Here is a 139,188-nt window from a genome sequence, read left to right as displayed (position 1 = left end):
CAGTAATCGTTGCCAGGTCCTTCAGTCCGGACCAGATGTCAGCACTCACTCCAAACTGTCCTGCATCACCGCCAGCGGGTGGGCTCGGAATTCTTAGCCTTTTCCTTGCACCCCCAGTTGCGGGAGAATGTGAAGGAGGAGCTGTTGATGGGTCACGTTCCGCTTGACTTGACAATTTTCTCACCAGCAGGTCTTTGAACCTCTGCAGACTTGTGTCTGCCGGAAAGAGAGATACAATGTAGGTTTTAAATCTAGGATCGAGCACGGTGGCCAAAATGTATTGCTCTGATTTCAACAGATTGAATCCTGGTTAAGCGAATTAAGGGCTCCATCCACAAGTCCCACATGCCTAGCGGAATCGCTCTGTTTTAGCTCCTCCTTCAATGTCTCCAGCTTCTTCTGCAAAAGCCTGATGAGGGGAATGACCTGACTCAGGCTGGCAGTGTCTGAACTGACTTCACGTGTGGCAAGTTCAAAGGGTTACAGAACCTTACACAACGTTGAAATCATTCTCCACTGCGCTTGAGTCAGGTGCATTCCCCCTCCTTTGTCTATATCGTGGGTAGATGTATAGGCTTGAATGGCCTTTTGCTGCTCCTCCATCCTCTGAAGCATATAGAGGGTTGAATTCCACCTCGTTACCACCTTTTGCTTCAGAGGATGGCAGGGCAGGTGCATGAATGTTTGGTGGTGCTCCAGTCTTCGGCACGCGGTGGCTGAATGCAGAAAGTAGCCCGCAATTCTTCGGGCCACCGACAGCATCTCTTGCACGCCCCTGTCGTTTTTTTTAAATAATTCTGCACCACCAAATTCAATGTATGTGCAAAACATGGGACGTGCTGGAATTTGCCCAGATGTAATGCACGCACAATATTGGTGGCATTGTCCGATGTCACAAATCCCCAGGAGAGTCCAATTGGGGTAAGCCATTCTGCGATGATGTTCCTCAGTTTCCATAAGAGGTTGTCAGCTGTGTGCCTCTTATGGAAAGCGGTGATACAAAGCGTAGTCTGCCTAGGAACGAGTTGGCATTTGCGAGATGCTGCTACTGGTGCCGCCGCTGCTGTTCTTGCTGCGGGAGGCAATACATCTACCCAGTGGGCTGTCACAGTCATATAGTCCTGAGTCTGCCCTGCTCCACTTAACCACGGACATGTGGACTAGTGGACCTTGGGTACAACTGCATTTTTTAGGACACTGGTGACTCTTTTTCTGAGGTCTGTGTACATTTTCGGTATCGCCTGCCTAGAGAAATGGAACCTAGATGGCATTTGGTACAGGGGACACAGTACCTCAATCAAGTCTCTAGTTGCCTCTGAATTAACGATTGATACCGGAACCACGTTTCTCACCACCCAGGCTGACAAGACCTGAGTTATCCGCTTTGCAGCAGGATGACTGCTGTGATATTTCATCTTCCTCGCAAAGGACTGTTGGACAGTCAATTGCCTACTGGAAGTAGTACAAGTGGTCTTCCGACTTCCCCTCTGGGATGACGATCGACTCCCAGCAGCAACAACAGCAGCGCCAGCAGCAGTAGGCGTTACACTCAAGGATGCATCGGAGGAATCCCAGGCAGGAGAGGACTCGTCAGACTTGCCAGTGACATGGCCTGCAGGACTATTGGCTTTCCTGTCTAAGGAGGAAATTGACACTGAGGGAGTTGGTGGTGTGGTTTGCAGGAGCTTGGTTACAAGAGGAAGGGATTTAGTGGTCAGTGGACTGCTTCCGCTGTCATCCAAAGTTTTTGAACTTGTCACTGACTTATGATTAATGCGCTGCAGGTGACGTATAAGGGAGGATGTTCTGAGGTGGTTAACGTCCTTACCCCTACTTATTACAGCTTGACAAAGGCAACACACGGCTTGACACCTGTTGTCCGCATTTGTGTACAGGATGCATACCTTCATGTCCCCATTTATCCATCTCATCAGGCGTACCTCAGATTTGCGGTACAGGACTGTCATTGCCAATTTCAGACGTTGCTGTTTGGTCTCTCCACGGCCCAGAGAATTTTCACTAAGGTAATGGCGGAAATGATGGTTCTCCTGCGTAAGCAAGGTGTCACAATTATCCCGTACTTGAGCGATCTCATAAAAGCGAGATCAAGAGAGCAGTTGCTGAACAGCGTATCACTTTCACTGAAAGTGTTACAGCAACACGGCTGGATTTTCAATATCCCAAAGTCGCAGTTGGTTTCTACGACTCGTCTGTCTTTCTTGGGCATGATTCTGGACACAGACCAGAAGAGAGTTTATCTCCCGATAGGAAAGGCCCAGGAACTCATGACTCTGGTCAGGAACCTATTGAAACCAAAACTTGTGTCAGTGCATCACTGCACTCGAGTCCTGGGAAAGATGGTGGCACCATACGAAGCCATTCCATTCGGCAGGTTCCATGCGAGGACTTTCCAATGGGACCTACTGGACAAGTGGTCTGGGTCACATTGGCAGATGCATTGGTTGATCACCCTGTCCCCCAGGGTCAGGGTATCACTCCTGTGGTGGCTGCAGAGTGCTCACCTTCTCGAGTGACGCAGATTCGGCATTCAGGACTGGATCCTGGTGACCACAGAGGCAAGCCTCCAAGGTTGGGGAGCAGTCACACAGGGAAGAAATATCCAAGGTCTTTGGTCAAGTCAAGAGACTTGTCTTCACATCAACATCCTGAAACTAGGGGCCATATACAATGCCCTACGTCAAGCGGAGACCTTACTTCGCGACCAACCGGTTCTGATCCAGTCAGACAACGTCACCGCAGTGGCTCATGTAAACCGCCAAGGCGGCACAAGGAGCAGAGTGGCGATGGCACAAGCCACCAGAATTCTTCGCTGGGTGGAGAATCACGCAAGCGCACTGTCAGCAGTGTTCATTCTGGGAGTGGACAACTGGGAAGCAGACTTCCTCAGCAGACACGACCTACATCCGGGAGAGTGGGGACTTCATCAGGAAGTCTTTGCACAGATTACAAGTCGGTGGGAACTGCCACAGATAGACATGATGGCGTCCCGGCTCAACAAAAAGCTACAGAGGTATTGCGCAAGGTCAAGAGACCCTCAGGCAGTAGCTGTAGACACCCTAGTGACACTGTAAGTGTTTCGGCCGGTCTATGTATTTCCTCCTCTTCCTCTCATACCCAAGGTGTTAAGGATAATAAGACAAAGAGGAGTGAGAACAATCCTCATTGTTCCAGATTGGCCACGGAGGACCTGGTATCCGGATCTGCAGGAAATGCTCACAGAAGATCCGTGGCCTCTTCCTCTAAGACAGGACCTGTTGCATCAGGGGCCCTGTCTGTTCCAAGACTTACCGCGGCTGCGTTTGACGGCATGGCGGTTGAATGCCGGATCCTAGCAGTGAAAGGCATTCCAGTTGAGGTCATCCCTACGCTGATAAAGGCTAGGAAGGATGTAACGTCAAAACATTACACCGTATATGGCGAAAGTATGTTTCTTGGTGTGAGGCCAGGAATGCTCCTACGTAAGAATTCCATCTGGGCCGTTTCCTTCACTTCCTACAAACTGGAGTGAATTTGGGCCTAAAATTAGGCTCTATTAAGGTCCAGATTTCGGCCTTATCCATTTTCTTTCAAAAAGAATTGGTTTCTCTTCCAGAAGTTCAGACTTTTGTAAAAGGAGTGCTGCATATTCAGCCTCCTTTTGTGCCTCCGGTGGCACCTTGGGACCTTAACGTGGTGTTAAGTTTTCTAAAATCACACTGGTTTGAACCACTTAAAACGGTGGAGTTAAAATATCTCACATGGAAGGTGGTCATGTTATTAGCCTTGGCTTCGGCTAGGCGAGTGTCGGAATTAGCGGCTTTGTCACATAAAAGACTATATTTGGTGTACCATGTGGATAGAGCGGAATTGCGGACCCGTCCTCAATTCCTACCAAAAGTGGTCTCATCTTTTCATATGAACCAACCTATTGTGGTGCCTTTGGCTACGCGTGACTTGGAGGATTCCGAGTTACTTGATGTGGTCAGGGCTTTGAAAATTTACGTGGCCAGGACGGCTAGAGTCAGGAAAACTGAAGCGCTGTTTGTCCTGTATGCAACCAACAAGATTGGTGCCCCTGCTTCAAAGCAGGCTATTGCTCGCTGGATTTGTAACACGATTCAGCAAGCGCGTTCTATGGCTGGATTGCAGTTACCGAAATCGGTCTAGGCCCATTCCACGAGGAAAGTGGGCTCTTCTTGGGCGGCTGCCCGAGGGGTCTCGGCACTACAGCTGTGTCGAGCTGCTACTTGGTAAGGTTCAAACACCTTTTCAAAATACTATAAGTTTGATACCCTGGCTGAGGAGGAACTCATGTTTGCTCAATCGGTGCTGCAGAGTCATCCGCACTCTCCCGCCCGTTTTGGAGCTTTGGTATAATCCCCATGGTCCTTACGGAGTCCCCAGCATCCTCTAGGACGTAAGAGAAAATAAGATTTTAAACCTACCGGTAAATCTTTTTCTCGTAGTCCGTAGAGGATGCTGGGCGACCGTCCCAAGTGCGGACTACTTCTGCAATACTTGTATATAGTTATTGCTTCAATAAGGGTTATGTTAGAGTTGCATCGGTCCTGCACTGATGCTACAGTATGTTGTTTTTTCGTACTCATAACTGGGTAGTTTATCACAAGTTATACGGTGTGATTGGTGTGGCTGGTATGAATCTTGCCCTGGATTAACAAAATCCTTTCCTCATACTGTCAGTCTCCTCTGGGCACAGTTTCTCTAACTGTGGCATAGAGGGGCATAGAGGGAGGAGCCAGTGCACACCCAGAACTAAAGTCTTTCTTAAAGTGCCCATGTCTCCTGCGGAGCCCGTCTATCCCCATGGTCCTTACGGAGTCCCCAGCATCCTCTACGGACTACGAGAAAAAGATTTACCGGTAGGTTTAAAATCTTATTTTCTACTTTATTCTTTTCTATCCTAGTTTATTACGACCAACTTTCATCCAAGGAGTTTGATATTCTACTACCTGCATGCAATTTAAATTGCTTAAATTGTTTATATGGTTGATTTGTCCTTCACAATCCATAATCTGCAACTTGGATGTACTTGTGTCATTGAAAATCTTATAATAAAAATGTTTACATATTGAAAAAAAAAGTTATAAGACATATGCCTACCTACTAAATGGGGTAAAATTAGGGGATTCTGTACTGGAAAAGGACTTAGGTGTCCTCATAGATAGCAAGCTAAGCAGTAGTACCCAAAGTAGGACTGCAGCAAAGAAGGCTAATAAGATATTAGCATGCATAAAACGGGGTATTGATGCTAGGGACGAGAGTATTATACTCCCGTTATATAAATCACTAGTGAGGCCACACCTTGAATACTGTGTACAGTTCTGGGCACCGTACTACAAAAAGGATATCCTGGAGCTTGAAAAGGTACAGAGGAGGGCGACCAAACTAATTAAGGGCATGGAGATGATGGAATACAAGGAAAGGCTTGAAAGACTAGGCATGTTTACATTGGAAAAGCGGAGACTAAGAGGGGATATGATCAACATCTACAAATATATAAGGGGACAATACACAGAGCTTGCGCGGGACCTTTTTCTGGTTAGATCAACACAGAGGACTCGTGGACACTCGCTCAGGTTAGAGGAGAGGAGATTCCGCACAATACAGCGTAAAGGCTTTTTCACGGTAAGGACAATACGTGTTTGGAATTCCCTGCCCGAGGGAGTTGTAATGGCGGAATCTGTCAACACCTTTAAGAATGGGTTAGATAAATTCCTATTGGATAAGGATATCCAGGGGTATGGTGCATAGTCATGCATTATAGTTACTATAAATAGGGATAAAATGCAATGGCTGACAGCAGCATCAGTCAGAAATTTTAGTAAAATCATCATGCATAGGACACCACAAATAGGTTGAACTCGATGGACAATTGTCTTTTTTCAACCTCAGATACTATGTTACTATGTTACTATGTAATATTTGAAGAAACAAAATAAAATAAAGCTATGTATTGGGTTTCACTAACAAGCACATTGGAAGACTTGACTACTGTTAAAAGACATGCATTACATGGTATAGAGCCACAAACCACAATGTAGTAAAATAAAAACAAACTTACATGTGTATCAAACCTATGTGAGGCTTACATTGATAGTGCAAGATCAACACTCTATCAACTGTGCAAACTAGACTGCACATAAATGCCATAAAATTTATCTGAGATTTTAGTAAATAAGGCCCGTTGCTGTCCGGGTCACACAGCCGTCACGGCCCCGCCCCCATACGGTCCGGTCATGTCTGCGTTGTCCTGACTGTGCCCCCAAAATGGCGGCACAACGCCGCTGGCCCGACTCCTCCTGCCCAGTGACCGCCTCTACCTGTCAATCAGGCAGAGGCGCTCACTGGGCAGAGATGCTGATCGCATCTCTGGCATGTGCCAGTGCACTGTGGCACCAGCACACGCACTTCAGACCTGATCTCCTGTTGTGTGAATATGCACAGCAGGGATCAGGTCTTAATTAGGCCCTATATACAGCTGTCAGTAAAGCAGGGATGTGCTGCTGCCAGTGAGGCAGGGATGTTCTGCTGTCAGTGAAGCAGTGATGTGCTGCTGTCAGTGAAGCAGTGATGTGCTGCTGTCAGCGAGGCAGTGATGTGCTGCTGTCAGCGAGGCAGGGATGTGCTGCTATAAGTGAGGCAGGGATGTGCTGCCGTCAATGAGGCAGGGATGTGTTGCTGTCAACGTTGCAGGGATGTGCTGCTGTCAGTGAAGCAGGAATGTGCTGCTGCAGTGAGGCAGAGATATGCTGCCCACTATCTCCCTATCACCCCTGCCTGAGTCGCACACTTTCCCTGTCACCCCTGCCTCAGTTACCCACTATCTCCCAGTCACCGCTGCCTCAGTCAACCACTATACCTGCGACCCCTGCCTCAGTCACCCACTATCCCTGTCACCCCTGCCTCAGTCACCCACTGTCACTCTATCACCCCTGCTTCAGTCACCCACTATCCCTGTCAACCCTGCCTCAGTCTCTTACTGTCCCTGTCACCCCTGCCACAGTCATCCACTATCTCCCTATCATCCCTGCCTTATTCATTTATTATCCCTGTCACCCACTTTCTTCCCATACTTACCCAACCCCTTCCTATCACCCCTCCCTCAGTAACCCACTATCTCCCTGTCACCCCTGCCTAAGTCACCCACTATCACTGTCACCCCTGCATCAGTCACCCACTATCTCCCAGTCACCCCGGCTTCAGTCACCCACTATATCCCACTCATACATGCTTCAGTCACCCACTATCTCCCAGTCATCCCTGCCTCAGTCACCTACTGACACCAGTGCAGATATTTCTGCTGCAGCCTCTCCACTCTCCAGCGTGAACGTCCTGACGACTGAGGAAATCCGCTTCCCAGTTGAGGACTCCGGGAATGAACACTGCCGATATTGCTGGCAGATGACGTTCTACCCAACTGAGGATTTTTTGTATACTTCCAGCTTTGCCATGCAGTTTGGAGTGCCGACTTGATGATTTGTGTACACTACCGTGGTGGCGTTGTCCGATTGTACTTGAACAGGCCTGTTCTGTACTAGAGGCAGGGCCAGTATCAATGAATTGAACACTGCCCGCAATTCCAGAATGTTTATCGGGAGGAGAGATTCCTCCCTGGTCCACCGATGGTGAAGGGTCGTCATCACGGCCATGACCTTGGTGAATTTCCGAGGTGCCGTGGCCAAACCAGAAGGCAGGACCTGAAATCCAAAAACTAACCAGGCACAACACTGCTTAGCTTCCAACATCAGATGAGATTGGACATATCCAGTGTGATGCGGCTGTAGATGATTTTTGCTGTTTCTAACTTCTACATCAATGAATAAGTTTCAAAATAGAATGCATCAAGAGAACGGTGTTGGTAGTATAAAACTACCTACAGCACCTGGTATTCCCAGGTGGTCTCACATCCAAGAACAAACCAGGCCTAAGATCAGGTGATATTGGGCATATACAGTGTGGTGTGGCTGTAGATGAGCTTAGTGGTTTCTGTTAGAGTTCTTCTACTTCTAACTACTAGTACATAAATGAATAAGCGGCCGATTTATTAAACCTGGTGGAATGATAATTTGCATGGTGATAAAGTACCAGCCAATCAGCTCCTAATTGCCATGTCACAGGCTGGGTTTGAAAAATGACAGTTAGGAGCTGACTGGCTGGTACTTTATCACCTTGCACTTTATCAGTTCACCAGGCTTAATAGATCTGCCCCAATGTTTCAAAATGGAATGCATCAAGAGAACGGTGTTGGTATTGTAAAAATACACACAGCTCCTGGTATTTCCTGGTGGTCTCCCATCCAAGTACTAAAACCAGGACCAACACTGCTCAGCTTCCATGATCAGGAGAGATTGGGCAAATCCAGTGTGCTGTGGCTGTAGATGAGCTGGTGGTTTCTGTTAGAGCTTTTCTACTTCTAACTTCTGGTACATAAAAGAATACGTGTAAAAATTAAATGTACCAAGAAAAGGGTGTTGGTAGTTTAAAAACACCTAAAGAATCTGATAATACATAGATGGGAGACTGCTTGGTAGTAACAAAGTCCAATACTGCTTTGCTTCAAAGATCAAATGAGATTGGGCATATCCAGTGTGGTGTGGCTTTAGATAAGCTTTGTGGTTTCTGTTAGAGCTCTTCTACTTCTAACTACTGGTACATTAATGAATATGTATAAGGTTGTAGTTTATCCAATATGCCTTTACTACCTTACCTTACCCCCCCCCCCTCCCCTCCTTATAGCTTCCTTTGTTCTCTCCTCGTGTGTGCGTTATTTGTTTTCTCATACGTCCTAGAATCACATTAAGAACCATGGGGTATAGATGGGATCCGCAGGAGACATGGGCACTTTAAGACTTTCAAAGGGTGTGAACTGTCTCCTCCCTCTATGCCCCTCCTCCAGACTCCAGTTTTAGAATTGTGCCCAGTGAGACTGGATGCACTACAGGGGAGCTCTACTGAGTTTCTCTGAAAAGACTTATGTTAGTTTTTCTTATTTTCAGGGAGGCTGCTGGCAACAGTCTCCCTGCTTCGTGGGACTTAGGGGAGAGAAGTATGACCAACTTCTAGTGAGTTCAATGGCTCTACTTCTGGCAGACAGGACACCATTAGCTCCGGAGGGTGCTGATCGCTGGGTACGCCTAGATGCCCACTCCCGTAGCCTGCCATCACCCCCTTACAGAGCCAGAAGTCAGCAGACGGGCGAGTAGCAGAAGAACAGATGGCATTCTGAGGTACCACGCAGCGAGCGGAATGCTGTGCGCCATGCTCCCACACAAACACAGGCACTGCAGGGTGCAGGGCACGTGGGGGGGCACCCTGGGCAGCATAAATTCCTCACAAAAGGCTGGCAAAAGTGGACATTAGTGCCTGGGCACTGTCCTTACCCCACCAGCGTAATTAATTATTTGTTTCTGAGCGGGACAGAAGCGTGCCATTACAGCGGCGGGGCTTCTTCCTCACCTCACCAGCACATCTATAGAGCGTTACAAGTCTATCACTATAGAGTTTATTATTTCCCAGACTGTGTACTTTTGACGCTGGGTTGTGAGCTGAAAAATCCCATCTGTCCCTCTGACAGATTTACTGTAGGTCTATCCCCCATAAGCCGATGTGTCTGTGGGTACTTGGTACATGTGTGTCAACATGTCGGTGGCTAAATGTTTTTCCCAAGAGGAAACTATATTAGGAATGCAGACATATGATGGTGGCCCTGTTGGCACCACCAATAACTGACTGGGTGAAAGTTTCAGTAATATCAGAGTGAGGTTGGATAAATCTGTGTCCCAGACACAGACGTAGAGAAAAGATGTGATGTTCATGGCTATGCTTCTTTTCCCTCAGGCCCTGCAAAAATGTTATTTTGCCCAGTTACTACACACTGATACTGACTCGGATACTGATTCCTATGTCGACCATAATATTTCCTGATTAGATCCAATATTGGCAAGGAGCATTCAGTACATGATTGTGGATATTAAGGACATATTAACATCACTGAGGACCCTGCTGTTCCTGACAAAGGGGTCTATATGTATGTATATATAGATATATAATGAAAGCTGATGTAACGTTCCTCCATCTCTGTTTGAGAAAGTCTGGGCCAGCTCGACAAGATGGTTTCAAATCCCCAAAAGGTTTCCGGTTGTTTATTCATTTCCTGCCGCGGACAGAATAAAGTGGGAATCACCCCCTGTTCTGCACGGGGCCCTGTCACAAATCCAGCGGATCGTATGCAGGAAGCTACATTATTTCTAGTTATGTAACCACGGGTACATTACTTAGACCTGCCATTACATGCGCATGGGTGAGTAGTAGTATTCAAGAATTGGTCGAATACCTTGTCATCCGATATAGATATCCTGGAGACATGGGATGCTCCTTACGTTGGATCATATCAAGGACACTGCAGCATACTTACGACTGCAAGGGATATAGGACTCTTGAGTTCACGGGCCAATTTCATGGCAGTCTCGGATAGGAGGGCATTGTGGATTCACCAAGGGAATGCTGATGCTGACTCCAAGAAGAAAGGGAGTCTCTTCCCTATGAAGGTGAAGCCTTGTTTGGCGACGGCCTAGTTAATTTGATCTCGGCAGCTCCCGCAGGTAAGTCAACCTTCTTGCCCTATGTTCCCTCTCAACGGATGAAGACGCATCATTATCTAACGCAGTCATTTTGGCCCAATAGATATGCAAGAAGTTAAGATTCCCCTTTCTTTGCAGGTAGAGGAAGGAGAAGAGGGAAGAGGTCTGTAGCCTCTTCAAGATCGCAGGAGCAGAGATCGTCCTCTGCTTCTGCCAAATCCACTGCATGACGCTGGGGCTCTCTTGCAGGAGCCCACACCAGTGGGGGCACGTCTAAAACACTTCAGTCAGTTCTGGATTAATTTGGACCTGGACTCGTGGGTTTTACAAATAGTGTCCCAAGGGTACAAACTGGGGTTTCAAGACGTTCCCCCTCACCGATTGTTCAAATCGGCCTTAGTCAGCAGGGAGAAGGCTTTTATTCAAGCCTCTTCGTGGTCCCGAAGCCGGAAGGCTCAGTCAGACCAATCTGAAATCTGAAATCCCTCAATTTCTACCTAAAGAAATTCAATTTCAAGATGGAATCTCTCAGGGTAGGGATCTCCAGTCCGGAGGAAGGAGATTTCATGGTTTTGGTAGACATAAGGATGCCTACTTACATGTTCCGTTTAGCCACTGCATCAAGCTACCTGAGGTTTGCAATTCAGTATGGTCATTACCAATTTCAGACGTTGCCGTTTGGTCTGTCCACGGCTCCGAGGATTTTCACCAGGGTGATGGCGGAAATGATGGTTCTCCTTCGCAAGCAAGGAGTCACAATTATCCTGTACTTGGATGATCTCTTGATAAAGGCGAGATCCAGGGACCAGTTGTTGCAAAACATTGCACTCTCCCTGACAGTTCTTCAACAACATAGTTGGCTCCTAAACTTGCCAAAATCGCAGTTGGTCCCAATGACGCGGTTGTTGTTTTTGGGAGTGATACTGGACACAGAAGAGGTTTTCCTCCAGTGGAAAGGCTATGGAGATCCAGAGTCTGGTCAAACAAATTCTGAAACCAGCAAGAGTGTTAATCCATCAATGCATTCGGTTGCTGGGGAAGATGGTTGCGGCCTACGAGGCCATTCAGTTTGGCAGGTTCCATGCTAGAGTGTTCCAGTGGGACCTGTTGGACAAGTGGTCCGGATCCCACCTACACATGCACCGGAGGATAATCCTGTCTTCCAAGACCAGAATATCACTCCATTGGCGGCTGCACAGTTCTCACCTCCTAGAGGGGCGATGGTTCGGGATCCAGGACTGGATCCTAGGGACCACGGATGCAACCCTCCGAGGCAGGGGAGCAGTCACACAGGGGGAAAACATCCAAGGAAGATGGTCAAGTCGGGAAAGTTGTCTCCACATAAATGTTCTGGAGTTAAGGGCCATTTAATAACTGCAGACACAGTACGCACTGGGACGGGTGCCCAGCATCCTCTACGGACTAAGAGAAAAGGATTTACCGGTAGGTATTAAAATCCTATTTTCTCTAACGTCCTAGAGGATGCTGGGGACTCTGTAAGGACCATGGGGATAGACGGGCTCCGCAGGAGACATGGGCACTTTAAGAAAGACTTTAGTTCTGGGTGTGCAGTGGCTCCTCCCTCTATGCCCCTACTCCATACCTCAGTTTGATACTGTGCCCAGTGGAAACTGTGTGCTTTTCAGGAGCTCTCCTGAGCTTTCTGACAGAAAGTATTTTGTTAGGTTTTTAATTTTCAGGGAGCACTGCTGGCAACAGACTCCCTGCATCGAGGGACTGAGGGGAGAGAAGCAGCCCTTCTCTCTGAGTTGCAAGGTCCTGCTTCTTAGGCTACTGGACACCATTAGCTCCAGTGGGATTGGTACGCAGGATCTCACCCTCGCCGTCCGTCCCAGAGCCGCGCCGCCGTCCCCCTCGCAGAGCCGGAAGATAGAAGCCGGGTGAGTATGAGAAGAAAAGAGACTTCAGCGGTGGCAGTAGACTTCATGATCTTCACTGAAGTAACGCACAGCACTGCAGCTGTGCGCCATTGCTCCCATACACCTCACATACTCTGGTCACTGTAAGGGTGCAGGGCGCCCTGGGCAGCAATATAAACCTCTTTTTGCCAAAAATATAACATATATATACAGCTGAGCACTGTATATATGTATGAGCCCCCGCCAATTTTACAGTTTAAGCGGGACAGAAGCCCGCCGCTGAGGGGGCGGGGCTTCTCCCTCAGCACTCACCAGCGCCATTTTTTCTCCACAGCACCGCTGAGGCAGCTCCCCAGACTCTCGCCTGCTGAAACCACGGTAGACAAGAGGGTTGAAAAGAGTGGGGGGGGGGGGCACATAATTCGGCGCAAATTACATACAGCAGCACTACTGGGCAAACATTAAGTTACTGTGTTATTCCTGGGTTATATAGCGCTTGGGTGTGTGCTGGCATACTCTCTCTCTCTGTCTCTCCAAAGGGCCTTGTGGGGAAACTGTTTTCAGAAAAAGCATTCCCTGTGTGTGTGGTGTGTCGGTACACGTGTGTCGACATGTCTGAGGAAGAAGGCTGTATTAGAGAGGAGCGGGAGCAAATTAATGTGGTGTCTCTGCGACAGCTGATTGGATGGATATGTGGAATGTTTTAAATGCTAGTGTAAACTCAGTGCACAAAAGATTAGACAAGGCTGAAGCTTCGGGACAGTCAGGGTCTCAACCCATGCCTGATCCTATGTCGCAGGGACTGTCAGGGTCTCATAAGCGCCCACTATCCCAGATTGTTGACACAGATACTGACACGGATTCTGACTCCAGTGTCGATTACGATGATGCAAAGTTACAGCCAAAATTGGCAAAATCCATTCGATATAGGATTATGGCAATAAAAGATGTTTTGCACATCACAGAGGAACCCCCTGTCCCTGACAAGAGGGTACATAAGTACAAAGGAAAGAAGCCTGAGGTAACCTTTCCCCCCTCACACGAGCTGAACGAGTTATGTGAAAAAGCCTGGGAATCTCCAGATAAAAGACTGCAGATTTCCAAAAGGATTCTTATGGCGTATCCTTTCCCATCAATGGATTGGTTAAGATGGGAATCCTCCCCTAGGGTGGACAAAGCATTAACACGCTTATCCAAGAAGGTAGCCCTCCCGTCCCAGGATACGGCTACCCTCAAAGAGTCTGCTGACCGCAAACAGGAGATAACCCTGAAGTCCATTTATACACATTCGGGTACCTTACTCAGACCGGCAATTGCGTCGGCCTGGGTGTGTAGTGCTGTAGCAGCATGGACGGATATCTTATCTGAGGGGATGGATACCCTAGATAAGGATACTATTTTATTGACCCTGTGGCATATAAGAGATGCTGTCCTATATGTGTGTATGCAAAGTACAGGTGGTGCTGCAGGGCTCACACCCTTTTACTTGTCTTGTAGAGCAACTCTGGAGCTGTTATTGGATCCATCTGCTGCGGGCCTTCCCCCAGGAATGCTTGCACTAGTTGTTGCATTTGGTTTGTTGTTTGGGGGTGCTTCAGTATTAGGCAGCCTTCTGCCCTCCCACATTCATCTGAAAATGTGTTCTCCCTGCAGTTGTTGTCCCCAGATGAGAGTTCCCTTGTGCTTCCTCAGTTGAATCTCCTTAACTTGACGGGGGTGTGCCCGAGCAGCCGCCCTCCACAGCCCTATCCCAACACATACTTATCTTGCATATGAGATCTCTTGATCATGAAGATAGTTCTCACAGGGTGAGGTTCATCCATTACATTTTAAAGTAGGAAGGTACAAATTACATATTCGAATTACATATATGTGCTGGATTCAAATGTTTTCCCCCCTTCCTTTCTCAATTGTGCCCATCAGCAGCTATTCTTATGTTGCTGCCAATGGTTGTGACACATTTTTTTCTTCTGTGGGGTACACTGGACTCCACAAGGATTCATATTGGGGTGTAGAGTAGGATCTTGATCTGAGGCACCAACAAGCTCAAAGCTTTTGACTGTTCACAAGATACTCAGCGCCCCCTGCTCTATAACCTCGCTTCCATGAACAGGGAGCTCAGTTTGTAGTTGGTGCCTTCAGTAGCAGGTCACTTAACAGGGGGCTGCCTCAGGCATCCTATTCTTAGCTATTAATTTTGACAAGAAAAGAAGAACTTTTTTAATAAGAATCTACAAGGGCTGCAGCAGGCTAGGTCTAATAGACATATTTACTGCAGCTCCATCACTCCCAGCGGCACAGTATACTCCAGTGCCCCGGTTGCTGGGTCACTGCAGCGGAGGCTCCGGTTTCTTCCTAAGGTCAGTCACACACACACCGCCCTCCGGGATCACGAGGCCGCTGATGAAAGGGTGGTAAGGGGCTTCTGTGCCCACTTTATACCGTGATCCAGCGTGGCTGTAGGGGGCGGGCCGTGTGCGCACTGGCGTGGACACTGATTACTGGGCAGCTGCTCCACTAGCCACCAGGGACAGTTAAGGAGCACAGCTCTGGGGGTTTTTCTCCTATATTAACCCCATTTTGTACTACCCGTAGTGCATTGTGATAGGTAATAGGGCCTGATTCAGGTTGGATTGCAATCGCAATAAGCAATCCAACTGCAAAAATTGCTAAGAGCATACGCATCCGCCTGCAGATAATGCGATCGCCTCTGCCTGTCAATCGGTGCAGGGGGGGGGGGAGGGGGGTCAACAACACTCCATTTCCAAGTTGGAGATGGAGCGGTGCGGGGGCAGGGTTTCAATATTGGGTCGGCAACGGAGAAACAGGAGGCGTGGTCAGAGCAGCTGCATGACATCACATGGGCCGGACTCCGCCAGTGGAGCCCCAGCGTCATGCAGTAGATTTTGTAGAGGCCGGGGAGGACTTCTGTTCCTGGGAGCTAGCTGTGTTTTGCATCTTTTTTCCTCTGCCCCTACCTCTGGCAAGAAAGGACGCACCTCGCACTTTCTTGTTTCTTTGTGACCGAAAGGACTGCATTTGATAATGCAGAGCTTTCTTATGCTGTGAGGGAACATAAGGTAAAAAATTTGATTTTCCAGCTGTAGCTGTGCGTGTTAATGCTTTGTCCATCCTAGGGGAGGATTCCCATCGTAACCTCTCCGTTGATGGGAAAGGATACGCCATAAGAATCCTTTTGGAAATCTGCAGTCTTTTATCTGGAGATTCCCAAGCTTTTTCACATAACTCGTTCAGCTCGTGTGAGGGGGGAAAGGTTACCTCAGGCTTCTTTCCCTTGTACATATGTACCCTCTTGTCAGGGACAGGGGGTTCCTCTGTGATGTGCAAAACATCTTTTATTGCCATAATCATATATCGAATGGATTTTGCCAATTCTGGCTGTAACTTTGCATCAACGTAATCGACACTGGAGTCAGAATCCGTGTCGGTATCTGTGTCAACAATCTGGGATAGTGGGCACTTATGAGACCCTGACAGTCCCTGCGACATAGGATCAGGCATGGGTTGAGACCCTGACTGTCCCAAAGCTTCAGCCTTGTCTAATCTTTTGTGCAATGAGTTTACACTAGCATTTAAAACATTCCACATATCCATCCAATCAGGTGTCGGCGGAGACACCACATTCATTTGCTCCCGCTCCTCTCTAATATAGCCTTCTTCCTCAGACATGTCGACACACGTGTACCGACACACCACACACACACAGGGAATGCTTTTTCTGAAGACAGTTTCCCCACAAGGCCCATTGGAGAGACAGAGAGAGAGAGTATGCCAGCACACACCCAAGCGCTATATAACCCAGGAATAACGCAGTAACTTAATGTTTGTCCAGTAGCGCTGCTGTATGTCATTTGCGCCGAATTATGTGCCCCCCCTCTCTTTTCAACCCTCTTGTCTACCATAGTATAAGCAGGGGAGAGTCAGGGCAGCTTCCTCTCAGCGGTGCTGTGGAGAAAAAATGGCGCTGGTGAGTGCTGAGGGAGAAGCCCCGCCCCCTCGGCGGCGGGCTTCTGTCCCGCTTAAACTGTAAAATTGGCAGGGGCTCATACATATACAGTGCCCAGCTGTATATATGTTATATTTTTGCCAAAAAGAGGTTTATATTGCTGCCCAGGGCGCCCCCCCTGCGCCCTGCACCCTTACAGTGACCGGAGTATGTGAGGTGTATGGGAGCAATGGTGCACAGCTGCCGTGCTGTGCGTTACCTCAGTGAAGATCATGAACTCTTCTGCCGCCTCTGAAGTCTTCTTTTCTTCTCATACTCACCCGGCTTCTATCTTCTGAATCTGCGAGGGGGACGGCGGCGCGGCTCTGGGACGGACGGCGAGGGTGAGATCCTGTGTACCAATCCCTCTGGAGCTAATGGTGTCCAGTAGCCTAAGAAGCAGAACCTTGCAACTCAGAGAGTAGGGCTGCTTCTCTCCCCTCAGTCCCTCGATGCAGGGAGTCTGTTGCCAGCAGTGCTCCCTGAAAATAAAAAAACCTAACAAAATACTTTCTGTCCGAAAGCTCAGGAGAGCTCCTGAAAAGCACCCAGTCTCAACTGGGCACAGTATCAAACTGAGGTATGGAGGAGGGGCATAGAGGGAGGAGCCAGTGCACACCCAGAACTAAAGTCTTTCTTAAAGTGCCCATGTCTCCTGCGGAGCCCGTCTATCCCCATGGTCCTTACGGAGTCCCCAGCATATTCTAGGACATTAGAGAAACTAGAATTTTAATACCTACCGGTAAATCCTTTTCTCTTAGTCCGTAGAGGATGCTGGGCACCCGTCCCAGTGCGTACTGTGTCTGCTGTTATTAAATGGCCCTTAACTCCAGAACATTTATGTGGAGACAACTTCCCTGACTTGACCATCTTCCTTGGACGTTTTCCCCCTGTGTGACTGCTCCCCACCTCGAAAGGGTTGCATCCGTGGTCCCTAGGATCCAGTCCTGGATCCCGAACCATCGCCCCTCTAGGAGGTGAGAACTGTGCAGCCACCAATGGAGTGAGATTCTGGTCTTGGAAGACAGGATTATACTCCGGTGCATGTGTAAGTGGGATCCGGACCACTTGTCCAACAGGTCCCACTGGAACACTCTGGCATGGAACCTGCCAAACTGAATGGCCTCGTAGGCCAAAACCATTTTCCCCAGCAACCGAATGCATTGATGGATTAACACTCTTGCTGGTTTCAGAATTTGTTTGACCAGACTCTGGATCTCCATAGCCTTTCCACTGGAGGAAAACCTCTTCTGTGTCCAGTATCACTCCCAAAAACAACAACCGCGTCATTGGGACCAACTGCGATTTTGGCAAGTTTAGGAGCCAACCATGTTGTTGAAGAACTGTCAGGGAGAGTGCAATGTTTTGCACCAACTGGTCCCTGGATCTCGCCTTTATCAGGAGAACATCCAAGTACGGGATAATTGTGACTCCATGCTTGCGAAGGAGAACCATCATTTCCGCCATCACCCTGGTGAAAATCCTCGGAGCCGTGGACAGACCAAATGGCAACGTCTGAAATTAGTAATGACAATCCTGAATTGCAAACCTCAGGTAGCTTGATGCAGTGGCTAAATGGGAAATGTAAGTAGGCATCCTTTAAGTTTACCAAAACCATGAAATCTCCTTCCTCCGGACTGGAGATCACTACCGTGAGAGATTCCATCTTGAAATTGAATTTCTTTAGGTAGAAATTGAGGGATTTCAGATTTCAGATTGGTCTGACTGAGCAGTCCGGCTTCGGGACCACGAAGCAGCTTGAATAAAAACCTTCTCCCTGCTGACTAAGGCTGATTTGAACAATTGGTGAGGGGGAACGTCTTGAAACCCCAGTTTGTACCCTTGGGACACTATTTATAAAACCCACGAGTCCAGGTCCGAATGAATCCAGAACTGACTGAAGAGTTTTAGACGTGCCCCCACTGGTGCGGGCTCCTGCAAGAAAGCCCTAGCGTCATGCAGTGGATTTGGCAGAAGCAGAGGACAATCTCTGCTCCTGCAATCTTGAAGAGGCTACAGACCTCTTCCCTCTTCTCCTTCCTCTACCTGCAAAGAAAGAGGAATCTTAACTTATTGCATATCTATTGGGCCGAAATGACTGCATCAGATAATGATGCGTCTTTATCCGTTGAGAGGGAACATAGTGCAAGAAGGTTGACTTACCTGCGGGAGCTGCCGAGATCAAATTAACTAGGCCGTCACCAAACAAGGCTTCACCTTCATAGGGAAGAGACTCCCTTTCTTCTTGGAGTCAGTATCAGCATTTCCTTGGTGAATCCAGATATACAGGGAATGGGGGGAAGGGGATGTGTTCTGCACCAGCTATTAAATTCTAAATATTTGTATGAAGAGGCCCCAATAAAAGTCCATCAGTTATATTAAATATTAATTGTAGGACGTTCGGGGGTGCTACCAGAGACAAGTAATGTTATGCAGGAAAGGAGAAGAGAAAAGAATGTCTCTTTTGCTGGCGCACAAATGATGATTTAAAAATTAACTTTTAATAAATTCGTTAAAATTGTCTAAACACGAAAAAGTACAATAAGTTTGTATAATGTAATTACCATATATAATAAATGGAAATACATTTATTAATATCAAGGTTCGCTACCTGTGTTGTGTCTTTATTATTGATCCAAATTGACTATATCAATTAGTCTGATACTGAATTACTGGACACTATGTAATATTAGTTGAATGTATATTAGTAATTCACTTGACAAATGTCAGAACCTGGCAATAGTTCTACATATCATACACTTACAGCACTCTTTCCACAATATTTTCCCTTTATTCCAGATCAAATGGTATAATCCCCCACAGTAATTATTCCTGTTGTAGTATAGTACAGTATGGTTGCTGGGGACGTCTTTAATGAAAAGAGAGGGAACATCTAATGTGTCTCCTTATGGGTAAAATACTTGCAAGCTAAGTGCTATGAATAGCATCAGCATGTAGATAAATGCTGAGTGTTAGGTGAGTAATGCAGATAAATAGGGATATCTAATAATTCTATAGAATAGTGGGTGAATTATTAGATATCCCTATTTATCTGCACCTCTAAGCACACTATTTGACTGTCCACACCCTGCTGTGCCTATTACCCATCTCCTCCACCACCCTCAACACTGACCCACACATCATTCACCCACAAAGATACAATAAAGGTAGTTTGGATAAATTAGCTAAATGAAATGGATTTAACCAATTTATCTAAATGACCATTTTTGGATGTTTTCCAGTGTTTGGGAGCAAAAGGTCAATTGTCATTTGCTGCCACATATTAGCATAATTTTGTTTCAACTAGAAAAAAAAATTGGACAGATAATCTAAGTGTGGATCCAGTTTAATGCTGATTTCAGAGCCAACTATAGACTTGATTGAGGTACTGTGTCCCCGGTACCAAATACCAATTAAAATAATATTGTGAGGTGTGAGGTGTTCAAAAAAGACTGAAAATGAGTGGAAATTATGGTTATTGAGGTTAATAATACTATGGGATCAAAATGACCCCCAAATTCTATGATTTAAGCTGTTTTTTAGGGTTTTTTGAAAAAAACACCCGAATCCAAAACACACCCGAATCCGACTAAAAAATTTCGGTGAGGTTTTGCCAAAACGCGTCCGAACCCAAAACACGGCCGCGGAACCGAACCCAAAACCAAAACCCGAAAAATTTCCGGTGCACATCACTACTTAATTAGAACTTCGGTCAATGTGAATTAATTATTGGACTCAACCATGGTTATCCTTAAAACCCAGGGGTCTATTTAAGATCGATCTTAATCGATGTTGGGCTTCCAGGTTGAAAACAACACACATTTACTAACATTTTAAAATTTATATAAAAAATCATCTGTTCGTAAATGCAGTGCACATGGTTTTGCCCAACTGCTAACAAAAATCCTGCTGCGATCAACTTGGAATTACCCCCATCGATTGATGTTTTCACACTGCTCGTTCCAACCCCAAAAACTATGAAGAGGATGGGGCCATATACGCAGGGTCCATCCTGTGCATGTGCCTACATTTTCTCCGGGTGCCCCGCAGAAAATGCGAATGCCTCTGCCTGTCAATCAATATTATTATTATTATTATTATTATTATTATCCTTTATTTATATGGCGCCACAAGGGTTCCGCAGCGCCCGATTACAGAGTACAAATGCACATAAAAAATAGGAAAACAGTGACTTACAGTTGAATACAATATAGGACAAGTACAGGGCAGCTAAGCATAACTACACCAGTAAACATAGAGATAAGTTCCAGGTGGTCAAAAAACTGTGGGATCGGGGCGGTTGAGGATTATTAAAGTAAGAAAAGTATAAGCACATGAGGGAAGAGGGCCCTACTCGTGAGAGCTTACATTCTAGAGGGCGTACCTTCGCAGGTATATCGCGATCATGAGCCATGTCTCCCATTTTTGTCATTATAGGTGCTCTGTGAGCTGCTGACAATGCCCCAGCCCCTCTGTCTCCCGTGAATAGACATTGGGGCTTATTCAGACCAGATCGCTTCAATTTATTTTCACCCAGCGGGCAATCAGGTCTGCACTGCACATGCGTATGCGCCACAATGCGTAGGTGCGACGGTCCGGAGATCACAAGAAGATTGACAAGAAGAGGGTGTTTGTGTGGGTGGCAACTGAATGTTTCTAGGGAGTGTCCGGAAAAACACTGGAGGGACCCGGCGTTTTGTGGGAGGATTTGTGACGTCACCTCAATGGCTGAGTAAGTGCTGAGCTGTGCAGCTCTTGTGCACATGTGATCACACACCTGCACAGCAAATTTTCCCTTCCGCTGTAGGCGGCAACCACCTGATCACAGGGATGCAAAAAACACACCCTAGCGATCAGGTCTGAATTACCCACAATGTGCATATTTGCAGAGCAACAAGCTACAGGGAGCCTTCCACCCCCCCCCCCCCCCCTTCCCCAAGACTATGGGACACTGGGGGGGGGGGTTATTTGGGTTAGCTGGACATTCCCAAAAAAAGTGACTGTCCTGCAAAAATTGGGTTAGTTGGGAGGTATGTGCAAATACATTTATTGTTTTGCATGCAGGGTAAATACTGGCTTCTTTGACATTTAGCCACAAATGCTGCACAGTTGAATTACAGTATTACACTGCAATTAACAGTTATGCTAGGACATTCCTTCTCCCAAAATCTACCTCTCTCTGCATGTTACATCTGTCCCACAGTGGCGTGCGGTGAGGTCAGTGGCTAGTGAGGCACTACAGCCATAATGTCCGCCGAATCCTGCCGATGACCCTTAGCCAATGCCCGCTACTGCCTCTGAGCCGATACCCACTGCCACCGCCAATGGCTTACAAACTCTCCCACAATCAACTGACCCAGCCCTCCACCACTAATTTCTATCTCAGTCCGATGCCGCCAATGCCCGCTGCCTGCCTGCTCATTGTTCTTGTTATATATTATACATTTTTAAAGAAAAAAAAAAATGAGTGTTTGGGACTGGGAAGGGTGAGGGAGGAGGACATGAATGCAATTTTGTTGTCCAGGGCTTCCATTAACTTAAAGGAGAAGGGTCTGAATGGGTTAACAAAAAAATGTGTGAGGTCCCCCCTCCTTAGTATAACCAGCCTCTTTGAGCCGGTCCTGGTTATTTAAATACTGGGGGAAAAATTGGACGAGGTTCCCCGTATTTAGACAACCAGCACCGGGCTCTTATACGGGTCCTGGTTCCAAAAATACGTGGGACAAAAGATGTAGGGGTACCCCATATTTTTAAAACCAGCACCGGGCTCCACTAGCCAGAGAGATAATGCCACAGCCAGGGGACACTTTTATGTAGGGCCCTGGCATTACCCCTCCAACTAGTCACCCCTGGCCGGGGTTCCCTGGAGGAGTGGGGATCCCTTAAATCAAGAGGTTCCTCCCCTCGAGGCACCCAAGGGCCAGGGGTGAAGCCCGAGGCTGTCCCCAGCACCCCTGGGTGGTGGGTGCCGGGCTGATAGCCATATGTGTAAAAAAAGAATATTGTTTTTTTGTTGTGGAACTACAAGGCCCAGCAAGCCTCCCCCACTTGCTGGTACTTGGAGAACCTCAAGTACCAGCAGGCGGGGAAATAACAGGCTCGCTGGTACCTGTAGTTCTACAACAACAAAAAATACCCAAATAAAAACACAAACACACACACCGTGACAGTAAAATTATTGAGACAGGCTGTAGCATGTGGATGCATGTAACCCTATAAAAGTGATGGATTGGGTGACTATTACAATACCCACTGTTGCTGTCTGAAAAATGATGGATTTATAGATTGCTCTGCCGAGATATGTTTTTTTTCTAAAATGCACCACAGGTATGGATGGATAGTATACTTGACGACACAGAGGTAGGTAGAGCAGTGGCCTACTGTACCGTACTGCTATATATTATATTATTTATTATTATTATCCTTTATTTATATGGCGCCACAAGGGTTCCGCAGCACCAAATTACAGAGTACATAAACAAATAATCAAACAGGAAAACAGCAACTTACAGTTGATGACAATATAGGACAAGTACAGGGTAAATAAACATAGCTACATCAGCAGATGACACTGGAATAAGTATCAGGTGGCAGAAGACTGCTGGATTTGGTGCAGCTGAAGATTATTAAAGTAAGAAAAGAGTAAGCACATGAGGGAAGAGGGCCCTGCTCATGAGAGCTTACATTCTAAAGGGGAGGGGTAGACAGACAGGGGTGAGACAGATGGGGTACATAGAGAGCGTGGAACAGAGGTTTAGGATGAGATTTGGCTGGGTTTGGTGAAGAAGTGGGTCTTGAGAGCCCATTTGAAGTTTTGTAGAGAGGTGAAGAGTCTGAGGGGGAGAGGTAGGGAATTCCAGAGAAGTGGTGCAGCACATGAAAAATCTTGGAGGTAGGAGTGGGAGGAAGTAATCCGTAGGCAGGAGAGTCGGCGTGCATTAGCAGAGCGAAGAGGACGGGTGGGAGTGTAAAGCGAGATAAGATCAGAGATGTAGATGGGAGAGGAGTGGGTGAGGGTTTTGTAAGCAAGTGTGAGAAGCTTGAAATGGATTCTGAAAGGGAAGGGGAGCCAGTGAAGGACTAGTAAGAGAGGAGAGGTGGACGTAGTGCATTTGGTGAGGAAAATTAGCCGGGCAGCAGCATTGAGGATAGATTGGAGTGGAGAGAGGTATTTGTCAGGAATGCCAGTCAGGAGGAGATTACAGTAGTCCAGTCTGGAGATGACCAGTGAGTGGATAAGAGTCTTAGTAGCATCCTGGGTCAGAAAGGGTCTGATCCTGGAAATATTTTTTAGATGAAAACGGCAGGTTTGTGAGAGGTGCTGAATGTGTGGTTTGAAGGAGAGGGAGGAGTCAAGGATTACTCCAAGACAGCGCACTTGGGGGGTAGAGGAGATAGTAGTGCCATCAATAGATAATGAGATTGTAGGAGGTGAGGTTATGCGGGAGGGAGGGAAGATGATCAGCTCGGTCTTAGACATGTTAAGTTTAAGAAAGCGCTGGGACATCCAGGAAGAGATAGCAGAGAGACAGTTGGAGATACGAGTGAGGAGAGTAGGGGAGAGGTCTGGAGAGGAAAGATAGATTTGAGTGTCATCAGCATAGAGATGATATTGGAAACCAAAAGAACTAATGAGCTTACCTAGTGAGGACGTATAGAGAGAGAAGAGGACCAAGGACAGAACCTTGGGGTACCCCTACAGTTAGTGGAAGTGAGGGGGAGGTGGAGTCATGAGAGGAGACAGAGAATGAACGGTCAGAAAGGTAGGACGACAACCAAGAGAGGGCAGTGTTACGCAGACCAATGGAGTGAAGGATTTGCAGTAGGAGAGGATGGTCCACAGTGTCAAAAGCAGCAGAGAGATCAAGTAGAATAAGTAGAGAGTAGTGTCCCTTAGATTTAGCAGCATGGAGGTCATTGCATACTTTTGTAAGGGCAGTTTCAGTGGAGTGGAGAGGACGGAAGCCAGACTGGAATGGGTCAAGCAGTGAGTGTGAGGGAAGTAAGGCGGTTGTAGACAATACGCTCAAGGAGTTTGGAGGCAAAAGGGAGAAGAGAGATGGGTCGGTAGTTGGAGAGAGTGTTTGGATCAAGGGTAGGTTTTTTAAGAATAGGAGAGATGAGAGCGTGCTTGAAGGCAGAGGGGACAGTGCCTGATGAGAGGGAGAGATTGAGAAGGTGGGAAAGATGGGAACAAGCGGAAGAAGAGATGTGGCAGAGGAGGCGGGAGGGGATAGGGTCAAGTGGGGAGGTGGTGAGGGGACAGGAACGAATGAGGGCCATGACTTCCTCTCCAGATGCATGGGAGAAAGATGACAGAGTTGGTGCGAGGGATGGGGAGGGTTGGTAAGGGATGGGAGAAGGCTGGTTACTGATAGTCTGGTGTGATGTGATGTCCTGACGTATGGAGTCAATTTTGGATGTGAAGTAAGTGGCAAAGTCAAGAGCAGAGAGTGAGGAAGGGAGACGAGGTGGAGGTGGGCAGAGGAGTGAGTTGAGAGTGGCAAAGAGGCGCCGGGGGTTGGAAGACTGGGAGGAGATGAGGTTCTTGAAGTATGACTGTTTAGCAAGAGAAAGGGCAGCACTGAAGGATGAGAGCATAAGTTTGAAATGGAGGAAGTCTGCCTTAGAGCGTGATTTCCTCCAGTGTCGCTCAGCAGTACGTGAGCATTTTTGCAGATATCTGGTGCATTTGGTGTGCCAGGGTTGAGGTGTTAATTTGCGAGGGTGAACAGTGGTTGGTGGAGCAACAGAGTCAAGAGCAGAAGTAAGGGAAGCATTGTATGTGGAAGTGGCTTGTTCAGGGCATGAGAGAGAGAGAGAATAGGAGAGAGAAGTGAGTCAAACAGGGAGGAAAGGAATGTGGTGTCAATAGCTTCAATGTTACGCTTAGTGATGGTAGCCTTAGGAGGTTGAGATGGGGAAGTCGAGAGAGATAGGTTGAAGGAGAGCAGGTGGTGGTCAGAGAGGGGAAATGGGGAGTTGGAAAAATCAGAAATATCACAGCGGTGAGTGAAGACCAGATCCAGTGAGCTCCCATTCACATGGGAGGGTGAGGAGGTCCACTGGGAGAGACCAAGTGAAGAGGTGAGGTTAAGGAGTTTAGAGGCAGGGGATTGTGTGGGGATGTCAATAGGGATGTTGAAATCGCCTAGGATAATGGTGGGAATGTCAGAAGAGAGGAAGTGAGGAAGCCAGGAAGCAAAGTTGTCGATGAATTTGGAAGCAGTGCCAGGGGGGCGGTAAATGACAGCTACTCTAAGATGGACTGGTTGGAAGAGACATATGGAGTGGACCTCAAATGTAGATAATATAAGGGATGGTTCTGGTGGTATGAGTTGGTAGGAGTAACTAGAAGGTAAAAGGACCCCAACACCACCCCCATGGCGACCCCCAGGTCGGGGTGTGTGTGTGAATGTAAGGCCCCCAGCAGAGAGAGCAGCAGCAGAAGTAGTGTCAGAGGGCGTAATCCAAGTTTCAGTAATGGCTAGTAGGTGTAGGGAGTTGGAAATGAAAAGGTCATGAGTGGGGACCAGTTTGTTACAAACGGATCTGGCATTCCAGAGGGCACAGGATAGGGGGTATGAGTTTGTGGGAGAGATGTGAATTAGATGTTCAGGGTTGCTGTAGCGATGAGGTGGGATTAACTTTGAGGGCAGGGATGAGAGAGTAGTGATGGTACGGGTGCCTGAGATAGGAGGGGAAACTGCAGGAGGTGGGCAGGGAGGGAGGTCAGTGTGATGTGGATGGGGGTGTGGGGAGGTGACAGGGGAGGGAGAGAGGGAGCAGGGCTGAGTTGTGGGGTAGCAGGACCATGGGGCAGAGGTGAATGAAAGTGGGGTAACAGGAAAGGTGGGGGAAGGAAACAGAGGGATGGAGGGGAGACAGAGGAGGAGGTGGAGGAGACTAGGGGGGAAGGATAAAGATACATTATTAGGTAGACACTGAGTGATGTGGGGAGTATAAGAAAGCATTCACATAGTGTTAAGTAGGTAAATAGGTTGAGGGAAAGTGGAAGTAGGAGAAGAGACTGTAAGGGAATCCGAGCAGAAGAATTGTAGAAATGCAGGTGAGAAAAGCAGTGTAGGCTCAAGGGGTGTAGATTTAGTATGAAATGAGTCAAAAGCGTAGATAAAGTGGGTGCAGAAATGTATTTGGAGTGTAAGAAATGAAAGGATTGTGAGAGGTTTAAGAAGCAATGGTAATTATGTTAGATGTTTTAAGTGTTTGCAGGTAAAATTGCATTGGTGCAGCTGTGCTTAAAAAACAAAATTACAATAATACAGATACAGGCATTTGTAGGTGAAATGGATGGTTTATGAAATGTCCAAGTAAGGTAGTTCTGTGCTATGTAATCAGATGCAACAATCAGGAGGTGAGTGATCTGAGGAGTAAGTGACTCACATTTGTTATTAGTTCTTCAGTTTTCTTTGTTTTGTTAGATTGGTGTGCTTCTGTTTTCCTTCTTTTTTCACTTCGATTGAACGCTAATTGAACACTGCTGTTATGTGTCAATTTTATCACGCTTTTATAAAAATGCACGCTTAGATCAATAAATGCACAGCCAAATGGCTTTGCACAGCCTACACCATTGGACTTTAGTAGAAGACTACTACAAGTGAAACCAATAATTGAAATCTGTAACCACACCCCACCCCCTCAAATGCCAGGCAATAAATTACCTTAAAAACAACAACCAGGCATTCCACAAAGATTAAACTGGGTCTATATCATTCAAAACTTTAAAAAAGTACTTCAAAATCACATTCTATGCAATAATGTTTCAATTTGCATTACCCAGCAGAATTAGCTTTGCATATATAGATATAGTGCAGCAGAATAGATTGGTGGTTGTAGTCAATTGTAATTACCTGTAGGTGACAAGAAGAGAAGAAACGTCAATTCACAATCGATATCAGCTGAAGATAAATTAACGCTGATTGAACGCTGCGTTATGTGTCAATTTTATCACGCTTTGATAAAAATGCATGCTTTGATCAATAAATGCACAGCCAAACAGCTTTGCACATCCTACACCATTGGACTTAAGTAGAAGTCTGGTGGTCAGCAAAATTTTGCACTGTCCTCCTACTATATATAGTGCGCACAACTACTAAAATACACCACAGGTATGGATGGATAGTATACTTGACGACACAGAGGTAGGTAGAGCAGTGGCCTACTGTACCGTATTGCTATATATTATATACTGGTGGTCAGCAAAATTCTGCTCTGTCCTCCTACTATATATACTGCGCACAACTACTAAAATACACCACAGGTATGGATGGATAGTATACTTGACGACACAGAGGTAGGTAGAGCAGTGGCCTACTGTACCGTACTGCTATATATTATATACTGGTGGTCAGCAAAATTCTGCCCTGTCCTCATACTATATAATACAATGCAGCACAGATATGGAGCATTTTTCAGGCAGAGAACGTAGATATTTTCAGCACACTGAGCACAGATATTTGCAAGCACACTGAGCACAGATATTTGCAGCACACTGAACACAGAAACTGAGAAAACGCTGCACATCCTCTCCCTATCATCTCCAATGCACAAGTGAAAATGGCGGCGACTCGTGGCTCCTTATATAGAATAGAATAGCTGCAGACGGGCACGATTGAGGGAGAAAAGGGACATTTGAATCCAGCCCATAGATGCAATGTGAATATGTAATTTGTACCTTCCTATCTTAAAATGTATATACAGTGTATATGTCACAACTGAGGGCCTGAGCTGACTGGAGGCAGCCTCAGTTGTAGGGGCTGAGGTGTAGTGGAACCTGGGAGGTTGTATCAGACCCCTGGACATGTAAGTTAAATGTAGAAGAATTGCCCGAAGGCGTGCCCACGACAACCAGGATAAAAGTCAATGATGTTTATTTTGACAAACTCCATGCATCACAGCAGTAATAAAAGAGAAACATAAAATCAGCAGAGAAATAATACAGTTCCTGGGTACTACAGGAGGACAAGGACCACAGGGCTCTGGTAGTATGAGACAGTTCTTATTATCTTCTAGTTGGAAAGTCCTTACCAGGCCCGACTGTAGCAATGGAGATAGCCCAGGATCATACTAGCTGGTGTTCCAGGAAAAGCTGGGCTGCTGTGGATAAAATGGCTGCTGTGGGTACTGGCTGAAACCAGACTGATGTAAGCACGGAGTGGATAGCTGGATGGAACCAGCCAAATAATAAATGAAGCTTGAGAGCGATGAAATATGATTGATATATGGCGTTTGAGAGCGGTGAAATAATAGTGCCGGTGGTGAGTGGTAATCTGCGGAAATGATACCGGCACTTTAAGAAGAGCTGATCTCTGCTGGAAGCTAGGCTGGAAGCAGGTAAATCTGTAACTGGAAACAGATGAGTCCCAGAGGACTGGAGAGTCAGGCTGCACCGCAGGTGGTAGACTAGAGCGGGTCTCTTTAGTGGAGGTTTGGAGATGGTAACTGGAACCTGGAAAACAACCACGGGAGAGAGACAAACTGGAACTAGGTTTGACAACCAAATCACTGACGCCTTCCTTGCTCAGGCACAGAATACTTATACCTGCAGCAAGGAAGGGATTGGCTAGGCAATTATGCAGATTACAATGGAAACAGCGGATTGGTGGAAATGAACAGGTGACAGAATCCAACATGGCTGCGCCCATGCAGACACTTGGAGGGAAGATTGGTTTGATAATCCATGTGGGAACTTTAACAGCAATGGCGGCGCCGGCCACAGTAAACAGGAGACGCCAGACTGATGAGTGCACATTTGAACCACGCGGGCAACAGCGGAAGCCGCGGCTGACATAAGCGCCACTCTGACATCCTGCATGCAGAAACTCAGGGACGGCGGCGGAGGCCGCGGGAGATGCCATTCAAGATGTAACATGGCGCCGCTGTGACAGCGTCTCAGAGTGACAGGAGAGGAGGCAGGAATGGGGACATCAGAATAACAGATGGGATCCGGTCCTGGAGCGCTGAGCCAGCCTTAGGAGGCATCTGAAAGGTAAGTTATGGCGTCCAGATACCCGGATCGTGACAGTATACACTAGAGGTCTTTCCGAACCCCCTAATCCTAACATTGTAATTTGCTTTAGGGCGCACCTCCAATTAGTCTAGTGTTTCTTGCTGCCTTTCCAATGAAGCAAGTTTAATTTAGTAATAGGTGAAAAACCATCCCTACAAAGGTGTTAATCAGAGACTTGGCTTTGTGGACACTTTTCAGAGAACAAATTTGTTAGCATAAAAATAAAGCCAGAAAATGAAGAGCTGTTTAATCACTCAATTGGATTTTTTTTTGCCGGCATATTTCTTTTTCTCTGCAACCCACTGCTAAATTGTGCTTCCTAGCTGTTTTTATTAAATCACTGAATCAAATCTAACTCTGATTACATCAGAAAAGGCCAGGTACCCTACACCATAACAAGGGGTTTGAAATTTTGACTTGTCTACTTAAAGATCACCAAAATCTGATAACAAGGTCAATTACATCCCTGGGTGGGATTGAACCACCAACCTTTTAGCTAGTAGCCGGACACACTAACCGATTGCGCCACAGAGATACTTCACAAAAAGTACATACTGACAAAGGCTAATAAGCATACATCTAGAACGTTTCCTAGAAAAACTTTAAAAAGTCAATAATCTGGAGAGTTTTTGTAAGATGTTTCTTCCATCAACCAAAGAAGAAACACATTGGTACTTTCCCATGATGACTGAGTGCTTCAGGATCTCTTTCACTTACATGTGCAGCAAAGTACTGCAATGGAAGCATGCTGGGCCCATAACCTAGAGGTAGGCAGATTGAAACTATCCTTTGCTATATGCATTTTTTTTTGTTAATTTAAGTAATCAAAACTGGGATTGATATTTTTGTTCTTTTATTTTTACTTAAAGTACAATAACTTTTACCATTATAATTTGTTTTAATAGTATATTGACAGTATAGTTTTCTTTAAAAAATCCACTTAATTTTCTTTACCCTATTATTAAAAGGGTAATTGACAAAAACAAACTACATTGTCACCAGAAGATCAATACAAAATGTACAAGTGATATATTAAAATCATCTTTCCAGCTTGAATTTCAATGATGCATTGGGGCAACGATTTTGTGAGAAACATTTTCACCCTTAAATAAAGATTTTCTTAATTCCTTACCTGTGTGCTAATTAGATATCACCTTGTTTTCACATTAAACAGACTTCCACATGAGAAAGCAGCAAGGATACAGTGGCGTTAATGTTTCCTGGTGTCAACCTGTATTATTTCAGTAGACATTGAAATGAGGATGCATCTTGCTGCCTTTCCAATGAAGCAAGTTTAATTTAGTAATAGGTGAAAAACCATCCCTACAAAGGTGTTAATCAGAGACTTGGCTTTGTGGACACTTTTCAAAGAACAAATTTGTTAGCATAAAAATAAAGCCAGAAAATGAAGAGCTGTTTAATCACTCAATTGGATTTTTTTTGCCAGCATATTTCTTTTTCTCTGCAACCCACTGCTAAATTGTGCTTCCTAGCTGTTTTTATAAAATCACTGAATCAAATCTAACTCTGATTACATCAGAGAAGGCCAGGTACCCTACACCATAACAGGGGGTTTGAAATTTTGACTTGTCTACTTAAAGATCACCAAAATCTGATAACAAGGTCAATTACATCCCTGGTTGGGATTGAACCACCAACCTTTTGGTTAGTAGCCAGACACACTAACCGATTGCGCCACAGAGACACTTTGCAAAAAGTACATACTGACAAAGTCTAATAAGCATACATCTAGAACGTTTCCTAGAAAAACTTTAAAAAGTCAATAATCTGGAGAGTTTTTGTAAGATGTTTCTTCCATCAACCAATGAAGAAACACATTGGTACTTTCCCATGATGAGTGAGTGCTTCAGGATCTCTTGCACTTACATGTGCAGCAGAGTACTGCAATGGAAGCATGCTGGGCCCATTACCCAGAGGTAGGCAGATTGAAACTATCCTCTGCTATATGCATTTTTTTTGTTAATTAAAGTAATCAAAACTGGGATTGATATTTTTGCTCTTTTATTTTTACTTAAAGTACAATAACTTTTACCATTTTAATTTGTTTTAATAGTATATTGACAGTATAGTTTTCTTTAAAAAATCCACTTAATTTTCTTTACCCTATTATTAAAAGGGTAATTGACAAAAACAAACTACATTGTCACCAGAAGAGCAATACAAAATGTACAAGTGATCTTTCCAGCTTGAATTTCAATGATGCATTGGGGCAACGATTTTGTGAGAAACATCTTCACCCTTAAATAAAGATTTTCTTAATTCCTTACCTGTGTGCTAATTAGATATCACCTTGTTTTCACATTAAACAGACTTCTACATGAGAAAGCAGCAAGGATGCAGTGGCGTTAATGTTTCCAGGTGTCAACCTGTATTATTTCAGTAGACATTGAAATGAGGATGCATCTTGCTGCCTTTCCAATGAAGCAAGTTTAATTTAGTTATAGGTGAAAAACCATCCCTACAAAGGTGTTAATCAGAGACTTGGCTTTGTGGACACTTTTTAGAGAACAAATTTGTTAGCATAAAAATAAAGGCAGAAAATGAAGAGCTGTTTAATCACTCAATTGGATTTTTCTGCCAGCATATTTTTTTTCTCTGCAACCCATTGCTAAATTGTGCTTCCTACCTGTTTTTTATAAAATCACTGAATCAAATCTAACTCTGATTACATCAGAGAAGGCCAGGTACCCTACACCATAAGAGGGGGTTTGAAATTTTGACTTGTCTACTTAAATATCACCAAAACCTGATCACAAGGTCAATTATGTCCCTGGGTGGGATTGAACCACCAACCTTTTGGTTAGTAGCCAGACACACTAACCGATTGCGCCACAGAGACAATTTGCAAAAAGTACGTACTGACAAAGGCTAATAAGCATTCATCTAAAACGTTTCCTAGAAAAACTTTAAAAAGTCAATAATCTGGAGAGTTTTTGTAAGATGTTTCTTCCATCAACCAACGAAGAAACACATTGGTACTTTCCCATGATGAGTGAGTGCTTCAGGATCTATTGCACTTACATGTGCAGCAGAGTACAGCAATGGAAGCATGCTGGGCACATAACCCAGAGGTAGGCAGATTGAAACTATCCTCTGCTATATGCATTTTTTTTTTGTTAATTAAAGTAATCCAAAACGAGGCACGAGGCACTGCTTTATTAAATAACACCTCAAACTATCATACCCAGGATTCAAACCTATAACCTGTTGAATTCTAATCAAATACCCTACCCATTGAGCTACTTGATCCTGCATCTATTCTAACCTCCAAAAACACACTCCGATCACTTCAATGATGAAAATTCTTCGTTCGGACGTGAGTAAATCTACTAAGTTTTGTTCTAAATTACTTAGCGCATGCGCACTGCGTACCATACGCATGCGCATTTTTGCCTTAATCGTTCCGTTGCAAAAATCGGCAACGAGCGAACAACTCAGAATGACCCCCAGTGTGCTATCTGCAATACACTATACTTCACACAGTGTGCCATGCACTTTACCTCACATAGTATGCCATCTGCAATGCACTTTACTTCACACAGTGTACCATGCACTTTACCTCACAGTGTGCCATCTGCAATGCACTTTACCTCTCAGTAATTCCTTTGTTATTTATTGAATTGAGTTACTATTTAATATTTATATATGCATTTATTATTTTGAATTGTCTTAATAATCTTTTGTTTTGTTACCTTGATTTGGCCTCTTAATTTATTTAATAGAAGTACAAAGTTGGATGTTGTAAGATTATTTGTTTTATCTTTCCATAGAATAAATATTTCACAGTGAATACAAATGACCACAGATACAGTATATACAGTTGGCAATTTTCACTTGAGATTTTTCTTTAGAGGAAACATGAAAGCATAGTATCTTAAATTCACAACTCTAACTATAATATTTATAAAAATTCCAGTATTCTTTAAAAGCCAGTTTTGTGCTGATAAATATCATTGTAAAGACCTTAAAGGCAGATTATATAAATAATTATATGTATTTTAATAAGACAAACAATAATGTCTGTTTATATATATATATATATATATATATTATAAGGGCACGGTCGTGCCCTTATATTAAGGCTGAATCGAACAAACGGAATTCTCCCATAGGGAACTTCTGAGATGGGGGCATGGTGTTTGAGGGGCTACACCTCAAAAGTGATTAGACGTACTGAGCTGAAATTTGGCATGGACGCGTAGAATCGTCACCCGGTGCTGCATGCCAAATTTCAGGGTAAAATAATAAAAAATGAGGAATTGGGAGTAACCTAAAGTTTCAACTGTCAGTTTTTTTCTGCGACTTCCTGTATGGCTTTTAGACATGGTTGTCCCATAGAGTGAATGAGATTTTTTTTGGGAAGGCATAACTCAGGATAGAGGACGAATTAAGACTTGGGGTTTGTTTTATTAGATAGAGTATGTCCCAGTGTAGTGCCTTTTGGGGTTGTGGTTTTTGAGAAAGTTATAGTTTTTTTTTAATTAAGTAAAATATGCCCCATTTTAAAGATAGGGCTTTTCAATTTGTTGCGCCTGCGCAGTGGCCGCCAGCAGGGGGTGAACATAGATGAGCTTGTCATTGGTGGCATAATGGCTCTAGTAGCCTCACGTGCTGTGTACTGGCAGTTGTGCACGAGGAGAGCGCTGGAAGCAGTGTCTCGTGCATGACGAGGACAGCTGCAGGCGGCGGGAGGACGAGAAGGAGGGAGCGTCTACAAGATCCGGAGGAGATCGCGGGACGTGAGCGACGGAGGGAGCCTTACTGGGGGAGGAGAACGACGGAGCAGTCACACGGAGAGAACCGGAGGAAGACGGGTCCCCTTCAGGAGTGTCAGCGGGAGGAGATAGCCGCAGCTCGGAGGAAGCCGGGTCCACTTACCTCAGCGGGAGCGTCGGCAGGATGTATACTATCATTTCTTATTTTTCTTCTACTTCTCCCGCCCTCCCTGCTGTGTCCGTCCATCCCCCCCCGCCCTCCCTGCTGTGTCCGTCCATCCCCCCCCGCCCTCCCTGCTGTGTCCGTCCATCCCCCCCCCGCCCTCCCTGCTGTGTCCGTCCATCCCCCCCCCGCCCTCCCCCCCCGCCCTCCCTGCTGTGTCCGTCCATCCCCCCCCCGCCCTCCCTGCTGTGTCCGTCCATCCCCCCCCGCCCTCCCTGCTGTGTCCGTCCATCCCCCCGCCCTCCTGCTGTGTCCGTCCATCCCCCCCGCCCTCCCTGCTGTGTCCGTCCATCCCCCCCCCGCCCTCCCTGCTGTGTCCGTCCATCCCCCCCGCCCTCCCTGCTGTGTCCGTCCATCCCCCCCCGCCCTCCCTGCTGTGTCCGTCCATCCCCCCCCGCCCTCCCTGCTGTGTCCGTCCATCCCCCCGCCCGCCCTCCCTGCTGTGTCCGTCCATCCCCCCCCCCGCCCTCCCTGCTGTGTCCGTCCATCCCCCCCCCGCCCTCCCTGCTGTGTCAGTCCATCCCCCCCCCGCCCTCCCTGCTGTGTCCGTCCATCCCCCCCCCGCCCTCCCTGCTGTGTCCGTCCATCCCCCCCCGCCCTCCCTGCTGTGTCCGTCCATCCCCCCCCGCCCTCCCTGCTGTGTCCGTCCATCCCCCCCGCCCTCCCTGCTGTGTCCGTCCATCCCACCCGCCCTCCCTGCTGTGTCCGTCCATCCCCCCCCGCCCTCCCTGCTGTGTCCGTCCATCCCCCCCCGCCCTCCCTGCTGTGTCCGTCCACCCCCCCCGCCCTCCCTGCTGTGTCCGTCCATCCCCCCCCGCCTCCCTGCTGTGTCCGTCCATCCCCCCCCGCCCTCCCTGCTGTGTCCGTCCATCCCCCCCGCCCTCCCTGCTGTGTCCGTCCATCCCCCCCGCCCTCCCTGCTGTGTCCGTCCATCCCCCCCCCGCCCTCCCTGCTGTGTCCGTCCATCCCCCCCGCCCTCCCTGCTGTGTCCGTCCATCCCCCCCGCCCTCCCTGCTGTGTCCGTCCATCCCCCCCGCCCTCCCTGCTGTGTCCGTCCATCCCCCCGCCCTCCCTGCTGTGTCCGTCCATCCCCCGCCCTCTGTCATTCCCCCCGCCCTCCCTGCTGTGTCTGTCCATTCCCCCCAGCCCTCCCTGCTGTGTCTGTCCATTCCCCCCGCCCCTCCCTGCTGTGTCTGTCCATTCCCCCCGCCCTCCCTGCTGTGTCCTGTCCATTCCCCCCCGCCCTCCCTGCTGTGTCTGTCCATTCCCCCCGCCCCTCCCTGCTGTGTTGTCCATTCCCCCCCGCCCTCCCTGCTGTGTCTGTCCATTCCCCCCCGCCCTCCCTGCTGTGTCTGTCCATTCCCCCTCGCCCTCCCTGCTGTGTCTGTCCATTCCCCCCCCGCCCTCCCTGCTGTGTCTGTCCATTCCCCCCCCGCCCTCCCTGCTGTGTCTGTCCATTCCTCCCCCGCCCTCCCTGCTGTGTCTGTCCATTCCCCCCCGCCCTCCCTGCTGTGTCTGTCCATTCCCCCCCGCCCTCCCTGCTGTGTCTGTCCATTCCCCCCCGCCCTCCCTGCTGTGTCCGTCCATCCCCCACCCTCCCTGCTGTGTCCGTCCACCCCCCCCCCGCCCTCCCTGCTGTGTCCGTCCATCCCCCCCCCCGCCCTCCCTGCTGTGTCCGTCCACCCCCCCCGCCCTCCCTGCTGTGTCCGTCCACCCCCCCGCCCTCCCTGCTGTGTCCGTCCACCCCCCCGCCCTCCCTGCTGTGTCCGTCCATCCCCCCCGCCCTCCCTGCTGTGTCCGTCCATCTCCCCCCTGCCCTCCCTGCTGTGTCCGTCCATCCCCCCCCCGCCCTCCCTCCCTCCCTGCTGTGTCCGTCCACCCCCCCGCCCTCCCTGCTGTGTCCGTCCATCCCCCCCCGCACTCCCTGCTGTGTCTGTCCATCCCCCCCCGCACTCCCTGCTGTGTCCGTCCATCCTCCCCCCGCCCTCCCTGCTGTGTCCGTCCATCCCCCCCCCCCGCCGTCCCTTCTGTGTCCGTCCATCCCCCCCGCCCTCCCTGCTGTGTCCGTCCATCCCCCCCGCCCTCCCTGCTGTGTCCGTCCATCCCCCCCCGCCCTCCCTGCTGTGTCCGTCCATCCCCCCCCGCCCTCCCTGCTGTGTCCGTCCACCCCCCCCGCCCTCCCTGCTGTGTCCGTCCATCCCCCCGCCCTCCCTGCTGTGTCCGTCCACCCCCCCCCCCCACCCTCCCTGCTGTGTCCGTCCATCCCCCCCGCCCTCCCTGCTGTGTCCGTCCATCCCCCCCCGCCCTCCCTGCTGTGTCCGTCCATCCCCCCCACCGCCCTCCCTGCTGTGTCCGTGCAACCCCCCCCGCCCTCCCTGCTGTGTCCGTCCATCCCCCCCCCCGCCCTCCCTGCTGTGTCCGTCCATCCCCCCCCCCCACCCTCCCTGCTGTGTCCGTCCATCCCCCCCCCGCCCTCCCTGCTGTGTCCGTCCATCCCCCCCCCCGCCCTCCCTGCTGTGTCCGTCCATCCCCCCCGCCCTCCCTGCTGTGTCCGTCCATCCCCCCCGCTCTCCCTGCTGTGTCCGTCCATCCCCTCCCCCGCCCTCCCTGCTGTGTCCGTCCATCCACCCCCCCCCGCCCTCCCTGCTGTGTCCGTCCATTCCCCCCGCCTGCCCTGCTGTGTCAGTCCATCCCCCCCCGCCCTCCCTGCCGTGTGTCCGTCCATCCCCCCCGCCCTCCCTGCCGTGTGTCCGTCCACCCCCCCCTCCCCCCGCCCTCCCTGCCGTGTGTCCGTCCATCCCCCCCCCGCCCTCCCCGCCGTGTGTCCGTCCATCCCCCCCCCGCCGTGTGTCCGTCCATCCCTCCCCGCCGTGTGTCCGTCCATCCCCCCCCCCGCCCTCCCCGCCGTGTGTCCGTCCATCGTCCACCCCCCCCCCCCCCGCCGTCCCCAGACGCAGCACCTGACACTCACACGGACCTGACACACATGCACACACTCTCACGCAGCACCTGACACACACAGACGCGCAGCGCCTGACACACACAGACACGCAGCGCCTGACACACACGCAGCGCCTGACACACACGCGGCGCCTGTCGCACTCGCAGCGCCTGTCGCACACGCAGCGCCTGTCGCACACGCAGCACCTGACGCACACGCAGCACCTGACACACACGCAGCACCTGACACACACACTCACACGTACCTGACACACACTCACACGCACCTGACACACACACGCAGCACCTGACACACACACGCAGCACCTGACACATGCACTCACACGCAGCACCTGACATACTCACACGCAGCACCTGACACACACACGCAGACACGCAGCACCTGACACACACACGCAGACACGCAGCACCTGACACACACACACGCAGCACCTGACACACACACACGCAGCACCTGACACACACACACGCAGCACCTGACACACACACACGCAGCACCTGACACACGCAGACACGCAGCACCTGACACACGCACACACGCAGCACCTGACACACGCACACACGCAGCACCTGACACACGCAGCACCTGACACATGCAGCACCTGACACACGCAGACACGCAGCACCTGACACACACACGCAGCTCCTGACACACACACGCAGCACCTGACACACACACGCAGCACCTGACACACACACACACACGCAGCACCTGACACACACACACGCAGCACCTGACACACACACACATGCAGCACCTGACATGCAGACATGCAGCGCCTGACACACACACGCAGACATGCAGCACCTGACACACACACGCAGACATGCAGCGCCTGACACACACGCAGACATGCAGCACCTGACAGACACACACACACAGACATGCAGCACCTGACACACCCACACACACAGATATGCAGCACCTGACAAACCCACACACATACAGACATGCAGCACCTGACACACACACACACACAGGCAGCACCTGACACACACACACACACACACAGACGCAGCACCTGACACTCACACGGACCTGACACACACGCAGCACCTGACACACAGACACGCAGCACCTGACACACACACACAGACGCGCAGCGCCTGACACACACAGACACGCAGCGCCTGACACACACAGACACGCAGCGCCTGACACACACAGACACGCAGCACCTGACACACACGCAGCGCCTGACAGACACGCTCACACGCACTCACACGCAGCGCCTGACACGCACACACACTCACACGCAGCGCCTGACACACACTCACACGCAGCGCCTGACACGCACACGCACTCACACACAGCGCCTGACATGCATACGCACTCACACGCAGCGCCTGACACTCACACGCAGCGCCTGACACTCACACGCAGCGCCTGACACGCACACGCACTGACACGCAGCGCCTGACACGCACACGCACTGACACGCAGCGCCTGACACGCACTCACACGCAGCGCCTGACACGCACACGCACTCACACGCAGCGCCTGACACGCAGACACGCAGCGCCTGACACAGACACCCAGCGCCTGACACACACACGCACATACTAGTGATGAGTGGGTTCGGTTAGTCGGAATCCGGACCCCCCGAACTTCACCCATTTTACACGAGGCAGGTTCGAACCTTCCCGCCTTGCTCGGCTAACCCGAGCGCGCCCGAACGTCATCATCCCGCTGTCGGATTCTCACGAGATTCGGATGTCTGCATTCGTGGAAAGGGGTCCCATGTGTAAACATGGGACGCCTTTCAGTCCGTATGGTCCCGGTGTACGGTTTGTTGTTTTGCCAAGTACGTGGATTTAATCTGGAACCTGGATCAGGTGAGTATAATTATCTTTTATTTTCAGGTACCCGTGGATTCTACTTGGAGAAGAGGACCGACTGCTTCGTGTCAACATAGGTAAGTATGTGTGTGTTGGCAGGTGTGAAATAAAGTTATACTTTCACGGTGTCTGTGTCCTGTTTTTATTTGGGTATTTTTTTTCCAGTAGAACTACAGGTACCAGCGGGCCCGTTTTTCTCCCACATGCTGGTACTTGTGGTTCTCCAAGTACCAGCTTGCGGGGGAGGCTTGCTGGGACTTGTAGTACTACTGGAAAAAACAATATTCTTTCAATTTTCTCAAGGCTATCAGCCTCCCATCCGCAGCCCTTGGATGGGGGGGACAGCCTCGAGCTTCACCCCTGGCCCTTGGGTGGCTGGGGGGGGGATCCCTTGATTGAAGGGGTCCCCACTCCCCCAGTGTACCCCGGCCAGGGGTGACTAGTTGGATATTTAATGCCACGGCCGCAGGGCACTGTATAAAAGTGACCCCCGGCTGTGGCATTATCTGTCCAGCTAGTGGAGCCCGATGCTGGTGTAAAAAATACGGAGGACCCCTACTCTTTTTGTCCCCCGTATTTTTTGCACCAGCACCAGGCGCAGAGCCCGGTGCTGGTTTTAAAAATACGGGGGATCCCCTGACCGTTTTTCCCCCGGATTTTTAGAACCAGGACCGGCTCGAAGAGCCCGAGGCTGGTTATGCTTGGAGGGGGGACCCCACGCAATTTTTTTTTCCGGGTTTTTTACTTTCCATTTAAAAAATAATAATCTTTTAAAAAATATATAAATAATACTTGTGCCTCCAAAAAAGACAAACCAAGTACCTAATCCCTTCTAATATAGATATGCTATTACCAAAAAAACAAAACTTTTATTTATTAGATTCCGCCTGCAAAGTGTGGCGGATTGAAAATGACGAATTTACTGTTTAAAAGCACTGTTGTCGAATTTACAAACTTCAATTGAATATACTTTTGTCGAATTGCTGCATTTGTACCATTGCAGAAAAGTCGAATTTGTCAAATGTCGAATTTTAAAAAGTCGAATTTTGAAAGCCTGTAAGAATAGGCCCCGCCCCCTTCTTCACATCAGCCGTCCCCTTCTACCCCTGTACCTTGCTCTCTCCTGTCTGTGCTCTCTCCCGTCTGTAGGACTAGGCCCCGCCCCCTTCTTACCCTCCAGTGACTGCTCTCTCCTGACAAGTGGACCAGGCCTGCCCCCTACACGCTGCTGGTGTCTTCATTGTTACTTGGTCTGGAGCTCCTTTGGGGAGAGAACTCACGTGAGCTCATTAAGAATGAGGAACTGGGATGTTTTAATTTTATTGTGAGTAGTGTAGTGTGGTGATGTAGTATGTTGTATGGGGGGTATAGTCAGTGCTTAAAGTGGTCCTGGAGAGGTGGTGGAACTCACCCATCATCGCCAGCTTACACCCCCCCCCCCCCCCCCATGTCCTCCAAACCCCCTTCCCCATGTGCTAGGTGGGGAGCTACCCTGAAATGGTGTCTTGCCACTGCCGGATTTGCAACCAACTAGGGTTGGTGTGTAGAACACATATAAGAAGTGTTGCACTTAATATCTTGAAAAAAATGTAGTTATATAGGTACTAAAATACACACTAGCAACACAAATAATTTCAGCATAAGAACATGGGGGGTAATTCCAAGTTGATCGCAGCAGGAAATTTTTTAGCAGTTGGGCAAAACCATGTGCACTGCAGGGGGGAGCAGATATAACATTTGCAGAGAGTTAGATTTGGGTGGGTTATTTTGTTTCTGTGCAGGGTAAATACTGGCTGCTTTATTTTCACACTGCAATTTAGATTTCAGTTTGAACACACCACACCCAAATCTATCTCTCTCTGCACATGTTATATCTGCCTCCCCTGCAGTGCACATGGTTTTGCCCAATTGCTATCAAAAATCCTGCTGCGATCAACTTGGAATTACCCCCATGGTGTTAAACATCAATACACATGGAATGAATACCATGGCCCTCATTCCGAGTTGATCGGTCGCAAGGCGAATTTAGCAGAGTTACACACGCTAAGCCGCCGCCTACTGGGAGTGAATCTTAGCTTCTTAAAATTGCGACCGATGTATTCGCAATATTGCGATTACTAACTACTTAGCAGTTTCAGAGTAGCTCCAGACTTACTCTGCCTGTGCGATCAGTTCAGTGCTTGTCGTTCCTGGTTGACGTCACAAACACACCCAGCGTTCGCCCAGACACTCCTCCGTTTCTCCGGCCACTCCTGCGTTTTTTCCGGAAACGGTAGCGTTTTCAGCCACACGCCCCTGAAACGCCGTGTTTCCGCCCAGTAACACCCATTTCCTGTCAATCACATTACGATCGCCGGAGCGATGAAAAAGCCGCGAGTAAAATTACTTTCTACATAGCAAAGTTACTTGGCGCAGTCGCAGTGCGAACATTGCGCATGCGTACTAAGCGGATTTTCATTGCGATGCGATGAAAAATACCGAGCGAACAACTCGGAATGAGGGCCCATGTGCACATGTAAACACACTGGCCCTCATTCCGAGTTGTTCGCTCGCAAGGCGAATGTAGCAGAGTTACACACGCTAAGCCGCCGCCTACTGGGAGTGAATCTTAGCTTCTTAAAATTGCGACCGACGTACGCGCAATATTGCGATTACAAACGAGTTAGCAGTTTCAGAGTAGCTCCAGACTTACTCTGCCTGTGCGATCATTTCAGTGCTTGTCGTTCCTGGTTGACGTCACAAACACACCCAGCGTTCGCCCAGGCACTCCCACCGTTTCCCCGGCCACTCCTGCGTTTTTTCCGGAAACGGTAGCGTTTTCAGCCACACGCCCCTGAAACGCCGTGTATCCGCCCAGTAACACCCATTTCCTGTCAATCACATTACGATCGCCGGAGCGAAGAAAAAGCCGTGAGTAAAAATACTTTCTTCATAGTAAAGTTACTTGGCGCAGTCGCAGTGCGAACATTGCGCATGCGTACTAAGCGGATTTTCACTGCGATGCGATGAAAAATACCGAGCGAACAACTCGGAATGAGGGCCCCTGTTGTGTATAGGAAATTGAAAGTGAATAGCCGGGTGCCTGGGGGCCGCTTAGGCCCCCAGAAGCTGTAGGGGCTATGATAGTGTGTTATACATTCTAGATGCTTTTTAACACCCCTTTCACCAGCTGCGATTACAATATTAGGTCTCTTAAAAAGAAAAAGAAAAATTCTATGCCACGCAATTATTTTTCTGCCACCCGTTTCTGTTTTTTTAATTGGGTATCCAAGTCTTCGTCACTTAATGTTTTTTTTTTTTGGCAACCCCTACTGTATGTATACCCTGTGTTTGGGTCTTTTCTTACCTGTTTGGTGGTTTCTTTGCATCGGGGGAGTCTCCCTGTGCAGACAATGTCTTGAGATGGTATTCAGTAAAGTATACATATAGGAGATGTGTCCCGGAAGCCACCTGTTTGCATAGGAATAGTATTGTCATCTTAATATAATAAAGGTTTAACTAAATATTGTTTGGGGCAGGGTAAAGGTGAACTTCCCTGAACAAACATGCTGGAGACACCATCCTCCTACAGCTTTCCCCTGCGTTTCCCCAGAGCCATCCCTGCGTCTCTCCAGCACTATCCCTCCCTACCCCAGAGCCATCCCTGCCTCCCTGCGTTTCTCCAGCACTATCCCTCCCTGTATCTACCCCAGCGCCATCCCTGCGTCTCTCCAGCACCATCCCTCCCTACCCCAGAGCCATCCCTGCCTCCCTGCGTTTCTCCAGCACTATCCCTCCCTGTATCTACCCCAGCGCCATCCCTGCCTCCCTGCGTCTCTCCAGCACCATCTCTCCCTGTATCTACCCAGCGCCATCCCTGCGTCTCTCCAGCACCATCCCTGCCTCCCTGCGTCTCTCCAGCACCATCTCTCCCTGTATCTACCCAGCGCCATCCCTGCCTCCCTGCGTCTCTCCAGCACCATCTCTCCCTGTATCTACCCAGCGCCATCCCTGCGTCTCTCCAGCACCATCCCTGCCTCCCTGCGTCTCTCCAGCACCATCTCTCCCTGTATCTACCCAGCGCCATCCCTGCCTCCCTGCGTCTCTCCAGCACCATCTCTCCCTGTATCTACCCAGCGCCATCCCTGCGTCTCTCCAGCACCATCTCTCCCTGTATCTACCCAGCGCCATCCCTGCCTCCCTGCGTCTCTCCAGCACCATCTCTCCCTGTATCTACCCAGCGCCATCCCTGCCTCCCTGCGTCTCTCCAGCACCATCTCTCCCTGTATCTACCCAGCGCCATCCCTGCCTCCCTGCGTCTCTCCAGCACCATCTCTCCCTGTATCTACCCAGCGCCATCCCTGCCTCCCTGCGTCTCTCCAGCACCATCTCTCCCTGTATCTACCCAGCGCCATCCCTGCCTCCCTGCGTCTCTCCAGCACCATCCCTCCCTGTATCTACCCAGCACCATCCCTGCCTCCCTGTGTCTCTCCAGCACCATCTCTCCCTGTATCTACCCCAGCACCATCCCTGCCTCCCTGTGTCTCTCCAGCACCATCTCTCCCTTTGTCTCTCCAGCACCATCTCTCCCTGTATCTACCCAGCGCCATCCCTGCCTCCCTGCGTCTCTCCAGCACCATCCCTCCCTGTATCTACCCAGCACCATCCCTGCCTCCCTGTGTCTCTCCAGCACCATCTCTCCCTGTATCTACCCAGCGCCATCCCTGCCTCCCTGCGTCTCTCCAGCACCATCTCTCCCTGTTTCTACCCAGCACCATCCCTGCCTCCCTGCGTCTCTCCAGCACCATCTCTCCCTTTGTCTCTTCAACGCCATCCCTCCCTGTATCTACCCAGCACCATCCCCGCGTCTCTCCAGCACCTTCCCTCCCTCTGCCTATTCATCACCATCCCTCCCTGTATCTACCCAGCACCATCCCCGCCTCACTGCATCTCTCCAGCACCTTCCCTCCCTGTCTCTACAATACCATCCCTCCCTTTATCTACCCAGCGCCATCCCCGCGTCTCTCCAGCACCATCCCTCCCTCTGTCTCTACAATACCATCCCTCCCTTTATCTACCCAGCGCCATCCCCGAGTCTCTCCAGCACCATCCCTCCCTCTGTCTCTTCACCGCCATCCCTCCCTGTATCTACCCAGCGCCATCCCCGCCTCCCTGCATCTCTCCAGCACCTTCCCTCCCTGTCTCTTCAATGCCATCCCTCCCTGTATCTACCCAGCGCCATCCCTGCGTCACTCCAGCATTCCCTCCCTCTGCCTATTCATCACCATCCCTCCCTGTATCTACCCAGTGCCATCCCCGCCTCCCTGCGTCTCTCCAGCACCTTCCCTCCCCCTGTCTCATTAATGCCATCCATTCCTGTATCTACCCAGCGCCATCCCTGCCTTCATCTCTCCAGCGCCATCCCATTAATTACACCCCAAAGCACCCACACCCTCATTTATTAATTACACCCCAAAGCACCCACATTCATTAATAACACCCCAGAGCACCCACACCATCATTCATTAATAAAAAACCCAGAGCACCCACACCCACATTCACTAATTACACCCCTAGCAATTCTCAATGACTAGTAACAACACCCCCCCCCCCAAAAAAAAAAAAAAACAACAACAACCCAAACCTCAATACTTTTTAGACATATGTGATATAAATAGCCCCCCCCTCCACACACACACACCTCCTCCAGCATTCACCCACTGTTGCTAACCTGTGGGCTGCTGTGTGCACCTCCCACAGCCAACAACAGAGTGGGCTCAGCTGCATGTAAGGTAGGGCTGGCCGAGTACTCCTATCTGTGTGCCCGCTCCTAATCTGTGCAGCGACGGCATGCTTACCGCCTTGTAAATCCAGCAGCATGGATCCAGCTTCGACCCCAGCAGCAGCTCCTCTGCTGCTCTCTGTGCGGCGTGTGTGGCGCAGCGCAGGGAACGAGGCAGACGTCCCTCCATGATGTCACCGCGTCTCATTCCCAGCCTGCCATCGGATGGGGGAGGCGGGCCATGTCACTGTAGTGCCGCCCGCCTCCCTCGTCTATTTAAATATGCAGCGCGGCGCATCACCAGCAGTAGCTGTTCGGGTATAAGCAGGGGAAGGTGGGCTGGCGGAGGCGGAACGGTTCCGCCTCCAGAAGGAGGTGACGGAACGCAGTTCCGCCCCGTTCCGGCCCACTTTAACCCCTGGGTATAGTGTAATTATGAAGTGCAGCATATGGGAGGGCTATAGCATAGTGATGTAGTGTGGCATATCGGGGGTGGTAGCGCATAGGCGTGCGTACAGGGGGTGCCTGGTGCGCACAGGCACTCCCTAATGTCCAGCACCGCTGCACGCCACGCTTGCTGTAGCACAGTGATCGGTGTGTGATCGGTGGAGCCTAGCCTGCAGCTCATTTCCGTACCTCTCACCACCGCTACGCCCGCCCCCCCCTCTGCCTGCTGCTAATACTATGCTGAGTGCATTCGTCGGCGGCCTCACTGGGGGGACTGGCGTCACCTTGCAATGTGACGTGGTGATGTCCGCCCATGCTCTCCTCCCGCCCACCTGTGCTTTCCTCCGGCTGCGGTCTCTCAGTCCTAGTGTGCCGCGGCCGCCACACCACTGGGGACTGGGAGCCGCCGGCAGACACATTCTGCTGAGACTTAATTGTCAGTGCGGGTTCCGGACGGCAGGCGGCGGGTGGGAGGGCAGACGGGGAACAGGTGTCACAAGGAGTGTGTGGGTAACTAATTCACAATACTTCCGCTCAACGTGGCACTGCTGGTCCTTCATCTCCCATGTCTCTTCACCAGGTGGCGGGCGGCCCGGAAATTAAATGATGTGTTGTGCAGCAGTCAGTGTGAAGTGACTGTGAGTAACACTGGTGGTGCTGATGATGCTGCTGCAGAATCGGGAAGCAATTAATTCATAAATATAATGTACTTTATCAGTGTATTATACATACATAAACATGTACATACGTGTATTTGTGTATACATGTATATACATGAGTGTGTGTGTGTGTGTGTGTGTGTGTGTGTGTGTATATATATATATATATATATATATGTATATATGACTTGGGGTTTGTTTTATTAGATAGAGCATGTCCCAGTGAAGTGCCTTTTGGGGTTGTGGTTTTTCAGAAAGTTACAGGTTTTTTTTAATTAAGAGAAATATGCCCCATTATAGAGATCGGGCATTTCAATTTGTTGCGCCTGCACAGTGGCCGCCAGCAGGGGGTGTACTAGAGTGCCTTCACTTGAGAGCCGCAATATGGCCGCCTTCTCCCCGGTTATTCTGTAAATAGGAAAATAACCTCACAGGTTCACATAGGGCAGAGTTGCCACTACTAGTGCAGGGCTGTAACGTACAGTACTAAGGAAAAGCCATATACTAAAGCGGCACGGTGACCTCACCCTTCTCAGAGACACCAGGGCGCAGCACACTGTACGGGGTACACTTGGTACACACACCTGTTAGCTCAGGGCAGCACTATAGGACCCTCCTGTAATGCTGTGCTGGCGGCGTGTAGTGATCAGGGCACTGGGAGACTGGCTGGCTGGTCTCCGTCTCTGCTGCCTATAGAACTTCCACCTCTGTTATATATCAGGGCTGCTCTCCTGTGTGTTCTCTTCCTCTCCTACCTCACACTGGAACTGGCCGCCCAGAGAACGAGAGGGCAGCGGCTGACATCAGAGAGGGTGCAGCAATCTGTGTGGGCAGAGCCCCTCACAGCAAGGTGTCCTTATGCTGTGCCCCGTGTAATCACTGTGATCCATACAGACTCTCACCCTGGTATGCTCTCTATTTATTATTATTTTTTTTACACTGCGGCATGCTCGAGGGAAGGGAACAGGCACCCCCCCACCCCACCGCCACTACTCCTCCGCCAGCATCACTGCCGAGCCGGTCAGTGTTCCGGCGGCAATGAGCAGTAGGCAGCCACCAGCAACAACAGCCAGGAAGCTGTTACTCCCGGCAGCAGTAGCGTCAAGCTGCAATTCAGCCAGCGGCACGATGATCCGGGAGACAGTGGCAGCACAGGGAAGCAGTACCCCCTCCAATCGCAGCACCAACCAGGAGACTGAGGCAGCAACCCACCCCCAGCAGCAGCACCACCCTGATGATAGGTGAGATGCATTTTGGTGTCACAAGAAGGTGGCCGGAGTAGTGGCTGGCTGTGGTCACACCCCGGGCAAAAGTGATAGTGATTTCAGTGTTCCCTTGCGCGGGGATTGGATGTGTAGATGTATGGAGGCTATGTTTGTATAGATGTGAGCGGCAGTGTGCGGATGTATGAGAGCGGCAGTGTGCGGATGTATGAGAGCGGCAATGTACGGCTGTATAACTGCGTCGGTGTGCGGCTGTAAGAGTGCGATGGTGTGCGGCTGTAAGAGTGCGATGGTGTGCGGCTGTAAGAGTGCGGCAGTGTGCGGATGTATGAGAGCGGGGTTGTACGGATGTATGAGAGCGGCAGTGTATGGATGTATGAGAGCAGCAGTGTACAGTAGTGTGAGAGCGGCAGTGTGCGGATGTATGAGAGTGGCGGTGTACGGATGTATGAGAGCGGCAGTGTATGGATGGCAGCGTCATAGGGAGGGATGTCGGAATGCTGTTATAGGGTTCCTAATACAAAATGGAATCCGTATAGTGGGCGGGGCTGGCACCATGGCACCACGTTGGGCTTGATGGGCAGGTAGTGCGGCAAGTACCCCCAAATTGGCGTCTGACGTCGCCCGCAGTCCACACTGTTGTGAGGAGTCAGAGTTAATTTTGACTGTGTAGTGTACTCACAGAGGACCTACCGCCCGTCCCCTCCTCGCATCTGAGCAGCAGCTCAAGCTCTTATTTTCTTTTTAATCAGGAGAGGCCGAGTGAACTGTGAGCAGGGGGGCAGAGCTACATGGGACCCAGAGGGGCTGCTGTGCTGTCAGAGAGGGAGAGGAAGAGAGAGATGAAGCTACTGCAGATCCCCAGCTGATTGTGAGGTGCCGGGTTGAAGGGTGATGTGATCACCCTTCTCCCTCGCTGCCGCTGGGGACCGCATCTAGGCTTCCTCCATCGAGGGCATGCGGCGCAGCAGTGGGCAGCGTGAATGAGTTTGTCTGACTCATTATACTGCTGCCTGTTGTGGACACCTCCGTCCGTACGGACTGGTGTACATGCCCAGCACAGAGGTGACAGTGTTGGTGGAAGTGCTGCCCAGCTCTGACCCTGCAGGCCTCCCTGATCTGGCTGCGGCCGCTGCTGCTGCGGCCTGAAACCCCTGCCGGTCCCCTCCATAGACTTCCGCCTGGCCAGCGCTGAGGTACTAGGGGTAGCCCAGCTGCGGGAAGGGTATGTCTCTGGCTTTCTCTCCGGCAGGGGAAGGTGACAGCGGCGGAGGAAGTGCTGCCCACCTCAGACACTACAGGCCTCCCCGATCCAGCTGCGGCCACAGCTGATGCTGCCAGAACCCCCTGCTGGTCTCCTTTGTTGACTGCCGCATGACCAGTGCTGAAGTACTGGGGGTAAGCCAGCTACGGGAAGAGTGTCTCTGCCTCGGGCTCTCTCTCTCTGGCAGGGGAAGGAAGGGCTGATTCTCTGGATCAACAGGGAGGGCTGGGCTGCAGGAACACAGCACTGGAAGAAACAGGAGGCCGAACTCATGACCAAAAAGTGAGCAGTGCAGTGATCAGCCCCCTGGTCTTTCCCTCTCTCTGGGTGCAGAGCTGTATTCTACAGAGAGAGCTGGGATGGGAAGAAGGGGAACGGCACTTGACATACACATACACGCGCAACACCTGACACACACACACACACATACACGTGCGGCACCTGACACACACACACGTAGCATCAGACACAATAAAATAAACATGCAGCACCTGACCCACACATACACGCGCAACACCTGACACACACACATATACACGTGCGGCACCTGACACACGTAGCATCAGACACAATAAAATAAACATGCAGCACCTGACACATGCATATACACGCAGCACCTGACACATACATATACACGCACACCATCAGACACACACATACACATGCAGCACCTTACTCACACACATAGACACGTGTAGCACCTGACGCACACACATGTACACGTGCAGCACCTGACGCACACTCATGTACACACGCAGCAACTGACGCACACTCGTGTACACGCGCAGCACCTAATGCACACTCATGTACACATGCAGCACCCGGCGCACACTCATGTACACGCGCAGCACCTAATGCACACTCATGTACACGTGCAGCACCTGACGCACACTCATGTACACGCGCAGCACCTGACACAGACATACGTATTCATGCACAGCACCAGACATACACTTGTACACACGCGGAGCACCTGATACTCACACACATATGCACCCGCAACACCTGACACACACACGTGCGGCAGCTGACGCATACACACGCACCATCAGACAAACACACACACACACACAGGAGCTGATACACAGGCAGCACCTGACACACACACACATACACGCGCAGCACCTGACACCACACACTCACACGTACAAGCAATGCATTTCACGCTTACCTCCAGCCTCAGTCACAGGCTGCTGCCGCCTACCCCCCTCCCTGCATCAGCTGCAAAGGCAGCAAAATATTTTGACTAAAGTCTCAAGGCCAATACACATTAAACGATGTCGCTCTGTGAGCGACATCGTCTAATGTTTCCCCCTCCCGGGCCGGCCGGCGGCCGACTGTACACACTGAGCGATATGACCGCTCATATCGCTCAGTGACGTCACGCCCCCGCCAGCCCTGCATGAAGGTCGTGGACGACAGTCCACATCCTTCATGCATGACCTACCGACAGCGACGATTGTTGCCGACCCGCGGGGCCGCGCATCGTTCGTCGCTGGCGGCATACACACTTAACGATAAAACGAGCGACGTCGCTCAAGGAGGGGGAAAATGAGCGACGTTGCTCATTAAATCGTTAAGTGTGTATGGACCTTAAACAATTCGGTTTGGTTAATAAAATAATTTTGCACAGAACAGTGATGTTATACGAACATTTTCATTAAACATTTAAATAATCAAATGTTTATTCTTACAGTGAAATTTTACATTTCTGAATAAAAAAAATAAATTTAAAAAAAGCGATGAAATTCCATAGACAAAAAACCTTACGGTTTCACATGTCCCATTAAGGCTTCTTAGACATGATCGAAATTTCAGAAACCTGTTGTAACTCTTCCACTCAAACTCCAAAAAGCAATGAAATTCCGATCATTAAGGCTGACGCCTTAATGGACGTGTTCCTTGCGCAATACAGATATGGTATGCCATCACAGCCTGTGGGTAAGTGCAGATTCAGCACTCTCACAGAGTGAGATTGCTGTCACTCACACAATGGTGGAGCTGCTAATTCACAGATTTGTGTGCTCATTGGAATACACACATGCAGTCTATGCAACTGAAAGTCTGAGCGGAAGACAAAGCTGCTCAGATGAGGTAAGAGTGTTGTTGATTGGAGGGAGGAGAGCGGTGTGGATGGGGGAACAGAAGTGTGTGGATAGAGGGAACACTAAGCAGCACTGATGGGGGGGACAAAGAAACACAGGGGGTAATTCAGACCGCAGCAGCAGCAATCGCAGTCTGAATTAGTTTGTGAGGTGCGCACGTGCAATGGCCGCACTGCGCGTGCGTACCCCAGGAGCCCAGTGAGGTGCTATCAGCATTTCAATGGCTGCGATCACCCTGCCTGATTGATAGGCAGAGATGGTTGCGGGGAAGGAGGGGGGCGTGCAAACAGCGTTAGAATGCCATTGGCAGGGCATGGTCTGCACAACGGAGGCGTTTCCGGACCACTGGGGGGTGGGCTGTAGCGGTTATCCCCTGCCAAGAGCGCAGGATCCACGAAATTTACCTTCAGGATGTCAGCTACATGAATGGGGTAAGAGTGGTGTGGATAGGGGGTAGATTAAGCAGCAAGTATGGGAAGGGAGACAGAGCGGTGCAGATGGGTTGAAAACACTGGCATGGATGGGTAGAAAACTGATGCAGATGGGAGAGAAGATAGTGTGCCATGTACTGAAGGAGGCAGAGTGACGTTGAAGAAGGAAACACTGAGCAGCACAGAGAGAAGGAAACGGTGGTACAGACAAGGCACAGGTGGGGAAAGACAGATGGTACAGATAAGTTAGTACAGACTAGCACAGATGGGAGAACACAGCAGTAGGGATTGGGGAAGACAGGGCAGCATGGGGGTGTATAGGGGAAGTAAGTGTAGATGCATAGACCGTAGATAGGGTATTATAGTTTTAGCAATTAACCAAGATGTTTGAGGGAGCTAAATGTGTATACTAAGTGAGATGGATGTATGGAGTTAGAAGGATGTTGTAACAAGGTGGGATTGTTGTGGTGACCGAATGGGATGGTTGTGGGCACTGTGTGGGATGGGAGCACCACAAAACTGCTCAGACCTTCAGTTGCATAGACTGCATGTGTGTATTCCAATGAGCACACAAATCTGTGAATTAGCAGCTCCACCATTGTGTGAGTGACAGCAATCTCACTCTGTGAGAGTGCTGAATCTGCACTTACCCACAGGCTGTGATGGCATACCATATCTGTATTGCGCAAGGAACACGTCCATTAAGGCGTCAGCCTTAATGATCGGAATTTCATTGCTTTTTGGAGTTTGAGTGGAAGAGTTACAACAGGTTTCTGAAATTTCGATCATGTCTAAGAAGCCTTAATGGGACATGTGAAACCGTAAGGTTTTTTGTCTATGGAATATATATATATATATATATATATATATATATATAAATATATATATAAAAAAACAACAACCTTGAGTTGGGCTTTTTTTGGGGCTTTTTAGGATTGGTTTGGGCTTGTTTTGGGCTTATTTTTCAGTCATCGGTTGCTTGTTTTCCATTTCAGAGTTGGCAACACTGGTGTAGGCTGGCCTGTGCTGTAGTTCTTGAACTGTACTATACCGACAGCATTTGTATTGTGTTTTGGCTGTGCTGCAACACAGTACTTATGTGTGTAATGTTTATGTATGTTTTTTTGCTTCTTTATGTCAATAAAGACTGCTTTTTCAATCCAATATCTGAAAACAATCAATGTTTATCTTTGATGGCAATAGAAGTGGTATGATATTTGCTGCTTTTGAAAGGCAATATCTGATATGTCCCCTATCTGGGAACCATATATTAAATGGCTTTTCAGAAAAGGAAGATGGTAGAAGAGCTTTCAGTACTTGTTGGACCGATGCACATTTCCTATTCTAGCCTCCAAAAACAGATTCAGTTGCATTTTCCAGTGTGTTTTAAATGCGCCTTTGCAAATGTCTTACATCGACAAACTTATTTAGTACTATTTTGCAAATAGGGTTACATTGTTGCAACATTGTGTTCCCTAATTGCTTGATTTTTTAAATGCAACAATTGATAAAGACACCTGATAACTGCTCTGTGGAGTCTTATTTTGCGTCTACTTCTTATCTTCATTTAATTCCCTACCTCTAATCAAGGCATTTTTAAATGCTGGGGGCTGCCAGGACGTGAGGCCTACCTAGACTTTAGATCTGAATTTGAATGTACTTGTGAACTAACTTAATTTCCTACTTCTAAATTCATTCCTAAATTCACTACTTACATGAATCCTGTAGTTGGGCATTTTGGGACTTCGATTGTGGGCATTGTTTTGTGTCCAGACCAGCAGCAGGTGGTGTGCATTTGCTGGAAAGGCAACGAAGACCTCCGATATGCTGCATCTCCTGATGTGTGTCTACTTCAAGTGGCTGTCAGCAAATGCCTGCTAGATACCCCATTCCAAGCTGATTGTGACTTCACGGAACATGCATCATAGAACAGGCATGCTAGAACATGGGTCTTCAACCTGCGACCCTCCAGCTGCTGTGGAACTACACATCCCAGCATGCCCTGCCTCAGTTTTAGCATACCTTAATAGCAAAACTGTGGCAGGGCATGCTGGGATGTGTAGTTTCACAGCAGCTGGAGGGCCACAGGATGAAGACCCATGTGCTAGAGCCAAGCCGCAGGTACATTGAATGCTAGCAAGCTGAATGTTTAAATCCTTTTTGTTCCGCAGCATTCCAATGCGGAAGATTCCATGGAACCAGAGATTATTCCATTGAGAAGGACATGCTGCCTGGATGACTGCACTGTGCAAATTAAGTCACGGAGCCAGTTGGCTTGTGGGTGGCTCTGGTGACTGGGTGGTTGGGTGGGCGGTGTGTCGGAGGTGGAGCACATGCAAATGAATGTGTATCATCCAGCTAGTGAGAGTGAAAACTCATGCAGGAGTGTGCCTGCTTGTCAGTGGGTTATGCACCTTGCCAGACGTCAAATCTACATGGAGCAGCTGGAGGGGACAAGAGCAGGTTTGCAAAATATAGATAGAAGAGCATATATGCTGGCGCATTCTCCATGATTGTGTCAGCTTATGTTTTGGTGCACTGCACTTTCCTCCACTAAGTTTTAGCTATTTTGGTTAAACGCAAGTGTAGTTGCTTCTCGCCCTTTTGGCTGTGATCTTGTATCGTGGTTGAAGAGTCTGCTGGAGGGATTGTTTTCTTCATTGGCGAGAGACTGAAGATATTCCAGGATGGAAGGCTTGGGAACACTATCCGTTTTTAAGTTGTGGAAGAGTTGAAAGACCGGATTGGACTACATTCTATAGTAAAGGATATCTTTGTATTTATTAATCCTCCCTTTATATGTGTCGGTCTTTCAATAAAGCTTCGGGCTTGTGATTCCCTCACCCTCTTACACTCCACACCCATAGCCTTATTAACTGTTGTATTATTGTATTGTTTAAATGTATAGTGCAGTTCATGATTTATAGTGTAGGCTGGCCTGTGCTGTAGTTCTTGAACTGTACTATACCGACAGCATTTGTATTGTGTTTTATCTGTGCTGCAACACAGTACTTATGTGTGTAATGTTTATGTATGTTTTTTTTCTTCTTTATGTCAATAAAGACTGCTTTTTCAATCCAATATCTGAAAACAATCAATGTTTATCTTTGATGGCAATAGAAGTGGTATGATATTTGCTGCTTTTGAAAGGCAATATCTGATATGTCCCCTATCTGGGAACCATATATTAAATGGCTTTTCAGAAAAGGGAGATGGTAGAAGAGCTTTCAGTACTTGTAGGACCGATGCACATTTCCTATTCTAGCCTCCAAAAACAGATTCAGTTGCATTTTCCAGCGTGTTTTGGATGCGCCTTTGCAAATGTCTTACATCGACAAACTTATTTAGTACTATTTTGCAAATAGGGTTACATTGTTGCAACATTGTGTTCCCTAATTGCTTGATTTTTTAAATGCAACAATTGATAAAGACACCTGATAACTGCTCTGTGGAGTCTTATTTTGTGTCTACTTTTTATCTACATTTAATTCTCTACCTCTTATCAAGGCATTTTTAAGTGCTGGGGGCTGCCAGGACGTGAGGCCTACCTAGACTTTAGATCTGAATTTGAATGTACTTGTGAACTAACTTCATTTCCTACTTCTAAATTCATTCCTAAATTCACTACTTACATGAATCCTGTAGTTGGGCATTTTGGGACTTCGATTGTGGGCATTGTTTTGTGTCCAGACCAGCAGCAGGTGGTGTGCATTTGCTGGAAAGGCATCGAAGACCTCCGATCTCCTGATGTGTGTCTCCCTCAAGTGGCTGTCAGCAAATGCCTGCTAGACACCCCATTCCAAGCTGATTGTGACATCACGGTACATGCATCATAGAACAGGCATGCTAGAACATGGGTCTTCAACCTGCGACCCTCCAGCTGCTGTGGAACTACACATCCCAGCATGCCCTGCCTCAGTTTTAGCATACCTTAATAGCAAAACTGTGGCAGGGCATGCTGGGATGTGTAGTTTCACAGCAGCTGGAGGGCCACAGGATGAAGACCCATGTGCTAAAGCCAAGCCGCAGGTACATTGAATGCTAGCAAGCTGAATATTTAAATCCTTTTTATTCCGCAGCATTCCAATGTGGAAGATTCCATGGAACCAGAGATCCTTCCATTGAGAAGGACATGCTGCCTGGATGACTACACTGTGCAAATTAAATCACGGAGCCAGTTGGCTTGTGGGTGGCTCTGGTCACTGGGTGGTTGGGTGGGTGGTGTGTCGGAGGTGGAGCACATGCAAATGATTGTGTATCATCCAGCTAGTGAGAGAGAAAACTCATGCAGGAGTGTGCCTGCTTGTCAGTGGGTTATGCACCTTTCCAGACGTCAAATCTACATGGAGCAGCTGGAGAGGACAAGAGCAGGTTTGCAAAATATAGACAGAAGAGCTCTCCAGCCTAGTTTGCTGTCTGTTTCCACTTCTCTTTTCTTGAGCCGCTCCCTTCTATGCCCTTGCGCACTATCCTGACTTCTCCCATCTGCTTACTTTGTGCCTTCCAACGCACAATGCGAACTACAGGTAGTGCTGCAGGGCCCACACCCTTTTACTTGCCATACAGAGCAGCTCTGGAGCTGTTACAGTGCCCAGCTTCTGCAAGAAATCAGCTTGAATGCTTCAGGGGCTGGGGCATAGCCAACATGAGCCCCACACCGAAGGAGGGTGGAGGTGTTTAATGCGAACTAGGGGTCATCCAAGCGCCGCAAAAGGCCGCCATGCCCTGCACGCCCCTTTTCTCTTTTCATATGCAGACGAGGGTTGAAGCCAAATTTGACCCACTGCTTGGATGACATCACCATATGCAAATCCATCTGCTGCAGGCCTTCCCCCAGGAATGCTTGCACTAGTTGTTGCATTTGGTTTGTTGTTTGGGGGTGCTTCAGTATTAGGCAGCCTTCTGCCCTCCCATGTTCATCTGAAAATATGTGTTCTCCCTGCAGTTGTTGTCCCCAGATGAGAGTTCCCTTGTGCTGCCTCAGTTGAATCTTCTTTACTTGACAGAGATGTGCCTGAGCAGCGGCCCTCCCCAGCCCTATCCCAAATCATACTTATTTTGCATAGGAGATACCATGGTCATGAAGATTGTTCTCCCAGGGTGAGGTTCATTCATTGCATTCTGGGTATGCTGACCCCTGTGATTTCCCCAAATGTGGGAAACTTGACTGCATTATTTGTGGTAGTGGGGGACTGTGTTTGTGCTTTCCTCTGGTCAGCTCTGGTAAAAGTCAGATTTCTTTATCTCAGATCTTCCTCTAGCCTTGTTCTTCTTTCGAGAGTTCCCTTGTGCTGCCTCAGTTGGATCTCCTTTACTTGACAGGGGGGTGCCCAAGCTGCGACCCTCCCCAGCTCTAGCCCAACTCCTACTTACCTGCCAGGTGAGATACTATGATCATGAAGGTGCTTCTCCCAGGGCAAGGCTCACCCATTGCACTCTGGGTGTGCTGCCCCTGTGATTTCCCCAAATGTGGGAAACTTGACTGCATAATTTGTGTTTCCACTGGTCGGCTTTCATATAATTCAGATCTCTTTGTCTCAGGTCTCTCTCCAGCCTAGTTTGCAGTCTGTTTCCACTTCTTTTTTTTTTGAGCCCCTCCCTTCTATACCCTTGTGCACTATCCTGACTTCTCCTCCTGTCTGCTTACTTTGTGCCTTCCAATGCACAATGCAAACTACAGGTAGTGCTGCAGGGCCCACAAACTTTTACTTGCATTACAGAGCAGCTCTGGAGCTGTTACAGTGCCAAGCTGCTGCAAGAAATCAGCTTGAATGCTTCAGGGGCTGGGGCATTGCCAACATGAGCCCCACACCGAAGGAGGGTGGGGGTGTTTAATGCGAACTAAGGGTCATCCAAGCGCCGCAAAAGGCCGCCATTCCCTACATACCCCTTTTCTCTTTTCATATGCAGATGAGGGTTCCAGCCAACTTTGGCCCACTGCTTGGATGACATCACTGTATGCAAATCCGTCTTCTGCAGACCATCCCCCAGGAATGCTTGTACTAGTTGTTGCATTTGGTTTGTTGTTTGGGGGTGCTTCAGTATTAGGCAGCCTTCTGCCCTCCCATGTTCATCTGAAAATATGTGTTCTCCCTGCAGTTGTTGTCCCCAGATGAGAGTTCCCTTGTGCTGCCTCAGTTGAATCTCCTTTACTTGACAGAGATGTGCCTGAGCAGCGGCCCTCCCCAGCCCTATCCCAAATCATACTTATTTTGCATAGGAGATATCATGGTAATGAAGACTGTTATCCCAGGGTGAGGTTCATTCATTGCATTCTGGGTATTCTGACCCCTGTGATTTCCCCAAATGTGGGAAACTCGACTTCATTATTTGTGGTAGTGGGGGACTGTGTTTGTGCTTTTCTCTGGTCAGCTCTGGTAAAAGTCAGATTTATTTGTCTCAGATCTTCATCTAGCCTTGTTCTTCTTTCGAGAGTTCCCTTGTGCTGATTCACTTGGATCTCCTTCACTTGACAGGGAAGTGCCCGAGCAGCGACCCTACCCAGCTCTAGCCCAACTCCTACTTACCTGCCAGGTGAGATACTATGATCATGAAGGTGCTTCTCCCAGGGCAAGGCTCACCCATTGCACTCTGGGTGTGCTGCTCTTGCGATTTCCCCAAATGTGGGAAACTTGACTGCATAATTTGTGTTTCCCCTGGTCGGCTCTCGTATAATTCAGATCTCTTTGTCTCAGGTCTCTCTCCAGCCTAGTTTGCTGTCTGTTTCCACTTCTCTTTTCTTGAGCCGCTCCCTTCTATGCCCTTGCGCACTATTATGACCTCTCCTGTCTGCTTACTTTGTGCCTTCCAACGTCAATGCAAACTACAGGTAGTGCTGCAGGGCCCTCACCCTTTTACATGCTTTACATAGCAGCTCTGGAGCTGTTACAGTGCCCAGCTGCTGCAAGAAATCAGCTTGAATGCTTCTAGGGCTGGGGCATAGCCAACATGAGCCCCACACCGAAGGAGGGTGGAGGTGTTTAATGTGAATTAGGGGTCATCCAAGCGCCGCAAAAGGCCGCCATGCCCTGCACATCCCTTTTTTCTTTTCATATGCAGACGAGGGTTGAAGCCAACTTTGACCCACTGCTTGGATGACATCACCATATGCAAATCCATCTGCTACAGGCCTTCCCCCAGGAATGCTTGCACTAGTTGTTGCATTTGGTTTGTTGTTTGGGGGTGCTTCAGTATTAGGCAGCCTTCTGCCCTCCCATGTTCATCTGAAAATATGTGTTCTCCCTGCAGTTGTTGTCCCCAGATGAGAGTTCCCTTGTGCTGCCTCAGTTGAATCTCCTTTACTTGACAGAGATGTGCCTGAGCAGCGGCCCTCCCCAGCTCTATCCCAAATCATACTTATTTTGCATAGGAGATACCATGGTCATGAAGATTGTTCTCCCAGGTTGAGGTTCATTCATTGCATTCTGGGTATGCTGACCCCTGTGATTTCCCCAAATGTGGGAAACTTGACTGCATTATTTGTGGTAGTGGGGGACTGTGTTTGTGCTTTCCTCTGGTCAGCTCTGGTAAAAGTCAGATTTCTTTGTCTCAGATCTTCCTCTAGCCTTGTTCTTCTTTCGAGAGTTCCCTTGTGCTGCCTCAGTTGGATCTCCTTTACTTGACAGGGGGGTGCCCAAGCAGCGACCCTCCCCAGCTCTAGCCCAACTCCTACTTACCTGCCAGGTGAGATACTATGATCATGAAGGTGCTTCTCCCAGGGCAAGGCTCACCCATTGCACTCTGGGTGTGCTGCCCCTGTGATTTCCCCAAATGTGGGAAACTTGACTGCATAATTTGTGTTTCCACTGGTCGGCTTTCATATAATTCAGATCTCTTTGTCTCATGTCTCTCTCCAGCCTAGTTTGCAGTCTGTTTCCACTTCTTTTTTTTGAGCCCCTCCCTTCTATACCCTTGTGCACTATCCTGACTTCTCCTCCTGTCTGCTTACTTTGTGCCTTCCAATGCACAATGCAAACTACAGGTAGTGCTGCAGGGCCCACAAACTTTTACTTGCATTACAGAGCAGCTCTGGAGCTGTTACAGTGCCAAGCTGCTGCAAGAAATCAGCTTGAATGCTTCAGGGGCTGGGGCATTGCCAACATGAGCCCCACACCGAAGGAGGGTGGGGGTGTTTAATGCGAACTAAGGGTCATCCAAGCGCCGCAAAAGGCCGCCATTCCCTACATACCCCTTTTCTCTTTTCATATGCAGATGAGGGTTCCAGCCAACTTTGGCCCACTGCTTGGATGACATCACTGTATGCAAATCCGTCTTCTGCAGACCTTCCCCCAGGAATGCTTGTACTAGTTGTTGCATTTGGTTTGTTGTTTGGGGGTGCTTCAGTATTAGGCAGCCTTCTGCCCTCCCATGTTCATCTGAAAATATGTGTTCTCCCTGCAGTTGTTGTCCCCAGATGAGAGTTCCCTTGTGCTGCCTCAGTTGAATCTCCTTTACTTGACAGAGATGTGCCTGAGCAGCGGCCCTCCCCAGCCCTATCCCAAATCATACTTATTTTGCATAGGAGATATCATGGTAATGAAGACTGTTATCCCAGGGTGAGGTTCATTCATTGCATTCTGGGTATTCTGACCCCTGTGATTTCCCCAAATGTGGGAAACTCGACTTCATTATTTGTGGTAGTGGGGGACTGTGTTTGTGCTTTTCTCTGGTCAGCTCTGGTAAAAGTCAGATTTCTTCGTCTCAGATCTTCCTCTAGCCTTGTTCTTCTTTCGAGAGTTCCCTTGTGCTGCCTCAGTTGGATCTCCTTCACTTGACAGGGGGGTGCCCGAGCTGCGACCCTCCCCAGCTCTAGCCCAACTCCTACTTACCTGCCAGGTGAGATACTATGATCATGTAGGTGCTTCTCCCAGGGCAAGGCTCACCCATTGCACTCTGGGTGTGCTGCCCCTGTGATTTCCCCAAATGTGGGAAACTTGACTGCATAATTTGTGTTTCCCCTGGTCGGCTCTCGTATAATTCAGATCTCTTTGTCTCAGGTCTCTCTCCAGCCTAGTTTGCTGTCTGTTTCCACTTCTCTTTTCTTGAGCCGCTCCCTTCTATGCCCTTGTGCACTAATCTGACCTCTCCTGTCTGCTTACTTTGTGCCTTCCAACGCACAATGCAAACTACAGGTAGTGCTGCAGGGCCCACACCCTTTTACATGCTTTACAGAGCAGCTCTGGAGCTGTTACAGTGCCCAGCTGCTGCAAGAAATCAGCTTGAATGCTTCAGGGGCTGGGGCATAGCCAACATGAGCCCCACACCGAAGGAGGGTGGAGATGTTTAATGCGAATTAGGGGTCATCCAAGCGCCGCAAAAGGCCGCCATTCCCTGCACATCCCTTTTTTCTTTTCATATGCAGATGAGGGTTGAAGCCAACTTTGACCCACTGCTTGGATGACATCACCATATGCAAATCCATCTGCTGCAGGCCTTCCCCAGGAATGCTTGCACTAGTTGTTGCATTTGGTTTGTTGTTTGGGGGTGCTTCAGTATTAGGCAGCCTTCTGCCCTCCCATGTTCATCTGAAAATATGTGTTCTCCCTGCAGTTGTTGTCCCAAGATGAGAGTTCCCTTGTGCTGCCTCAGTTGAATCGCCTTTACTTGACAGAGATGTGCCTGAGCAGCGGCCCTCCCCAGCCCTATCCCAAATCATACTTATTTTGCATAGGAGATACCATGGTCATGAAGATTGTTCTCCCAGGGTGAGGTTCATTCATTGCATTCTGGTTATGCTGACCGCTGTGATTTCCCCAAATGTTGGAAACTCGACTGCATTATTTGTGGTAGTGGGGGGCTGTGTTTGTGCTTTCCTCTGGTCAGCTCTGGTAAAAGTCAGATTTCTTTGTCTCAGATCTTCCTCTAGCCTTGTTCTTCTTTCGAGAGTTCCCTTGTGCTGCCTCAGTTGGATCTCCTTCACTTGACAGGGGGGTGCCCGAGCAGCGACCCTCCCCAGCTCTAGCCCAACTCCTACTTACCTGCCAGGTGAGATCCTATGATCATGTAGGTGCTTCTCCCAGGGCAAGGCTCACCCATCGCACTCTGGGTGTGCTGCCCCTATGATTTCCCCAAATGTGGGAAACTTGACTGCATAATTTGTGTTTCCCCTGGTCGGCTCTCGTATAATTCAGATGTCTTTGTCTCAGGTCTCTCTCCAACCTAGTTTGCTGTCTGTTTCCACTTCTCTTTTCTTGAGCCGCTCCCTTCTATGCCCTTGCGCACTATCCTGACTTCTCCCGTCTGCTTACTTTGTGCCTTCCAACGCACAATGCGAACTACAGGTAGTGCTGCAGGGCCCACACCCTTTTACTTGCCTTACAGAGCAGCTCTGGAGCTGTTACAGTGCCCAGCTGCTGCAAGAAATCAGCTTGAATGCTTCAGGGGCTGGGGCATAGCCAACATGAGCCCCACACCGAAGGAGGGTGGAGGTGTTTAATGCGGACTAGGGGTCATCCAAGCGCCGCAAAAGGCCGCCATGCCCTGCACGCCCCTCTTCTCTATTCATATGCAGATGAGTGTTGAAGCCAACTTTGACCCACTGCTTGGATGACATCACCATATGCAAATCCATCTGCTGCAGGCCTTCCCCCAGGAATGCTTGCACTAGTTGTTGCATTTGGTTTGTTGTTTGGGGGTGCTTCAGTATTAGGCAGCCTTCTGCCCTCCCATGTTCATCTGAAAATATGTGTTCTCCCTGCAGTTGTTGTCCCCCGATGAGAGTTCCCTTGTGCTGCCTCAGTTGAATCTCCTTTACTTGACAGAGATGTGCCTGAGCAGCGGCCCTCCCCAGCTCTATCCCAAATCATACTTATTTTGCATAGGAGATACCATGGTCAAGAAGATTGTTTTCCCAGGGTGAGGTTCATTCATTGCATTCTGGGTATGCTGACCCCTGTGATTTCCCCAAATGTGGGAAACTGGACTGCATTATTTGTGGTAGTGAGGGACTGTGTTTGTGCTTTCTTCTGGTCAGCTCTGGTAAAAGTCAGATTTCTTTGTCTCAGATCTTCCTCTAGCCTTGTTCTTCTTTCGAGAGTTCCCTTGTGCTGCCTCAGTTGGATCTCCTTCACTTGACAGGGGGGTGCCCGAGCAGCGACCCTCCCCAGCTCTAGCCCAGCTCCTACTTACCTGCCAGGTGAGATACTATGATCATGAAGGTGCTTCTCCCAGGGCAAGGCTCACCCATTGCACTCTGGGTGTGCTACTCCTGCGGTTTCCCCAAATGTTGGACACTTGACTGCATAATTTGTGTTTCACCTGGTCGGCTCTCGTATAATTCAGATCTCTTTGTCTCAGGTCTCTCTCCAGCCTAATTTGCAGTCTGTTTCCACTTCTCTTTTCTTGAGTTGCTCCCTTCTATGCCCTTGCGCACTATCCTGACTTCTCCCGTCTGCTTACTTTGTGCCTTCCAACACACAATGCAAACTACAGGTAGTGCTGCAGGGCCCACACCCTTTTACTTGCCTTACAGAGCAGCTCTGGAGCTGTTACAGTGCCCAGCTGCTGCAAGAAATCAGCTTGAATGCTTCAGGGGCTGGGGCATAGCTATCATGAAACCCACACCGAAGGAGGGTGGAGGTGTTTAATGCGAACTAGGGGTCATCCAAGCACCGCAAAAGGCCGCCATGCCCTGCATGCCAATTTTATCTTTTCATAAGCAGACGAGGGTTGAAGCCAACTTTGACCCACTGTTTGGATGACATCACCATATGCAAATCCATCTGCTGCAGGCCTTCCCCCAGGAATGCTTGCACTAGTTGTTGCATTTGGTTTGTTGTTTGGGGGTGCTTCAGTATTAGGCAGCCTTCTGCCCTCCCATGTTCATCTGAAAATATGTGTACCTCCTGCAGTTGTTGTCCCCAGATGAGAGTTCCCTTGTGCTGCCTCAGTTGAATCTCCTTTACTTGACAGAGATGTGCCTGAGCAGCGGCCCTCTCCAGCCCTATCCCAAATCATACTTATTTTGCATAGGAGATACCATGGTCATGAAGATTGTTCTCCCAGGGTGAGGTTCATTCATTGCATTCTGGGTATGCTGACCCCTGTTATTTTCCCAAATGTGGTAAACTTGACAGCATTATTTGTGGTAGTGGGGGACTGTGTTTGTGCTTTCCTCTGGTCAGCTCTGGTAAAAGTCAGATTTCTTTGTCTCAGATCTTCCTCTAGCATTGTTCTTCTTTCGAGAGTTCCCTTGTGCTGCCTCAGTTGGATCTCCTTCACTTGACAGGGGGGTGCCCGAGCAGCGACCCTCCCCAGCTCTAGCCCAACTCCTACTTACCTGCTAGGTGAGATACTATGATCATGAAGGTGCTTCTCCCAGGGCAAGGCTCACCAATTGCACTCTGGGTGTGCTGCTCCTGCGATATCCCCAAATGTGGGAAACTTGACTGCATAATTTGTGTTTTCCCTGGTCGGCTCTCGTATAATTCAGATCTCTTTGTCTCATGTCTTTCTCCAGCCTAGTTTGCTGTCTGTTTACACTTCTCTTTTCTTGAGCCACTCCCTTCTATGCCCTTGCGCACTATCTTGACTTCTCCCGTCTGCTTACTTTGTGCCTTCCAACGCACAATGCGAACTACAGGTAGTGCTGCAGGGCCCACACCCTTTTAGTTGCCTTACAGGGCAGCTCTGGAGCTATAACAGTGCCCAGCTGCTGCAAGTAATCAGCTTGAATGCTTCAGGGGCTGGGGCATAGCCAACATGAGCCCCACACCGAAGTAGGGTGGAGGTGTTTAATGCGAACTAGGGGTCATCCAAGCGCCGCAAAAGGCCGCCATGCCCTGCACGCCCCTTTTCTCTTTTCATATGCAGACGAGGGTTGAAGCCAACTTTGACCCACTGCTTGGATGACATCACCATATGCAAATCCATCTGCTGCAGGCCTTCCCCCAGGAATGCTTGTACTAGTTGTTGCATTTGGTTTGTTGTTTGGGGGTGCTTCAGTATTAGGCAGCCTTCTGCCCTCCCATGTTCATCTGAAAATATGTGTTCTCCCTGCAGTTGTTGTCCCCAGATGAGAGTTTCCTTGTGCTGCCTCAGTTGAATCTCCTTTACTTGACAAGGGAGGCATTTTGGATTTTTTCTTTGGGTACCCTTACACCTGATGGTCTGAATGAGAGCATCGAACTGAACAACATTGGCAGTCTCTGAAGATTTTATCTATTGATTTACCTAATATATTATTTATTGAATATCCATTTATTGTATGTTTAATAAATAAACAAAATTATTAGAAGTAGCTATTTTGGAAACAGCTTTCCTTTTAGGATGAAACTGTATAATCCTGTTGTATGTGTTCCTTTAAAGTTCTTTAGTAAAATCCACTAGTAATGATGAACATCAGATTTCTTCCTCCATCCTCTTTTTACACTTTCTCTTGGTTCTATATATATATATATATTTTTTTTTATTTTTATTTTTTCCCCCTCCTTCTCCCAAAAGGCCCCCCTCCCTCCCCCCCCTCCCTGTTTTAAATTTTAAAATCTTTAAATATTTAAATCTTCGAATCCTTAAATTGTCTGTTTAATATTTATTTTTTCTTCAATTCTTTTTGTTGTTTAAACAGCAATGTAGTTATTCCAGGGGTTAAAATAATGAAATATAGAAATAATATTAACAAAAATTAAAGGTAAAAATGAATTGATAGAATGATCCCATTAAAAGTAAATAAATAATATGGATGTTAAGCTGAGCGGGTTGGATTCAAACATGGGACTAGCTGCATAGAGTGCATTTGATGTTTCCCCTGCGCCACAAGAACTGCTTTAGTAGTGGCATGGATTTATGTTACCCTAAAAGGTTTTATATAAGTAAATGGGGATCCTTAGTGCTGAGTCTCTGAATTATGTATATGTGATTATAGATATGAGGTATTGATTGAAAGATTATAGGTTAATCTGTATATAGATTATATATTTTCTGTTATTTTTTAAACCACCTTGTTGCTTATTTTATTATTATTTTTAATCACCATGTTGCTTATTTTTATATTATGAAATGCCTTTATATGTGCAATTGCAATTAGAAAGTTGTTCCATATGTGAGTCATTACATGTATGCATCCAATTAGTACATGTATGTATCCAATCAACTAATTAGTAATGCTATTGGTCCGGTGCATTTTAAAAAGAGCCTGCTAGGCTGCTGATGTATCCTCTGACGAAACCGCTCTTGGATAACAGCGGAGAAACGCGTAAGGAAGGTGATTACCGGACACTCTGATTGCTGAGATATAAGCCCGTTCATGAACGAGCTACATCACGGCGGACGTCTGATGTAAAGACAGCGGTGAAGGGGAAAAAGCAATTTGAGACCGAGCAAAAGGAGGTCTCTACCCCACGGCAGGGAGAAATATCCCGACCGCGAGTGCCAATAAGATCCATCCACGGTTAACGGGGGTCGTAGCATACCGCTGTGTTTCACCAACCATCACAGCGCTCTCCCCCTGTTTTCTTTCATTACTCACGTGAGTTACATATGAACTTTAACTGCAGTAAATAATAAGAATTTACTTACCGATAATTCTATTTCTCATAGTCCGTAGTGGATGCTGGGGACTCCGTAAGGACCATGGGGAATAGCGGCTCCGCAGGAGACTGGGCACATCTAAAGAAAGCTTTAGGACTATGTGGTGTGCACTGGCTCCTCCCCCTATGACCCTCCTCCAAGCCTCAGTTAGGATACTTTGCCCGGACGAGCGTACACAATAAGGAAGGATTTTGAATCCCGGGTAAGACTCATACCAGCCACACCAATCACACCGTATAACTTGTGATCTGAACCCAGTTAACAGTATGATAACAGAGGAGCCTCTGAAAAGATGGCTCCCAACAATAATAACCCGATTTTTGTAACAATAACTATGTACAAGTATTGCAGACAATCCGCACTTGGGATGGGCGCCCAGCATCCACTACGGATTATGAGAAATAGAATTATCGGTAAGTAAATTCTTATTTTCTCTAACGTCCTAAGTGGATGCTGGGGACTCCGTAAGGACCATGGGGATTATACCAAAGCTCCCAAACGGGCGGGAGAGTGCGGATGACTCTGCAGCACCGAATGAGAGAACTCCAGGATAAAGCCGCCAATTCTGACACGCGCCTGGCCCAGGCCAAGGCCAACAACATGACCACTTTCCATGTGAGATATTTTAACTCCACAGATTTAAGTGGTTCAAACCAATGTGACTTTTGGAACCCAAACTACATTGAGATCCCAAATTGCCACTGGAGGCACAAAAGGAGGCTGTATATGCAGTACCCCTTTTACAAACGTCTAAACTTCAGGGACTGAAGCTAGTTCTTTTTTGGAAGAAAATTGACAGGGCCGAAATCTGAACCTTAATGGACCCCAATTTCAGGCCCATAGACACTCCTGTTTGCAGGAAATGTAGGAATCGACCCAGTTGAATTTCCTCCGTCTGGCCTTACTGGCCTCGCACTACGCAACATATTTTCGCCAATTGCGGTGATAATGTTTTTGCGGTTACATCCTTCCTGGCTTTAGATCAGGATATGGATGACTTCATCCGGAATGCCTTTTTTCCTTCAGGATCCGGTGTTCAACCGGCATGCCGTCAAACGCAGCCGCGGTAAGTCTTGGAACAGACAGGGTCCTTGCTGGAGCAGGTCCCTTCTTAGAGGTAGAGGCCACGGATCCTCCGTGAGCATCTCTTGAAGTTCCGGTTACCAAGTCCTTCTTGGCCAATCCGGAGCCACGAATATAGTGCTTTCTCCTCTCCATCTTATCAATCTCAGTACCTTGGGTATGAGAGGCAGAGGAGGGAACACATACACTGACTGGTACACCCACAGTGTTACCAGAGCGTCTACAACTATTGCCTGAGGGTCTCTTGACCTGGCGCAATACCTGTCGAGTTTTTTAATCATGTGGACGACTTCTGGGTGAAGTCCCCACTCTCCCGGGTGGAGGTCGTGCTGAGGAAGTCTGCTTCCCAGTTGTCCACTCCCGGAATGAATACTGTTGACAGTGCTATCACATGATTTTCCGCCCAGCGAAGAATCCCTGCAGCTTCTGCCATTGCCCTCCTGCTTCTTGTGCCACCCTGTCTATTTACGTGGGTGACTGCCATGATGTTGTCCGACTGGATCAACACCGGCTGACCTTGAAGCAGAGGTCTTGCTAAGCTTAGAGCATTGTAAATGGCCCTTAGCTTCAGGATATTTATGTGAAGTGATGTATCCAGGCTTGACCCTAAGCCCTGGATATTCCTTCCCTGTGTGACTGCTCACCAGCCTCGCAGGCTGGCATCCGTGGTCACCAGGACCCAGTCCTGAATGCCGAATCTGCGGCCCTCTAGAAGATGAGCACTCTGCAACCACCACAGGATGGATACCCTTGTCCTTGGTGACAGGGTTATCCGCTGATGCATCTGAAAATGCGACCCGGACCATTTGTCCAGTAGGTTCCACTGGAAAGTTCTTGCGTGGAATCTAACGAATGGGATTGCTTCGTAGGAAGCCACCATTTTTACCCAGAACCCTTGTGCATTGATGCACTGAGACTTGGTTCGGTTTTAGGAGGTTCCTGACTAGCTCGGATAACTCCCTGGCTTTCTCTTCCGGGAGAAACACCTTTTTTCTGGACTGTGTCCAGGAACATCCCTAGGAAACAGAAGACAAGTCGTCGGAACCAGCTGCGATTTTGGAATATTGAGAATCCAATCGTGCTGCCGCAACACTACCTGAGATAGTGCTACACCGACTTCCAACTGTTCCCTGGATCTTACCCTTATCAGGGAATCGTCCAAGTAAGGGATAACTAAAATTCCCTTCCTTCGAAGGGATATCATTTCGGCCATTACCTTGGTAAAGACCCGGGGTGCCGTGGACCATCCCTACGGCAGCGTCTGAACTGATAGTGACAGTTTTGTACCATAACCTGAGGTACCCTTGGTGAGAAGGGTAAATTTTGACATGAAGGTAAGCATCCTTGATGTCCCGAGACATCATGAAGTCCCCTTCTTCCAGGTTCGCAATCACTGCTCTGAGTGACTCAATCTTGAATTTGAACCTCTGTATGTAAGTGTTCAAAGATTTTAGATTTTAGATTTAGAATCGGTCTCACCGAGCCGTCTGGCTTCGGTACCACAATAGTGTGGAATAATACCCCGTTCCCTGTTGCAGGAGGGGTACCTTGATTATCACCTGCTGGGAATACAGCTTGTGAATGGCTTCCAAAACTGCCTCCCTGTCAGAGGGAGACGTCGGTAAAGCCGACTTTTGGAAACGGCGAGGGGGAGACGTCTCGAATTCCAATATGTACCCTTGAGATATTACCTGAAGGATCCAGGGGTCTACTTGCGAGTGAGCCCACTGCGCACTGAAATTCATTGAGAACGGGCCCCCACCGTGCCTGAGCTTGTAAGGCCCTAGCGTCATACTGAGGGCTTGGCAGAGGCGGGAAAGGGTTTCTGTTCCTGGGAACTGGCTAATCTCTTCAGCCTTTTTCCTCTCCCTCTGTCACGAGCAGAAAAGAGGAACCTTTTGTCCGCTTGCCAACAAAGGACTGCGCCTGATAATACGGCGTCTTATTTTGAGAGGCGACCTGGGGTACAAACGTGGATTTCCCAGTTGTTGCCGTGGCCACCAGGTCTAAAAGACCGACCCCAAATGTCCCCTTTCAAAGGCAATACTTCCAAATGCCGTTTGGAATCCGCATCACCTGACCATTTTACTGGTAGAATTGGACAACGCACTTATACTTGATGCCAGTCGGCAAATATTCCGCTGTGCATCATGCATATATAGAAATGCATCTTTTAAATGCTCTATAGGCAATAATATACTATCCTTATCTAGGATATCAATATTTCCAGTCAGGGAATCCGACCATGCCAACCCAGCACTGCACCTCCAGGCTGAGGCGATTGCTGGTCGCAGTATAACACCAGTATGTGTGTGAATACATTTTTGGATACCCTCCTGCTTTCTATCAGCAGGATCCTTAAGGGCGGCCATCTCATGAGAGGGTAGAGCCCTTGTTCTTACAAGCGTGTGAGCGCCTTATCCCCCCTAGGGGGTGTTTCCCAACGCACCCTAACCTCTGGCGGGAAAGGGTATACAGCCAATACTTTTTAAGAAATTATCAATTGTTATCGGGGGGGAAACCCACGCATCATCACACACCTCATTTTATTTCTCAGATTCAGGAAAACTACAGGTAGTTTTTCCCTCACCGAACATAATACCCCTTTTTGGTGGTACTCGTATTATCAGAAATGTATAAAACATTTTCCATTGTCTCAATCATGTAACGTGTGGCCCTACTGGAAATCACGGTTGTCTCTTCACCGTCGACACAGGAGTCAGTATCCGTGTCGGCGTCTGTATCTGCCATCTGAGGTAACGGGCGCTTTAGAGCCCCTGACGGCCTATGAGACGTCTGGACAGGCACAAGCTGAGTAGCCGGCTGTCTCATGTCAACCACTGTTTTTTTGTTTTGTTTTTTTATACAGAGCTGACACTGTCACGTAATTTTCAACAGTACATCCACTCAGGTGTCGACCCCCTAGGTGGTGACATCACTGTTACAGACACTCTGCTCCGTCTCCACATCATTTTTCTCCTCATACATGTCGACACAAACGTACCGACACACAGCACACACACAGGGAATGCTCTGATAGAGGACAGGACCCCACTAGCCCTTTGGGGAGACAGAGGGAGAGTATGCCAGCACACACCAGAGCGCTATATATATATATACAGGGATAACCTTATATAAGTGTTTTTCCCCTTATAGCTGCTGTATGTTTTAATACTGCGCCTAATTAGTGCCCCCCTCTCTTTTTTTAACCCTTTCTGTAGTGTAGTGACTGCAGGGAAGAGCCAGGGAGCTTCCCTCCAACTGAGCTGTGAGGGAAAATGGCGCCAGTGTGCTGAGGAGATAGTCTTCGCCCCCTTTTCGGCGGCCTTATCTCCCGTTTTTCTGTATATTCTGGCAGGGGTCAAATGCATCCATATAGCCCAGGAGCTATATGTGATGTATTTTTTGCCATGTAAGGTATTTTTATCATGTTTTATTGCGTCTCAGGGCGCCCCCCCCAGCGCCCTGCACCCTCAGTGACCGGAGTATGAAGTGTGCTGAGAGCAATGGCGCACAGCTGTGCGCTACCTTATTGAAGACAGGAACGTCTTCTGCCGCCGATTTTTCCGGACCTCTTCGCTCTTCTGGCTCTGTAAGGGGGCCGGCGGCGAGGCTCTGGGACCCATCCAGGCTGGGCCTGTGATCGTCCCTCTGGAGCTAATGTCCAGTAGCCAAGAAGCCCAATCCACTCTGCACGCAGGTGAGTTCGCTTCTTCTCCCCTTAGTCCCTCGATGCAGTGAGCCTGTTGCCAGCAGGTCTCACTGATAATAACAAACCTAAACTAAAACTTTCACTAAGAAGCTCAGGAGAGCCCCTAGTGTGCACCCTTCTCGTCGGGCACATAAATCTAACTGAGGCTTGGAGGAGGGTCATAGGGGGAGGAGCCAGTGCACACCACATAGTCCTAAAGCTTTCTTTAGATGTGCCCAGTCTCCTGCGGAGCCGCTATTCCCCTTGGTCCTTACGGAGTCCCCAGCATCCACTTAGGACGTTAGAGAAAAGAGGCGTTGGTTACAACTGTTGCTGTTCATCCACAAGAAGGAATTTAATGTATCAATTACAATTGGAAAGTAACGATTAAATTACAACAGCTGTATCCAGTAGGATTTTTTGGACCCTTTAATAAACATTCCGTTGTCATCAAGAGCAATATGAAATAGATCCTGATTACATTTAGATATGGATAGTGGTGCCTATATATGTTGACTCCATTGTATTTTATTGAATGTGGGTTTCTTCTGTCTATATATATTTTTTAAAAATAAAGAGCTTGTATATTTTATTTTTTGCGCTCCCTTGATAACAAGTGTGATTATCTTTAAAATTTGGTTTATTATTGGTAGAACAGTACTACCTATGGGAGCAGCATTTTATAATATATGGTGAAAATTAATAGATGTATAAAGATTAAATAAGCAACAAATTGGTGAAATAGATAAGTTTTGATAGGAGCGCTGGGTTCTATATATATATATTGACATTTGGTTATATATATGTATAGACTTTATAAATTCTTGACAGAGATGTGCCTGAGCAGCGGCCCTCCCCAGCCCTATCCCAAATCATACTTATTTTGCATAGGAGATACCATGGTCATGAAGATTGTTCTCCCAGGGTGAGGTTCATTCATTGCATTCTGGGTATGCTGACCCCTGTGATTTCCCCAAATGTGGGAAACTCGACTGCATTATTTGTGGTAGTGGGGGACTGTTTTTGTGCTTTCCTCTGGTCAGCTCTGGTAAAAGTCAGATTTATTTGTCTCAGATCTTCCTCTAGCCTTGTTCTTCTTTCGAGAGTTTCCATGTGCTGCCTCAGTTGGATCTCCTTCACTTGACAGGGGGGTGCCCGAGCAGCGACCCTCCCCAGCTCTAGCCCAACTCCTACTTACCTGCCAGGTGAGATACTATGATCATGAAGGTGCTTCTCCCAGGGCAAGGCTCACCCATTGCACTCTGGGTGTGCTGCTCCTGCGGTTTCCCCAAATGTTGGACACTTGACTGCATAATTTGTGTTTCCCCTGGTCGGCTCTCGTATAATTCAGATCTCTTTGTCTCAGGTCTCTCTCCAGCCTAGTTTGCTGTCTGTTTCCACTTCTCTTTTCTTGAGTTGCTCCCTTCTATGCCCTTGCGCACTATCCTGACTTCTCCTGTCTGCTTACTTTGTGCCTTCCAACGCACAATGCAAACTACAGGTAGTGCTGCAGGGCCCACACCCTTTTACTTGCCTTACAGAGCAGCTCTGGAGCTGTTACAGTGCCCAGCTGCTGCAAGAAATCAGCTTGAATGCTTCAGGGGCTGGGGCATAGCCCCACACCGAAGTAGGGTGGAGGTGTTTAATGCGAACTAGGGGTCATCCAAGCGCCGCAAAAGGCCGCCATGCCCTGCACGCCCCTTTTCTCTTTTCATATGCAGACGAGGGTTGAAGCCAACTTTGACCCACTGCTTGGATGACATCACCATATGCAAATCCATCTGCTGCAGGCCTTCCCCCAGGAATGCTTGCACTAGTTGTTGCATTTGGTTTGTTGTTTGGGGGTGCTTCAGTATTAGGCAGCCTTCTGCCCTCCCATGTTCATCTGAAAATATGTATTCTCCCTGCAGTTGTTGTCCCCAGATGAGAGTTCCCTTGTGCTGCCTCAGTTGAATCTCCTTTACTTGACAGAGATGTGCCTGAGCAGCGGCCCTCCCCAGCCCTATCCTAAGTCATACTTATTTTGCATAGGAGATACCATGGTCATGAAGATTGTTCTCCCAGGGTGAGGTTCATTCATTGCATTCTGGGTATGCTGACCCCTATGATTTCCCCAAATGTGGGAAACTCGACTGCATTATTTGTGGTAGTGGGGGACTGTGTTTGTGCTTTCCTCTGGTCAGCTCTGGTAAAAGTCAGATTTCTTTGTCTCAGATTTTCCTCTAGCCTTGTTCTTCTTTCGAGAGTTCCCTTGTGCTGCCTCAGTTGGATCTACTTCACTTGACAGGGGGGTGCCCGAGCAGCGACCCTCCCCAGCTCTATCCCAAATCCTACTTACCTGCCAGGTGAGATACTATGATCATGAAGGTGCTTCTCCCAGGGCAAGTCTCACCCATTGCACTCTGGGTGTGCTGCTCCTGCGATTTCCCCAAATGTGGGAAACTTGACTGCATAATTTGTGTTTCCCCTGGTCGGCTCTCGTATAATTCAGATCTCTTTGTCTCAGGTCTCTCTCCAGCCTAGTTTGCTGTCTATTTCCACTTCTTTTTTCTTGAGCCGCTCCCTTCTATGCCCTTGCGCACTATCCTGACTTCTCCCGTCTGCTTAATTTGTGCCTTCCAACGCACAATGCGAACTACAGGTAGTGCTGCAGGGCCCACGCCCTTTTACTTGCCTTACAGAGCAGCTCTGGAGCTGTTACAGTGCCTAGCTGCTGCAAGAAATCAGCTTGAATGCTTCAGGGGCTGGGGCATAGCCAACATGAGCCCCACACCGAAGGAGGGTGGAGGTGTTTAATGCGAACTAGGGGTCATCCAATCGCCGCAAAAGGCCGCCATGCCCTGCACGCCCCTTTTCTCTTTTCATATGCAGACGAGGGTTGAAGCCAACTTTGACCCACTGCTTGGATGACATCACCATATGCAAATCCATCTGCTGCAGCCTTCCCCCAGGAATGCTTGCACTAGTTGTTGCATTTGGTTTGTTGTTTGGGGGTGCTTCAGTATTAGGCAGCCTTCTGCCCTCCCATGTTCATCTGAAAATATGTGTTCTCCCTGCAGTTGTTGTCCCCAGATGAGAGTTCCCTTGTGCTGCCTCAGTTGAATCTTCTTTACTTGACAGAGATGTGCCTGAGCAGCAGCCCTCCCCAGCCCTATCCCAAATCATACTTATTTTGCATAGGAGATACCATGGTCATGAAGATTGTTCTCCCAGGGTGAGGTTCATTCATTGCATTCTGGGTATGCTGACCCCTGTGATTTCCCTAAATGTGGGAAACTCGACTGCATTATTTGTGGTAGTGGGGGACTGTGTTTGTGCTTTCCTCTAGTCAGCTCTGGTAAAAGTCAGATTTCTTTGTCTCAGATTTTCCTCTAGCCTTGTTCTTCTTTCGAGAGTTCCCTTGTGCTGCCTCAGTTGGATCTCCTTCACTTGACAGGGGGGTGCCCGAGCAGCGACCCTCCCCAGCTCTAGCCCAACTCCTACTTACCTGCCAGGTGAGATACTATGATCATGAAGTTGCTTCTCCCTGGGCAAGGATCACCCATTGCACTCTGGGTGTGCTGCCCCTGTGATTTCCCCAAATGTGGGAAACTTGACTGCGTAATTTGTGTTTCCCCTGGTCGGCTCTCATATAATTCAGATCTCTTTGTCTCAGGTCTCTCTCCAGCCTAGTTTGCTGTCTGTTTCCACTTCTTTTTTCTTGAGCCCCTCCCTTCTATACCCTTGTGCACTATCCTGACTTCTCCTCCCGTCTGCTTACTTTGTGCCTTACAATGCACAATGCAAACTACAGGTAGTGCTGCAGGGCCCACGCCCTTTTACTTGCCTTACAGAGCAGCTCTGGAGCTGTTACAGTGCCCAGCTGCTGCAAGAAATCAGCTTGAATGCTTCAGGGGCTGGGGCATGGCCAACATGAGCCCCACACAGAAGGAGGGTGGGGGTATTTAATGCGAACTAGGGGTCATCCAAGCGCCGCAAAAGGCCGCTATGCCCTGCATACCCCTTTTCTCTTTTCATATGCAGATGAGGGTTCCAGCCAACTTTGGCCCACTGCTTGGATGACATCACCGTATGCAAATCCGTCTTCTGCAGACCTTCCCCCAGGAATGCTTGTACTAGTTGTTGCATTTGGTTTGTTGTTTGGGGGTGCTTCAGTATTAGGCAGCCTTCTGCCCTCCCAAGTTCATCTGAAAATATGTGTTCTCCCTGCAGTTGTTGTCCCCAGATGAGAGTTCCCTTGTGCTGCCTCAGTTGAATCTCCTTTACTTGACAGAGATGTGCCTGAGCAGCGGCCCTCCCCAGCCCTATCCCAAATCATACTTATTTTGCATAGGAGATACCATGGTCATGAAGATTGTTCTCCCAGGGTGAGGTTCATTCATTGCATTCTTGGTATGCTGACCCCTGTGATTTCCCCAAATGTGGAAACTTGACTGCATTATTTGTGGTAGTGAGTGACTGTGTTTGTGCTTTCCTCTGGTCAGCTCTGGTAAAAGTCAGATTTCTTTGTCTCAGATCTTCCTCTAGCCTTGTTCTTCTTTCGAGAGTTTCCTTGTGCTGCCTCAGTTGGATCTCCTTCACTTGACAGGGGGCTGGCGAGCAGCGACCCTCCCCAGCTCTAGCCCAACTCCTACTTATCTGCCAGGTAAGATACTAAGATCATGAAGGTGCTTCTCCGAGGGAAAGGCTCACCCATTGCACTCTGGGTGTGCTGCTCCTGCGATTTCCCCAAATGTGGGAAACTTGACTGCATAATTTGTGTTTCCCCTGGTCGGCTCTCGTATAATTCAGATCTCTTTGTCTCTGGTCTCTCTCCAGCCTAGTTTGCTGTCTGTTTCCACTTCTCTTTTCTTGAGCCGCTCCCTTCTATGCCCTTGCGCACTATCCTGACTTCTCCCGTCTGCTTACTTTTTGCCTTCCAACGCACAATGCGAACTACAGGTAGTGCTGCTGGTCCCACACCCTTTTATTTGCCTTACAGAGCAGCTCTGGAGCTGTTACAGTGCCCAGCTGCTGCAAGAAATCAGCTTGAATGCTTCAGGGGCTGGGGCATAGCCAACATGAGCCCCACACCGAAGGAGGGTGGAGGTGTTTAATGCGAGCTAGGGGTCATCCAAGCGCCGCAAAAGGCTGCCATGCCCTGCACGCCCCTTTTCTCTTTTCATATGCAGACGAGGGTTGAAGCCAACTTTGACCCACTGCTTGGATGACATCACCATATGCAAATCCATCTGCTGCAGGCCTTCCCCCAGGAATGCTTGCACTAGTTGTTGCATTTTGTTTGTTGTTTTGGGGTGCTTCAGTATTAGGTAGCCTTCGGCCCTCCCATGTTCATCTGAAAATATGTGTTCTCCCTGCAGTTGTTGTCCCCAGATGAGAGTTCCCTTGTGCTGCCTCAGTTGAATCTCCTTTACTTGACAGAGATGTGCCTGAGCAGCGGCCCTCCCCAGCCCTATCCCAAATCATACTTATTTTGCATAGGAGATACCATGGTCATGAAGATTGTTCTCCCAGGGTGAGGTTCATTCATTGCATTCTGGGTTTGCTGACCCCTGTGATTTCCACAAATGTGGGAAACTCGACTGCATTATTTGTGGTAGTGGGGGACTGTGTTTGTGCTTTCCTCTGGTCAGCTCTGGTAAAAGTCAGATTTCTTTGTCTCAGATTTTCCTCTAGCCTTGTTCTTCTTTCGAGAGTTCCCTTGTGCTGCCTCAGTTGGATCTCCTTCACTTGACAGGGGGCTGCCCGAGCAGCGACCCTCCCCAGCTCTAGCCCAACTCCTACTTACCTGCCAGGTGAGATACTATGATCATGAAGTTGCTTCTCCCAGGGCAAGGATCACCCATTGCACTCTGGGTGTGCTGCCCCTGTGATTTCCCCAAATGTGGGAAACTTGACTGCGTAATTTGTGTTTCCCCTGGTCGGCTCTCATATAATTCAGATCTCTTTGTCTCAGGTCTCTCTCCAGCCTAGTTTGCTGTCTGTTTCCACTTCTTTTTTCTTGAGCCCCTCCCTTCTATACCCTTGTGCACTATCCTGACTTCTCCTCCCGTCTGCTTACTTTGTGCCTTACAATGCACAATGCAAACTACAGGTAGTGCTGCAGGGCCCACACCCTTTTACTTGCCTTACAGAGCAGCTCTGGAGCTTTTACAGTGCCCAGCTGCTGCAAGAAATCAGCTTGAATGCTTCAGGGGCTGGGGCATGGCCAACATGAGCCCCACACAGAAGGAGGGTGGGGGTATTTAATGCAAACTAGGGGTCATACAAGCGCGGCAAAAGGCCGCCATGCCCTGCATACCCCTTTTCTCTTTTCATATGCAGATGAGGGTTCCAGCCAACTTTGGCCCACTGCTTGGATGACATCACCGTATGCAAATCCGTCTTCTGCAGACCTTCCCCCAGGAATGCTTGCACTAGTTGTTGCATTTGGTTTGTTGTTTGGGGGTGCTTCAGTATTAGGCAGCCTTCTGCCCTCCCATGTTCATCTGAAAATATGTGTTCTCCCTGCAGTTGTTGTCCCCAGATGAGAGTTCCCTTGTGCTGCCTCAGTTGAATCTCCTTTACTTGACAGAGATGTGCCTGAGCAGCGGCCCTCCCCAGCCCTATCCCAAATCATACTTATTTTGCATAGGAGATACCATGGTCATGAAGATTGTTCTCCCAGGGTGAGGTTCATTCATTGCATTCTGGGTATGCTGACCCCTGTGATTTCCCCAAATGTGGGAAACTTGACTGCATTATTTGTGGTAGTGAGGGACTGTGTTTGTGCTTTCCACTGGTCAGCTCTGGTAAAAGTCAGATTTCTTTGTCTCAGATCTTCCTCTAGCCTTGTTCTTCTTTCGAGAGTTCCCTTGTGCTGCCTCAGTTGGATCTCCTTCACTTGACAGGGGGGTGCCCGAGCAGCGACCCTCCCCAGCTCTAGCCCAACTCCTACTTACCTGCCAGGTGAGATACTATGATCATGAAGGTGCTTCTCCCAGGGCAAGGCTCACCCATTGCACTCTGGGTGTGCTGCTCCTGCGATTTCCCCAAATGTGGGAAACTTGACTGCATAATTTGTGTTTCCCCTGGTCGGCTCTCGTATAATTCAGATCTCTTTGTCTCAGGTCTCTCTCCAGCCTAGTTTGCTGTCTGTTTCCACTTCTCTTTTCTTGAGCCGCTCCCTTCTATGCCCTTGCGCACTATCCCAGGATAATTATTGTAGCTCGTCTGCGGGTAACAGCTCTCAGATCCACTTCTAGAAAAAATGCAACAATGTAATTTGAGTGACAAACTGCAGAGATGAACCCTTTCTGTGACTGCTGCACAGGGATCACACAAACTCTATTCATAGGGCTGACTTCACTTAGGGGAGATGTTCTCGCCCCGCAAAGAAGTGCAAGTATATACCGCACTTACGGTACCATTGGATTTACAGATATTTTCTTGCAATACACTATGGGGGTCATTCTGAGTTGATTGCTCGCTAGCAGTTTTTAGCAGCCTTAAAACGGTGGAGTTAACATATCTCACGTGGAAGGTGGTCATGTTATTAGCCTTGGCTTCGGCTAGGCGAGTGTCGGAATTAGCGGCTTTGTCACATAAAAGCCCATATTTGGTGTTCCATGTGGATAGAGCGGAATTGCGGACCCATCCTCAATTCCTACCAAAAGTGGTCTCATCTTTTCATATGAACCAATCTATTGTGGTGCCTTTGGCTACGCGTGACTTGGAGGATTCCGAGTTACTTGATGTGGTCAGGGCTTTGAAAATTTACGTGGCCAGGACGGCTAGAGTCAGGAAAACTGAAGCGCTGTTTGTCCTGTATGCAACCAACAAGATTGGTGCCCCTGCTTCAAAGCAGGCTATTGCTCGCTGGATTTGTAACACGATTCAGCAAGCGCATTCTATGGCTGGATTGCAGTTACCGAAATCGGTCTATGCCCATTCCACGAGGAAAGTGGGCTCTCCTTGGGCGGCTGCCCGAGGGGTCTCGGCACTACAGCTGTGTCGAGCTGCTACTTGGTCAGGTTCAAACACCTTTTCAAAATACTATAAGTTTGATACCCTGGCTGAGGAGGAACTCATGTTTGCTCAATCGGTGCTGCAGAGTCATCCGCACTCTCCCGCCCGTTTTGGAGCTTTGGTATAATCCCCATGGTCCTTACGGAGTCCCCAGCATCCTCTAGGACGTTAGAGAAAATAAGATTTTAAACCTACCGGTAAATCTTTTTCTCGTAGTCCGTAGAGGATGCTGGGCGCCCGTCCCAAGTGCGGACTACTTCTGCAATTCTTGTATATAGTTATTGCTTCAATAAGGGTTATGTTATAGTTGCATCGGTCCTGCACTGATGCTACAGTATGTTGTTTTTTCGTACTCATAACTGGGTAGTTTATCACAAGTTATACGGTGTGATTGGTGTGGCTGGTATGAATCTTGCCCTTGATTAACAAAATCCTTTCCTCATACTGTCAGTCTCCTCTGGGCACAGTTTCTCTAACTGTGGCATAGAGGCGCATAGAGGGAGGAGCCAGTGCACACCCAGAACTAAAGTCTTTCTTAAAGTGCCCATGTCTCCTGCGGAGCCCGTCTATCCCCATGGTCCTTACGGAGTCCCCAGCACCCTCTACGGACTACGAGAAAAAGATTTACCGGTAGGTTTAAAATCTTATTTTCTACTTTATTCTTTTCTATCCTAGTTTATTACGACCAACTCTCATCCAAGGAGTTTGATATTCTACTACCTGCATGCAATTTAAATTGCTTAAATTGTTTATATGGTTGATTTGTCCTTCACAACCCATAATCTGCAACTTGGATGTACTTGTGTCATTGAAAATCTTATAATAAAAATGTTTATATATTGAAAAAAAAAGTTATAAGACATATGCATTCAATATTTGAAGAAACAAAATAAAATAAAGCTATGTATTGGGTTTCACTAACAAGCACATTGGAAGACTTGACTACTGTTAAAAGACATGCATTACATGGTATAGAGCCACAAACCACAATGTAGTAAAATAAAAACAAACTTACATGTGCTAGAGCTGGGGAGGGTCGCTGCTCGGGCAGCCCCCTGTCAAGTGAAGGAGATCCAACTGAGGCAGCACAAGAGAACTCTCGAAAGAAAAACAAGGCTAGAGGAAGATCTGAGACAAAGAAATCTGACTTTTACCAGAGCTGACCAGAGGAAAGCACAAACACAGTCACTCACTACCACAAATAATGCAGTCAAGTTTCCCACATTTGGGGAAATCACAGGGGTCAGCATACCCAGAATGCAATGAATGAACCTCACCCTGAGAGAACAATCTTCATGACCATGGTATCGCCTATGCAAAATAAGTATGATTTGGGCTGGGGAGGGCCGCTGCTCAGGCACATCTCTGTCAAGTAAAGGAGATTCAACTGAGGCAGCACAAGGGAACTCTCATCTGGGGACAACAACTGCAGGGAGAACACATATTTTCAGATGAACATGGGAGGGCAGAAGGCTGCCTTATACTGCAGCACCCCCAAACAACAAACCAAATGCAACAACTAGTGCAAGCATTCCTGGGGGAAGGCTGCAGCAGATGGATTTGCATATGGTGATGTCATCCAAGCAGTGGGTCAAAGTTGGCTTCAACCCTCGTCTGCATATGAAAAGAGAAAAGGGGTATGCAGGGCATGGCGGCCTTTTGCGGCGCTTGGATGACCCCTAGTTTGCATTAAATACCCCCACCCTCCTTCTGTGTGGGGCTCATGTTGGCCATGCCCCAGCCCCTGAAGCATTCAAGCTGATTTCTTGCAGCAGCTGGGCACTGTAACAGCTCCAGAGCTGCTCTGTAAGGCAAGTAAAAGGGGTGTGGGCCCTGCAGCACTACCTGTAGTTTGCATTGTGCATTGTAAGGCACAAAGTAAGCAGACGGGAGGAGAAGTCAGGATAGTGCACAAGGGTATAGAAGGGAGGGGCTCAAGAAAAAAGAAGTGGAAACAGACAGCAAACTAGGCTGGAGAGAGACCTGAGACAAAGAGATCTGAATTATATGAGAGCCGACCAGGGGAAACACAAATTACGCAGTCAAGTTTCCCACATTTGGGGAAACCACAGGGGCAGCACACCCAGAGTGCAATGGGTGATCCTTGCCCAGGGAGAAGCACATTCATGATCATAGTATCTTACCTAGCAGGTAAGAAGGAGTTGGGCTAGAGCTGGGGAGGGTCGCTGCTCGGGCACCCCCCTGTCAAGTGAAGGAGATCCAACTGAGGCAGCACAAGGGAACTCTCGAAAGAAGAACAAGGCTAGAGGAAGATCTGAGACAAAGAAATCTGACTTTTACCAGAGCTGACCAGAGGAAAGCACAAACACAGTCCCCCACTACCACAAATAATGCTGTCAAGTTTACCACATTTGGGGAAATCACATGGGTCAGCATACCCAGAATGCAATGAATGAACCTCACCCTGGGAGAACAATCTTCATGACCATGGTATCTCCTATGCAAAATAAGTATGATTTGGGATAGGGCTGGGGAGGGCCGCTGCTCAGGCACATCTCTGTCAAGTAAAGGAGATTCAACTGCTGCACAAGGGAACTCTCATCTGGGGACAACAACTGCAGGAGGTACACATATTTTCAGATGAACATGGGAGGGCAGAAGGCTGCCTAATACTGAAGCACCCCCAAACAACAAACCAAATGCTACAACTAGTGCAAGCATTCCTGGGGGAAGGCCTGCAGCAGATGGATTTGCATATGGTGATGTCATCCAAGCAGTGGGTCAAAGTTGGCTTCAACCCTCGTCTGCATATGAAAAGAGAAAATTGGCATGCAGGGCATGGCGGCCTTTTGCGGTGCTTGGATGACCCCTAGTTCGCATTAAACACCTCCACCCTCCTTCGGTGTGGGGCTCATGTTGGCTATGCCCCAGCCCCTGAAGCATTCAAGCTGATTTCTTGCAGCAGCTGGGCACTATAACAGCTCCAGAGCTGCTCTGTAAGGCAAGTAAAAGGGCGTGGGCCCTGCAGCACTACCTGTAGTTCGCATTGTGCGTTGGAAGGCACAAATTAAGCAGACGGGAGAAGTCAGGATAGTGCGCAAGGGCATAGAAGGGAGTGGCTCAAGAAAAGAGAAGTGGAAACAGACAACAAACTAGGCTGGAGAGAGACCTGAGACAAAGAGATCTGAATTATACGAGAGCCGACCAGGGGAAACACAAATTATGCAGTCAAGTGTCCAACATTTGGGGAAACCGCAGGAGCAGCACACCCAGAGTGCAATGGGTGAGCCTTGCCCTGGGAGAAGCAACTTCATGATCATAGTATCTCACCTGGCAGGTAAGTAGGAGTTGGGCTAGAGCTGGGGAGGGTCGCTGCTCGGGCACCCCCCTGTCAAGTGAAGGAGATCCAACTGAGGCAACACAAGGGAACTCTCGAAAGAAGAACAAGGCTAGAGGAAGATCTGAGACAAAGAAATCTGACTTTTACCAGAGCTGACCAGAGGAAAGCACAAACACAGTCCCCAACTACCACAAATAATGCAGTCAAGTTTCCCACATTTGGGGAAATCACAGGGGTCAGCATACCCAGAATGCATTGACTGAATCTCACCCTGGGAGAACAATCTTCATGACCATGGTATCTCCTATGCAAAATAAGTATGATTTGGGATAGGGCTGGGGAGGGCCGCTGCTCAGGAACATCTCTGTCAAGTAAAGGAGATTCAACTGAGGCAGCACAAGGGAACTCTCAGCTTGGGACAACAACTCCAGGGAGAACACATATTTTCAGATGAACATGGGAGGGCAGAAGGTTGCCTAATACTGAAGCACCCCCAAACAACAAACCAAATGCAACAACTTGTGCAAGCATTCCTGGGGGAAGGCCTGCAGCAGATGGATTTGCATATGGTGATGTCATCCAAGCAGTGGGTCAAAGATGGCTTCAACCCTCGTCTGCATATGAAAAGAGAAAAGGGGCGTGCAGGGCATGGCAGCCTTTTGCGGCGCTTGGAAGACCCCTAGTTCGCATTAAACACCTCCACCCTCCTTCGGTGTGGGGCTCATATTGGCTATGCCCCAGCCCCTGAAGCATTCAAGCTGATTTCTTGCAGCAGCTGGGCACTGTAACAGCTCCAGAGCTGATCTGTAAGGCAAGTAAAAGGGTGTGAGCCCTGCAGCACTACCTGTAGTTCGCATTGTGCGTTGGAAGGCACAAATTAAGCAGACGGGAGAAGTCAGGATAGTGCGCAAGGGCATAGAAGGGAGTGGCTCAAGAAAAGAGAAGTGGAAACAGACAGCAAACTAGGCTGGAGAGAGACCTGAGACAAAGAGATCTGAATTATACGAGAGCCGACCAGGGGAAACACAAATTATGCAGTCAAGTTTCCCACATTTGGGGAAATCGCAGGAGCAGCACACCCAGAGTGCAATGGGTGAGCCTTGCCCTGGGAGAAGCACCTTCATGATCATAGTATCTCACCTGGCAGGTAAGTAAGATTTGGGATAGAGCTGGGGAGGGTCGCTGCTCGGGCACCCCCCTGTCATGTGAAGGAGATCCAACCGAGGCAGCACAAGGAAACTCTCGAAAGAAGAACAAGGCTAGAGGAAGATCTGAGACAAATAAATCTGACTTTTACCAGAGCTGACCAGAGGAAAGAACAAACACAGTCCCCCACTACCACAAATAATGCAGTCGAGTTTCCCACATTTGGGGAAATCATAGGAGTCAGCATACCCAGAATGCAATGAATTAACCTCACCCTGGGAGAACAATCTTCATGACCATGGTATCTCCTATGCAAAATAAGTATGATTTGGGATAGGGCTGGGGAGGGCCGCTGCTCAGGCACATCTCTGTCAAGTAAAGGAGATTCAACTGAGGCAGCACAAGGGAACTCTCATCTGGGGACAACAACTGCAGGGAGAACACATATTTTCAGATGAACATGGTAGGGCAGAAGGCTGCCTAATACTGAAGCACCCCCAAACAACAAACCAAATGCAACAACTAGTGCAAGCATTCCTGGGGGAAGGCCTGCAGCAGATGGATTTGCATATGGTGATGTCATTCAAGCAGTGGGTCAAAGTTGGCTTCAACCCTCGTCTGCATATGAAAAGAGAAAAGGGGCGTGCAGGGCATGGCGGCCTTTTGCGGCGCTTGGATGACCCCTAGTTCGCATTAAACACCTCCACCCTCCTTCGATGTGGGGCTCATGTTGGCTATGCCCCAGCCCCTGAAGCATTCAAGCTGATTTCTTGCAGCAGCTGGGCACTGTAACAGCTCCAGAGCTGCTCTGTAAGGCAAGTAAAAGGGCGTGGGCCCTGCAGCACTACCTGTAGTTTGCATTGTGCGTTGGAAGGCACAAAGTAAGCAGACGGGAGAAGTCAGGATAGTGCGCAAGGGCATAGAAGGGAGCGGCTCAAGAAAAGAGAAGTGGAAACAGACAGCAAACTAGGCTGGAGAGAGACCTGAGACAAAGAGATCTGAATTATACGAGAGCCGACCAGGGGAAACACAAATTATGCAGTCAAGTTTCCCACATTTGGGGAAATCACAGGAGCAGCACACCCAGAGTGCAATGGGTGAGCCTTGCCCTGGGAGAAGCACCTTCATGATCATAGTATCTCACCTGGCAGATCAGTAGGAGTTGGGCTACAGCTGGGGAGGGTCGCTGCTCGGGCACCCCCCTGTCAAGTGAAGGAGATCCAACTGAGGCAGCACAAGGGAACTCTCGAAAGAAGAACAAGGCTAGAGGAAAATCTGAGACAAATAAATCTGACTTTTACCAGAGCTGACCAGAGGAAAGCACAAACACAGTCCCTCACTACCACAAATAATGCAGTCGAGTTTCCCACATTTGGGGAAATCACAGGGGTCAGCATACCCAGAATGCAATGAATGAACCTCACCCTGGGAGAACAATCTTCATGAAAATGGTATCTCCTATGCAAAATAAGTATGATTTGGGATAGGGCTGGGGAGGGCCGCTGCTCAGGCACATCTCTGTCAAGTAAAGGAGATTCAACTGAGGCAGCACAAGGGAACTCTCATCTGAGGACAACAACTGCAGGGAGAACACATATTTTCAGATGAACATGGTAGGGCAGAAGGCTGCCTAATACTGAAGCACCCCCAAACAACAAACCAAATGCAACAACTAGTGCAAGCATTCCCGGGGGAAGGCATGCAGCAGATGGATTTGCATATGGTGATGTCATCCAAGCAGTGGGTCAAAGTTGGCTTCAACCCTCGTCTGCATATGAAAAGAGAAAAGGGGCGTGCAGGGCATGGCGGCCTTTTGCGGCGCTTGGATGACCCCTAGTTCGCATTAAACACCTCCACCCTCCTTCGATGTGGGGCTAATGTTGGCTATGCCCCAGCCCCTGAAGCATTCAAGCTGATTTCTTGCAGCAGCTGGGCACTGTAACAGCTCCAGAGCTGCTCTGTAAGGCAAGTAAAAGGGCGTGGGCCCTGTAGCACTACCTGTAGTTTGCATTGTGCGTTGGAAGGCACAAAGTAAGCAGACGGGAGAAGTCAGGATAGTGCGCAAGGGCATAGAAGGGAGCGGCTCAAGAAAAGAGAAGTGGAAACAGACAGCAAACTAGGCTGGAGAGAGACCTGAGACAAAGAGATCTGAATTATACGAGAGCCGACCAGGGGAAACACAAATTATGCAGTCAAGTGTCCAACATTTGGGGAAACCGCAGGAGCAGCACACCCACAGTGCAATGGGTGAGCCTTGCCCTGGGAGAAGCACCTTCATGATCATAGTATCTCACCTGGCAGGTAAGTAGGAGTTGGGCTAGAGCTGGGGAGGGTCGCTGCTCGGGCACCCCCCTGTCAAGTGAAGGAGATCCAACTGAGGCAGCACAAGGGAACTCTCGAAAGAAGAACAAGGCTAGAGGAAGATCTGAGACAAAGAAATCTGACTTTTACCAGAGCTGACAAGAGGAAAGCACAAACACAGTCCCTTACTACCACAAATAATGCAGTCCAGTTTCCCACATTTGGGGAAATCACAGGGATCAGCATACCCAGAATGCAATGAATGAACCTCACCCTGGGAGAACAATCTTCATGACCATGGTATCTCCTATGCAAAATAAGTATGATTTGGGATAGGGCTGGGGAGGGCCGCTGCTCAGGCACATCTCTGTCAAGAATTTATAAAGTCTATACATATATATAACCAAATGTCAATATATATATATAGAACCCAGCGCTCCTATCAAAACGTATCTATTTCACCAATTTGTTGCTTATATATTTGTTGCGCTCCCTTGATAACAAGTGTGATTATCTTTAAAATTTGGTTTATTATTGGTAGAACAGTACTACCTATGGGAGCAGCATTTTATAATATATGGTGAAAATTAATAGATGATCATGAAGGTGCTTCTCCCAGGGCAAGGCTCATCCATTGCACTCTGGGTGTGCTGCTCCTGCGATTTCCCCAAATGTGGGAAAGTTGACTGCATAATTTGTGTTTCCCCTGGTTGGCTCTCGTATAATTCAGATCTCTTTGTCTCAGGTCTCTCTCCAGCCTAGTTTGCTGTCTGTTTCCACTTCTCTTTTCTTGAGCCGCTCCCTTCTATGCCCTTGCGCACTATCTTGACTTCTCCCGTCTGCTTACTTTGTGCCTTCCAACGCACAATGTGAACTACAGGTAGTGCTGCAGGGCCCACACCCTTTTACTTGCCTTACAGAGCAGCTCTGGAGCTATTACAGTGCCCAGCTGCTGCAAGTAATCAGCTTGAATGCTTCAGGGGCTGGGGCATAGCCAACATGAGCCCAACACCGAAGTAGGGTGGAGGTGTTTAATGCGAACTAGGGGTCATCCAAGCGCCGCAAAAGGCCGCCATGCCCTGCACGCCCCTTTTCTCTTTTCATATGCAGACGAGGGTTGAAGCCAACTTTGACCCACTGCTTGGATGACATCACCATATGCAAATCCATCTGCTGCAGGCCTTCCCCCAGGAATGCTTGTACTAGTTGTTGCATTTGTTTTGTTGTTTGGGGGTGCTTCAGTATTAGGCAGCCTTCTGCCCTCCCATGTTCATCTGAAAATATGTGTTCTCCCTGCAGTTGTTGTCCCCAGATGAGAGTTCCCTTGTGCTGCCTCAGTTGAATCTCCTTTACTTGACAGAGATGTGCCTGAGCAGCGGCCCTCCCCAGCCCTATCCCAAATCATACTTATTTTGCATAGGAGATACCATGGTCATGAAGATTGTTCTCCCAGGGTGAGGTTCATACATTGCATTCTGGGTATGCTGACCCCTGTGATTTCCCCAAATGTGGGAAACTCGACTGCATTATTTGTGGTAGTGGGGGACTGTGTTTGTTCTTTCCTCTGGTCAGCTCTGGTAAAAGTCAGATTTATTTGTCTCAGATCTTCTTCTAGCCTTGTTCTTCTTTCGAGAGTTTCCTTGTGCTGCCTCGGTTGGATCTTCTTCACTTGACAGGGGGGTGCCCGAGCAGCGACCCTCCCCAGCTCTAGCCCAACTCCTACTTACCTGCCAGGTGAGATACTATGATCATGAAGGTGCTTCTCCCAGGGCAAGGCTCACCCATTGCACTCTGGGTGTGCTGCTCATGTGATTTCCCCAAATGTGGGAAACTTGACTGCATAATTTGTGTTTCCCCTGGTCGGCTCTCGTATAATTCAGATCTCTTTGTCTCAGGTCTCTCTCCAGCCTAGTTTGCTGTCTGTTTCCACTTCTCTTTTCTTGAGCCGCTCCCTTCTATGCCCTTGCGCACTATCCTGACTTCTCCCGTCTGCTTAATTTGTGCCTTCCAACGCACAATGCGAACTACAGGTAGTGCTGCAGGGCCCACACCCTTTTACTTGCCTTACAGAGCAGCTCTGGAGCTGTTACAGTGCCCAGCTGCTGCAAGAAATCAGCTTGAATGCTTCAGGGGCTGGGGCATAGCCAACATGAGCCCCACACCGAAGGAGGGTGGAGGTGTTTAATGCGAACTAGTGGTCTTCCAAGCGCCGCAAAAGGCCGCCATGCCCTGCACGCCCCTTTTCTCTTTTCATATGCAGACGAGGGTTGAAGCCAACTTTGACTCACTGCTTGGATGACATCACCATATGCAAATCCATCTGCTGCAGGTCTTCCCCCAGGAATGCTTGCACTAGTTGTTGCATTTGGTTTGTTGTTTGGGGGTGCTTCAGTATTAGGCAGCCTTCTGCCCTCCCATGTTCATCTGAAAATATGTGTTCTCCCTGGAGTTGTTGTCCCCAGATGAGAGTTCCCTTGTGCTGCCTCAGTTGAATCTCCTTTACTTGACAGAGATGTGCCTGAGCAGCGGCCCTCCCCAGCCCTATCCCAAATCATACTTATTTTGCATAGGAGATACCATGGTCATGAAGATTGTTCTCCCAGGGTGAGGTTCATTCATTGCATTCTGGGTATGCTGACCCCTGTGATTTCCCCAAATGTGGGAAACTCGACTGCATTATTTGTGGTAGTGGGGGACTGTGTTTGTGCTTTCCTCTGGTCAGCTCTGGTAAAAGTCAGATTTATTTGTCTCAGATTTTCCTCTAGCCTTGTTCTTCTTTCGAGAGTTCCCTTGTGCTGCCTCAGTTGGATCTCCTTCACTTGACAGGGGGGTGCCCGAGCAGCGACCCTCCCCAGCTCTAGCCCAACTCCTACTTACCTGCCAGGTGAGATACTATGATCATGAAGGTGCTTCTCCCAGGGCAAGGCTCACCCATTGCACTCTGGGTGTGCTGCTCCTGTGATTTCCCCAAATGTGGGAAACTTGACTGCATAATTTGTGTTTCCCCTGGTCGGCTCTCGTATAATTCAGATCTCTTTGTCTCAGGTCTCTCTCCAGCCTAGTTTGCTGTCTGTTTCCACTTCTCTTTTCTTGAGCTGCTCCCTTCTATGCCCTTGCGCACTATCCTGACTTCTCCCGTCTGCTTACTTTGTGCCTTCCAACGCACAATGCAAACTACAGGTAGTGCTGCAGGGCCCACGCCCTTTTACTTGCCTTACAGAGTAGCTCTGGAGCTGTTACAGTGCCCAGCTGCTGCAAGAAATCAGCTTGAATGCTTCAGGGGCTGGGGCATAGCCAACATGAGCCCCACACCGAAGGAGGGTGGAGGTGCTTAATGCGAGCTAGGGGTCATCCAAGCGCCGCAAAAGGCCGCCATGCCCTGCACGCCCCTTTTCTCTTTTCATATGCAGACGAATCTCCTTTACTTGACAGAGATATGCCTGAGCAGCGGCCCTCCCCAGCCCTATCCCAAATCATACTTATTTTGCATAGGAGATACCATGGTCATGAAGATTTTTCTCCCAGGGTGAGGTTCATTCATTGCATTCTGGGTATGCTGACCCCTGTGATTTCCCCAAATGTGGGAAACTTGACTGCATTATTTGTGGTAGTGGGGGACTGTGTTTGTGCTTTCCTCTGGTCAGCTCTGGTAAAAGTCAAATTTCTTTGTCTCAGATCTTCCTCTAGCCTTGTTCCTCTTTCGAGAGTTCCCTTGTGCTGCCTCAGTTGGATCTCCTTCACTTGACAGGGGGGTGCCCGAGCAGCGACCCTCCCCAGCTCTAGCCCAACTCCTACTTACCTGCCAGGTGAGATACTATGATCATGAAGGTGCTTCTCCCAGGGCAAGGCTCACCCATTGCACTCTGGGTGTGCTGCTCCTGCGGTATGCCTGAGCAGCGGCCCTCCCCAGCCTATGCAAAATAAGTATGATTTGGGATAGGGCTGGGGAGGGCCGCTGCTCAGGCACATCTCTGTCAAGAATTTATAAAGTCTATACATATATATAACCAAATGTCAATATATATATATAGAACCCAGCGCTCCTATCAAAACTTATCTATTTCACCAATTTGTTGCTTATTTAATCTTTATACATCTATTAATTTTCACCATATATTATAAAATGCTGCTCCCATAGGTAGTACTGTTCTACCAATAATAAACCAAATTTTAAAGATAATCACATTTGTTATAAAGGGAGCGCAAAAAATAAAATATACAAGCTCCTTATTTTTAAAAAATATATATAGACAGAAGAAACCCACATTCAATAAAATACAATGGAGTCAACATATATAGGCACCACTATCCATATCTAAATGTAATCAGGATCTATTTCATATTGCCCTTGATGACAACGGAATGTTTATTAAAGTGTCCAAAAAATCCTCCTGGATACAGCTGTTGTAATTTATTCGTTACTTTCCAATTGTAATTGATACATTAAATTCCTTCTTGTGGATGAACAGCAACAGTTGTAACCAACACCTCTTATTTACTGCAGTTAAAGTTCATATGTAACTCACGTGAGTAATGAAAGAAAACAGGGGGAGAGCGCTGTGATGGTTGGTGAAACACAGCGGTATGCTACGACCCCCGTTAACCTTGGCTGGATCATATTGGCACTCGCGGTCGGGATATTTCTCCCTGCCGTGGGGTAGAGACCTCCTTTTGCTCGGTCTCAAATTGCTTTTTCCCCTTCACCGCTGTCTTTACATCAGACGTCCGCCGTGATGTAGCTCGTTCATGAACGGGCTTATATCTCAGCAATCAGAGTGTCCTGTAATCACCTTTCTTACGCGTTTCTCCGCTGTTATCCAAGAGCGGTTTCGTCAGAGGATACATCAGCAGCCTAGCAGGCTCTTTTTAAAATGCACCGGACCAATAGTATTACTAATTAGTTGATTGGATACATACATGTACTAATTGGATGCATACATGTAATGACTCACATATGGAACAACTTTCTAATTGCAATTGCACATATAAAGGCATTTCATAATATAAAAATAAGCAACATGGTGATTAAAAATAATAATAAAATAAGCAACAAGGTGGTTTAAAAAATAACAGAAAATATATAATCTATATACAGATTAACCTATAATCTTTCAATCAATACCTCATATCTATAATCACATATACATAATTCAGAGACTCAGCACTAAGGATCCCCATTTACTTATATAAAACTGTCAAAGTCAGAAAAATATCACTATGCACACTGCCATATCTGCACCTCATGCGAGCTCCCGCTGCGCGTGCAAGAGCTCTCCCGTGCGTGCGCATACTCGCAGTCGCGTGCACCCGCAGGCGCACGATATGCGGATTTACGGTAGAGTTTGTATGCGTCTAGCGGGCGACTCAATCGATATATATTTTAACCATATAATGTATTTTGTAGATTATGGTCCCTTTGATAGAATCTGAAAGTTTAGTTAATATAGCATGTTCATGGACAGAGAGATCCCTCTTTGTTTGATACGAAGGGTCAGACATGAGTCATACAGTGGTGTTTAGTATCCATCGGAAGAGTATTTAATTAGCAATATTCCGGTGTTGGTTTGAAGCAGATTAATCGCTCGTGCGAATAGTTATGGACATAAGAAGTTTATGTACTTTTACTATTATTTGCACTTACTTATCCATGCGGCGGGAAACCTAGTTTCCCACCCACCTGAGCAGTTGGAAATAGTCACAGCCCACCTGTATGAATCAACCTATAACCTTTTGTTATAATGCGAAGACGAATTCCTGTGTCCAATGAACAATGAGATTGTAGGGACCATTGAATTGTATTGTGTGTGTGGGGCATAAATAGACAAGCCGATCATATCCAGCTCTCACTCTTCAACGGTTCTCATTGCTGATAATCGGGAGCTGGATATCCAGAGGCGCATGCGATCGTTCCCCTTGGGCGTAAGTTTTTCTCCGCAATCATATTGTCTTTATTGGTATTGTGGGCCATATCTCTCTCTCTCTCTCCTCTCCTCTTTCTCTCATTTTTTTCCTTAAACGTACTTGTATTGTATTGTATTTCCTGTGTAGTTATCTGGTTAGTTAGTCTATGTTATATTGGTAGTGTATGACTTGTATTGTATTATTCTTTTGCAAGTATAACATTCATATAAGGCGTTAGACCCTAAGCCCGGCATTTGTGTATTTCTTAGGGTGTTAAGTATTCTCTGGTCTGTCGGAGACGCTCGAACAGCTTTAAGTTAATAAGGTAACATTGTGTTGCATCTACACCCCACCATTACACTAAGGTTTTTCCTGTATAATACATTGTTCATGGTTTACATGTAAAGGTTTAACATTGTGAGCGTCTGCGCCGCTGGTGATCTCCTCGTGGTCCCGAGCGTACGCTACGCTAAGCGATTGTTACGCAACGTGCGTACCCTTACGGTACTCCAGACGTCAATAGCGTACAGTGTTCTTAGGCCTCTTAAAGGGTTTTAAGTAAGATAAATATTTAGCTTTATCAATTGGCGGCTCGTCCGTCCTTCACATATCTGCACTATGTAATTTCAGCAGACATTATCCATCAGCAAAGGGCGGGAGGTCATATTCCTCGTAGTGCTGTCTGGATAAGCGTCTGCTTCGCTTAGTAAAGGGTGCTGAGGGAATCCGGAACCGGAGGTAAGAACAACACGCTAGTGTCTTTTAAAACTGTTTATTTCTGTCTTGCGTACGCACGCACATATCTGCATTTCTTTTCATTTTCGTGTATTTTCATATATCGCTCTTCTGTTTGCCATTTTATAATTGATAAACGTGCTAAGAGAGATTTGCCGCTATTTCATAGTTAAAGAGTAAAAGTAATACATTAAGGTGTAAATTGAAAAGCACGCACGCAGCTCTACCTAAAGATACAAGGAGAGATTGGTGTGGTGTTCGGTAGATGATCGAGGATCATCTACATTGATAAACGTGTAAAATTGTGTTACGGTGGATATTTGCTTTGTGTACACGTGTCTCTAACAAAGGGTGAGACTCGCGTACGCAACTCAAAGGCCGACGCACGCAGCGTATATTACGCAACGGAGCGTCCGGGTACGCCCACGTAACTCAAATCACACGCTAGTGTTATTGTAACAGGCGAAAAGGTGGCAACGCGATAAATAGCGCAAATCTATTTTAGTGTCCGAAATTTAGATTAACAGATCCTTCTCCAAATTTACAACACATCTGGTCTAAAGGAAAGAAAATTTCTGCGCAGAAATAGAAATAGAAACAAAAGTGTACATGTGGTGAGTGAGTGTTTGCATATATAAGTTTATACAATTTTTTGAGGTTGAACCACAAGAAGTCGAGTTCTCGCAGGGTACATACATGTAAGTGACGTGCATGGTGGCAAGGGAGGCATCCTTTGTTAAACATAAAATCTGAGCATTAGAGTATAGCAGACCAGGAGGTCTATTGTAGCACAGACCAGGAGGTCCGGAATTGACCAGGAGGTCCAGGTACAGCAGACAAGGAAGTCCGCTATAAATAGAGAAAAGAGCACAACCCAGGGGGTTGGTGCAGAACCCATATAGGCCATTAAAGCTCATGCTGAAGGAATTCGCAGCCGCAATTTTCGATTCCACTGGTCGCTCTGCACATAAGATTAGTTGCTTATGTGCAGACTGATTGTACCGCACGTAATTGTGTGCATTAGTTAATCTGACCAGTACCATTTGTGTACGAAACGGGTCATAAACACTATTTGTACATTCTGACGTGATTTGTGTAATTTTTTATTTTCTGAAGGGAAGTTCGCTGGTCACTCAGGAATTATCCAACAACCAACAGTTACTGGAAAGGGTTAATGCTCTGCGGATCACACTCACATGTTCCAGTAAACGAAGGTTCATAGGGGCCCTGGGTCGAGTACGCCAGCACTAGGGCAGTGTGTAGGTCGTATTGGTCGGCGTGGGCGAGTGAGTGAGGTACTCGGTAAACCGCCACCGTCAGCCTATCTTGAACATTTTGGTTTTTGTAAGGGTTCGCTGAAGACCCTGATTGAAGGTCAGAGGTGGTGAAAGCAACACCTACAGGTATGGGGGCCAATTGTTCAGGTAGGGGGCGATCAACCTCGGTTCGGGTTGATTCAGTAAACCGACCAATCGGGTCGGCAAGGTACGTAATGTGTGAAAAATACGGTTCACACACAGAGGTTTTATGTGATGAATGGGAGAGAATGACGGTACATGACGGGGAGAAGTTCCCAAGAGTAGGCAGCTTTAGCCCAGAAGTGTTACAAAATCTAAGGAGGAGGATATGTCTCATTAAATCAACAAAGAGACGGATTAAACATTATGATTATTTGCAGTTATGGCAACAGGAGGGTGAAATACAGAGAGGATTGGCTCAGGCGGCAAGATCTAACCCTATCAGGAAACTGATAGCCACGGCACCGCCGCCACCATACATATCAGGAGAGAAATCGGTTGCGGAGAATGACGCATTAGGGTGTAACAAACAAACACTTAGCAACTGTGTAAATGTTAATAAGTTAACCAATGCAAGTATTAACCCGTGCAAGTTGTACCCTGTTTTGAACTTTCCCCAGGAGTGTGATCAAGAGGACGAATCGGCAACAATATTGGCGCTCTCTCTAGCAGCCACCATATCAGAAACAACAGTAGGCACGGCCCAACCCTTAAGATTAGTAACAAAGGCCCCTAGCGGAGGGACAGGTGAGGTCGTATCAACAGGTAAGTACGGCACCATACACTATGCTGAAACCATTTCACCACAGGCTGTAGAATCTACACAGAATGATGTTATTAAACTTGCTCCCGTTAGGGTAATAGCAGTTCCAAATGGGAAAACGGACACTACAGGAGTCACTCCTATCAGGAACATTGCCATGTACAGCCCGTTTTCCCGAATGGAATTAAGAACCATAGTGTCTGAATTCCCTGACCCTAGGAAAGACTTAGTTGCTAGCCAGAAATACATCAGTGACCTAGGGAACACTTTAGAGCCCAATAACAAAGACTGGCAGGTATTGCTGAGGGCTTGTTTACCCTCCAATGTCGACTCAGCTCAATTTTTAGCTGACTGTGGATTGGATCAGGATGTACCTCTTACAGATGTGTACAACAAAGACAATGTAAAAAGGATAAGTTTACAGTTAAAGGAGTATTTTCCAGCTGTAGTTAAATGGAACAAGATTTTCTCCATTAAACAAAAGGAGTCAGAAACAGCTGCAGAGTATTTTCACAGGGCATTACTAGATATGGCAAAATACACAGGCATAGAGGACATTAAAACAAACATAAACCATCGAGAAGTAGCAGTATCTGTACTAATGGATGGTTTAAAAGAGGCATTAAAGACAAGGGTACAGACCACGCAACCATGTTGGCGAGGTCTGTCGGTGGCTACTTTGAGAGAGGCAGCTGTGGATCACGATCGGAATATCACCAGACACAGGGAATTACAAGGTGATAAGTTAATGGCCGTAAGTATACAGGCCCTGACCACAAGGCAGCCTTTGTATAAATCACCAAACCCTGTGGGTAAGTCGAATGTGGTAACCTGTTATTTCTGTCATAGAGAGGGACACTTTGCACGAGACTGTAAATCGAGAAACATACAAAAGTCTTTTCAACCCCCTAGACAACGACACGACATACGACATTGGGAGCAGGGTCCGCAGAAACGGAGTTATGAGCCACATGCAGGGGAAACAAAAAGATACCCCCCGAACAGAGACTGGCAAGCCTCTGGCAGTTCCCAGTTAACCCCTTCACAAGTAGTTGCTGCCAGCGGGATTCAGGGAGGTCACCATACCCAATAGGGGTGTGGCCATACCTGTAATCTGCAGCCAGTAAAATTGATTGCAAGTCTTGGTAGTGAACCCGAAATTGCAATTGATGTAGCTGGTAAAACATTAAACTTTCTTGTAGATACGGGGGCGGCCAAATCAGTGATAAATTCGACAGTGGGCATGAGAACCACTGGTAAGACAATTCCAGCCATGGGAGTAACGGGAGTAGTCCAGCATTACCCTGCTAGCAAACCAGCCGAGATTACAATAGGGCCTTTACATACCAAGCATTCCTTTTTGCTGGCTGCATCGGCACCGACAAATCTCTTGGGAAGAGACTTATTGTGTAAAATGGGGTGCGTCATTTATTGTACTCCTGAAGGTGTATTCTTGGACATACCTGAGAATCACGCTCAGGAAGTGCGAGACATGTTAGACTCCCCATCAAAATTAATGTCACATACCATTATGACAAATAGGACTCCATCCCAAGTAGAAGAAATGCCATCCCAGATACCAGAGTCACTGTGGACTAAAGACGGACAAGACACTAGATTGATGGCAAACGTAGCTCCAGTAGTTGTGCAAGTAAAAGATGGTAGGATAGCTCCAAAAATCCCACAATACCCTCTGAAGCCAGAGGTGGAGTTAGGAGTATACCCAGTAATAGAGCGCTTGCTACAACAGGGCATCCTGGTAAGAACATCCAGCACAGCCAATAGTCCCATCTTCCCTGTGAAAAAGAGTGGGGGGAGGGGTTACCGGCTAGTGCAGGATTTAAGGGGGATTAACAAAATAGTTGAGAGTCAGTTCCCCGTAGTGCCAAATCCAGCTGTCATCCTTATGCAAATCCCTCCCACTGCGAAATTTTTCACTGTTATTGACCTCTGCTCCGCTTTCTTTTCGGTACCTCTGCACCCTGACAGCCAATATTTGTTTGCATTTACATACAGAGGAGTCCAATACACATGGACTCGATTACCACAAGGTTTCATAGACAGTCCAAGTATATTTTCCCAGGCTTTGCATGATTGTTTACAGTCTTTCCAACCAGAGAGTGGATCAATATTGATACAGTACGTGGGTGATTTACTACTGTGTTCAGATTCATTGGAAGCATCCCTGAAGGATACGAAACAGCTCCTGTTTCATCTTTCAGACACAGGACACAAGGTTTCCAAAGACAAGTTGCAATTATGCCAAACTAAAGTAAAATATTTGGGACACTGTCTAACACAAGGACTGAGACACCTGACCGCTGATAGAATTCAAGCAATTAGAGACATGACTCTGACTCAAACCCAGCAACAGATCAGAACGTTTTTAGGAATGTGTGGGTATTGCCGTAACTGGATCCCAGGATTTTCCATTCTAGCATTACCTTTGCAGGAGATGGTCTCCTCAAACAAGCCTGATCGGATTTCGCACACAGACGAGTCCGAGATGGCATTTGAGAGACTTAAACAGTGCCTAACGCAGGCACCAGCATTAGGTATGCCAGACTATGGGAAACCCTTTGAGCTGTACGGAACAGAAAGTGCTGGTTGCGCAGCAGGCGTCCTAACCCAAAAGCACGGTGATGCCAGCAGGCCGGTAGCATACTACAGCGCTCAGCTAGATACGGTAGCGCGATCCCTCCCCACATGCTTGCGAAGCGTTGCTGCGATAGCATTGCTAGTAACGAAAAGCGAAGATGTAGTGCTAGGTCACAACCTCACAATTCATACACCACATGCAGTGTCAGCCTTGCTAAATTCTGCCCAAACCAGACACGTCTCATCAGCGCGGTTTACAAGATGGGAATTGGCACTAATGGCCCCCGTAAACATCACCATAAGGAGATGCAGTGCATTAAATCCTGCAACATATCTCCCAGGTGTGCCTGGACAGGCACAAAGGGTGGAGGATGAGAGTGGTGGGGAAGGAGAATTTAATACAAAGGAGGACACACATGATTGTATGGAATATTTGACCCAAAATTTTACCGCAAGGCCTGACATCAGTGACAACCCACTGGAAGATGTAGATCTTACCTTCTACACGGATGGTAGTTGTCACAGACAGTCGGACTCGGGAGACTTGTGTACTGGATACGCAGTCGTAGATGATCAAGGCACCATAGAAGCAGAACCACTAGGCCCACCTCACTCAGCCCAGGTTGCTGAACTGGTCGCCCTAACCAGAGCATGTGAATTGGCTAAGGGCAAATCAGCCAATATCTACACCGACTCTAGATACGCATTTGGGGTAGTCCATGATTTCGGAGCCCTATGGCGCCTCAGAAATTTCATGACGGCAGCTGGTACACCGGTAGCGCATGCAGCTCACATCAAAAGGCTTCTAGCAGCGATACAGGAACCCGACAGAGTGGCTGTTATCAAGTGTAAAGCACACACATATAGCCAGGACCCAGTATCACTTGGTAACAGCCGAGCAGATGAAGCTGCTAAGTTAGCAGCTGGTACCCCCAGACAGACAGACAGACACCACACAACTGATGGTATTTAATACCATCAACACACAGAAGTTGTGTGAGATGCAAAATTTGTGTTCCACACAGGAAAAGGCAGTCTGGAAGGCAAAAGGATATGGCCAGGAGTCCTCAGGACTCTGGACGGATGGACAGGGTAAACCAGTGGCCCCCAGAGCATATCTTCCATGTTTAGCTGAGGCAGCACACGGGCTGACTCATCTGGGCAAGGAGGGAATGTGCAAGTTGGTAAGAGCATATTGGTGCGCCCCAGGATTTTCATCTCATGCAGGTAAGAGAGCAATGTCATGCCTTACCTGTTTGAGGAAGAACATCGGAAAGGCAATACCAACAGAACCATCTCATATCCCACCTACAGGCGGCCCTTTTCAGGTAATACAGATTGACTTTATTCAATTACCCCCTTGTCGAAATTTGAAATATGTACTTGTTTGTATAGATGTATTCTCAAATTGGGTTGAAGCATTTCCTGCGGCCACAAATACCACTATGTTTACTGCTAAGAAAATTGTGCAGGAATTTGTGTGTAGATATGGTATCCCTAGAATAATCGAAAGTGATAGGGGTACCCATTTTACAGGTGATGTCTTTCAAGGAATGTGTAAGTTGATGGGAATTGATAGTAAGCTGCACACTCCATACCGTCCACAGGCGAGTGCGAAGGTGGAAAGAGTGAACAGCACTATTAAAAATAAACTGAGCAAAGTTATGGCAGAAACAGGATTGGCATGGCCAGAAGCTTTACCCATAGTACTGTACAGCATCAGAACCACTCCCAGGTCCCCTCTTAATCTGTCTCCCTTTGAAATCTTGTTTGGTCGACAACCGCATGTTATGATTAACCCTCAGGATGATTTGAAGTGTAACAATGAAGTGACTGTTAAGTACCTGATTAACATGAGTAAACAGCTAAGGAATCAAAATGATAATTTGAAGTTATTGATTCCTGATTTACCAGATAGTAATTGTCATGACATTGAACCTGGGGATTATGTAATGATACGGAATTTTCTACGCTCAGGTTGCCTTATTGACAGATGGTCAGACCAAGTCTTATTGACTAGCACTACAGCATTGAAGGTTGTCCAGAGAGAGACTTGGGTTCATTCGTCCCATTGTAAGAAGGTTGCTGATCCAGAGAGGTCCCGTGATAAGGAACAGACGGTAGAGGAAGTTGTATCACTGGAGTGTCTGTTCCAGGAGGACTGAGGCGGCACCTGAGCATTGAAAATCACAAGATCAAAAGCAGTTGTCGATTCCCTGTTCCCTTTTATTGTTTTTCTCCACTTCCCATCCCCTCTCCCTCAAATTATTTTTTCCCCCTTCTCATTCTTCTTCGTTTCCTCCTATAAGATGGACTTGCCCCAAGAGACTGTGATCCGGATTTTCCTGTTGACCATGATGTTGACCAGAGCAGTCTGTTCCGGCGAGAGTACCATGGAGGTCGAGAAAGGTTCTGGAATGGGTTCTGATGACAAAGATGGAGGCGTAGTTTTCCAAGAACAACTTAACCAACAAGTAAAGGCGAGTATCAGAAAACGATCCGATAGCATTGACAATAGAAGGAATTGTGAAGGATTGTTAGCTGAAGAAAACTGTATCTGTAGGCTCTGTGACAATGTAGTTGAGGATGGGTGCATCAAGAAATGCCAATCCAGTTTTAATATCCACATGGACCGGCAGCCCTTGAGTGACTATCACTCCTTAGTGGGTAGTGTGTTAAATCAAACAGATTGTTGGGTATGCTCTCAAGTACCTCAAGGTCATAGCAAATCAGGACTAGTACCATTTCCTTTAATGGTAGGGGAGGTACTTGAGCTAAAGGGTGGGGGACCGGTGGACAGGAGGTTTAATATCTCCAGTCCTCCTAGTTTGAAGCTCCACCAATATCATGTGGATAGATCCCTAATATGTTTTAACATTTCCAATCCCCGAAAGTCGGGAAATTGGGAAGTGTCATGGAGTAACCAAACCATGACCTTTTCATATAGAGCAGATAGAATGCCGACAGATACAGAGCTTATACGCCACATAGCCAGTAGAGAAAAATCTTTCCGATATAGGTATACCCTAGGAAGTAGGATTACGAGAGTTGGAGAGGTATCACCAGGATACTGTGCACATATCGTACAAGCTGATACGTGTACTAGACAGATGGGAGAATTAGGGTTAGGAGATTTCACATGGAAGATGTGTAATATGGTTATGTCCTACTCCGTCCCATATGTTCTCCCCGATAATGCATATTTCATATGCGGGAGGAAGGCGTATAAGTGGCTTGCCCCAAACTCTGAAGGATTGTGTTATATTGGAAAAGTACTGCCTGAAGTAATGACTGTATCACATGCCAAAATGAAAGATATACACCGTGTTGCCCAAGCTCCTTATACTCACACCCACTACGAGCACGTAGTTAAACGGCACCTGATAGAAAGAACAGAGCATCCGGCCTCTGACATGATCCATGAATCCACCGGGATTCAGGTTCTACTCGCGTTAGACATCACTTGCACCGCCAGAGGAGTGTTGAATTATAAATACATATCTGCGCTTGCAAATTTGTTAGACAATATCACAGAAATGTATGATGACACTTTTAGGTATACTGGAAGAGAGCTTCAAGCTTATAAAACAGAACTGGTTCAGCATAGAATGGTTCTTAATTATCTCACAGCAGTAACAGGTGGATATTGTGTCACACTGGCAACGCAGTACGGCGTGAAATGCTGCACATATATAACGAATAGTACCGAGGATCCGGTCGAGGTCATAGACCAAAAGATGGACGATATTCTCCAATTAAAGTGGGAATTTCGCAGGAGACATAATCTCACCCTTGCTGCTGTGGGTAATGAGCTGACTGGTTGGGTGTCATGGTTGAACCCGTGAAATTGGTTCTCTGGTTTAGGAGAATGGGCTCAAGGAGTCATAATGGATGTAGGGAAGTTTCTTCTATGTATCTTAGGTGTTGTCATAACGATTGGCTTGACATTTAGATGCGGTCAGGCTTTAATGAAGTGCAAACGTAGTACCAGGGTAATGAGTCTAAGGAGTGAGGAAATTGTAATTCCAATGGATTTGATTTATGACCCAACTGTAGAAACAATGATGTGATGAAAATGCGATTATACGGTCCGTTTCTTTCACCTGTTTTTCCGGTTTTTCCAAGGTAAAAAGACCCACTTTTTGACGAGGAATTTGATGACCCTGTATACAGACAACTGATGGATTAAAGAAGAAGTTTTGACAACCTTATACACAGATATTTGATGAACTATGCCATAGACCCCCAGTTTCCCTAGAAATTTTAAAATTACGCTAGCCCAACACTTTTGTAAGTCTATGGACATTGACAAAGCTTTTTGCCCACACCTTTTGACAAAAGCCCAAAGAAGACTGCATTCAACAGACACCGAACAAGACTTCAACCGACAAATGTTCATTAACCTGACATAGAATACCACTGCATTTACCATAATTGTGTCTTATCTTCATCTCTACAACCTTCAGGTAATTACACACATAGGGGTAAATTTACTAAGGTCCCGATTTTGACCAAGATGCCGTTTTTTTATCAAAGTGTCATCTCGGTAATTTACTAAGCAATAATCACGGCAGTGATGAGGGCATTCGTAATTTTTTGGAAGTCCAACAAAAAAATACAAATGAATACACCATTGGTCAAAACGCGGCTGTTTAAGTATGAATCTCGGTAATTTACTAAGAAGTGCAAAGCAAAAAAAAAACAAACACTGCCGTGAAAAATTACAACTCGTACAAAAGTGCTAAAAAAAAACAGACCTGCTTTTTTAATCCGTGATTGTATAGGCATGCACGGATCCATGAGATCCGTGCATGTATATCAGTGGGAAGGGGTTGGAAAGTGGTTATTTTCTTAAAAAAAATTGCGTGGGGTCCCCCCTCCTAAGCATAACCAGCCTCGGGCTCTTTGAGCCGATCCTGGTTGCAGAAATATGGGGAAAAAATTGACAGGGGTTCCCCCATATTTAAGCAACCAGCATCGGGCTCTGCGCCTGGTCCTGGTTCCAAAAATATGGGGGACAAAAAGAGTAGGGGTCCCCCGTATTTTTAAAACCAGCACCGGGCTCCACTAGCTGGACAGATAATGCCACAGCCGGGGGTCACTTTGATATAGTGCCCTGCGGCCGTGGCATCAAAAATCCAACTAGTCACCCCTGGCCGGGGTACCCTGGGGGAGTGGGGACCCCTTCAATCAAGGGGTCCCCCCCCAGCCACCCAAGGGCCAGGGGTGAAGCCCGAGGCTGTCCCCCCCCATCCAATGGGCTGCAGATGGGGGGGCTGATAGCCTTTTGTGATAATGAAAATATATTGTTTTTAGTAGCAGTACTACAAGGCCCAGCAAGCCTTCCCCGCATGCTGGTACTTGGAGAACCACAAGTACCAGCATGCGGCGGAAAAACGGGCCCGCTGGTACCTGTAGTACTACTACTAAAAAAATACCCCAAAAAAGACAAGACACACACACCGTGAAAGTAAAGATTTATTACATACATGCACACAAACATACATACATACTTACCTTATGTTCACACGAGGGTCTGTCCTCTTCTCCAGTAGAATCCAAGGGGTACCTGTTGAATAAATTCTACTCACCAGATCCCGGGTCCCAGGGTCCTCGGGGCAACCATTTGTAATCCAGGTACTTGCATAAAATAACAAAACGGAAAGCCGAGCCACGAACTGAAAGGGGCCCCATGTTTTCACATGGGACTCCTTTCCCCGAATGCCAGAAACCCACTCTGACTTCTGTCTAAGTGGGTTTCTTCAGCCAATCAGGGAGCGCCACGTTGTCGCACCCTCCTGATCGGCTGTGTGCTCCTGTACTGAGTGACAGGCGGCACACGGCAGTGTTACAATGTAGCGCCTATGCGCTCCATTGTAACCAATGGTGGGAACTTTCTGCTCAGCGGTGACGTCACTTTAGGTCAACCGCAGGGCAGAAAGTTCCCACCATTGGTTACAATGTAGCGCATAGGCGCTACATTGTAACACTGCCGTGTGCCGCCTGTCACTCAGTACAGGAGCACACAGCCGATCAGGAGGGTGCTACAACGTGGCGCTCCCTGATTGGCTGAAGAAACCCACTTAGACAGAAGTCAGAGTGGGTTTCTGGCATTCGGGGAAAGGAGTCCCATGTGAAAACATGGGGCCCCTTTCAGTTCGTGGCTCGGCTTTCCGTTTTGTTATTTTATGCAAGTACCTGGATTACAAATGGTTGCCCCGAGGACCCTGGGACCCGGGATCTGGTGAGTAGAATTTATTCAACAGGTTCCCCTTGGATTCTACTGGAGAAGAGGACAGACCCTCGTGTGAACATAAGGTAAGTATGTATGTATGTTTGTGTGCATGTATGTAATAAATCTTTACTTTCACGGTGTGTGTGTCTTGTCTTTTTTTGGGTATTTTTTTTAGTAGTAGTACTACAGGTACCAGCGGGCCCGTTTTTCCGCCGCATGCTGGTACTTGTGGTTCTCCAAGTACCAGCATGCGGGGGAGGCTTGCTGGGCCTTGTAGTACTGCTACTAAAAACAATATCTTTTCATTATCACAAAAGGCTATCAGCCCCCCCATCCGCAGCCCATTGGATGGGGGGGGACAGCCTCGGGCTTCACCCCTGGCCCTTGGGTGGCTGGGGGGGGGGACCCCTTGATTGAAGGGGTCCCCATTCCCCCAGGGTACCCCGGCCAGGGGTGACTAGTTGGATTTTTGATGCCACGGCCGCAGGGCACTATATAAAAGTGACCCCCGGCTGTGGCATTATCTGTCCAGCTAGTGGAGCCCGGTGCTGGTTTTAAAAATACGGGGGACCCCTACTCTTTTTGTCCCCCGTATTTTTGGAACCAGGACCAGGCGCAGAGCCCGATGCTGGTCGCTTAAATATGGGGGAACCCCTGTCAATTTTTTCCCCATATTTCTGCAACCAGGATCGGCTCAAAGAGCCCGAGGCTGGTTATGCTTAGGAGAGGGGACCCCACGCAATTTTTTTTTTGGATTTTACAGTGTTTAATTAAAAAAAAAAAAAAAAAATGAACCCCAGCACGGATCACACAGATCCGGCCGAGATTCATTGTAAAAAAGTCGGCAGTGTTTTGCTAATCACTGCCGTAAAAATAAAAAAATAAAACACGAATGACATCGACATCGGAACAAAAGAAAAACCCGAATACGACAGCTTAGTAAATCCGTCGTAACAAATTTAAAAAGTTGCAGTTTTACACTTTCGATGTCATTCGTGATTGAACTTTGACCTGAAACGGGAAAACACGAATCTTAGTAAATTTACCCCATAGTCGATAGGGAATACCCGCACAGATATCAGCATTCACATATTCCCCCATTCATGTATCATCACCAAAAATGTGCTCCCCCATTTTGTTACAACCACAGCCGAAAAGAGCTCGGTAAAGTTTGACAGCCCATCCACAGACCCGTACCACGGGATAAGAAGGAATTCAAATGTATACTTCGCAATACCTCGAAGCTTGATTTAAAACACGTACGGCACGATAATACATGACCCCCCAAACATGGATTCATACACACATGCTTCTGCTATCTCAATAGGTCATACCCTTTTCCTACCTTCTCCTCTCCTCCCTTACCCAATCATAGAAATGTATTTACACTTGATATATATTTTTCTCGTTTTGAAATGTTTTAGGAAGTGGCAGTTATTGTTGACTGCCAAAGGGTGGACTGTCAAAGTCAGAAAAATATCACTATGCACACTGCCATATCTGCACCTCATGCGAGCTCCCGCTGCGCGTGCAAGAGCTCTCCCGTGCGTGCGCATACTCGCAGTCGCGTGCACCCGCAGGCGCACGATATGCGGATTTACGGTAGAGTTTGTATGCGTCTAGCGGGCGACTCAATCGATATATATTTTAACCATATAATGTATTTTGTAGATTATGGTCCCTTTGATAGAATCTGAAAGTTTAGTTAATATAGCATGTTCATGGACAGAGAGATCCCTCTTTGTTTGATACGAAGGGTCAGACATGAGTCATACAGTGGTGTTTAGTATCCATCGGAAGAGTATTTAATTAGCAATATTCCGGTGTTGGTTTGAAGCAGATTAATCGCTCGTGCGAATAGTTATGGACATAAGAAGTTTATGTACTTTTACTATTATTTGCACTTACTTATCCATGCGGCGGGAAACCTAGTTTCCCACCCACCTGAGCAGTTGGAAATAGTCACAGCCCACCTGTATGAATCAACCTATAACCTTTTGTTATAATGCGAAGACGAATTCCTGTGTCCAATGAACAATGAGATTGTAGGGACCATTGAATTGTATTGTGTGTGTGGGGCATAAATAGACAAGCCGATCATATCCAGCTCTCACTCTTCAACGGTTCTCATTGCTGATAATCGGGAGCTGGATATCCAGAGGCGCATGCGATCGTTCCCCTTGTGCGTAAGTTTTTCTCCGCAATCATATTGTCTTTATTGGTATTGTGGGCCATATCTCTCTCTCTCTCTCCTCTCCTCTTTCTCTCATTTTTTTCCTTAAACGTACTTGTATTGTATTGTATTTCCTGTGTAGTTATCTGGTTAGTTAGTCTATGTTATATTGGTAGTGTATGACTTGTATTGTATTATTCTTTTGCAAGTATAACATTCATATAAGGCGTTAGACCCTAAGCCCGGCATTTGTGTATTTCTTATGGTGTTAAGTATTCTCAGGTCTGTCGGAGACGCTCGAACAGCTTTAAGTTAATAAGGTTACATTGTGTTGCATCTACACCCCACTATTACACTAAGGTTTTTCCTGTATAATACATTGTTCATGGTTTACATGTAAAGGTTTAACATTGTGAGCGTCTGCGCCGCTGGTGATCTTCTCGTGGTCCCGAGCGTACGCTACGCTAAGCGATTGCTACGCAACGTGCATACCCTTACGGTACTCCAGACGTCAATAGCGTACAGTGTTCTTAGGCCTCTTAAAGGGTTTTAAGTAAGATAAATATTTAGCTTTATCAAAACCTTTTAGGGTAACATAAATCCATGCCACTACTAAAGCATTTCTTGTGGCGCAGGGGAAACATCAAATGCACTCTATGCAGCTAGTCCCATGTTCGAATCCAACCCGCTCAGCTTAACATCCATATTATTTATTTACTTTTAATGGGATCATTCTATCAATTCATTTTTACCTTTAATTTTTGTTAATATTATTTCTATATTTCATTATTTTAACCCCTGGAATAATTACATTGCTGTTTAAACAACAAAAAGAATTGAAGAAAAAATAAATATTAAACAGACAATTTAAGGATTCGAAGATTTAAATATTTAAAGATTTTAAAATTTAAAACAGGGAGGGGGGGAGGGAGGGGGGCCTTTTGGGAGAAGGAGGGGGGGGAAAATAAAAATAGAAAAAAAAAATATATATATAGAACCAAGAGAAAGTGTAAAAAGAGGATGGAGGAAGAAATCTGATGTTCATCATTACTAGTGGATTTTACTAAAGAACTTTAAAGGAACACACACAACAGGATTATACAGTTTCATCCTAAGAGGAAAGCTGTTTCCAAAATAGCTACTTCTAATAATTTTGTTTATTTATTAAACATACAATAAATGGATATTCAATAAATAATATATTAGGTAAATCAATAGATAAAATCTTCAGAGACTGCCAATGTTGTTCAGTTCGATGCTCTCATTCAGACCATCAGGTGTAAGGGTACCCAAAGAAAAAATCCAAAATGCCTCCCTTGTCAAGTAAAGGAGATTCAACTGAGGCAGCACAAGGGAACTCTCATCTGGGGACAACAACTGCAGGGAGAACACATATTTTCAGATGAACATGGGAGGGCAGAAGGCTGCCTAATACTGAAGCACCCCCAAACAACAAACCAAATGCAACAACTAGTACAAGCATTCCTGGGGAAGGCCTGCAGCAGATGGATTTGCATATGGTGATGTCATCCAAGCAGTGGGTCAAAGTTGGCTTCAACCCTCGTCTGCATATGAAAAGAGAAAAGGGGCGTGCAGGGCATGGCGGCCTTTTGCGGCGCTTGGATGACCCCTAATTCACATTAAACACCTCCACCCTCCTTCGGTGTGGGGCTCATGTTGGCTATGCCCCAGCCCCTGAAGCATTCAAGCTGATTACTTGCAGCAGCTAGGCACTGTAATAGCTAAAGAGCTGCTCTGTAAGACAATTAAAAGGGTGTGGGCACCGCAGCACTACCTGTAGTTCGCATTGTGCGTTGGAAGGCACAAAGTAAGCAGACGGGAGAAGTCAAGATAGTGCGCAAGGGCATAGAAGGGAGTGGCTCAAGAAAAGAGAAGTGTAAACAGACAGCAAACTAGGCTGGAGAGAGACATGAGACAAAGAGATCTGAATTATACGAGAGCCGACCAGGGGAAACACAAATTATGCAGTCAAGTTTCCCACATTTGGGGATATCGCAGGAGCAGCACACCCAGAGTGCAATTGGTGAGCCTTGCCCTGGGAGAAGCACCTTCATGATCATAGTATCTCACCTAGCAGGTAAGTAGGAGTTGGGCTAGAGCTGGGGAGGGTCGCTGCTCGGGCACCCCCCTGTCAAGTGAAGGAGATCCAACTGAGGCAGCACAAGGGAACTCTCGAAAGAAGAACAAGGCTAGAGGAAGATCTGAGACAAAGAAATCTGACTTTTACCAGAGCTGACCAGAGGAAAGCACAAACACAGTCCCCCACTACCACAAATAATGCTGTCAAGTTTACCACATTTGGGGAAATAACAGGGGTCAGCATATCCAGAATGCAATGAATGAACCTCACCCTGGGAGAACAATCTTCATGACCATGGTATCTCCTATGCAAAATAAGTATGATTTGGGATAGGGCTGGAGAGGGCCGCTGCTCAGGCACATCTCTGTCAAGTAAAGGAGATTCAACTGAGGCAGCACAAGGGAACTCTCATCTGGGGACAACAACTGCAGGAGGTACACATATTTTCAGATGAACATGGGAGGGCAGAAGGCTGCCTAATACTGAAGCACCCCCAAACAACAAACCAAATGCAACAACTAGTGCAAGCATTCCTGGGGGAAGGCCTGCAGCAGATGGATTTGCATATGGTGATGTCATCCAAGCAGTGGGTCAAAGTTGGCTTCAACCCTCGTCTGCATATGAAAAGAAAAAAGGGATGTGCAGGGCATGGCGGCCTTTTGCGGCGCTTGGATGACCCCTAATTCACATTAAACACCTCCACCCTCCTTCGGTGTGGGGCTCATGTTGGCTATGCCCCAGCCCCTGAAGCATTCAAGCTGATTTCTTGCAGCAGCTGGGCACTGTAACAGCTCCAGAGCTGCTCTGTAAAGCATGTAAAAGGGTGTGGGCCCTGCAGCACTACCTGTAGTTTGCATTGACGTTGGAAGGCACAAAGTAAGCAGACAGGAGAGGTCATAATAGTGCGCAAGGGCATAGAAGGGAGCGGCTCAAGAAAAGAGAAGTGGAAACAGACAGCAAACTAGGCTGGAGAGAGACCTGAGACAAAGAGATCTGAATTATACGAGAGCCGACCAGGGGAAACACAAATTATGCAGTCAAGTTTTCCACATTTGGGGAAATCGCAAGAGCAGCACACCCAGAGTGCAATGGGTGAGCCTTGCCCTGGGAGAAGCACCTTCATGATCATAGTATCTCACCTGGCAGGTAAGTAGGAGTTGGGCTAGAGCTGGGTAGGGTCGCTGCTCGGGCACTTCCCTGTCAAGTGAAGGAGATCCAACTGAGTCAGCACAAGGGAACTCTCGAAAATAGAACAAGGCTAGAGGAAGATCTGAGACAAATAAATCTGACTTTTACCAGAGCTGACCAGAGGAAAGCACAAACACAGTCCCCCACTACCACAAATAATGAAGTCGAGTTTCCCACATTTGGGGAAATCACAGGGGTCAGCATACCCAGAATGCAATGAATGAACCTCACTCTGGGATAACAGTCTTCATTACCATGATATCTCCTATGCAAAATAAGTATGCTTTGGGATAGGGCTGGGGAGGGCCGCTGCTCAGGCACATCTCTGTCAAGTAAAGGAGATTCAACTGAGGCAGCACAAGGGAACTCTCATCTGGGGACAACAACTGCAGGGAGAACACATATTTTCAGATGAACATGGGAGGGCAGAAGGCTGCCTAATACTGAAGCACCCCCAAACAACAAACCAAATGCAACAACTAGTACAAGCATTCCTGGGGGAAGGTCTGCAGAAGACGGATTTGCATACAGTGATGTCATCCAAGCAGTGGGCCAAAGTTGGCTGGAACCCTCATCTGCATATGAAAAGAGAAAAGGGGTATGCAGGGAATGGCGGCCATTTGCGGCGCTTGGATGACCCTTAGTTCGCATTAAACACCCCCACCCTCCTTCGGTGTGGGGCTCATGTTGGCAATGCCCCAGCCCCTGAAGCATTCAAGCTGATTTCTTGCAGCAGCTTGGCACTGTAACAGCTCCAGAGCTGCTCTGTAATGCAAGTAAAAGTTTGTGGGCCCTGCAGCACTACCTGTAGTTTGCATTGTGCATTGGAAGGCACAAAGTAAGCAGACAGGAGGAGAAGTCAGGATAGTGCACAAGGGTATAGAAGGGAGGGGCTCAAAAAAAAAGAAGTGGAAACAGACTGCAAACTAGGCTGGAGAGAGACCTGAGACAAAGAGATCTGAATTATATGAAAGCCGACCAGTGGAATCACAAATTATGCAGTCAAGTTTCCCACATTTGGGGAAATCACAGGGGCAGCACACCCAGAGTGCAATGGGTGAGCCTTGCCCTGGGAGAAGCACCTTCATGATCATAGTATCTCACCTGGCAGGTAAGTAGGAGTTGGGCTAGAGCTGGGGAGGGTCGCTGCTTGGGCACCCCCCTGTCAAGTAAAGGAGATCCAACTGAGGCAGCACAAGGGAACTCTCGAAAGAAGAACAAGGCTAGAGGAAGATCTGAGACAAAGAAATCTGACTTTTACCAGAGCTGACCAGAGGAAAGCACAAACACAGTCCCCCACTACCACAAATAATGCAGTCAAGTTTCCCACATTTGGGGAAATCACAGGGGTCAGCATACCCAGAATGCAATGAATGAACCTCACCCTGGGAGAGCAATCTTCATGACCATGGTATCTCCTATGCAAAATAAGTATGATTTGGGATAGGGCTGGGGAGGGCCGCTGCTCAGGCACATCTCTGTCAAGTAAAGAAGATTCAACTGAGGCAGCACAAGGGAACTCTCATCTGGGGACAACAACTGCAGGGAGAACACATATTTTCAGATGAACATGGGAGGGCAGAAGGCTGCCTAATACTGAAGCACCCCCAAACAACAAACCAAATGCAACAACTAGTGCAAGCATTCCTGGGGGAAGGCCTGCAGCAGATGGATTTGCATATGGTGATGTCATCCAAGCAGTGGGTCAAAGTTGGCTTCAACCCTCGTCTGCATATGAAAAGAGAAAAGGGGCGTGCAGGGCATGGCGGCCTTTTGCGGCGCTTGGATGACCCCTAGTTCGCATTAAACACCTCCACCCTCCTTCGGTGTGGGGCTCATGTTGGCTATGCCCCAGCCCCTGAAGCATTCAAGCTGATTTCTTGCAGAAGCTGGGCACTGTAACAGCTCCAGAGCTGCTCTGTATGGCAAGTAAAAGGGTGTGGGCCCTGCAGCACTACCTGTAGTTCGCATTGTGCGTTGGAAGGCACAAAGTAAGCAGATGGGAGAAGTCAGGATAGTGCGCAAGGGCATATAAGGGAGCGGCTCAAGAAAAGAGAAGTGGAAACAGACAGCAAACTAGGCTGGAGAGCTCTTCTATCTATATTTTGCAAACCTGCTCTTGTCCCCTCCAGCTGCTCTATGTAGATTTGACGTCTGGCAAGGTGCATAACCCACTGACAAGCAGGCACACTCCTGCATGAGTTTTCTCTCTCACTAGCTGGATGATACACAATCATTTGCATGTGCTCCACCTCCGACACACCACCCACCCAACCACCCAGTCACCAGAGCCACCCACAAACCAACTGGCTCCGTGATTTAATTTGCACAGTGTAGTCATCCAGGCAGCATGTCCTTCTCAATGGAAGGATCTCTGGTTCCATGGAATCTTCCACATTGGAATGCTGCGGAACAAAAAGGATTTAAATATTCAGCTTGCTAGCATTCAATGTACCTGCGGCTTGGCTCTAGCACATGGGTCTTCATCCTGTGGCCCTCCAGCTGCTGTGAAACTACTCATCCCAGCATGCCCTGCCACAGTTTTGCTATTAAGGTATGCTAAAACTGAGGCAGGGCATGCTGGGATGTGTAGTTCCACAGCAGCTGGAGGGTCGCAGGTTGAAGACCCATGTTCTAGCATGCCTGTTCTATGATGCATGTACCGTGATGTCACAATCAGCTTGGAATGGGGTGTCTAGCAGGCATTTGCTGACAGACACTTGAGGGAGACACACATCAGGAGATGCAGCATATCGGAGGTCTTCGATGCCTTTCCAGCAAATGCACACCACCTGCTGCTGGTCTGGACACAAAACAATGCCCACAATCGAAGTCCCAAAATGCCCAACTACAGGATTCATGTAAGTAGTGAATTTAGGAATGAATTTAGAAGTAGGAAATTAAGTTAGTTCACAAGTACATTCAAATTCAGATCTAAAGTCTAGGTAGGCCTCACGTCCTGGCAGCCACCAGCATTTAAAATGCCTTGATTAGAGGTAGAGAATTAAATGTAGATAAGAAGTAGACACAAAATAAGACTCCACAGAGCAGTTATCAGGTGTCTTTATCAATTGTTGCATTTAAAAAATCAAGCAATTAGGGAACACAATGTTGCAACAATGTAACCCTATTTGCAAAATAGTACTAAATAAGTTTGTCGATGTAAGACATTTGCAAAGGCGCATCCAAAACACGCTGGAAAATGCAACTGAATCTGTTTTTGAAGGCTAGAATAGGAAATGAGCATCGGTCCTACAAGTACTGAAAGCTCTTCTCCCATCTCCCTTTTCTGAAAAGCCATTTAATATATGGTTCCCAGATAGGGGACATATCAGATATTGCCTTTCAAAAGCAGCAAATGTCATACCACTTCTATTGCCATCAAAGATAAACATTGATTGTTTTCAGATATTGGATTGAAAAAGCAGTCTTTATTGACATAAAGAAGCAAAAAAACATACATAAACATTACACACATAAGTACCGTGTTGCAGCACAGCCAAAACACAATACAAATGCTGTCGGTATAGTACAGTTCAAGAACTACAGCACAGGCCAGCCTACACTATAAATCATGAACTGCACTATACATTTAAACAATACAATAATACAACAGTTAATAAGGCTATGGGTGTGGAGTGTAAGAGGGTGAGGGAATCACAAGCCCGAAGCTTTATTGAAAGACAGACACATATAAAGGGAGGATTAATAAATACAAAGATATCCTTTACTATAGAATGTAGTCCAATCCGGTCTTTCAACTCTTCCACAACTGAAAAACGGATAGTGTTCCCAAGCCTTCCATCCTGGAATATCTTCAGTCTCTCGCCAATGAAGAAAACAATCCCTCCAGCAGACCCTTCAACCACGATACAAGATCACAGCCAAAAGGGCGAGAAGCCACTACACTTGCGTTTAACCAAAATGGCTAAAACTTAGTGAAGGAAAGTGCAGTGCACCAAAACATAAGCTGACACAATCATGGAGAATGCGCCAGCATATATGCTCTTCTATCTATATTTTGCAAACCTGCTCTTGTCCCCTCCAGCTGCTCCATGGAGATTTGACGCCTGGCAAGGTGCATAACCCACTGACAAGCAGGCACACTCCTGCATGAGTTTTCACTCTCACTAGCTGGATGATACACATTCATTTGCATGTGCTCCACCTCCGACACACCGCCCACCCAAATACCCAGTCACCAGAGCCACCCACAAGCCAACTGGCTCCGTGACTTAATTTGCACAGTGCAGTCATCCAGGCAGCATGTCCTTCTCAATGGAATAATCTCTGGTTCCATGGAATCTTCCACATTGGAATGCTGCGGAACAAAAAGGATTTAAACATTCAGCTTGCTAGCATTCAATGTACCTGCGGCTTGGCTCTAGCACATGGGTCTTCATCCTGTGGCCCTCCAGCTGCTGTGAAACTACACATCCCAGCATGCCCTGCCACAGTTTTGCTATTAAGGTATGCTAAAACTGAGGCAGGGCATGCTGGTATATGTAGTTCCACAGCAGCTGGAGGGTCGCAGGTTGAAGACCCATATTCTAGCATGCCTGTTCTATGATGCATGTTCCGTGATGTCACAATCAGCTTGGAATGGGGTGTCTAGCATGCATTTGCTGACAGCCACTTGAGGGAGACACACATCAGGAGATGCAGCATATCGGAGGTCTTCGATGCCTTTCCAGCAAATGCACACCACCAGCTGCTGGTCTGGACACAAAACAATGCCCACAATTGAAGGCTCAAAATGCCCAACTACAGGATTAATGTAAGTAGTGAATTTAGGAATGAATTTAGAAGTAGGAAATTAAGTTAGTTCACAAGTACATTCAAATTCAGATCTAAAGTCTAGGTAGGCCTCACGTCCTGGCAGCCCCCAGCATTTAAAAATGCCTTGATTAGAGGTAGGGAATTAAATGTAGATAAGAAGTAGACACAAAATAAGACTCCACAGAGCAATTATCAGGTGTCTTTATCAATTGTTGCATTTAAAAAAAATCAAGCAATTAGGGAACACAATGTTGCGACAATGTAACCCTATTTGCAAAATAGTACTAAATAAGTTTGTCGATGTAAGACATTTGCAAAGGCGCAAACAAAACACGCTGGAAAATGCAACTGAATCTGTTTTTGGAGGTTAGAATAGATGCAGGATCAAGTAGCTCAATGGGTAGGGTATTTGATTAGAATTCAACAGGTTATAGGTTTGAATCCTGGGTATGATAGTTTGAGGTGTTATTTAATAAAGTATGTTTATATATTAGTCACACATGGCTTACTTGTACAAATGGCATGTCACCAGTTAGTGCTGACTGCTGATATGCCATTTGCACAAACACGCCATGTGTGACTGTATATGCATTTAAGGAGGGCACCCCGGCAATACCACAAACCATTGAGTGTCAAGTATACTAGATATATCTTCATATCTCATGTGCTTTCTCTGAGAGCAATCTTGTTATGCCCCTTCCCCACAAGGCATGCGCCTTTTGTCCATATTGCAAAAATGGGGAGGGGGGGGCATATAATTATCTGTCACAGGGCACCAAAAAGTCTAGTTATGGCTCTGGTATGCATTATGTAATCTGGCAGACCATATCTCCAACACTGGCTGGTTGGAATAGAAATCCGGTTATCTATGTGAGCAAATGACCATCAACGATTTACTCTCAAACACTAGAAAATGGACAAAAATGGTCCCCTAAACAAATTGGTTAAATTTTGGGTTTAACTAATTTGTGTAATGACCATTTTTGACCACTTTTCTAGTGTTTGGGAGCAAATGGTTAATTGACATTTGCTCCTATACATTACCAGATTTTCATTCCATCCATCCAGACTGGATAGATAGCCTGACAGATAATTGTGTAGTGTACGCCCAGGATAACTGTCAGTTGTGCTTTCTTTTATGACGGCACATAAATGGGTGGGCAGATCCAGAGCAAGCACTGCCCACTCATGCATAGTTGTCAACTGATGTGAAGTTCCAGGGGGCAATCTCAGTTATAAAGAAAAGTATCTGGAAATTGTCCCTAGTTTAAAAAAAAAATAAAAAAAATTGATCAACTCCATTTATTTAGTATGATATCCCAGGTGATAGGATGCCGGCAGTCAGAACAACATACTTTATTAAATAACACATCTCAAACTACCATACCCAGGATTCAAACCTATAACCTGTTGAATTCTAATCAAACACCCTACCTATTGAGCTATTTGATCCTGCATAAAAATTGTGAACATTATATGAAGCTATTGGTACTTTGAAAAAAAAAGTATTACAACGCAGCAGATCCATGCAGTTTGCAGCCACACACTACATGTATCTGCTCAGCCACAATGCTGATTATTTCTTCACAAAGTACAAGGTGAGCTCCAAACAGAATTCTCTAGCTTAGAATTATGCCAAACCTAGAAGTCGGGCCCCCCACCCTGGGATCCCCCAGAGGGAGGCCTGCACCGTCATGCGGCAGGCTTGTCCGTTTTGGAAGCAGGCTGATGGGCAGCCCAGGCTTGCTTCAGTCTGGGCTTGGCAGGTCTGGAAGCATGAGCTTGCTTTGGGTATGCCTGACCTTGGGTACGCTTTACCTTGAGGATGAAAGGGCCAAGGGAAAGTACTTTTAGCCTTCTGCGTGGTAGGAGTCATACTAGGTAGGCAAGCTGTTTTAGCAGTAGCCAGATCAGCTACAATCTTATTGAGGTCTTCTCCAAAGAGAGTGTCTCCCTTGAAAGGAAGCACCTCCAGGGTTTTCTTGGAATCCATATCCACCGACCAGGATCTCAACCAGCTGTATAAAGTATTACCTTGGAACTGGCTCTCCACTCCCCATTATCTGGTTATCATGGCTTCCTCCGCCAGTGTCCAGACTCGCTTGCTGAAGCTCGGCCACTTCTTCCTAGCAGCAGGCTCCTGGATCACTGGGCAGCAGAGGTGCTTTGGAGCCGGAAGGGGGCGGAGCAATCAGGCAGGCAGTTGCAGTGCTGCCCAGCTATCTGTGGTGTGAGAAGAAGCAGGGGCACCCCACCGCTGGCAGTGCTGCAGCTAGCGGTGGTGGCAGCGGCGAGGCTGCTGGGCTGGGTCTTGAAAAAGGTGGAAAGAAGGGTGTTACGGCATGGAATGTACAAACTGCGAGACCCTGCTGGTAGCGCCTTTGTCTATTTAGTAGGAAGGGCACGTAACAGCCGGAGGGCAATGGAGGAAGCCCCTTTAGGGCTGGAGCCCGGCGGCAACTGACTCCGTTGTCTCTGGCAGTTCCGCCCCTGGACTAGAGGAATGGTCAAGAACATGGCAACATTTAATGCCAAAAAATGCAAAATCATACACGTCTCAAAAATACAAAGGCTAACTATAATATTAAGGGCATTATAATGGCAAGAGGAAAGCTATCTAAGTATTACTATTTCAGGTGAGCAATGTAACAAAGCAATAGGAAAGGCAAGTCAGATGCTTGTTTGCATAGGTAAAGAACCAGTAGCAGAAAAAAGTAATACAGGTTGAGTATCCCATATCCAAATATTCCGAAATACGGAATATTCCGAAATACGGACTTTTTTGAGTGAGACTGAGATAGTGAAACCTTTGTTTTTTGATGGCTCAGTGTACACAAACTTTGTTTAATACTCAAAGTTATTAAAAATATTGTATTAAATGAACTTCAGACTGTGTGTATAAGGTGTATATGACACATAAATGAATTCTGTGAATGTACACACACTTTGTTTAATGCACAAAGTTATAAAAAATATTGGCTAAAATGACCTTCAGGCTGTGTGTATATGGTATATATGAAACATAAATGCATTCTGTGCTTAGATTTAGGTCCCATCACCATAATATCTCGTTATGGTATGCAATTATTCCAAAATACAGAAAAATCCGATATCCAAAATTCCTCTGGTCCCAAGCATTTTGGATAAGGGATACTCAACCTGTAATGCCACTGTATAGGTCCTTGGTACAGCCACATTTAGAATCCTGTGTTCAGTTCCAGAAGCCATATCTCAAGCGCCTTGAGTCCTGTTGGAGAAAGAGCACTATATAAATAAATAGTATCAAAATTTGTTTCACGGCACCCCTAGGCCAAAGTTTTTTTTATTGAGAAATTCAGAAAAAAATATAAAATTAAGTAAATTGTGTTTATAGCATGTCATCCTCAGGTTCAGTTATGTTGTGAGGGAATGGTTTTGCCAATTTAATAAAGTATAAATAATTTTAATTGGTCCTGGACCACCAAACTATGCTACCAGTGCAAGAACCCCAGTTTGGAAACTACTGCCATAAAATAAACCTTTTTTGTTTTTTTTAAACTACATGTAATACACCTTAGATCTCAGTTCCTAAAAGGTTTTAAACCCTTGCATACAGTAAACTACACATATTTAAAAATCCTACACCGGGCACAAGTGCTCACGGGCCAATTTCATGGCAGTCTCGGATAGGAGGGCATTGTGGATTCACCAAGGGAATGCTGATGCTGACTCCAAGAAGCCTCTTCAAGATCGCAGGAGCAGAGTCCTCTGCTTCTGCCAAATCCACTGCATGACGCTGGGGCTCTCTTGCAGGAGCCCACACCAGTGGGGGGCACCAGGGGCGGAACTACTGGCAGGGCAGGCAGTGCATTGCACTGGGGCCCCGCCGCACTCAAGGGCCCACAGCCGCCGGCATTACAATGAGTCACAATGACTCATTGTATCATGCCGCAGCCGCACACCAGCGCTCCCGTCGGGTCTGCGTCCTGCGACTCCAGCCGCCCGCCCGTCGTAACGAACAGATCAGGCCAGGGCACTACGGGCAGCAGCCGCAGCACCAGACACGCTGCCGCCTCTGTAACACACGAAGAGGGAGGAGGGTCGCTTGGAGATGAGAGGAGCAGCGGCACGGAGGGGGGGGGAGGAGGAGGAGGGAGGTGAAGGAAGGAGCCGCAGCAGCGCTTTGTTACTGGTGGAGGCGCTGCTGCTGCTGCCCCTCTGCTTCACTATAGGCTGTCTACCGAGAACAGCCTATAGTGAAGCAGAGGGGCAGCAGCAGCAGCGCCTCCACCAATAACACAGCGCTGCTGCGGCTCCCTCCTCTACCTCCCTCCTCCTCCTTCTCTACTGCCCGGGAATCGTCAAGCTGCACGAGGAGCCTGAGCCAGCGGAGAGGGTAAGTATAATTCTTCTTTCTTTCTTTCTTTCTTTCTTTCTTTCTTTCTTTCTTTCTTTCTTTCTTTCTTTCTTTCTTTCTTTCTTTCTTCTCTTTCTTTCTTGGGACTGCCTGCCGCTATGTGTAAAAAGGGGGAATCTGCCTGCCGCTATGTGTAAAAAGGGGGAATCTGCCTGCCGCTATGTGTAAAAAGGGGGAATCTGCCTGCCGCTATGTGTAAAAAGGGGGAATCTGCCTGCAGCTATGTGTAAAAGGGGGGAATCTGCCTGCCGCAATGTGTTAAAAGGGAGAATCTGCCTGCAGCTATGTGTAAAAAGGGGGACTGCCTGCCGCAATGTGTAAAAAGGGGGAATCTGCCTGCCGCTATGTGTAAAAAGGGGGAATCTGCCTGCAGCTATGTGTAAAAAGGGGGACTGCCTGCCGCAATGTGTAAAAAGGGGGAATCTGCCTGCCGCAATGTGTAAAAAGGGGGAAGCTGCTTGCCGCAATGTGTAAAAAGGGGGAATCTGCTTGCCGCAATGTGTAACAAGGGGGAATCTGCCTGCCGTAATGTGTAACAAGGGGGATGCTGTCTGCCGTAATGTGTAACAAGGGCACGCTGTCTGCCAAAATGTGTAACAAGGGCAAGCTGTCTGCTGTAATGTGTAACAAGGGCAAGCTGTCTGCTGTAATGTGTAAAAAGTGTACGATGTCTGCCATTATGTGTAACAAGGGCAGGCTGACTGCTGTTATGTGAAAAAAGTGTACGCTGTCTGCCGCTATGTTTAACAAGGGCAGGCTGTCTGCCGTTATGTGAAAAAAATGTACGCTGTCTGCCGCTATGTGTAACAAGGGCACGCTGTCTGCCGTTGTGTAAAAAAGGGGGATGCTGTCTGCCGTAATGTGTAAAAAGGGGACGCTGTCTGCTGTAATGTGTAAAAAGAGGACGCTGTCCGCCGTAAGGTGTAAAAGGGTCTCTACCTGGTGTAGTGGTGCTACTGTGGGGCGTAATTTGAATAATGGAGACTACTGTGCACCGTTTTATGAATTGGTATTATTTTGTGGCCACACCCCTTAACCACGAAGCCACGCCACTATGTTTTTTTGCACGCGCCTACGGCGCGCACTGCCCCTGTTTTGCATGCAGGGGTGGGGCTCCAATGCCGTTTCTTGCACACACTGCTAAAATGTTTAGTTACGGCACTGTTGCTAGGTATCCACTTCCCTGAGCAGGCCCCCCTCACCAGATCCTCTCCAGGGGTGAGGGGGTGGACTTGGATGGGATGGGATGGAGGGGGGCCCAAGCCATTTTGTCGCACATGGGCCCACTGCTCGCTAGTTCCGCCACTGGGGGGCACGTCTAAAACTCTTCAGTCAGTTCTGGATTCATTCGGACCTGGACTCGTGGGTTTTACAAATAGTGTCCCAAGGGTACAAACTGGGGTTTCAAGAAGTTCCCCCTCACCGATTGTTCAAATCAGCCTTAGTCAGCAGGGAGAAGGTTTTTATTCAAGCCTCTTCGTGGTCCCGAAGCCGGACGGCTCAGTCAGACCAATCTTAAATCTGAAATCCCTTAATTTCTACCTAAAGAAATTAAATTTCAAGATGGAATCTCTCAGGGTAGTGATCTCCAGTCCGGGGGATAAAGGAGATTTCATGGTTTTGGTAGACATAAAGGATGCCTACTTACATGTTCCCATTTAGCCACTGCATCAAGCTACCTGAGGTTTGCAATTCATGATTGTCATTACCAATTTCAGACGTTGCCGTTTGGTCTGTCCACGGCTCCGAGGATTTTCACCAGGGTGATGGCGGAAATGATGGTTCTCCTTCGCAAGCAAGGAGTCACAATTATCCCGTACTTGGATGATCTCCTGATAAAGGCGAGATCCAGGGACCAGTTGGTGCAAAACATTGCACTCTCCCTGACAGTTCTTCAACAACATGGTTGGCTCCTAAACTTGCCAAAATCGCAGTTGGTCCTAATGACGCGGTTGTTGCTTTTGGGAGTGATACTGGACACAGAAGAGGTTTTCTTCTAGTGGAATGGCTCTGGAGATCCAGAGTCTGGTCAAACAAATTCTGAAACCAGCAAGAGTGTTAATCCATCAATGCATTCGGTTGCTGGGGAAGATGGTTGCGGCCTACGAGGCCATTCAGTTTGGCAGGCTCCATGCCAGAGTGTTCCAGTGGGACCTGTTGGACAAGTGGTCCGGATCCCACCTACACATGCACCGGAGGATAATCCTGTCTTCCAAGACCAGAATCTCACTCCATTGGTGGCTGCACAGTTCTCACCACCTAGAGGGGCGATGGTTTGGGATCCAGGACGGGATCCTAGGGACCACGGATGCAACCCTCCGAGGCTGGGGAGCAGTCACACAGGGGGAAAACATCCAAGGAAGATGGTCAAGTCAGGAAAGTTGTCTCCACATAAATGTTCTGGAGTTAAGGGCCATTTAATAACTGCAGACACAGTACGCACTGGGACGGGTGCCCAGCATCCTCTACGGACTAAGAGAAAAGGATTTACCAGTAGGTATTAAAATCCTATTTTCTCTAAAGTCCTAGAGGATGCTGGGGACTCCGTAAGGACCATGGGGATAGATGGGCTCCGCAGGAGACATGGGCACTTTAAGAAAGACTTTAGTTCTGGGTGTGCACTGGCTCCTCCCTCTATGCCCCTCCTCCAGATCTCAGTTTGATACTGTGCCCAGTGGAGACTGGGTGCTTTTCAGGAGCTCTCCTGAGCTTTCTGACAGAAAGTATTTTGTTAGGTTTTTAATTTTCAGGGAGCACTGCTGGCAACAGACTCCCTCATCGAGGGACTGAGGGGAGAGAAGCAGCCCTACTCTCTGAGTTGCAAGGTCCTGCTTCTTAGGCTACTGGACACCATTAGCTCCAGAGGGATTGGTACGCAGGATCTCACCCTCGCCGTCCGTCCCAGAGCCGCGCCTCCGTCCCCCTCGCAGAGCCGGAAGATAGAAGCCGGGTGAGTATGAGAAGAAAAGAAGACTTCAGAGGCGGCAGAAAAACTTCATGATCTTCACTGAGGTAAAACACAGCACTGCAGCTGTGTGCCTTTGCTCCCATACACCTCACATACTCCGGTCACTGTAAGGGTGCAGGGCGCAGGGGGGGCGCCCTGGGCAGCAATATAAACCTCTTTCGCAAAAATATAACATACATACAGCTGGGCACTGTATATATGTATGAGCCCCCACCAATTTTACAGTTTAAGCGGGACAGAAGCCCGCCTCCGAGGGGGCGGGGCTTCTCCCTCAGCACTCACCAGCGCCATTTTTTCTCCACAGCACCGCTGAGAGGAAGCTCCCCGGACTCTACCCTGCTTATACCATGTTAGACAAGAGGGTTGAAAAGAGGGGGGGACACATAATTCGCAAATTACATACAGCAGCACTACTGGGCAAACATTAAGTTACTGTTTTATTCCTGGGTTATATAGCGCTGGGGTGTGTGCTGGCATACTCCCTCTCTGTCTCTCCAAAGGGCCTTGTGGGAAAACTGTCTTCAGAAAAAGCATTCCCTGTGTGTGTGGTGTGTCGGTACACGTGTGTCGACATGTCTGAGGAAGAAGGCTATATTAGAGAGGAGCGGGAGCAAATGAATGTGGTGTCTCCGCCGACAGCTGATTGGATGGATATGTGGAATGTTTTAAATGCTAGTGTAAACTCATTGCACAAAAGATTAGACAAGGCAGAAGCTTTGGGACAGTCAGGGTCTCAACCCATGCCTGATCCTATGTTGCAGGGACTGTCATGGTCTCATAAGCGCCCACTATACCAGTTTGTTGACACAGATACCGACACGGATTCTGACTCCAGTGTCGATTACGATGATGCAAAGTTACAGCCAAAATTGGCAAAATCCATTCGATTTATGATTATGGCAATAAAAGATGTTTTGCACATCACAGAGTAACCCCCTGTCGCTGACAAGAGGGTACATATGTACAAGGGAAAGAAGCCTGAGGTAACCTTTCCCCCCTCACACGAGCTGAACGAGTTATGTGAAAAAGCTTGGAAATCTCCAGATAAAAGACTGCAGATTTCCAAAAGGATTCTTATGGCGTATCCTTTCCCATCAACGGATAGGTTACGATGGGAATCCTCCCGTGGATAACACGCTTATCCAAGAAGGTAGCCCTCCCGTCCCAGGATACGGCTACCCTCAAAGAGTGTGCTGACCGCAAACAGGAGATTACCCTAATGTGAAAACAAGGTGATATCTAATTAGCACACAGGTAAGGAATTAAGAAAACCTTTATTTAAGGGTGAAGATGTTTCTCACAAAATCGTTGCCCCAATGCATCATTGAAATTCAAGCTGGAAAGATGATTTTAATATATCACTTGTACATTTTGTATTGCTCTTCTGGTGACAATGTAGTTTGTTTTTGTCAATTACCATTTTAATAATAGGGTAAAGAAAATTAAGTGGATTTTTTAAAGAAAACAATACTTTCAATATACTATTAAAACAAATTAAAATGGTAAAAGTTATTGTACTTTAAGTAAAAATAAAAGAGCTAAAATATCAATCCCAGTTTTGGATTACTTTAATTAACAAAAAAAAATGCATATAGCAGAGGATAGTTTCAATCTGCCTACCGCTGGGTTATGGGCCCAGCATGCTTCCATTGCTGTACTCTGCTGCACATGTAAGTGCAAGAGATCCTGAAGCACTCACTCATCATGGGAAAGTACCAATGTGTTTCTTCGTTGGTTGATGGAAGAAACATCTTACAAAAACTCTCCAGATTATTGACTTTTTAAAGTTTTTCTAGGAAACGTTTTAGATGAATGCTTATTAGCCTTTGTCAGTATGGACTTTTGCAAAGTGTCTCTGTGGCGCAATCAGTTAGTGTGCACGGCTATTAACCAAAAGGTTGGTGGTTCAATCCCACCCAGGGACGTAATTGACCTTGTTATCAGATTTTGGTGATCTTTAAGTAGACAAGTCAAAATTTCAAACCCCCTGTTCTGGTGTAGGGTACCTGGCCTTCTCTGATGTAATCAGAGTTAGATTTGATTCAGTGATTTTATAAAAACAGCTAGGAAGCACAATTTAGCAAGTGGGTTGCAGAGAAAAAGAAATATGCTGGCAAAAAAAATCTAATTGAGTGATTAAACAGCTCTTAATTTTCTGGCTTTATTTTTATGCTAACAAATTTGTTCTCTGAAAAGTGTCCACAAAGCCAAGTCTCTGATTAACACCTTTGTAAGGATGGTTTTTAACCTATTACTAAATTAAACTTGCTTCATTGGAAAGGCAGCAAGATGCATCCTCATTTCAATGTCTACTGAAATAATACAGGTTGACACCAGGAAACATTAACGCCACTGCATCCTTGCTGCTTTCTCATGTGGAAGTCTGTTTAATGTGAAAACAAGGTGATATCTAATTAGCACACAGGTAAGGAATTAAGAAAATCTTTATTTAAGGGTGAAAATGTTTCTCACAAAATCGTTGCCCCAATGCATCATTGAAATTCAAGCTGGAAAGATGATTTTAATATATCACTTGTACATTTTGTATTGCTCTTCTGGTGACAATGTAGTTTGTTTTTGTCAATTACCATTTTAATAATAGGGTAAAGAAAATTAAGTGGATTTTTAAAAGAAAACAATACTTTCAATATAGTATTAAAACAAATTAAAATGGTAAAAGTTATTGTACTTTAATGAAAAATAAAAGAGTAAAAATATCAATCCCAGTTTTGGATTACTTTAATTAACAAAAAAAATGCATATAGCAGAGGATATTTTTAATCTGCCTACCTCTGGGTTATGGGCCCAGCATGCTTCCATTGCAGTACTCTGCTGCACATGTAAGTGCAAGAGATCCTGAAGCACTCACTCATCATGGGAAAGTACCAATGTGTTTCTTCGTTGGTGGATGGAAGAAACATCTTACAAAAACTCTCCAGATTATTGACTTTTTAAAGTTTTTCTAGGAAACGTTTTAGATGAATGCTTATTAGCCTTTGTCAGTATGGACTTTTGCAAAGTGTCTCTGTGGCGCAATCAGTTAGTGTGCACGGCTATTAACCAAAAGGTTGGTGGTTCAATCCCACCCAGGGACGTAATTGACCTTGTTATCAGATTTTGGTGATCTTTAAGTAGACAAGTCAAAATTTCAAACCCCCTGTTCTGGTGTAGGGTACCTGGCCTTCTCTGATGTAATCAGAGTTAGATTTGATTCAGTGATTTTATAAAAACAGCTAGGAAGCACAATTTAGCAAGTGGGTTGCAGAGAAAAAGAAATATGCTGGCAAAAAAAATCTAATTGAGTGATTAAACAGCTCTTAATTTTCTGGCTTTATTTTTATGCTAACAAATTTGTTCTCTGAAAAGTGTCCACAAAGCCAAGTCTCTGATTAACACCTTTGTAAGGATGGTTTTTAACCTATTACTAAATTAAACTTGCTTCATTGGAAAGGCAGCAAGATGCATCCTCATTTCAATGTCTACTGAAATAATACAGGTTGACACCAGGAAACATTAACGCCACTGCATCCTTGCTGCTTTCTCATGTGGAAGTCTGTTTAATGTGAAAACAAGGTGATATCTAATTAGCACACAGGTAAGGAATTAAGAAAATCTTTATTTAAGGGTGAAAATGTTTCTCACAAAATCGTTGCCCCAATGCATCATTGAAATTCAAGCTGGAAAGATGATTTTAATATATCACTTGTACATTTTGTATTGCTCTTCTGGTGACAATGTAGTTTGTTTTTGTCAATTACCATTTTAATAATAGGGTAAAGAAAATTAAGTGGATTTTTAAAAGAAAACAATACTTTCAATATAGTATTAAAACAAATTAAAATGGTAAAAGTTATTGTACTTTAATGAAAAATAAAAGAGTAAAAATATCAATCCCAGTTTTGGATTACTTTAATTAACAAAAAAAATGCATATAGCAGAGGATATTTTTAATCTGCCTACCTCTGGGTTATGGGCCCAGCATGCTTCCATTGCAGTACTCTGCTGCACATGTAAGTGCAAGAGATCCTGAAGCACTCACTCATCATGGGAAAGTACCAATGTGTTTCTTCGTTGGTGGATGGAAGAAACATCTTACAAAAACTCTCCAGATTATTGACTTTTTAAAGTTTTTCTAGGAAACGTTTTAGATGAATGCTTATTAGCCTTTGTCAGTATGTACTTTTGCAAAGTGTCTCTGTGGCGCAATCAGTTAGTGTGTACGGCTATAAACCAAAAGGTTGGTGGTTCAATCCCACCCAGGGACGTAATTGACATTGTTATCAGATTTTGGTGATCTTTAAGTAGACAAGTCAAAATTTCAAACCCCCTCTTATGGTGTAGGGTACCTGGCCTTCTCTGATGTAATCAGAGTTAGATTTGATTCAGTGATTTTATAAAAACAGCTAGGAAGCACAATTTAGCAGTGGGTTGCAGAGAAAAAGAAATATGCTGGCAAAAAAAATCTAATTGAGTGATTCAACAGCTCTTAATTTTCTGGCTTTATTTTTATGCTAACAAATTTGTTCTCTGAAAAGTGTCCACAAAGCCAAGTCTCTGATTAACACATTTGTAGGGATGGTTTTTCACCTATTACTAAATTAAACTTGCTTCATTGGAAAGGCAGCAAGATGCATCCTCATTTCAATGTCTACTGAAATAATACAGGTTGACACAAGGAATCATTAACGCCACTGCATCCTTGCTGCTTTCTCATGTAGAAGTCTGTTTAATGTGAAAACAAGGTGATATCTAATTAGCACACAGGTAAGGAATTAAGAAAATCTTTATTTAAGGGTGAAGATGTTTCTCACAAAATCGTTGCCCCAATGCATCATTGAAATTCAAGCTGGAAAGATGATTTTAATATATCACTTGTACATTTTGTATTGCTCTTCTGGTGACAATTTAGTTTGTTTTTGTCAATTACCCTTTTAATAATAGGGTAAAGAAAATTAAGTGGATTTTTTAAAGAAAACTATACTGTCAATATACTATTCAAACAAATTAAAATGGTAAAAGTTATTGTACTTTAAGTAAAAATAAAAGAGCAAAAATATCAATCCCAGTTTTGATTACTTAAATTTAAAAAAAATGCATAGAGCAAAGGATAGTTTCAATCTGCCTACCTCTGGGTTAGGGGCCCAGCATGCTTCCATTGCAGTACTCTGCTGCACATGTAAGTGCAAGAGATCCTGAAGCACTCAGTCATCATGGGAAAGTACCAATGTGTTTCTTCGTTGGTTGATGGAAGAAACATCTTACAAAAACTCTCCAGATTATTGACTTTTTAAAGTTTTTCTAGGAAACGTTCTAGATGTATGCTTATTAGCCTTTGTCAGTATGTACTTTTTACAAAGTGTCTCTGTGGCGCAATCGGTTAGTGTGTCTGGCTACTAACCAAAAGGTTGGTGGTTCAATCCCACCCAGGGACGTAATTGACCTTGTTATCAGATTTTGGTGATCTTTAAGTAGACAAGTCAAAATTTCAAACCCCTTGTTATGGTGTAGGGTACCTGGCCTTCTCTGATGTAATCAGAGTTAGATTTGATTCAGTGATTTTATAAAAACAGCTAGGAAGCACAATTTAGCAGTGGGTTGCAGAGAAAAAGAAATATGCTGGCAAAAAAATTCCAATTGAGTGATTAAACAGCTCTTCATTTTCTGGCTTTATTTTTATGCTAACAAATTTGTTCTCTGAAAAGTGTCCACAAAGCCAAGTCTCTGATTAACACCTTTGTAGGGATGGTTTTTCACCTATTACTAAATTAAACTTGCTTCATTGGAAAGGCAGCAAGATGCATCCTCATTTCAATTTCTACTGAAATAATACTGGTTGATACCAGGAAACATTAACGCCACTGCATCCTTGCTGCTTTCTCATGTGGAAGTCTGTTTAATGTGAAAACAAGGTGATATCTAATTAGCACACAGGTAAGGAATTAAGAAAATCTTTATTTAAGGGTGAAGATGTTTCTCACAAAATCGTTGCCCCAATGCATCATTGAAATTAAAGCTGGAAAGATGATTTTAATATATCACTTGTACATTTTGTATTGCTCTTCTGGTGACAATGTAGTTTGTTTTTGTCAATTACCCTTTTAATAATAGGGTAAAGAAAATTAAGTGGATTTTTAAAAGAAAACAATACTTTCAATATAGTATTAAAACAAATTAAAATGGTAAAAGTTATTGTACTTTAATGAAAAATAAAAGAGTAAAAATATCAATCCCAGTTTTGGATTACTTTAATTAACAAAAAAAATGCATATAGCAGAGGATATTTTTAATCTGCCTACCTCTGGGTTATGGGCCCAGCATGCTTCCATTGCAGTACTCTGCTGCACATGTAAGTGCAAGAGATCCTGAAGCACTCACTCATCATGGGAAAGTACCAATGTGTTTCTTCGTTGGTGGATGGAAGAAACATCTTACAAAAACTCTCCAGATTATTGACTTTTTAAAGTTTTTCTAGGAAACGTTTTAGATGAATGCTTATTAGCCTTTGTCAGTATGGACTTTTGCAAAGTGTCTCTGTGGCGCAATCAGTTAGTGTGCACGGCTATTAACCAAAAGGTTGGTGGTTCAATCCCACCCAGGGACGTAATTGACCTTGTTATCAGATTTTGGTGATCTTTAAGTAGACAAGTCAAAATTTCAAACCCCCTGTTCTGGTGTAGGGTACCTGGCCTTCTCTGATGTAATCAGAGTTAGATTTGATTCAGTGATTTTATAAAAACAGCTAGGAAGCACAATTTAGCAAGTGGGTTGCAGAGAAAAAGAAATATGCTGGCAAAAAAAATCTAATTGAGTGATTAAACAGCTCTTAATTTTCTGGCTTTATTTTTATGCTAACAAATTTGTTCTCTGAAAAGTGTCCACAAAGCCAAGTCTCTGATTAACACCTTTGTAAGGATGGTTTTTAACCTATTACTAAATTAAACTTGCTTCATTGGAAAGGCAGCAAGATGCATCCTCATTTCAATGTCTACTGAAATAATACAGGTTGACACCAGGAAACATTAACGCCACTGCATCCTTGCTGCTTTCTCATGTGGAAGTCTGTTTAATGTGAAAACAAGGTGATATCTAATTAGCACACAGGTAAGGAATTAAGAAAATCTTTATTTAAGGGTGAAAATGTTTCTCACAAAATCGTTGCCCCAATGCATCATTGAAATTCAAGCTGGAAAGATGATTTTAATATATCACTTGTACATTTTGTATTGCTCTTCTGGTGACAATGTAGTTTGTTTTTGTCAATTACCATTTTAATAATAGGGTAAAGAAAATTAAGTGGATTTTTAAAAGAAAACAATACTTTCAATATAGTATTAAAACAAATTAAAATGGTAAAAGTTATTGTACTTTAATGAAAAATAAAAGAGTAAAAATATCAATCCCAGTTTTGGATTACTTTAATTAACAAAAAAAATGCATATAGCAGAGGATATTTTTAATCTGCCTACCTCTGGGTTATGGGCCCAGCATGCTTCCATTGCAGTACTCTGCTGCACATGTAAGTGCAAGAGATCCTGAAGCACTCACTCATCATGGGAAAGTACCAATGTGTTTCTTCGTTGGTGGATGGAAGAAACATCTTACAAAAACTCTCCAGATTATTGACTTTTTAAAGTTTTTCTAGGAAACGTTTTAGATGAATGCTTATTAGCCTTTGTCAGTATGTACTTTTGCAAAGTGTCTCTGTGGCGCAATCAGTTAGTGTGTACGGCTATAAACCAAAAGGTTGGTGGTTCAATCCCACCCAGGGACGTAATTGACATTGTTATCAGATTTTGGTGATCTTTAAGTAGACAAGTCAAAATTTCAAACCCCCTCTTATGGTGTAGGGTACCTGGCCTTCTCTGATGTAATCAGAGTTAGATTTGATTCAGTGATTTTATAAAAACAGCTAGGAAGCACAATTTAGCAGTGGGTTGCAGAGAAAAAGAAATATGCTGGCAAAAAAAATCTAATTGAGTGATTCAACAGCTCTTAATTTTCTGGCTTTATTTTTATGCTAACAAATTTGTTCTCTGAAAAGTGTCCACAAAGCCAAGTCTCTGATTAACACATTTGTAGGGATGGTTTTTCACCTATTACTAAATTAAACTTGCTTCATTGGAAAGGCAGCAAGATGCATCCTCATTTCAATGTCTACTGAAATAATACAGGTTGACACAAGGAATCATTAACGCCACTGCATCCTTGCTGCTTTCTCATGTAGAAGTCTGTTTAATGTGAAAACAAGGTGATATCTAATTAGCACACAGGTAAGGAATTAAGAAAATCTTTATTTAAGGGTGAAGATGTTTCTCACAAAATCGTTGCCCCAATGCATCATTGAAATTCAAGCTGGAAAGATGATTTTAATATATCACTTGTACATTTTGTATTGCTCTTCTGGTGACAATGTAGTTTGTTTTTGTCAATTACCCTTTTAATAATAGGGTAAAGAAAATTAAGTGGATTTTTTAAAGAAAACTATACTGTCAATATACTATTCAAACAAATTAAAATGGTAAAAGTTATTGTACTTTAAGTAAAAATAAAAGAGCAAAAATATCAATCCCAGTTTTGATTACTTAAATTAAAAAAAAATGCATAGAGCAAAGGATAGTTTCAATCTGCCTACCTCTGGGTTAGGGGCCCAGCATGCTTCCATTGCAGTACTCTGCTGCACATGTAAGTGCAAGAGATCCTGAAGCACTCAGTCATCATGGGAAAGTACCAATGTGTTTCTTCGTTGGTTGATGGAAGAAACATCTTACAAAAACTCTCCAGATTATTGACTTTTTAAAGTTTTTCTAGGAAACGTTCTAGATGTATGCTTATTAGCCTTTGTCAGTATGTACTTTTTACAAAGTGTCTCTGTGGCGCAATCGGTTAGTGTGTCTGGCTACTAACCAAAAGGTTGGTGGTTCAATCCCACCCAGGGACGTAATTGACCTTGTTATCAGATTTTGGTGATCTTTAAGTAGACAAGTCAAAATTTCAAACCCCTTGTTATGGTGTAGGGTACCTGGCCTTCTCTGATGTAATCAGAGTTAGATTTGATTCAGTGATTTTATAAAAACAGCTAGGAAGCACAATTTAGCAGTGGGTTGCAGAGAAAAAGAAATATGCTGGCAAAAAAATTCCAATTGAGTGATTAAACAGCTCTTCATTTTCTGGCTTTATTTTTATGCTAACAAATTTGTTCTCTGAAAAGTGTCCACAAAGCCAAGTCTCTGATTAACACCTTTGTAGGGATGGTTTTTCACCTATTACTAAATTAAACTTGCTTCATTGGAAAGGCAGCAAGATGCATCCTCATTTCAATTTCTACTGAAATAATACTGGTTGATACCAGGAAACATTAACGCCACTGCATCCTTGCTGCTTTCTCATGTGGAAGTCTGTTTAATGTGAAAACAAGGTGATATCTAATTAGCACACAGGTAAGGAATTAAGAAAATCTTTATTTAAGGGTGAAGATGTTTCTCACAAAATCGTTGCCCCAATGCATCATTGAAATTAAAGCTGGAAAGATGATTTTAATATATCACTTGTACATTTTGTATTGCTCTTCTGGTGACAATGTAGTTTGTTTTTGTCAATTACCCTTTTAATAATAGGGTAAAGAAAATTAAGTGGATTTTTTAAAGAAAACTATACTGTCAATATACTATTAAAACAAATTAAAATGGTAAAAGTTATTGTACTTTAAGTAAAAATAAAAGAGCCAAAATATCAATCCCAGTTTTGGATTACTTTAATTAACAAAAAAAAAATGCATATAGCAGAGGATAGTTTCAATCTGCCTACCGCTGGGTTATGGGCCCAGCATGCTTCCATTGCTGTACTCTGCTGCACATGTAAGTGCAAGAGATCCTGAAGCACTCACTCATCATGGGAAAGTACCAATGTGTTTCTTCGTTGGTTGATGGAAGAAACATCTTACAAAAACTCTCCAGATTATTGACTTTTTAAAGTTTTTCTAGGAAACGTTTTAGATGAATGCTTATTAGCCTTTGTCAGTATGGACTTTTGCAAAGTGTCTCTGTGGCGCAATCAGTTAGTGTGCACGGCTATTAACCAAAAGGTTGGTGGTTCAATCCCACCCAGGGACGTAATTGACCTTGTTATCAGATTTTGGTGATCTTTAAGTAGACAAGTCAAAATTTCAAACCCCCTCTTATGGTGTAGGGTACCTGGCCTTCTCTGATGTAATCAGAGTTAGATTTGATTCAGTGATTTTATAAAAACAGCTAGGAAGCACAATTTAGCAGTGGGTTGCAGAGAAAAAGAAATATGCTGGCAAAAAAAATCCAATTGAGTGATTAAACAGCTCTTCATTTTCTGGCTTTATTTTTATGCTAACAAATTTGTTCTCTGAAAAGTGTCCACAAAGCCAAGTCTCTGATTAACACCTTTGTAGGGATGGTTTTTCACCTATTACTAAATTAAACTTGCTTCATTGGAAAGGCAGCAAGATGCATCCTCATTTCAATTTCTACTGAAATAATACTGGTTGATACCAGGAAACATTAACGCCACTGCATCCTTGCTGCTTTCTCATGTGGAAGTCTGTTTAATGTGAAAACAAGGTGATATCTAATTAGCACACAGGTAAGGAATTAAGAAAATCTTTATTTAAGGGTGAAGATGTTTCTCACAAAATCGTTGCCCCAATGCATCATTGAAATTAAAGCTGGAAAGATGATTTTAATATATCACTTGTACATTTTGTATTGCTCTTCTGGTGACAATGTAGTTTGTTTTTGTCAATTACCCTTTTAATAATAGGGTAAAGAAAATTAAGTGGATTTTTTAAAGAAAACTATACTGTCAATATACTATTAAAACAAATTAAAATGGTAAAAGTTATTGTACTTTAAGTAAAAATAAAAGAGCCAAAATATCAATCCCAGTTTTGGATTACTTTAATTAACAAAAAAAAAATGCATATAGCAGAGGATAGTTTCAATCTGCCTACCGCTGGGTTATGGGCCCAGCATGCTTCCATTGCTGTACTCTGCTGCACATGTAAGTGCAAGAGATCCTGAAGCACTCACTCATCATGGGAAAGTACCAATGTGTTTCTTCGTTGGTTGATGGAAGAAACATCTTACAAAAACTCTCCAGATTATTGACTTTTTAAAGTTTTTCTAGGAAACGTTTTAGATGAATGCTTATTAGCCTTTGTCAGTATGGACTTTTGCAAAGTGTCTCTGTGGCGCAATCAGTTAGTGTGCACGGCTATTAACCAAAAGGTTGGTGGTTCAATCCCACCCAGGGACGTAATTGACCTTGTTATCAGATTTTGGTGATCTTTAAGTAGACAAGTCAAAATTTCAAACCCCCTCTTATGGTGTAGGGTACCTGGCCTTCTCTGATGTAATCAGAGTTAGATTTGATTCAGTGATTTTATAAAAACAGCTAGGAAGCACAATTTAGCAGTGGGTTGCAGAGAAAAAGAAATATGCTGGCAAAAAAAATCCAATTGAGTGATTAAACAGCTCTTCATTTTCTGGCTTTATTTTTATGCTAACAAATTTGTTCTCTGAAAAGTGTCCACAAAGCCAAGTCTCTGATTAACACCTTTGTAAGGATGGTTTTTCACCTATTACTAAATTAAACTTGCTTCATTGGAAAGGCAGCAAGATGCATCCTCATTTCAATGTCTACTGAAATAATACAGGTTGACACCAGGAAACATTAACGCCACTGCATCCTTGCTGCTTTCTCATGTGGAAGTCTGTTTAATGTGAAAACAAGGTGATATCTAATTAGCACACAGGTAAGGAATTAAGAAAATCTTTATTTAAGGGTGAAAATGTTTCTCACAAAATCGTTACCCCAATTCATCATTGAAATTCAAGCTGGAAAGATGATTTTAATATATCACTTGTACATTTTGTATTGCTCTTCTGGTGACAATGTAGTTTGTTTTTGTCAATTACCATTTTAATAATCGGGTAAAGAAAATTAAGTGGATTTTTAAAAGAAAACAATACTTTCAATATACTATTAAAACAAATTAAAATGGTAAAAGTTATTGTACTTTAATGAAAAATAAAAGAGCAAAAATATCAATCCCAGTTTTGGATTACTTTAATTAACAAAAAAAATGCATATAGCAGAGGATAGTTTTAATCTGCCTACCTCTGGGTTATGGGCCCAGCATGCTTCCATTGCAGTACTTTGCTGCACATTTAAGTGCAAGAGATCCTGAAGCACTCACTCATCATGGGAAAGTACCAATGTGTTTCTTCGTTGGTGGATGGAAGAAACATCTTACAAAAACTCTCCAGATTATTGACTTTTTAAAGTTTTTCTAGGAAACGTTTTAGATGAATGCTTATTAGCCTTTGTCAGTATGTAATTTTGCAAAGTGTCTCTGTGGCGCAATCAGTTAGTGTGTACGGCTATAAACCAAAAGGTTGGTGGTTCAATCCCACCCAGGGACGTAATTGACCTTGTTATCAGATTTTGGTGATCTTTAAGTAGACAAGTCAAAATTTCAAACCCCCTCTTATGGTGTAGGGAACCTGGCCTTCTCTGATGTAATCAGAGTTAGATTTGATTCAGTGATTTTATAAAAACAGCTAGGAAGCACAATTTAGCAGTGGGTTGCAGAGAAAAAGAAATATGCTGGCAAAAAAATCCAATTGAGTGATTAAACAGCTCTTAATTTTCTGGCTTTATTTTTATGCTAACAAATTTGTTCTCTGAAAAGTGTCCACAAAGCCAAGTCTCTGATTAACACCTTTGTAGGGATGGTTTTTCACCTATTACTAAACTAAATTTGCTTCATTGGAAAGGCAGCAAGATGCATCCTCATTTCAATGTCTACTGAAATAATACGGGTTGACACCAGGAAACATTAACGCCACTGCATCCTTGCTGCGTTCTCATGTGGAAGTCTGTTTAATGTGAAAACAAGGTGATATCTAATTAGCACACAGGTAAGGAATTAAGAAAATCTTTATTTAAGGGTGAAGATGTTTCTCACAAAATCGTTGCCCCAATGCATCATTGAAATTCAAGCTGGAAAGATGATTTTAATATATCACTTGTACATTTTGTATTGCTCTTCTGGTGACAATGTAGTTTGTTTTTGTCAATTACCCTTTTAATAATAGGGTAAAGAAAATTAAGTGGATTTTTTAAAGAAAACTATACTGTCAATATACTATTAAAACAAATTAAAATGGTAAAAGTTATTGTACTTTAAGCAAAAATAAAAGAGCAAAAATATCAATCCCAGTTTTGATTACTTAAATTAAAAAAAAAATGCATAGAGCAAAGGATAGTTTCAATCTGCCTACCTCTGGGTTAGGGGCCCAGCATGCTTCCATTGCAGTACTCTGCTGCACATGTAAGTGCAAGAGATCCTGAAGCACTCAGTCATCATGGGAAAGTACCAATGTGTTTCTTCGTTGGTTGATGGAAGCAACATCTTACAAAAACTCTCCAGATTATTGACTTTTTAAAGTTTTTCTAGGAAACGTTCTAGATGTATGCTTATTAGCCTTTGTCAGTATGTACTTTTTACAAAGTGTCTCTGTGGCGCAATCGGTTAGTGTGTCTGGCTACTAACCAAAAGGTTGGTGGTTCAATCCCACCCAGGGACGTAATTGACCTTGTTATCAGATTTTGGTGATCTTTAAGTAGACAAGTCAAAATTTCAAACCCCTTGTTATGGTGTAGGGTACCTGGCCTTCTCTGATGTAATCAGAGTTAGATTTGATTCAGTGATTTTATAAAAACAGCTAGGAAGCACAATTTAGCAGTGGGTTGCAGAGAAAAAGAAATATGCTGGCAAAAAAATCCAATTGAGTGATTAAACAGCTCTTCATTTTCTGGCTTTATTTTTATGCTAACAAATTTGTTCTCTGAAAAGTGTCCACAAAGCCAAGTCTCTGATGAACACCTTTGTAAGGATGGTTTTTCACCTATTACTAAATTAAACTTGCTTCATTGGAAAGGCAGCAAGATGCATCCTCATTTCAATGTCTACTGAAATAATACAGGTTGACACCAGGAAACATTAACGCCACTGCATCCTTGCTGCTTTCTCATGTAGAAGTCTGTTTAATGTGAAAACAACGTGATATCTAATTAGCACACAGGTAAGGAATTAAGAAAATCTTTATTTAAGGGTGAAGATGTTTCTCACAAAATCGTTGCCCCAATGCATCATTGAAATTCAATCTGGAAAGATGATTTTAATATATCACTTGTACATTTTGTATTGCTCTTCTGGTGACAATGTAGTTTGTTTTTGTCAATTACCCTTTTAATAATAGGGTAAAGAAAATTAAGTGGATTTTTTAAAGAAAACTATACTGTCAATATACTATTAAAACAAATTAAAATGGTAAAAGTTATTGTACTTTAAGTAAAAATAAAAGAGCAAAAATATCAATCCCAGTTTTGATTACTTAAATTAACAAAAAAAAATGCATATAGCAAAGGATAGTTTCAATCTGCCTACCTCTGGGTTAGGGGCCCAGCATGCTTCCATTGCAGTACTCTGCTGCACATGTAAGTGCAAGAGATCCTGAAGCACTCACTCATCAAGGGAAAGTACCAATGTGTTTCTTCATTGGTTGATGGAAGAAACATCTTACAAAAACTCTCCAGATTATTGACTTTTTAAAGTTTTTCTAGGAAACGTTCTAGATGTATGCTTATTAGACTTTGTAAGTATGTACTTTTTGCAAAAAGTCTCTGTGGCGCAATCGGTTAGTGTGTCCGGCTACTAACCAAATGGTTGGTGGTTCAATCCCAGCCAGGGACGTAACTGACCTTGTTATCAGATTTTGGTGATCTTTAAGTAGACAAGTCAAAATTTCAAACCCCCTGTTATGGTGTAGGGTACCTGGCCTTCTCTGATGTAATCAGAGTTAGATTTGATTCAGTGATTTTATAAAAACAGCTAGGAAGCACAATTTAGCAGTGGGTTGCAGAGAAAAAGAAATATGCTGGCAAAAAAAATCCAATTGAGTGATTAAACAGCTCTTCATTTTCTGGCTTTATTTTTATGCTAACAAATTTGTTCTTTGAAAAGTGTCCACAAAGCCAAGTCTCTGATTAACACCTTTGTAGGGATGGTTTTTCACCTATTACTAAATTAAACTTGCTTCATTGGAAAGGCAGCAAGATGCATCCTCATTTCAATGTCTACTGAAATAATACAGGTTGACACCAGGAAACATTAACGCCACTGTATCCTTGCTGCTTTCTCATGTGGAAGTCTGTTTAATGTGAAAACAAGGTGATATCTAATTAGCACACAGGTAAGGAATTAAGAAAATCTTTATTTAAGGGTGAAGATGTTTCTCACAAAATCGTTGCCCCAATGCATCATTGAAATTCAAGCTGGAAAGATGATTTTAATATATCACTTGTACATTTTGTATTGCTCTTCTGGTGACAATGTAGTTTGTTTTTGTCAATTACCATTTTAATAATAGGGTAAAGAAAATTAAGTGGATTTTTGAAAGAAAACTATACTGTCAATATACTATTAAAACAAATTAAAATGGTAAAAGTTATTGTACTTTAAGTAAAAATAAAAGAGCCAAAATATCAATCCCAGTTTTGGATTACTTTAATTAACAAAAAAAAATGCATATAGCAGAGGATAGTTTCAATCTGCCTACCGCTGGGTTATGGGCCCAGCATGCTTCCATTGCTGTACTCTGCTGCACATGTAAGTGCAAGAGATACTGAAGCACTCACTCATCATGGGAAAGTACCAATGTGTTTCTTCGTTGGTTGATGGAAGAAACATCTTACAAAAACTCTACAGATTATTGACTTTTTAAAGTTTTTCTAGGAAACATTTTAGATGAATGCTTATTAGCCTTTGTCAGTATATACTTTTGCAAAATGTCTTTGTGGCGCAATCAGTTAGTGTGCACGGCTGTTAACCAAAAGGTTGGTGGTTCAATCCCACCCAGGGACGTAATTGACCTTGTTATCAGATTTTGGTGATCTTTAAGTAGACAAGTCAAAATTTCAAATCCCCCTCTTATGGTGTAGGGTACCTGGCCTTCTCTGATGTAATCAGAGTTAGATTTGATTCAGTGATTTTATAAAAACAGCTAGGAAGCACAATTTAGCAGTGGGTTGCAGAGAAAAAGAAATATGCTGGCAAAAAAATCCAATTGAGTGATTAAACAGCTCTTCATTTTCTGGCTTTATTTTTATGCTAACAAATTTGTTCTCTGAAAAGTGTCCACAAAGCCAAGTCTCTGATTAACACCTTTGTAAGGACGGTTTTTCACCTATTACTAAATTAAACTTGCTTCATTGGAAAGGCAGCAAGATGCATCCTCATTTTAATGTCTACTGAAATAATACAGGTTGACACCAGGAAACATTAACGCCACTGCATCCTTGCTGCTTTCTCATGTAGAAGTCTGTTTAATGTGAAAACAAGGTGATATCTAATTAGCACACAGGTAAGGAATTAAGAAAATCTTTATTTAAGGGTGAAAATGTTTCTCACAAAATCGTTGCCCCAATGCATCATTGAAATTCAAGCTGGAAAGATGATTTTAATATATCACTTGTACATTTTGTATTGCTCTTCTGGTGACAATGTAGTTTGTTTTTGTCAATTACCATTTTAATAATAGGGTAAAGAAAATTAATGGATTTTTAAAAGAAAACAATACTTTCAATATGCTATTAAAACAAATTAAAATGGTAAAAGTTATTGTACTTTAATGAAAAATAAAAGAGCAAAAATATCAATCCCAGTTTTGGATTACTTTAATTAACAAAAAAAATGCATATAGCAGAGGATAGTTTTAATCTGCCTACCTCTGGGTTATGGGCCCAGCATGCTTCCATTGCAGTACTCTGCTGCACATGTAAGTGCAAGAGATCCTGAAGCACTCACTCATCATGGGAAAGTACCAATGTGTTTCTTCGTTGGTGGATGGAAGAAACATCTTACAAAAACTCTCCAGATTATTAACTTTTTAAAGTTTTTCTAGGAAACGTTTTAGATGAATGCTTATTAGCCTTTGTCAGTATGAACTTTTTGCAAAGTGTCTCTGTGGCGCAATCGGTTAGTGTGTCCGACTACTAACCAAAAGGTTGGTGGTTCAATCCCACCCAGGGACGTAATTGACCTTGTTATCAGATTTTGGTGATCTTTAAGTAGACAAGTCAAAATTTCAAACCCCTTGTTATGGTGTAGGGTACCTGGCCTTCTCTGATGTAATCAGAGTTAGATTTGATTAATTGATTTTATAAAAACAGCTAGGAAGCACAATTTAGCAGTGGGTTGCAGAGAAAAAGAAATATGCTGGCAAAAAAAATCCAATTGAGTGATTAAACAGCTCTTCATTTTCTGCCTTTATTTTTATGCTAACAAATTTGTTCTCTGAAAAGTGTCCACAAAGCCAAGTCTCTGATTAACACATTTGTAGGGATGGTTTTTCACCTATTACTAAATTAAACTTGCTTCATTGGAAAGGCAGCAAGATGCATCCTCATTTCAATGTCTACTGAAATAATACAGGTTGACACCAGGAAACATTAACGCCACTGCATCCTTGCTGCTTTCTCATGTAGAAGTCTGTTTAATGTGAAAACAAGGTGATATCTAATTAGCACACAGGTAAGGAATTAAGAAAATCTATATTTAAGGGTGAAGATGTTTCTCACAAAATCGTTGCCCCAATGCATCATTGAAATTCAAGCTGGAAAGATGATTTTAATATATCACTTGTACATTTTGTATTGCTCTTCTGGTGACAATGTAGTTTGTTTTTGTCAATTACCCTTTTAATAATAGGGTAAAGAAAATTAAGTGGATTTTTTAAAGAAAACTATACTGTCAATATACTATTAAAACAAATTAAAATGGTAAAAGTTATTGTACTTTAAGTAAAAATAAAAGAGCAAAAATATCAATCCCAGTTTTGATTACTTTAACAAAAAAAATGCATATAGCAGAGGATAGTTTCAATCTGCCTACCTCTGGGTAATGGGCCCAGCATGCTTCCATTGCAGTACTCTGCTGCACATGTAAGTGCAATAGATCCTGAAGCACTCACTCATCATGGGAAAGTACCAATGTGTTTCTTCGTTGGTTGATGGAAGAAACATCTTACAAAAACTCTCCAGATTATTGACTTTTTAAAGTTTTTCTAGGAAACGTTTTAGATGAATGCTTATTAGCCTTTGTCAGTATGTACTTTTGTAAAGTGTCTCTGTGGCGCAATCAGTTAGTGTGTATGGCTATTAACCAAAAGGTTGGTGGTTCAATCCCACCCAGGGACGTAATTGACCTTGTTATCAGATTTTGGTGATCTTTAAGTAGACAAGTCAAAATTTCAAACCCCCTCTTATGGTGTAGGGTACCTGGCCTTCTCTGATGTAATCAGAGTTAGATTTGATTCAGTGATTTTATAAAAACAGCTAGGAAGCACAATTTAGCAGTGGGTTGCAGAGAAAAAGAAATATGCTGGCAAAAAAATCCAATTGAGTGATTAAACAGCTCTTCATTTTCTGGCTTTATTTTTATGCTAACAAATTTGTTCTCTGAAAAGTGTCCACAAAGCCAAGTCTCTGATGAACACCTTTGTAAGGATGGTTTTTCACCTATTACTAAATTAAACTTGCTTCATTGGAAAGGCAGCAAGATGCATCCTCATTTCAATGTCTACTGAAATAATACAGGTTGACACCAGGAAACATTAACGCCAATGCATCCTTGCTGCTTTCTCATGTGGAAGTCTGTTTAATGTGAAAACAAGGTGATATCTAATTAGCACACAGGTAAGGAATTAAGAAAATCTTTATTTAAGGGTGAAGATGTTTCTCA

General features: G+C 46.1%; 49 non-coding genes and 3 pseudogenes across 49 annotated transcripts; 34 read left to right on the top strand and 18 right to left on the bottom strand.

Annotated features, from left to right (window-relative positions):
* Positions 1-32,303: 32,303 nt before the first annotated feature.
* Positions 32,304-32,377, bottom strand: TRNAS-ACU (transfer RNA serine (anticodon ACU)). Its single transcript has one exon. It is a non-coding gene; the product is annotated as a tRNA-Ser (tRNA).
* A 23,838-nt stretch (positions 32,378-56,215) lies between these two features.
* Positions 56,216-56,379, top strand: LOC135022166 (U1 spliceosomal RNA). Its single transcript, XR_010219324.1, has one exon. It is a non-coding gene; the product is annotated as a U1 spliceosomal RNA (small nuclear RNA).
* A 152-nt stretch (positions 56,380-56,531) lies between these two features.
* Positions 56,532-56,694, top strand: LOC135022124 (U1 spliceosomal RNA). Its single transcript, XR_010219287.1, has one exon. It is a non-coding gene; the product is annotated as a U1 spliceosomal RNA (small nuclear RNA).
* Positions 56,695-57,369: 675 nt separating this feature from the next.
* LOC135022114 (U1 spliceosomal RNA) lies at positions 57,370-57,533 on the top strand. The gene has a single exon (XR_010219278.1). It is a non-coding gene; the product is annotated as a U1 spliceosomal RNA (small nuclear RNA).
* Positions 57,534-57,685: 152 nt separating this feature from the next.
* On the top strand, positions 57,686-57,848 carry LOC135022126 (U1 spliceosomal RNA). Its single transcript, XR_010219289.1, has one exon. It is a non-coding gene; the product is annotated as a U1 spliceosomal RNA (small nuclear RNA).
* Positions 57,849-58,518: 670 nt separating this feature from the next.
* Positions 58,519-58,682, top strand: LOC135022179 (U1 spliceosomal RNA). The gene has a single exon (XR_010219337.1). It is a non-coding gene; the product is annotated as a U1 spliceosomal RNA (small nuclear RNA).
* A 152-nt stretch (positions 58,683-58,834) lies between these two features.
* Positions 58,835-58,997, top strand: LOC135022123 (U1 spliceosomal RNA). Its single transcript, XR_010219286.1, has one exon. It is a non-coding gene; the product is annotated as a U1 spliceosomal RNA (small nuclear RNA).
* A 673-nt stretch (positions 58,998-59,670) lies between these two features.
* Positions 59,671-59,834, top strand: LOC135022113 (U1 spliceosomal RNA). The gene has a single exon (XR_010219277.1). It is a non-coding gene; the product is annotated as a U1 spliceosomal RNA (small nuclear RNA).
* A 152-nt stretch (positions 59,835-59,986) lies between these two features.
* On the top strand, positions 59,987-60,149 carry LOC135022131 (U1 spliceosomal RNA). Its single transcript, XR_010219294.1, has one exon. It is a non-coding gene; the product is annotated as a U1 spliceosomal RNA (small nuclear RNA).
* A 670-nt stretch (positions 60,150-60,819) lies between these two features.
* Positions 60,820-60,983, top strand: LOC135022193 (U1 spliceosomal RNA). The gene has a single exon (XR_010219351.1). It is a non-coding gene; the product is annotated as a U1 spliceosomal RNA (small nuclear RNA).
* A 152-nt stretch (positions 60,984-61,135) lies between these two features.
* On the top strand, positions 61,136-61,298 carry LOC135022152 (U1 spliceosomal RNA). Its single transcript, XR_010219311.1, has one exon. It is a non-coding gene; the product is annotated as a U1 spliceosomal RNA (small nuclear RNA).
* Positions 61,299-61,969: 671 nt separating this feature from the next.
* On the top strand, positions 61,970-62,133 carry LOC135022190 (U1 spliceosomal RNA). Its single transcript, XR_010219348.1, has one exon. It is a non-coding gene; the product is annotated as a U1 spliceosomal RNA (small nuclear RNA).
* A 152-nt stretch (positions 62,134-62,285) lies between these two features.
* Positions 62,286-62,448, top strand: LOC135022143 (U1 spliceosomal RNA). The gene has a single exon (XR_010219305.1). It is a non-coding gene; the product is annotated as a U1 spliceosomal RNA (small nuclear RNA).
* Positions 62,449-63,119: 671 nt separating this feature from the next.
* On the top strand, positions 63,120-63,283 carry LOC135022184 (U1 spliceosomal RNA). The gene has a single exon (XR_010219342.1). It is a non-coding gene; the product is annotated as a U1 spliceosomal RNA (small nuclear RNA).
* A 152-nt stretch (positions 63,284-63,435) lies between these two features.
* Positions 63,436-63,598, top strand: LOC135022147 (U1 spliceosomal RNA). The gene has a single exon (XR_010219307.1). It is a non-coding gene; the product is annotated as a U1 spliceosomal RNA (small nuclear RNA).
* A 7,742-nt stretch (positions 63,599-71,340) lies between these two features.
* Positions 71,341-71,504, top strand: LOC135022163 (U1 spliceosomal RNA). Its single transcript, XR_010219321.1, has one exon. It is a non-coding gene; the product is annotated as a U1 spliceosomal RNA (small nuclear RNA).
* A 152-nt stretch (positions 71,505-71,656) lies between these two features.
* LOC135022139 (U1 spliceosomal RNA) lies at positions 71,657-71,819 on the top strand. The gene has a single exon (XR_010219301.1). It is a non-coding gene; the product is annotated as a U1 spliceosomal RNA (small nuclear RNA).
* Positions 71,820-72,480: 661 nt separating this feature from the next.
* On the top strand, positions 72,481-72,644 carry LOC135022161 (U1 spliceosomal RNA). Its single transcript, XR_010219319.1, has one exon. It is a non-coding gene; the product is annotated as a U1 spliceosomal RNA (small nuclear RNA).
* Positions 72,645-72,796: 152 nt separating this feature from the next.
* LOC135022129 (U1 spliceosomal RNA) lies at positions 72,797-72,959 on the top strand. Its single transcript, XR_010219292.1, has one exon. It is a non-coding gene; the product is annotated as a U1 spliceosomal RNA (small nuclear RNA).
* Positions 72,960-73,629: 670 nt separating this feature from the next.
* Positions 73,630-73,793, top strand: LOC135022162 (U1 spliceosomal RNA). Its single transcript, XR_010219320.1, has one exon. It is a non-coding gene; the product is annotated as a U1 spliceosomal RNA (small nuclear RNA).
* Positions 73,794-73,945: 152 nt separating this feature from the next.
* On the top strand, positions 73,946-74,087 carry LOC135022151 (U1 spliceosomal RNA; annotated as a pseudogene).
* A 695-nt stretch (positions 74,088-74,782) lies between these two features.
* LOC135022111 (U1 spliceosomal RNA) lies at positions 74,783-74,945 on the top strand. The gene has a single exon (XR_010219275.1). It is a non-coding gene; the product is annotated as a U1 spliceosomal RNA (small nuclear RNA).
* Positions 74,946-75,096: 151 nt separating this feature from the next.
* On the top strand, positions 75,097-75,259 carry LOC135022154 (U1 spliceosomal RNA). The gene has a single exon (XR_010219313.1). It is a non-coding gene; the product is annotated as a U1 spliceosomal RNA (small nuclear RNA).
* Positions 75,260-75,930: 671 nt separating this feature from the next.
* Positions 75,931-76,094, top strand: LOC135022172 (U1 spliceosomal RNA). Its single transcript, XR_010219330.1, has one exon. It is a non-coding gene; the product is annotated as a U1 spliceosomal RNA (small nuclear RNA).
* A 152-nt stretch (positions 76,095-76,246) lies between these two features.
* On the top strand, positions 76,247-76,388 carry LOC135022144 (U1 spliceosomal RNA; annotated as a pseudogene).
* Positions 76,389-77,083: 695 nt separating this feature from the next.
* Positions 77,084-77,247, top strand: LOC135022183 (U1 spliceosomal RNA). Its single transcript, XR_010219341.1, has one exon. It is a non-coding gene; the product is annotated as a U1 spliceosomal RNA (small nuclear RNA).
* Positions 77,248-77,399: 152 nt separating this feature from the next.
* On the top strand, positions 77,400-77,562 carry LOC135022119 (U1 spliceosomal RNA). The gene has a single exon (XR_010219282.1). It is a non-coding gene; the product is annotated as a U1 spliceosomal RNA (small nuclear RNA).
* A 2,075-nt stretch (positions 77,563-79,637) lies between these two features.
* Positions 79,638-79,801, bottom strand: LOC135022109 (U1 spliceosomal RNA). Its single transcript, XR_010219274.1, has one exon. It is a non-coding gene; the product is annotated as a U1 spliceosomal RNA (small nuclear RNA).
* Positions 79,802-80,490: 689 nt separating this feature from the next.
* Positions 80,491-80,632, bottom strand: LOC135022157 (U1 spliceosomal RNA; annotated as a pseudogene).
* A 152-nt stretch (positions 80,633-80,784) lies between these two features.
* On the bottom strand, positions 80,785-80,948 carry LOC135022191 (U1 spliceosomal RNA). The gene has a single exon (XR_010219349.1). It is a non-coding gene; the product is annotated as a U1 spliceosomal RNA (small nuclear RNA).
* A 668-nt stretch (positions 80,949-81,616) lies between these two features.
* Positions 81,617-81,779, bottom strand: LOC135022148 (U1 spliceosomal RNA). Its single transcript, XR_010219308.1, has one exon. It is a non-coding gene; the product is annotated as a U1 spliceosomal RNA (small nuclear RNA).
* Positions 81,780-81,931: 152 nt separating this feature from the next.
* On the bottom strand, positions 81,932-82,095 carry LOC135022192 (U1 spliceosomal RNA). Its single transcript, XR_010219350.1, has one exon. It is a non-coding gene; the product is annotated as a U1 spliceosomal RNA (small nuclear RNA).
* Positions 82,096-82,766: 671 nt separating this feature from the next.
* LOC135022115 (U1 spliceosomal RNA) lies at positions 82,767-82,929 on the bottom strand. The gene has a single exon (XR_010219279.1). It is a non-coding gene; the product is annotated as a U1 spliceosomal RNA (small nuclear RNA).
* A 152-nt stretch (positions 82,930-83,081) lies between these two features.
* LOC135022177 (U1 spliceosomal RNA) lies at positions 83,082-83,245 on the bottom strand. The gene has a single exon (XR_010219335.1). It is a non-coding gene; the product is annotated as a U1 spliceosomal RNA (small nuclear RNA).
* Positions 83,246-83,916: 671 nt separating this feature from the next.
* On the bottom strand, positions 83,917-84,079 carry LOC135022136 (U1 spliceosomal RNA). The gene has a single exon (XR_010219298.1). It is a non-coding gene; the product is annotated as a U1 spliceosomal RNA (small nuclear RNA).
* A 152-nt stretch (positions 84,080-84,231) lies between these two features.
* On the bottom strand, positions 84,232-84,395 carry LOC135022173 (U1 spliceosomal RNA). Its single transcript, XR_010219331.1, has one exon. It is a non-coding gene; the product is annotated as a U1 spliceosomal RNA (small nuclear RNA).
* Positions 84,396-85,066: 671 nt separating this feature from the next.
* Positions 85,067-85,229, bottom strand: LOC135022140 (U1 spliceosomal RNA). The gene has a single exon (XR_010219302.1). It is a non-coding gene; the product is annotated as a U1 spliceosomal RNA (small nuclear RNA).
* Positions 85,230-85,381: 152 nt separating this feature from the next.
* On the bottom strand, positions 85,382-85,545 carry LOC135022189 (U1 spliceosomal RNA). Its single transcript, XR_010219347.1, has one exon. It is a non-coding gene; the product is annotated as a U1 spliceosomal RNA (small nuclear RNA).
* A 1,079-nt stretch (positions 85,546-86,624) lies between these two features.
* On the top strand, positions 86,625-86,788 carry LOC135022167 (U1 spliceosomal RNA). Its single transcript, XR_010219325.1, has one exon. It is a non-coding gene; the product is annotated as a U1 spliceosomal RNA (small nuclear RNA).
* A 152-nt stretch (positions 86,789-86,940) lies between these two features.
* LOC135022134 (U1 spliceosomal RNA) lies at positions 86,941-87,103 on the top strand. The gene has a single exon (XR_010219297.1). It is a non-coding gene; the product is annotated as a U1 spliceosomal RNA (small nuclear RNA).
* Positions 87,104-87,774: 671 nt separating this feature from the next.
* On the top strand, positions 87,775-87,938 carry LOC135022160 (U1 spliceosomal RNA). The gene has a single exon (XR_010219318.1). It is a non-coding gene; the product is annotated as a U1 spliceosomal RNA (small nuclear RNA).
* A 152-nt stretch (positions 87,939-88,090) lies between these two features.
* Positions 88,091-88,253, top strand: LOC135022122 (U1 spliceosomal RNA). Its single transcript, XR_010219285.1, has one exon. It is a non-coding gene; the product is annotated as a U1 spliceosomal RNA (small nuclear RNA).
* A 443-nt stretch (positions 88,254-88,696) lies between these two features.
* Positions 88,697-88,860, top strand: LOC135022175 (U1 spliceosomal RNA). The gene has a single exon (XR_010219333.1). It is a non-coding gene; the product is annotated as a U1 spliceosomal RNA (small nuclear RNA).
* An 18,007-nt stretch (positions 88,861-106,867) lies between these two features.
* Positions 106,868-107,030, bottom strand: LOC135022150 (U1 spliceosomal RNA). The gene has a single exon (XR_010219310.1). It is a non-coding gene; the product is annotated as a U1 spliceosomal RNA (small nuclear RNA).
* A 152-nt stretch (positions 107,031-107,182) lies between these two features.
* LOC135022181 (U1 spliceosomal RNA) lies at positions 107,183-107,346 on the bottom strand. The gene has a single exon (XR_010219339.1). It is a non-coding gene; the product is annotated as a U1 spliceosomal RNA (small nuclear RNA).
* Positions 107,347-108,016: 670 nt separating this feature from the next.
* Positions 108,017-108,179, bottom strand: LOC135022125 (U1 spliceosomal RNA). The gene has a single exon (XR_010219288.1). It is a non-coding gene; the product is annotated as a U1 spliceosomal RNA (small nuclear RNA).
* Positions 108,180-108,331: 152 nt separating this feature from the next.
* LOC135022117 (U1 spliceosomal RNA) lies at positions 108,332-108,495 on the bottom strand. The gene has a single exon (XR_010219280.1). It is a non-coding gene; the product is annotated as a U1 spliceosomal RNA (small nuclear RNA).
* Positions 108,496-109,169: 674 nt separating this feature from the next.
* On the bottom strand, positions 109,170-109,332 carry LOC135022121 (U1 spliceosomal RNA). The gene has a single exon (XR_010219284.1). It is a non-coding gene; the product is annotated as a U1 spliceosomal RNA (small nuclear RNA).
* A 152-nt stretch (positions 109,333-109,484) lies between these two features.
* On the bottom strand, positions 109,485-109,648 carry LOC135022176 (U1 spliceosomal RNA). Its single transcript, XR_010219334.1, has one exon. It is a non-coding gene; the product is annotated as a U1 spliceosomal RNA (small nuclear RNA).
* A 16,066-nt stretch (positions 109,649-125,714) lies between these two features.
* On the top strand, positions 125,715-125,788 carry TRNAS-ACU (transfer RNA serine (anticodon ACU)). The gene has a single exon. It is a non-coding gene; the product is annotated as a tRNA-Ser (tRNA).
* A 3,432-nt stretch (positions 125,789-129,220) lies between these two features.
* TRNAS-ACU (transfer RNA serine (anticodon ACU)) lies at positions 129,221-129,294 on the top strand. Its single transcript has one exon. It is a non-coding gene; the product is annotated as a tRNA-Ser (tRNA).
* A 4,604-nt stretch (positions 129,295-133,898) lies between these two features.
* TRNAS-ACU (transfer RNA serine (anticodon ACU)) lies at positions 133,899-133,972 on the top strand. The gene has a single exon. It is a non-coding gene; the product is annotated as a tRNA-Ser (tRNA).
* Positions 133,973-139,188: the final 5,216 nt, after the last annotated feature.

This window comes from Pseudophryne corroboree, unplaced genomic scaffold (genome assembly GCF_028390025.1).
Source record: "Pseudophryne corroboree isolate aPseCor3 unplaced genomic scaffold, aPseCor3.hap2 scaffold_383, whole genome shotgun sequence".
Classification (NCBI taxonomy): domain Eukaryota; kingdom Metazoa; phylum Chordata; class Amphibia; order Anura; family Myobatrachidae; genus Pseudophryne; species Pseudophryne corroboree.
The sequence above is the reverse complement of the archived record's forward strand: the minus strand, read 5'-3'. Positions and strand labels throughout refer to the sequence as shown.